This window comes from Sarcophilus harrisii, chromosome 3 (assembly GCF_902635505.1).
Source record: "Sarcophilus harrisii chromosome 3, mSarHar1.11, whole genome shotgun sequence".
NCBI lineage: Eukaryota > Metazoa > Chordata > Mammalia > Dasyuromorphia > Dasyuridae > Sarcophilus > Sarcophilus harrisii.
The window spans coordinates 229822855-229967033 of NC_045428.1; the positions used below are offsets into that span (position 1 = coordinate 229822855).

Below are 144179 nucleotides of genomic sequence, written 5' to 3' on the forward strand. Positions count from 1 at the left end.
TAAGACAGTGGAAATGATAGAGACAATAATTATCTAATTTAGCATGGTTCAGTATGATTGATCTGATCCTACAAGGAGATGTTATGAGCTAGAACTTGAAACAAGGTACTAAGAATTGAGGAGACAATGGTTAAATCTAATTTAGCATTGATTTAATCCTACAAAAATAATAGTGTCCTGGTGATGTACTGATTGGAGTATACTCAGTGCACAGCTTATAAGCAGGAAGCTCTCAGGGCCAAACACAGAAGCCCACAAGCCCACTCTTGGAGGCAGAGTCAGATTCTTTCCATTTTCCACCTTTGTGCTGGCTGGAGGCTTTGGATTCAGAGGGAGCTAGAGACTGAAGCTGGAAGAGGCAAAGGACTAGCGTCAAGAGCTCTTGGAACCAAGGAGAGAGATAGGCCTCTAAGAAAGCTAACTGGGTTATTTTGATGGAGACAATAAAGGATCTGAACTTTTAGCTCCTGGTTACATTTGGAGTAATTATTGAACTGAACTGAAACTAAGGCTGCCTCCAGAAGCCTCCCAAGAAACCTGCTTCCAGAGAACATTATATTTTAGAGAAGAACATTACACTGAGCATGTATGGATTCTCTGACAGGATTCATTCTTACCAAAGCAGAGATTTTGAAGGCAAAATACTCAAAAAATGATATTTTTTTTCAGGTATCAAAAAGTCTAAAGTTATAATTTACCATTCACAGATTACTCAATACCCTGAGCATTTGAAGATGTTAAGAACTCTGAACAAAATTCCCAGTGGTGACAAATGGTATCTCTACTACATAAATATAATTCTATCAACAATGTTGCAACAGATTTCATAGTATATTTGTAAATGTTTTGGTAAGAATACCTGTTAATTGAAGATATGTTTTAGAGGATTGAAAAAATGCCATTCAGCTAAGATATGAATTCAAAGAATTTTAACAACTAAGAACAATCCATGTTCAGAAGAGCTCTAGGAGAAAAAAGAAAGTATGATGTCCAAGTTCATTGTCAATATCTCCAACAAGGGCACAAAATTTTGTTGAGAAATCTTGGTGTTTATGAGACAAATAAGTTAATATACCAATGGAATGATATTCCACATCAAGTTGATAGATAACTTGCTTATCTATAGAACAGCTCCATAGAAAGGCAGGGGACATTTAAAGACAATTCATTATCAATACAGTTTCAATGTGAATTGCATCCACTGCTTTCTTCAATGTAGTCAAATTTCCTTTCTCCTTGGTTCTCAAATACAACATTCCATTTCCTGGATCTGTCTTCATATCAGACCACATGAAATACATTCCCTTCCTACTCTCATCTTACTGAGTTTAGCCCTTTCTTTAATACGTAACATAAGAATCACTTTATGCATGAAGCTTTTTCTGATTTCTCCCACTTCTATTACTAACCTTCATAAACTACCTTACATTTAACTAATTTGCATATATTTGTATCACTTTACTTTATATCTTTGCTGCACATAGCTTTTGTATTGCTTATATTTCCTTTTTATAAATAAGGGTTTTCTAATTCTTTGGACTTGTATTTCCATAGCTCTGTTACAATGCCTGTAATATAGTAGGTGTAAAATAGGAGCAATAAATACTCAATTGATATGGACAATATTCTGCTACTAGATCTTGAAAAAGCCCTCAGATCTCACAGGTTCTGCGAATATAGTCATTTTAGAATCATTTTAAATCTTCTTTGGTTTCTGTGTTCATACATTGTGACTTAGATATTTGAATAAGGCTTCCTCCAGTTATCTTCTCTCTTCATATCCCATTTGTTGCCAAAATGTTGATTTTCCCTTCATAACATCTTTCACATATGCTTTCTCTCTGACATTGTTACGAACCTCATCACCTCACTCCTGGATAACAACAGATATAAACTATAAATACATGACTCTATACTCCTGTCCATCTTCCATTCACCTGTCAAAGGGATCTTCCTAAAACATAGAACTGACCATGTCACTCTTCTTTACTGCACACCATCCCCATTCCTATTTAATCAACTCCAGTGGCTCCCTATTGCCTTCAGAATCAAACATACAATCCTGTTTGTGTTCCAAGCCATTCATAACCTAACATCACCAACTCTGCCCAACTTTTATTGTTTTCTTAAAACCTCCATTTCTCCACATACTCTTTGATTGAATGAGATGACATTGCCCTCCATGTTATTCCTTGAACAAGACTTGGGGATTTTTCACTTCCTGTCTTTCAGAGTAAATGGAATAATCAATCAATTAGGGACATGTAAAAAAGCTGCATTACTTCAGCAAAGGCCCAAATTGAAATTATGTAACCAAAAAACAAGTGAGATGGTCCAAGTCAGAATGTCTTTATACTTTTAATAGCCTTTCAGACATGTTGTACTGGATATCTAATAGATATCTTAAAGTCAACATATTCAAAATTTAACTCATTATCTTTCTCCCTTTCAAACTACTCTATTATGATTCAGGCTACCACCAGCTTCCCAGTGCCCTAGACTTTCAACTAGGTATCATCCTCAATTTCCTTCTCTCTTTCTTATTCCACAAATCCAATCTGTCAATTTCACCTTCGCATCATTTCGGGGTAATACTTCCCTTTAGCTCCTCTGATATTGCCACCATCCTAGGGCAGTCTCTTTCCTCATATTCTGCTATTGAAATAACTTGAACTGATTTTTTCCTCCTTTTCAGGAGTCCATCCCTCATTAAGCTGCTAAAATGACTTTTTCTAATATTTATTCTAAGTTCCCCTACTCAATAAACTCCAGTGGCTACCCATTATCTTTGGGATCAAATATAAAATACTCTGCTTGAATATCAAAATCCTTCATAATGTAGGAAAGAAAGACCATGAGGTAGCATAGAACTCATATAGGAAGAAATTAGAGTGTCTTGGAGGATTGGTGGATGGCAGTTATCATAATCTCAATTGGAAAGTAAAAATGGAATGAATGAATTTTAGAGAAATTATTGAGAGCTAGTCAACAACAAAGGAGTCTGGAAGTAGCAACAAGAAGCAAGAGATATTACAACTCCTCCACCACAACTAATGAATCAAAGAATACAAGTGAAAATGCAACTCATGCTGAAAAGGATGGTTGGCAATGCTATTCTTTTGGAAGAGGTATCTTTCAATACTAGAGATCTGGTACTACTAGCCTATATTTTTTCATGATTTTTTAAATTGATTCCTTTGGTAATATAGATAGAAAACAAATACTTCTAGGCTGCTTTTCTTTACATTTTCACCATTGATTCCCTTAATATTATTAAACTCTCATTCTTCCAGAAGATTTTTATTATTTTTTCTAGCTCTCTAAAATAGTTTTTTGATACTCTGAGTGGTATGGTACTGAATAAGTAAATTACTCTAAGTAGAACTGTCATTTTCATTACATTGGCTCAAGCTACCTATGAGCAATTAATATTTCACCAGTTGCTTAAATTTAACTTTACTTAGTGTAAAAAGCATTTTGTAATTGTGTTCACATAGTTCCTGTGTTTGTCTTGGAAGGTAGACTCCCAAGCATTGCATATTGTCTGCTGTTACCTTAAATAAAATTTCTCTATGTCTTCCTGATCATTGATAATATATATAGAAATACTGATAATTTATGTAGATTTATTTTCTATCCAGAAACTTTGCTGAAATTGTTAATTATTTCCACCAGTTTTTAATTGATTCATTATGATTCTCCAAGTATTCAATCATATTGTCTTAAATGAGTGATAGTTTTGTTTCTTCATTCTAATTTCTTCAATGTCGTTTTTCTTCTTTTATATCTGTCCATCTTATATCTATCCAAACAGATATACCTGGCATTTCTAGTATAATATTAAAGAATAGGGGTGAAAATAGGCATCTTTGCTTCATTCCTGATCTTTTTGTAATAGTTTATCCTTATTACAGATAATATTTACTGTTGGATTTAGGATGATACTATGTATCATTTTTAAGGAAAGCTCCCTTTATTCCTATGTATTCTGGAGTTATTTTTTTTTAATAGGAATGTCAAAAAAAAAGTTTGTATATTTTATGCATCTATCGAGATAGTCATATCATTTTTGATATTTTTGTTATTGATATGGTCAATCATTCTATAATTTTCCTGATATAAAATCATGTAAAGTTGAAATCTGATAATCCTCTCTATTTTGTTAAGGCTTCATCAAGTTAGTATATACTTGTTATTCATCCTCAGAGTTAATTTAAATTCCTTGCTCACGTCATTTTCATTGCTCTTCAGTTACCCTATTCAATTCTTGTAAATACACCCCCACCCATTTTTCAGATAACTGTGTTTGAGAGAAAGCTCAAGTCTATTCTATAAAATGCTGATATCAGGTTGTTCTATGAAATTCAAATTGATGTTTTCCAAGATTGTGCAAAGAGCATGATTCTTCCAATCACAAACCTGATAACACCCATATTGCTATATATTTTGTTCCTCAGTCACACTTAGATTCCTAGAGTGACTCTGACCTTTTGACTTGTGACTCTGATGGACCTTTATGACTTTCCTTTCCCTTTTAATGTTCCTCTCTTAACAATTATAAAACAATACCTTGACTATAAGCAGTGTACTCAGTTACTGAGAAGGCTTAGACATATGTATTCACAACCAAGCTTTACTAATAAATTGATGGTATTTGGAACTCTGTTGTCTCAGTTTACCATTATTTCAATTATGACAATTGGTGAGCCAGCCAGGAATCAGGAGCAGATCCTCAGCTCCCTGGAGATTGTCTTTGGAAATGGCTCCCAAGAGAATTCTAGTGGAGAATTTTCACCAAGTATTCTTCCATCGAGGAGTATCCTGAGATCAGTACCCCACCCCCATAGTAATCCCAAATTATTAGAGCCAAATAAATCTTACTTTTCAATCTCAGAGATCCCAAAACCCCAAGAGAATACAATATTCCCCACAATGTTGGGATCTGTTAAAATTCCTTCACAGACTACTGTCTCATTCAGGAATTCAGTCAATTCTCTTATAGATTAAGGAGACTAGTATCAGGTTTTAAAGAAGTCAGAGCTCTTCAGGTTTGGCAAGAGTGTCAAGGAATTCTCAAAGGAAAAATCTTGATAAATCCTCTATTTGGCCTGAGAAAGTGACCATGTAATTCTAAAAAAAAAAAAAAAAAAAAGGTCTTGATAAAAGATCTAAAAAGGTAAAGTTTTAAATAGTTTCCAAGGACTGAACTCTCCTGAACTTGTAATGCTGGAGAAACTGAGGCAGGATAGAGATTAGAGAACAATTTAATAATTTATTTAAAAGGGAGAGATTTAATGGGACCCAAAGTATCCAGCAGTGAATGATGGATACAAGATTCTTTTATAGGGTAACAAGAACGATGACATAATGGGGGAGGTACCTGGATGGGGATGACCTAATGGGGGAGGCATTTAGGATGACACAATGGAGAGGCTCCTGATATTCTAATGATGTCTAAAGTGGATAAAGACCTGTATCCCATCAAACATTAAGAGGGAATGATTATAGACTGAGGTCTAAGATATAAGACCTTTATCCTATCAAACATTAAGAGGGAATGGTTATAACCTGAGGCAGAGTAACTGAATAGGACAATTAGGGAAACTGGGTCAGGACATTAAAAAGGAACTGTGGCATAAAAAGGATCTGTTCAAACTTTATTGGGATTGCGTTGGATCACTGAACCTCTGAGAAGAACCAAGTCTTTCATAGTTGATCATTGCACTATCTTGCTGTTACTGTACACAATGTATTTGTGATTCTGTTTGTTTCACTCAGGGTCAGTTTGTGTAAATCTTTCCAGGTCTTTCTAAAATCACCTTGTTCGTTATTGTTACAGAATAGTAATATTCCATTATCTTCATAAACCCCAATTTATTCAGCCATTCCCCAAATGATGGCCATCTATTCGTTTTCTAATTCTTTGCTACTATAAAAAGAGCTGCTACAAATACTTTTGCATACTTTCTTCCCTCCTTTATGATTTCTTTGGAGTACAAACCCATTTGGGGTTTTTTTTGCAAAGATCTATTTTCTTCTCCAGCCCATTTTACAGATGAAAAAGCTGAGGTAAATAAGGTTAAGTGACTTGGCTATTAAGTGTCTGAGGTCAAATTTAAACTTGCATCTTCCTCACTTCAGGCTCTGGACTCTAACCACCATGTCACCTCTCTTCTTTTCTCTAGTCTGGTATACATAGTTATGCTAAAGGCCTTTGTAAAAAAACATAACAAACAAACAAAAAAAAAATAACTTTTACTGCTGGTGTTACAACTGAGAAACCTCAAGGTACTGAAAGATTTGCCCATTTATCTACCTTCAAAAGTTATCCTTGTGAGGTTAGGTTAGAAAGATAAGGAATTGATTTGGTTCTTTGGATGATTTAAAACAAATAAAAAGAATAACTATGGGGAGCTAGGACTGCCACCATCAATTTTTTGAATATGAGCTAACCAAAACTAGCAGATTCTTGGGGTGGTGGTGGGGGGAGAGGAGATTTAAATAAATTCAAAATTGAATTCATTACAGTTTTTGTTCTAAAACTGAAATATGATATGGTTTTATTTAAGTGAGATACATAATAACATCTATTTCCCAGGGTTGTTGGGAGAATATCTAATTGTTAGGAATTATGATTGTGAAGTGGTTGATATAGTACCTTGCTTGTGCACAGGATGAACAATGCAGTATCTAGATTTTATAGGAATACAATTGGACAAATATTCCTTTAATAATATTCTGCTGCTTAAAGAGTGCTTTTTCTAAATTGGCATTGACTATTATCATTTGATCTTTTACAATGATGGTCCATATTTCATTTTTTCTTTATAAACTTCAGTTTTATTACTTATAACTGCCTTGTGATATATTAGCAAATATCTGTGTTGAAGCTTTTAAGAAATGTGTTATTAATAAATTAAAAAAAAAAACTAAACATTTTAAAATACTACAGAATTCAGTGTTCTAAAACTCTTCAAGTTTTAAAAGCTGGAAAAAGTCTCAAAAACAACATGGCATGTGGCAAAAACTGTATAAAAATGTGAAGAAATCTTAAGAACATTATTCTTGAATGCAATCAATATGGGTCACCAAAAGTTGTAATGGGCTGAGGTTTGAGTTGATGCACTGAGGTCCCAAGTATGTGAGGCTAAATAGTAATTGGGCTATACTCTATTAATATACATGATTGGATAAAGAATGGTCCCTGCCCACTCTCCGTGCAAGTCCTGATGTGTTGTATAGGAAATGACGATTTTGGTGGGTGGAGGCAGAGAGAGACAGGAAGAGAAGCTGGGGGAGATTGGGCCTGGGTTCGATACTCCTAGCTTCTGGTCGTGTGGCTGCTGATCTAGCTAGCTTCTTGACTCAGCTACACACATTGCTATCGCCGATTCTCTTCCACCTCCAATCCTTCTTCACTGAGAATAAAGATAGACGATTTTCCCCTAACCTGAATTCCTGACTCTGGCTGATTTTAAAATACGCGATCTTCACAAAAAGTGATTTTCTATAATTTGGAAATGCATTCCATTGAATTATTGTCACCTAAATCAATGAGTTTTCTTATTTTTAGATCTATCACATTTTAAATGTGAAATTTTTCTTCTATTGTGAAACACACACTTGCAAGAATAACTTCCCTTTTTAATTCACATACTTTTTTATTTTTAAGCTTTTTATTTTCAAAATATATACATAGTTTTCAACATTCACCCTTGCAAAACCTTATGTTCCATTTTTTTTCTCCCTCTCTTCCTCCCACCCTTTCCCCTAGACAGCAAGTAATCCAATATATGTTAAACATCACATACTTTTTAGATTGTAAATTTGACTATTAAGTGTAGATGGTTAAAAAAAAAGTTTAAAGTTGTTAAATATTTAATGGAGTGTATTTTGTTTTAAATTAAATAATAATAATGACTCACTGTTGGAAGAAAAGATTAGCAAAATCCTCTTAAAAGAATCTTTTCTGTAAGGTTCCTTTGGACTTCCTACTTGAGATGGGTTATAGTACTTATCAGCTCTGCTGACAACATGTTATAAAACTCTAGAAGTTCCATACTTTGGCCAAAAGAAAAAATTTACTAGTTAACTTGAATAAAGAATGAGTTGCACCTTGAATAGTTTGAAAAATCATGAAATTCTTTCTGTTAATAGTTAATTTGTACTGAAGCTACATTCTTGAACAATTATTCCCCATATGTGTGAATCAGTGTTCACTCTATGTATACAACTCCAGGCAGTGATTATTCTTTATTTATAAATGAAATGTCCTTATTTGTACCACATGAAAAGCAGAATAATAATCTAGCCCTAAATTGTAATTAGTAAAACTTTGTTATAGGAGGTAAAAATCTTATGGCATTGTAAATTCGATATTGTTTTGAGTTTTGATTTCAAATATGGTTCTCTGAACTTTCAGAAAGCCAAATGCCCAAAATTCAAGATCAGTGCCATGTGCTGCCCAAAGGGAGTGCAGTTGTACACTGAACTTCAACAGGTGAATGTCTAGCATGAGGGTAAAGTTGAGGTATTAGCTTGACTCAGTTTCTTGATTATGTTATTTCCTTTCTGAATAGGAAAATTTCCCACCTCTTTTATTGTGAGTCTGGCTTAGATCCTACAAATATTATGGAATGCTATTATCTGACTGAGTCTCAGATATGACTTGTGCCTGAAATCAAACATAATTAAAAGAGTTGTTTTCATTTTTTTCTCCTTATTATGACTTATGTTAGGACAGTCTGTATACTTGAGGGGACAGTATTGAAATTGTTATAACTTGTGTCCCCCTTTTTTCTTTCATTCACTTTTTTTCCCAATTTCTATTATCAAAAATAGATAATTTAAAAAAATTTTTATAATACTTTTTTTAATAATACTACATATACTATTATTAATAGGATACTATTAAAATATCTGAGTTAGTCCAGCAGGGTACAAATATGGAAGATCTTTTTTTCAATATGAGTTTGATGAGTTCCTAGTTTTATCAACCCCTCGCTGATTAATCTAAAAGTAAATTGGTTCTAAGATTAAGATGGTTCTAAGATTAAATTCCTCAAACTATGGCCCGTGGGCTAGATGTGGCAGCTGAGGACAATTATCCCCTTTACCCAGGGCTATGAAGTTTCTTTATTTAAAGGCCCACAAAACAAAGTTTTTGTTTTTACTATAGTCCGACCCTCCAACAGTCTGAGGGACAGTGAACTGCCCCCCTATTTAAAAAATTTGAGGACCCCTGAATTCTATTTCTTTCAAAATGATAAAAGAATAGTATATTCCTAAGGGAGAATTAAACATGGAATATCAGAAAAGTTGCAAAGATCTGAATATATCCTAAGAGGTTTTCAAGTTTACTAATTAGATTGAGTAGTAAATTTTGAACAAGTTTCAAGATCTTACTGGGTTTTTTTTTCCCTAAAACCTAGGGGTGTGTATGAGGGGTGTATGTGTGGGGGATGGTAGGTATGGGATTGCCTTATAAGATTTATAGGCCTCGTTTTAACAAGAAATTCTAAAAATTGGATTAAGGATTTTATATGAAACATTGAATTGAAATTATTTTCCTGTTAGATCTCTGATAATTTTAAGACAGAAAGACTCATTTTCCAAGTCAGACCCTCAAATCTTGTATTAAATTGTTCTGAGTCTTGGTATTGGCAGATTCTAGCAAGATACACTGAATGAAAACTTTTAGAAATATTTCTTCAGGAGTAGAAAATCTAATTCTTGCAGGCCTTTTCAGAAACTTCCAGTAATATTATCTCATTCCAAATAGAGATTAAAGTTCAGACAGAAACAGTTCTCCAAGTACACTTAGTGTTAGATGTTCTCACTGTTGCCCAAGCTGGAATCTGTGCCGGTATGAATTAATCCTATTTTTATATCAATCTGTTTGGAGAAATTGTTACAAATTTTTATCAGTTCCAATGTATTATATCTGACACTCAACAAATAGCTAATGAAACATGTCACATCAAGTAATAATAACTAGAAGGACCCTTTATCTTGATTTTCTTTGATGTTCTCTTGACTTAAAGATGAGGAATGGGATATCCATGTCTTTGGTTAAATATACTCTCCTTGTCCTTAAGTCTCATAATCATCTTCTACTTCAACAACAATACTCTATGATGACCAGTTCTGATGGACCAGGCCATCCTCAGCAATGAGATCAACCAAATCATTTCCAATGGAGCAGTAATGAACTGAACCAGCTACGCCCAGAGAAAGAACTCTGGGTGATGACTAAAAACCATTACATTGAATTCCCAATCCCTATATTTATGCCCACCTGCATTTTTGATTTCCTTCACAAGCTAATTGTACACTATTTCAGAGTCTGATTCTTTTTGTACAGCAAAATAACGGTTTGTTCATGTATACTTATTGTGTATCTAATTTATATTTTAATATATTTAACATCTACTGGTCATCCTGCCATCTGGGGGAGGGGGTGGAGGATAAGAGGTGAAAAATTGGAACAAGAGGTTTGGCAATTGTTAATGCTGTAAAATTACCCATACATATAACTTGTAAATAAAAGGCTATTAAATAAAAAAAAAAAAAAACTAAAAAAAATCATCTTCTGCTTAGGTACTGAGTGTTTTATTATTTGTAGCACTGAGGTTTTTTCTAAGTTAGTTCTTGGTGATTATGGAAATTGATCAATTTGTGTTGGTTTTTCTTTCCAAAATTATATTTTACCTAACTTTTCCATTTCTGTGATTATTGCTTTTGCTCTATAAAATACAAAATGGATTCTTTTCATATTAGAGACTTTAAGGTTTTTTTTTTCTTGCTGAGCAATAGGGGTTAAATGACTTGCCCAGGGTCACACAGCTAGGAAGTGTTAAGTGTCTGAGATCAGATTCAAACTCAGGTCCTCCTGACTTCAGGTTTGGTACTCTATCCATTGTGTCACCTAGGTGCCCCTGTCCTGATGATTTTGAATCATCATGACAACTTTCATTTAAGGAAGGCTGTATTATTTTTATACTTGATCCACTGAGGTACCACACTTCCTCAAAGGATCAAAGGGAGAATCATAAAATTGAAAACTGATAATCTCTATTTTGCTAAGGGTTGATCAAGTAATTATATATTGTTAATTTCCCTTCAGTGTGAATTTAAATTCCTTACTCAGGTAGTTTTCATTGCCCTTCAGTCACCATATTCTATTGCTGTAAATTCAGCTACCACTCATTTTTTAAAGAAACATGATGGAAAGAAAAGTCAAGTGTATTTGATGAAATGCTGGTGTCAAGTTGTTCCATGAAACTCAAGTTGGTGTTTTCCAAATTGTGCAAACAGCATGATTCTTCTAATTATAACTGAATAATGCTCATATTGCTATAAATTTGGTATTTAAACTTTTCTTATTAATATTCATTAAGGAAATTGATCTATAGTTTTCTTTGTCTGTTTTTACTTTTTCTGTTTTAGGTATCAGAATAATAATTGTGTCCTAAAAGGAATTTGGTAGGACACCTTTCTTACCTATTTTTCTAAATAGTTTATATGATATTATAATCAATTATTCTTTAAGTGTTGGTAGAATTCATTTTTGAATTTATCTAGCCCTGGTAATATTTTTTCCTTGGGAAACTCATTGATGACTTATTAAATTTCTTTTCCTAAGATTAAGTTATTTAAGTATCCTATTTTCCTATCCTTAAATAAGAAATTTAATCTGAACAATTTATTTTTTAAATAAATTTTCATCCTTTTTAGTTAAATTCTTAGATTTATTGGTACATAATTGGGCAAATTAATTCCAAATATGTGCTATAATTTCATATTCATTGGTGTTGAATTCACCCTTTTCATTTTTTTAAATAATAGCTTTTTATTTTTAAAATACATGCAAAAATAGTTTTCAACATTCACCTCTGTAAAATCTTGTTCCAAATTTTTTCTCCTTCCAATATGTATTAAACATGTACAATCTTCTATATATATTTCCACAATCATGCTGCACAAGAAAAATTAGATCAAAAAGAAAAAAAATGAGAAAAAATAAAAAGCAGTGAAACAACAACAAAAAAGATGAAAAGATTATGTTGTGCTCCACATTCAGTTCCCACAGTCCTCTTTCTGGATACATTTGGCTCTCCTATCATGTATTAGAATTGATCTGAATCACATCATTGTTGAAAAAAGTCATGTCCATCAGAATTGATCATTGTATAATCTTCTTGTTGCGGTATACAATGTTCTCTTGGTTCTATTCACTTCACTTAGCACAAATGCATATAAGTTTTTTCAGGTATTTCTGAAATCATCCTGCTGATCATTTCTTATAGAATAATAATTTTCCATAACATGCATATACCATAACTTATTCAGCCATTCTCCAACCGATGGCCATCCACTCAGTTTCCAGTTCTTTGCCACTATAAAAATGCTACAAACATTTTTATACTTGTAGTTTTTTTCCTTGTTTTATGATCTCTTTGGGACATAGGCCCAGTAGAGATTCTGCTGGACCAAAGGGTATGAATAGTTTGATAGACCCTTGTATTTTCATATTGCCCTCTAGAATGGGTGGATCAGTTCACAACTCCATCAACAATGTAGTAGTGTCCCAGTTTTCCTACATCCCCTCCAATATTTATCATAATATTTTCCTCTCAATCTGAAGTGTGTAATGGTACCGTAGAGTTGTCTTAATTTGCATTTCTCTGATCAATAGTGATTTAGAGCACTTTTTTCATATGACTATAAACGATTTTAATTTCTTCATCTGAAAATTGTTTGTTCATATCCTTTGATCATTTCTCGAGTGGGGAATGGTTTGTATTCTTATAAACTTGAGTCAATTCTCTATATATTTTAGAAATGAAGTCTTTATTAGAATCTTTGGATGTGAAAAATCTTCCCCCAGTTTTCTCCATCCCTTCTAATCTTGTCTATATTGGTTTTGTTTGTACAAAAACTTTTTAACTTAATGTAATCAAAATTATCCATTTTGCATTTCATAATGTACTCTTGTTCTTCTTTGATCTTTTGTTCTTCCAGATGAACTTTGTTATTATTTTTTCTAGCTCTGTAAAGTAATTTCTTGGCAGTTCGATTGGTATGGCACTAATTAAGTAGATTAATTTAGATAGAATTGTCATATTTTTATTAGCTTGCCTTACCCATGAGCATTTGATATTTTTCTAATTGTTTATATTTGATTTTACTTGTGTGAAAAGTGTTTTGTAATTGTGTTCATATAGTTCCTGGCTTTGTCTTGGCAGGTAGACTCCTAAATATTGTATATTGATTACAATTATTTTAAATGGAATTTCTCTTTGTATGTCTTGCTGCTGGATTTTGTTGGTAACATGAATACTGATGATTTATGTGGATTTATTTTGTATCCTGCAACTTTACCTTGTAAATTTTGATTCTGGTAATTTGGTTTTCTTTATTTTTTTTTAATCAAATTAACATAAAGTTTATCTTTTTATTGTTTTTTTAACAGTTTTATTTATTAGTTTAATAGTTTTTTTGCTTTCAATTTTATTTATCTCTTTAATTTTCAGGATTTCCAATTTAGTTTTTAATTGGGGATTTTTAATTTGTTCTTTTTTTCAGTGGAATTGTTGTTGTTATTGTTACATGCCCAAAATACTAATTTATCCTTTTTTCTATTTTATTGACATAAGCTTTTGGAGATATATATTTTCCCTTACATACTGTTTTGGATGCATCTCATGTTGTTTCATTGTTGTCATTGTCTTTAAAGAAATTATTGTTTCTATGATTGTCCTTGGATCTACTCATAATCTTTAAGATTATATTATTTCATTTCTCCTGATCACTGCCTTCTTTTGTCTATCCTCCTTTTTATTACCTTCTCCTTCCCCACCCCACCCCCCCTTTCCGATCCTCTTCTTTTCCTAGTTTCCATTTGGTAAGATAGATTCCCATTATCAATTCAACAGGTGTGTGTATGTGTATATACATACATACATAAACACATGTATATGATGTACGTATGTTTATATTTTTCCATTTTTAACCACTTTAGATATAATTGAGGTTCAAGCATTGCCTGCTCTCCTGCCACCATATTCTCTCCACTGTAAAAGGTCTTCCTTGCATGCCTCTTTTATGTGAGACAATTTTCTTCATTTTTCCTCTCATTTCTCTCAGGGAATCTCTTTTTCTCACATCTGTTATGGGCCAGAACTCTTGTACTTAAAACAAGGATTTTTACAAGGTGCTAACTAAATGGAATTAATAAGACAATGATTAGATGGTATTAGAGAATTTGGCTAATGAAATTTTAACCCCTACTAATTGGAAATCTATAGCAAGGACATGTTTAGAACCTGGACAAAACTTGTGGCTTTTGGAGTGTGGTGAACTATGTAGAATACAAGCCCAACAAAATAGGCAAACTGGAGTTAATATACAAATTAATTTTGACCAACTAGCAGGTAAAGGTCATTATGCAGATGCTTTAGTACAGATCAATTACTTTTTTTATAGCATATGAGCAAAGCTGCTGCTGCTGCTATAAAAGCATGGGGCTCCTTCCCAGGAAAACAAGCTAGAGGGAAAACTTTCACAAAAATAGAGCAAGGTCCAAATGAACCTTTTGCTGATTTTGTGGTGCATTTGCAAACAACTGTCATACAAATGATTGGAGAAAATTCAGCAACAGGAATTATGATAAAACAACTGGCTAAGGAAAATATTAATGAAGTTTGTAGAAGAATTATATGGGGGCTACACAAGGATAATCCATTAGAAGAGATCATAAGATGCTGTGCTATAGTGGGCACAAATGCCTTTTTTATCCAGGTTATCATGCAGAACATGGGAAGAGAGAGACTTGTCAATGCTTTCAGTGTGGTAAAGTAGGGCATCTGAAAGCTCAGTGTAGGCAAAGAGACAGAGTAAGAAAACAGGGTGAGAGAATAAAACCCAAACCTCATTAGTATTGTTCAATTCTGCTTTTTAAGGTGTTACTTTATATTTTGTACCTCTTTTACCAAGATGTTAATTGTCTTCTCATAATTTTATTCTTTTGCTTTCATTTATTTACCTTTTTTTTTTTCTCTGCCACTCTGATTTGATTTTAGCCTTTATAGGAATTCTTGTTGGGCTTATGTGTAATTCGCTTTTTTTTTATTCCTTTGAGGCTTTGCTTGTCTTCTTTTGACTTCGTCTTGATTCTCCCTGTCATCATAATAACTTTTTATAGTTAAGTTTTTTGTTGTTGTTATTGTTGATGGCTCATTTTTTCCTTTCTATTACTTGATTTGGAACTTTATGTTAATATTGGGCTCTGCTCCTGGTGTGGGGGGGAATGGTGGAAGAGGGACTCCTTTCTCAAGCTTCAGGTTTTTTCACACTATTATATAATCTTCAGAGCTATCTGTTTTTTTTTTTTTTTTTAAGTTTTTGATTCTTTAACTATGGTATAATATGGGGAGAGGTATGCTCACTGCTCTCTTGGTCTATACTCTACTCCTCTACCAGAAAGTTCCCCCAATTCCTTCAGATTTCAATCTATACAAATCTTTATGTCCCCTTCTTTCTTGGAAACAGAAATGATACTGCCCTTCAGAATTTCCACCCATTCTTGACTGAAAATGATTCATCTTGTCCTTGAATTATGATTCAGGAGTGAATATAAGAAATAGAGCTGCCAGACAACTTTTGGTCTTGAATTCAATGTTAGCACAGGTGTGTTTTGTAATCTCTTTCTGATCAGTTCTGGTCTTATTATCTCTAGCTTTAGATATCCCAAAACTGCTGTTGCTTCTATCAACACCTTCTAGTCCCAACACTGGTATTTTATCTACCTATATAGGCTCCAGAACATCCCATTCCCCCATATCACAGATTTCTTTTGCTGACTTCCTTTGTGATTTTGTAGAGGAAAAAATATCTCACTGTGACCCTTTGTTAGGTCTGTCACTCTGGATTTTCAGTTAAAGTGTTATTTTAACGTTTTTTGGAGAGGAATATTAGTAGAGCTTTGTTGAATGTTTCTTTACTTCACATTTTTAAAGGAAATTTTATATGTTTTAAAAGAAAATAAATTTACATATAACAAATTTGCAGTTTCATGCATAACCTTCTTTTTCTGTTCTATTTTGCACATGCAAACTCTTTTTAATTTGTTTTTTGTTGTATTCACAGTAAACATGTGAAAGTATAATTTCCAACAGGGAAAGAATTAGTTTATTAATTGTTTTCATTCTCTAGTACCTTGAATACAGAGTAGATATATGATAAATATTTGTTTAATTTAATCCTAATTGTCTAGTTGATATAAAGAGCGGACTAAAAGTAGAAGTAACAGGAAGTTACTTTCCTCCAACATTGTTGAAGGAAAATACAGTACTGATTGTAGTTATTTCCTGCCACCCCATTTGTCCATTAAGGATGACCATGTCAGTTTTTGTTTGATAAAGATATGGGGAAACAAAAGATGCTATGGGTTTCATACATACCCCACCACACACCAAAAGGTTTCATGATAGGTTTGTCCTATTTGATTTTTAATAAGTTACCAAGACTACTAGTGAAATAATATTTCCAGAATCTCTGAGGACTTCTTTTTTTCTCTTTCACTTTCAACATAGATGCATTTCTCTCCTTCACTTTCAGTATAGATGCAACACATGCATCTTTTTAAAGATCTTACTTATTTCTATTTAATATTTACTTTCTACTAAATGTTGTAGGCTATCATGTAATCTTTTTAAAGGATAAACACAATATCTTAGATACAAAAGTGAAATCTAGAATGCATGATAGAAAAACCAGTAAATTGATTCAATAATCATTTTTCTATAAAAATATCTCTGCATATCTCAAAACATTACTGAATCTTTTATAAAGAACACAACCTGGAAAATATAATCATCACATAGTTCCATTTATTATCAACATTAAGACAATTTTGAGATAAAAGATATGCAGTGTGAATATTTTAGGACATCAATGGGATTTACATTAGATGTAATTTTATTAAAGGTTATGCTTGCAAAATCTCGTTTTGTTTTTTCAAAAATTGATAAATATTTAATAATGAAAAAGATCATTAAAATCATTTAAAAGTATAAACCATGCCTGGTAAAATGCTTTAACAACTTGCTTGAGTAGGGGTAGGGAAAGAAGGAATATTGACAAGAGATTTATCGTTAAGCTTATGAGCAGTTATCTGTATTATAACTATTCATTACTATAATTGCACACATCAATTTGTAACTGGTAGGCATGGAGGGTTGTACTGCTTTTTCTTAAGGGTCAAATATTAAGATGATGAACTTGCAAAATGCTTCTAAAGGTAAATTTCATGTACATCAGGGACATGAAGAGTAAGGAACAATAAGCTATTAACATCTAACATTTAAAATAAATACATGTGCTGCTATTTACAACAATTGGGAATGCATAAAGGATAATAATTTTGACGTAGAAAGTTAAAAAAAAACCATATTTTCCTGTTATTTCTTTTCACAGCTATAGTCTACAAATTATTTAACAATGAAGGTTCTTTTGTTAAACCAGAATTTTGAAACATCAAGATAATAAAATCTGCTGTGTATCATCAAAGATTATTGAATATAAAAACTGTCACAATTCACAATACCTTTACTAACTATTACTTTTATCTTTGGATCTTCTTATAATGTTGAAAAATATAGGCTCAATCATTTGATTCTGTGATAGTCATTTTCTCTACCATGCTAGACAGCTTTTCAGACTCCAGATCTTCTTTGCTATTATCCGAACTTTCTGATGAGATATAACAACCAGAATCTCTTGGACAGTCATTGAACTGTGACTGGTTAAAAGTGATGTCTGGCTTTAAAGATAGGGATGCAGGGTCACTTTCTTCTTCTAAAACTGTAAATAAAAAAGACAAGAATTAGACCAAGTTGAGCCTTTGGAGAGTCAAGGTTGAGGTAATCATTATTTTGAATTATTATTACTTTATTGCTATCAAAAAAGGGAAATTGCAATAAGCTTACAATGCATTTAATTAACACAAAAAAGATGTTGGAGATCAGATAATCAAGATATTTTTAATTGTTTTTATTTTTATCCTAATAAATTTTACTCCTTTTTATCTTATGTTTGTATGAATCTTGTTTCCTATCCCACTTGACTCGTTTGCTTTATTTCTATCTACTACCCTGTCCTCCTACTTCTTAACCTACTTCCACCAAGAAAATCTCCTTTATCTTCTCCTTTAATCCTTTCTCTTGGCCTCTTGTTTCTATCTGAATTTAGAAGACTTTTTATAACTTTCCAAATATATATATATTGTTCTCTCTTTATTCCATTCTCTTTACTCTCCACATAATGTCATTCCTTTTAATCTAAACACCTTTTAAAAATTCCTTTTTTGCTGTTTCTTCACCTTCTAAGCATAGGGTTTTTTTTTCTTTTTAACCCTGATCTGATATGAGTAGGGTTCTCTCTAAAATCTCTACTTTATTCTTTCCTCACTCATATGTTTTCATCTTATTTCTTTCTTAATTTGGACTTTTATAATCTTCTATACATATACACATAACATATGTATTCTATATATACATATAATGTATGTTATATACTCTTTAACCCATCTCTGTGGATAGTAGAGTTTCAGAACTATTAAGTCTTCCTCCCCCCCCCCCCCCCCCCCCCCCCCCCCCCGTGTAATTCTTCTGCGTCAGTTCTTCCTCTCATACCTTATTTGCATAATTACTCTTAATCTGCTTTACATTTTCACAAATAGAAAATGAACAGTTTGTCCTTATTGAGTTCCTTGTAATTAGTCTTTTATGTTTACCTTATATTTCTCTTTGATCTTGTATGTCATATTTTCTATTCAAATTGAAGTCTTTTGTGACAAAATCCTGATAATCTGGCAATTCATTGAATATCTCTTTTATTGTTGTTCAAGATTATGCTTAGCTTTGCTGGGTATGATATTTTCAACTGTAAAAAAATTTCAACTTTTGTTCTTCAGTATATGCTGTTCCAAGACCTGCAGTCTTTTAGTGTAGCTGTTGTTAGTCATGTATGATTCTAATTATGACATTGCTATATTTGAATTTATTTTGGTTTGGTTTTTTGTTGCTCGTATTTTCCCATTGACCTGGAGGTTTCAGAATTTGTCTATAAGTTCCTATACATTTTCCTGATTAGATCTCTTTCAGGTAATGAGTAGTGGATTTTTTTTTTTTTTTCTATTTCTACTTTCCCTTTTTATTCTAACACTTAAGACAATTTTCTTTAATTATTTCTTGTATTATTGTCTCAAGATTTTTTTATTGTAGTTTTCAGAAAGTCCAATTGTTCTTATGCTTCCTCTTCTTGATCTAAGAGCAGTTGTTTTTCTTATGAGATGTCTCACATTCTCTTCTATTTTTCATTCTTTATATTTTGTTTTCTTATTTCTTGATCTCTTATAACTTCACTGGCTTCCCCTTGCCCAATTTTAATTTTTTAAAAATTAATTTCTTCTTTAAGACTCATAATCTTGTTTATCTTGGATTGTTCTTATTTAAAATTTTCCCTCAATCTCTATCTTTTGATTTTTTAACATCTTTTTTTAATTCTTCTATGAGTTGTTTTTTGGCAGAGGATCATTTGACATTGCTCTTTGGAGGAGGAGTCTTTTTTTTTTTTGGCTTTAGTATCCTCCTTTGAAGACCATCTCCTGGTCTTCTCTATTTTCCATAGTAACTTTTTGTGGTTTGATTTTTTTTTTCTCCTTTTCCTGCTCATTTTTTTTCTTTTTATTTAGAGAAACTTGTGATTGTAATCCTGGAGGCTACAGGATGATGCCTCTGTCCTCTTGTTCTCCTTCAATTCTTCCTTCTGGCCTAAAACAGAAATAAAAACTCCACCCCCCTCTAAGTGTCCATAGCCAGCAGCATACCTACCCTACTACTTCTACACTCACAGGGTATTGATTTCTTCTCACCAAGGGTCTCATGCCTGACTCCCCACATTGTCTAAGAGGTAAAAAATTTCTGTGATTGGGGCTGAGGCTACCTCCCAACCCAGCTAGTCTTGGGCACCACCTCTTGATGTTTTAATGGCATTCGCCTAAAAGTGTTTATATTTCACATGGCCAAACTCGATTATCTTCGATTATCCCAGGAAGATCACTGTTCTGTCTCAACTCCTGTTTATTTTTAATGCTCTATATTACCCAGGTACTATGTTGTCTCATTTGTGGAGGAGATCTGGAGAGGTTGGAATTTTCTGACCTACTCCATCATTTCCCCAGAATGCTCTCATCAAGGTATAATTTTGCATTTTCATTGTATCCCTAATATTTAGCATAATGCTTGGCAAGTGTTGTTTTTATTCAGTCATGAAGGACTTCTCATGACCCCATTTAGAATTTTCTTGGCAGAGAGACAGGAATGCCATTGCTTTTCCTATTTTTGGAATGGTTTGCCATTTTCTTCTTCAGTTCATTTTACAGATTAGGAATTGATGCAAACAGGGTAAATAATTTGTCCAGCGTCAAAAAATTAGTGTCTGAAGCTGGATTTGAACTCAGGAAAATGAGTGGTTTCCCCACCACCACCACTACAATTAATTCTACAGATGACACTCTATCCACTGAGTCACCTAATGCTAAACAAATATTAATTGAATGACTGGCTTATCTAAATAAGTAGCAAAGCTAGGACTTAAACCTAGGTCCCTTGATTCCAAGTACAGCTCTTTTTCTGTTATGTTACATTGTCTGAAAATAGCCCTAACTGTAATATAACAGGAATATTTATGAGATGCTTTCAGTGTTATCAAAGCAAGTGAATTATTCACCAGTTTAAAAGGGAAAAAAAAAACTGGTATTAATTTGCAATATAAAATAAACCAGTCACTGTCTATTTTGCACTAAACTTTGAGTATCATTTAATACCCAAATTCTCTTAAATTTAACTAGTTTCTCTGATGAGATAGCCAATAAAGTTCATTAATATTCATTCAATATAAATGCAAAATTCAGAATTTCACATTATTATTCCTTTCCCAAAGGAGGTTAACAGAATTCTTCTTCTCTTCCAGCTAAATCCTGCAATAGCACTTAACACCATATTAAATGTTCTTAACAACTAATATGTGATCATCTGTATGATCTGTCAAGCAATGACTCCCCTTACCCCTTAAAGTGTGAACACAGGGCAGGGGGAGTCATCCTGTTTATATCCTCAAGGTTATAGTGAGGGAAAATGTCATATATTTTGGTAGGAGTGGGAGAGTAAAAATAAATTATTTTGAGTTCTCAAATTTTTCTTTTTCTTCCTTTACCCTCACACGATCTCCTACCCTAATACCCCATAGTTCTTGCTAGTCATCTTAAGTGAATTCATGATTATTTAAATATGTTTCTACTTTTTCCTAAAGCTTCAAGTAGTATCATCAAAGCCAAAAAAGACTGTTCAACTCTGTTTTCAATGAAGCAAATACATTCTTATAATCAACCAGCAAGAAAAGAAGGAATTTCACTGAACAATAATAGTGATCAACTGTGAGATAAAATAGATGGGCAAAATCTTGAGCTATACTTCCCCAAATTCTTTATTTTTAACTTTTGACTTTAGCTTTAAAAACAGCTTCTCAGTTTTATGCAGCTATATATTCAATGTCTTTATCCCTAAAGTAATACCAAAAGTGTATATTTAATCTTTAGCATGGTAGTATAAGATATACATAGAGTAAGCTACTGTTGCATAGAGCAGAATCATCAAAACTCAGCATTTTATCAGCAAATGAAAGCCATTATTTCTTTCTTAAGGAAAGTGAATTTAATATAAGACAAATGGTATTTAGTAAGAATAATCTAATATATAACGTACATCTTTTGACATATATATTCTAACAACTTCAGATTATATGCTAGACTAAGCATCAATGAAATACCAGTTCTTTAGCTAAATTTTTGACAACAAACAGTAGTTACATTTCATTTTTTAAAAATTTGCATTTTGCATTTTTTGCATTATTTCAGCTTGACTATATGTGTATTTGTATAATTCATATACAAATTCATATATATATAGTATATTTTAATACAGAATGTTAGACATTTCCTTTATTGATTTTTTAGAGCAAATGTTTAGGGCTTTATGACATCAACTAAATTGGAATTTCTCATTTTCAAATGTAGAAAGCCACTATATTTTGGAAGGAAACATGTTGTTTACAAGAAACAGAATCCTTGTTCAAGAGTCAGGATAGAAACTAGGTGTGGAAGGAAAGTAGTAGTGGAAAGAGAAAACATGACTATATAGAATATGTTACTTTGCACAGGAGAGCTTCAAGAGATATATGCAACTGTAGTGAATTTAAATGAAGACTGTTGTAGTAATTAATTCAATTGAGGTATATAATCATTAAGCTCCTACTGTGTACAAAACACACAGTATATTTCTGAGGGAGACAAAGTTTAAGATAGTAGTCCCTGCCATTAAAGAATTTAGGAGAATTAAGATATCAACATTGAGATCTATAAAATATACTTAGAATTTGTGTTAGAGAAAATAGGGTTTTAATACATTTTTATTATAAACTATTTTATGGTTACAATAATGAGAATCTCAACCTAAAACATATAAGGTGGAAGGTAGAAGTTTATTAGCAACTAACATTATAAGGGAGAGTTTTGTGGAGAAAGTGGTTTTTGAATTGAACTTTAAAGGATGGATAGAAATTTAACACATTAAGAAGAAAAGAAAAAAGTTCAGAGAAAAAATGAACAAAAACATAGAGCTGGTATAAGTAATTTTTTTGAAATGCTTTTGAGACAGTGTTGGACAAATTAAAAAAGAAGTTCCTCATACTTATTTCTACACCACTGTAAATCAAGTTATAGCAAAATTTTGTTTCTGAAATGTATATTCTCTAGGTGTAAAATGACAGCTCAACATTTGAAAAACATCTCTAATTAGAAGGAAATTATGTTTTCTTTCCCCCCCTCAAAATGTATTGCTAATTCTAATTTATGGAATTAAAAAAAAGTATTTCCATACTATTAAAAAAGTAATTGCGTATGAAACTGCAAATCTATTATGTACAACTTGCTCTTCCTTCTAAATATAAAATAAAATTATCATGTAAATGCTTTCCTTCCTTCTTCCCCCACCATGCCTTAATGGTTTCTCATTAGACACAAACATATTTGTTCATACACACAAAGATACATATACACATAATATATATGTGTGTGTACATATATGTAAAATTATTCAATGCATACATCTATTTATCACTTCTTTCTCTGAATGAAGATAGCATCTTTCTTCATATGCCCTTTATTTAAAATTTGTACATTTACAAGTCAAAATGTTAATTGCTCAAAGTCATTCTTAAAACAAATATCATATCTTAAAATAATATATATACAATGTTACTGTATAAATTTACAGTCCTCAAACTATGGCCCACGGGCCAGATGCAGCAGCCGAGGACGTTTATCCCCCTCACCCAGGGCTATGAAGTTTCTTTATTTAAAGGCCCACAAAACAAAGGTTTTGTTTTTACTATAGTCCGACCCTCCAACAGTCTGAGGGACAGTGAACTGGCCCCCTATTTAAAAAGTTTGAGGACCCCTGGAAACATTCTATTAAATCTGTTAACTTAGGTCTTCACCATTTTGTGCAGATTTTCCACGCTTTTCTAAGTTCATTGAACTCATTATTCTCTATAGTGTAGTAGCATTCCATCTCAACCATACACCATATAAGTGGAATGTGGTAGCAAATTTTGTAGTGGATTGGGAATCCCTTCAATTTCCATTTTTTTTGCCACCATAAAATTTGCTATCACATTCCACTTATATTCAGTTATTTTGTGAAATTTCTTCTTGATCAGTCTCTCTTTTTATCCTATCCCTGTTGCCTTATCTTCTCTTCTCACTCTGCCACTTTCTATTCCACTAACCCCTTAAAGTGTTTTCCCTCCTCTCTCTTTCTATCTTAATCCACACAGGCCTCCAAAATTCTCTTCCCCATTCTCTCCCCTTTCTAAATGCTAATAATCTAAAAATTCCTTTCCCCATCCTATTCCCCATTTTTCTCATCTCTTTCCATTTTCAAAAGACCTTGTTTCTCCTTCAACCTGGATGAGAGGAATGTTCAAACATTACCAGTTTTCCATCCCTACTTGCTTCCTGTGTTAGTTCTTACTTTCATGCCTCATTTTTACAATTATTCCCTTTACCTTTTTCTGCAGTTTCGTTTTTTAGATCATCCCATCACACAAAACTCAGCCTCAACATTTCTTTCAAGTTATCATAATAATCATAACAGTTTTAAGAATACTGATAATGTTGATTTTTTTATATCTTATAATTCATTTTTTAATGTTCCTTATATTTCTTCCAGGTCTTTTATATTGAATTTTCCATTTAGTTTTTACCTTTTTGTTACAAATATATGAAAGTCCTTCAGTTTGTTAAATATCTTTTTTTTTCCATTCAGAATTACACTAAACTTTGCTGGGCAAGTTATTTAGGATGCAACCCCAGGTCTTTTGCTTAGACAAGATGTTTTCAAAATTTCCTTTCATTCTGTTGATATTTTTTGTGTTATATAATAAGAGCACTTGGGAAACAATAACATAACTAGATTCATAGATCCTCAAGCAAATATGAAGAATGAATTTTGAGGTCAATTGAATAAAATTATTTATTGTTTTCCATTGTATTCTATTTTTTATGTAGTCCAAAATTCCTCATTTTTTACATAAAGAAAACTGTGACCCAGATAGTTGAAATGATTCAAACAGGTAGAAAACTACAAGGGCAAGGTGAAAAGGAAAGAAAAGACATTTATAATGCCATTTATATGTTGAACCATGAAAACAGTGACTTCTTATTTTAGGAGCATTTGAAAGATTAATGATCATTGATAAGTTTTGGATTATAATGAATTAGTGATATATGAACACCATTAGCATTTATATATAAAAAAGATAAAAGTTGTCTATTTTTACTATGAAATGTCTCTGTGTGTTTGGATTTTAGGGGGAAGATTAATGTACAAGATTCTTATGAAGACAGTTATGACTTTATGTGCAGTGATGTGCCTCCTTACCTTGAAATGATTATCTTCTTCAGCTAAATAAAACTATGGTAACTTACTTTCATCATCAAACAGACTTTCAGCAGCTGATAGCAACCTCCTCCTGTCTTCTGGGTTTTCAATGTTCAATTCAATCAAATGACTTTCCTTTAGATCTTTTAAATCTTCCAGGGTCTCGTAACCATTTAGCAAAAGTGTTGAAGTATATTCCTAGATGAAAAAATAATTTAACTAAGCATGGATGTTTTTGTGTATGTATGTATGTATATATATATGTATATATATACATAACTCAGTTGTAATTTTATGTACACATTTCTTAACATCCCTGGAACGTGCAGACAATGATTATAAACAGTATAAATATGATTTCTTGGGTTTTGGTAGGAGTCATAGAGTTGACATCCAAAGAAATTTTTTTCTTCCCCGACTCATTCAAAATCCTCAAAGTGTTCTGCCAGTCCCTACCTCTACAGGGACAGTGGAAGAAGGCCAATTCCAGGAGAGAGGTAAGTAGAATAAAGGTGCAATGGAATATAGAAGTAGAAAAGGAAGGGGGGCTATATGGCTGTTTCTGAAGTCTTCCTAGGTAATGTTCTCCACTAAGCTATCCATGAAATTGACTTTTCAGTTCAATTCCATGAATATTTATTAAACATCTACTATGGGTCAGAAACTGTACTAAATTCTGGGATTACTGGTTATAATTCTGCTTGTGATCTCATGCAATTTCATTTCCAAAACCAGATTAAGACCCAAATGTGTCAGTAAAAAAGAAGTTATTTTTCTTTCTTCCTTTTTATGTGAATGTTCCATTTGTATATTATATTTTATAAGAGATTTGAGGTGAAAACAATTTATTTTATTACCTGTGAAGGATCCCAAGGGATAGATTCAATTACCTCATTTTGAATGCAGCTCTTTTGGGCAAGGATTGTATAAAGCCAATAATATGAATCCTAAATTAAAGAACTTAGATCTATTATTGTACCAAATGAGAATTTTATAACTGGCCTTTGTATTTCTATTACACAAGGAGTATATTATGGCCACAAGGGAAATGGTAGAGATGATAGATTTCAAGTAGATTTATCAGAAATAATTATATAGTGGAGAGAATATGGAACATATATGAAATATATAAATCCTGTACACCTATAGCAAATACTATAGAAATTTGGGATGTGGTTGACTACTTTTAATAATGACTTGTAACCTCTCAACTTGGACGTGAATGAGATTAGAGAATTTAAAAGTTCTTTATCAGATTAACTGAACTTTATTTTGAGAAACTCAATGGCATCTAAAAATCTAGAAGTGAGAATGATGATTACAAGTTCTGGTACAGACTTATTTATTTTAAAAGAGCTAAAAATTCAAGAAAAGGAATGAAAAGATGATATATGTTTTAAAGTGTTATGCTTCATTGTTAAACCTACTTGTAACTATGATTTTAATTCAAACAGTAAACACTTATACAATCTAATAATAGAAAATTTTAATTTATTATTCTGTTTCATCAACATGGAGAGATAATTCCAGCATAAGATTAATCATGAAGGATTTTTACATATGTGCATCAATTTGAATTTGTCTTTTTGAAGAATTTTTCTTGGTTTAAGGGACTAGCTAAAGTTTAATTTCTCCATTTCATTTCTATTTGAATTTAAATAGGGAAGAAAATATTATTCAATTTAGACTTGGAGAATTATAAATAGCACAGTGCCTGATATGATAAGCACTTAATAATTACTTGTGTTTTGACTGGCTTATTGACTAGACAAAAATAGGGTTTTAATACATTTTTATTATAAACTATTTTATGGTCACAATAAGCTTGTGTCTTTCCCTTCTAGGCAAGAAATGTTTAAGAGTAGCAAAAGAGCTAAATTTTAAATAATGAATATACTGCTTTCATGTAGCATAAAACCAGATCATCTTATGTGTAGTGATTTTAAAAGTTTGAGACATTTCCGTGTAATGTAATGATTTTATTAATAAAGCCAGTACGTTATTAATAAAAGGATGATCATTTGGCTTTCTTTCTTAGACTAAAGTCCCCTGATGGAAGTGGGCTCACAGTTTATATACATTTAAAAGACTAGATGTTCCTGAGGGATGCCAATCACCTCTGATTACTTAACAAATTGGGAGGTGGACTTTATTAAAATGAGAGTCTTGGGGTACTTGACTTAGGCCACTCAAATCCTGGTCAAAGAGACATCAATTTTCATATCACCTTTGTTGATAACAGGGAGAATCAACATTTTCCCAGATCTTTCTCAGCAAATGCAAGAGTAAATTTTTTTTAAAGAGATTTTTGATACAGATTGATTTCTGCATGAGAAAGTAGAAAAGGGGAAAAATCTTGGTCCCAATACATAGTTATTAAATATAAGAGAGAATTATTCATATCTCTTATAGGAAGTTAACTAAAATAAAGAGTGAACCTAAGGGGCAACTAAATATTGCAATGAATAGACCACCAGCTCTGGAGTCAGGAGAACCTTACTTCAAATCTCTGACACTTAACATTTACTAGTTGTGTGATTTTGGTGAATCTCTTAACACTATTTGTCTCACCAAAACAAAAACAAACATTAAAAGCAGTCAATTTAATCAGATTTATACTTGCTTATATCAAGATGATTTTTCTAGTAGTTTATTTAAAAATAACTTTCACTGTTAAAGAGGTCTCATAAGCTAGAGCCAATTTATTTAAAAGTCCTTTTAAAGTGGCACTTATCTCAACAAAAGCAATACATATAGATGAAGAACTTAATTGTAGCAGTTATTATATTTTCTTAAAATAATGGAAACTTAAATATATATTTATATATACACATATGTATACATATATACATATACATACATGTACATACATATGAAAATGTAAAAACAAACAGTACGTTAAGGTTTCAAAAAGAAAAAAAGATAATAGTTGAATCAAATTTAGAAAAGTAGTAGAATTAAAATAGTGAGAAAAAAATTAGTTTTCAAGAGAAAACTTTATCACCATCACTTCAAAGACAGACCCTTTTAGGCAGTTTATTATAACTGAAAGAGAGGGTTAAGAGATAAACCTAAATCAGAATCTAGGGAGTGTTATTAACTAGCTGTGTAGACTAAAGTAAAGTGTTTCCTCAGAGAATCTTCATTTGAAAGATGAAATGATTAGACTAGAAGGCTTTTAAAGTCTTAGACAGCTTTAATATTCTGAGTCATTTTTTAAAAAAATATTTACTCTAATTTTAGTAACTTTTTGCTCAACAGATAAAATTTACTTAATTAATGTGAATAAATTGTATAAATTCAGTAGATATGAAAAGTTTAAAACTAATGACATATGGTTTCAAGAGACCTAAGTAACATTGCTCTCTGGAGAATTTAGGGGAAGACATAGATAAAAGCTGCAAAAGATAAGAAGTGGATAAATTGAAACTCATGCCATTGGGAAAAAAATTCTCATATTATTGGAATCATAGATCTATCAAAGAAATAAATACCTTATAAAATATATTTATTGAAATCAAGTATGTATACATATATATATAATACATATGCATACATACAAATATGCACATGTACATATACATAGTTTTGTGAATCTTAACATGATCTAGAAATATCAGTTACTCTTAATAACTCTTAATAACATTTGTTTTTATATATTCTCTCAGCCTCTCAGTATTTATGATGCCAAGTTTCTCTAGTCACACAGTCTTCCATCAGTATTTATCCCAGAAATATCACAGCAAAGGGTCACTTAAAGGAAACAAATGTTTATTTTGCCATATTTCTCTAGTAAGATAGATATAGCTGCCAAATTGAGTCAATATTTACAGTTTGAATTTATAATTCTTATGCAAGTAAGGATCTGAATGGCAAGAATAGAGTTTACATGGCAATATTATTACTGGGAAAGCAAAAATGAAGATAATATTTTGATATATTATCAACATTATAGACTAATAGTAATTAACTGGGACCTGAATCACTCAATTTAGTTTAAATTTAGCAGCTGTTCATAAATATGGAATCTCTAGATTATCCATAAACCAAAAAAATAATCAAATGAAAATATATTCACTGACCTGAAGCAAAATCATTTCTAAGAATTCCTGCACAGTTTGTGGTTTGGCCTTTTTACTCTTTGGCCTTGTTTTTATCTTCTTTGGTGTGGCTTCCTCTTCCAAGATGATATCCACATAAATGAATTTGAAATTGCCTACTTTTTTATTCAACATTCCTGTCCACATACCCATTGGTGTTTTGCAGATAATGTCTATAATGTCTCCTTTCTGCAAGTAAAGATATTTCCAAATCAGATTAAACAACTCTAAAACTGTGGATCGGAATTTGTTTCATTGTAGAAGTTGAGACAGTAACAATGAAATCTGACGGGACTCAAGAGTGAAGGAAGAGAACCAAAGGGGAAATTTGTGGGAGGTAATGATAATCATAGTTATATCATCCACTAAACACAGTTTTTTATTGTTTTAGTTTCTTTTTTTCCCACAAGACCTATGAAAAGGCATTATCATAAGAATGTTTATGATAACAACTAACAAAAACCTATCTTGAATGTATATGTGTGTGTATGTGTAGCTAATAGAGACATCGAACATAGTAAGAGATAAAATAATATGAATGGCTTTTTCTTTCCTAAGATAACTGGAGATAACTTTTTGATTTTTTTATTTCAAAATTAGATTCCTCTTTAAAAAAGCATGCCTTATGATAAAGAAGGGTTTATGCCCCATTTATAACTTATAATGTGTGTTAGTAGCAGCACTACAGAAAATAAAAATGGTTCCCATATATCTTTCTTTGATCTTGGCCAGTTACTGAATCTCTGACTCTTTTCCCATATGTAATATAAATATAATATGTCTAATAACTTATCTCACATTGTTATTGTGATGTAATATATGTAATAACATTGTTATTGTGAAGTTCAAATAAGATAACGTATGAAAGTGGTTTGTAAACTTTAAAAGCATTATTATTATTACTGATAACCTTCTGATTAATGCCTGATGTTTGTCCCCTTGCATATGTAGCAGCACAACCAATGTTTTATATAAGACTCCTCACATGGTAGCACTGGTTTTCCCCTCAAAGAAAAATTTCACCTTCTTCCCTCCAAATTGCTCTCAACCATATGTGGTTTTGGTGGTGAGATGAGCATATGTTGTTGTGCTAGTGTTTTGAGTTCACCTAGTTCAATCTTTCCCAACTGGAAAAGAAAAATTTAAACCGTCTAAACACTTTCAATTCACCATATGGTTACATGGAATAAAAAAATATAAAAATAAAATTATGAGCATTAAGTATCAGCCATATTGCTCAATGCTTAATTTAGTACATATGGCATTAGAAGCATTTCAGTGAAGATCAAGTTGGGATGATAAATATTAAATGATGAAATGTATCCAACTGTCCCAATCTGAATACAAGGGGGGGAAAAAGCTTATGAAACTCCCAGCTAGGAATCTAATCTACTCATACTTAAAGCTGATTAATAGGCAGGGCACACTTCACTGAAATAGATTTGTTTTTAATTGTAAAGGGAATAGGTTGCTAAGTAAAGATAGAGGTAGACTGCCCTCCTATAGAAGTTATTAAGTGACCTATCAGTGACATTTTAAAGTAGAAGACTAGGGGTCAGATTCGTAAATTCTTGTTATAGGAAAATCCTAAGTGAAGAAACTCCCTTTATCAATGTAAGTCAGTGATTCCTCTAACAGTGGTTCTCAAAATATGGTCTAGAGAATCCTGGGGATCTCTGAAACCCTTTTAGAGGGTCTACAAATTCAAAAATAGTTTTTATTTCCAATATGGTAAATGTCTATGAATATAATGCAAATAAACAAAAGCGATTTGGAAAGATCCTCAATAATTTTTAATAGGATAAAGATACTGAAAACAAAAGTTTGAGAACCACTGCCAACTTCGTGTAAATTGCTTAGAGCACTGAAAAGTTTTAAAAAAAAAAAAAACTTAACTCAGCTTTTATACATCAGAGGTGGGCCTTGAATCCAGAGCTTCCTGGTTTGGAAGCAAGTGTCCCTTATGTAAAACATTTGTTTTAAAAATAAGAATTTGTTCCAATGTGATTGATATATTAGTGAACCATTTGAGCATAATGAGAACCTAAGGCATTTGCTTATGCTCAATTTCATCTTGAGAAATAATAAGAATGCAAATACACAAAATGTACATGCATGCACCTGACAACTACCAGCTGACTTAGTTTACTAAGTGTGCTAGCTTATAAGATTGTGTTTTGCTATTCTTTCATATTTGTGAAATCTTCTATTAAAACTCATCCAACATCCCAATATCCTGGTTCAAAAACATCAACTAGTGCATGCAAAAGGAAAGCATTAAGTATTGAAGAGAATCTACATCCCTTCTGAATCCTCCTTCCACAAACAAACATTTTTCAGGGTAAACTATTATAGTTATTGTCTATCCTCAGGTACAATGTGAAGAGAGAAGCATTGATCTATTTTCTCACCTTCTACTATTGTCTTTTCTGTGTTCCACTGAAGCTGTCCTCTTGCCTGTGGACTTCAACCCTGCCAGCCCCAGTCATGTGAATAGGGGTGCAGACCAAACAGCAATCTGAGGTTGTGCATACAACCATTATTCATTAGAGAATTTGTATATTTCTTAACCATTTAACATGGATAAAACTATTCTACCATTTTATTAGGCTTTCTATCTTTTTTCTTTTTTATGTTTCACTGATGAAATTTTTCAGGACTGTGCCTCTAGCTCCATTTTTCTCCTAAGTCCTCTAGTTTTTATTGCATAAGTTAGCATAGCATAGTGATTTTTAGGATAACATATGTTCTAAACTGGATAACAGAATTGACTATATACATTTCTTCCACTTAAGATTCATGACAATGTGAATGGTTCAGTGTTTGGTGCCTTTATTCAACTCACCTTTTTCTCCCCACACCCCACCTCAATCAATATGCCCCAGCAACTAGAGTCATCTGCCTGTTTGTTATTGAGGGCAGTGCCTATGGGTGGGGAGGACCATATCTATTAGAATCCATAAGGATTTTTTAAAAGTTCTGTTACAATCTTATACTTAAATAGAAAGAAGCAAAATGAAATGAGGAAGTACAAAATGTATGAAAGCAAATGTGCTGATCTAACTATGTGATTAAATCTTTTCTAAAATGAGTAGAAGGAGCACTTCAAGATAATTAATGGAAAACAAAAGGTGTTTCTTAGGTGGGACCTCTATCTCCTGCTTAGCAATCAACTGAAAAACAAGCAGGAGGAACAATTCTAATTTTTGCTTAGTGACATATTCCCCAATTTTCCTGGCATTCTTTCATGCTGTGTCTTCCAGAGCTGGTTTCTGTTTCAATTTCTGTTTGAAATCTTCATCTTAAGTCATCCATTTATCAAATTTTGCAGTAACTGTGCTAGATATTTCCTTACTTAATTTTTTAACCTTTTTTTCACAAGTTTGGAATTAGCAATAGGGAATCAGATATTCCCAAGCAGTTAGAAGGGCTTTTAATAACCAGAGGGTAAGGTAATTTCCCTTTTCCTCAAGACCCTGTACATCACTGTATTACTTACAAAATTTATCAACAAATAATATTAAAGGCTTGTTAATAATAACATCTCTCAAAGAATATCATCCAGAAGACCATTTCCTGGGCTTGAATACATGTTTTTCACAGTATATTTTGTTCAACTTTTTTATTCTGATCATCTTACACCCAAAGAACCTGAAATTACTATACCAAACCAGATTGTGCAGACATAAATCTTACCATAACATTTTACAAAAAGAAGATTTTAACATTTACTTACCTTAATTTTTAGTGAGTCAGTATCATAGGGACTTGGTGTGAAATCTGTGTGTACTCTTGCTCGGCCACAGAATGGCCCTGTGTATGGGACTTCATCATCCAATCTAAGGCTGTCTCTATTACTTGTACCATCTGAACAGCTTGTGATTCCACCTGATAAAATCAGAGATAATATATTATATGTAGTGCTATAAACATTCTTAACCATCATCTGGGAACAAATTTAAAAGGTTCATACCAAAGAAATCAGCCACAAACTTCTTGTGGTAGAAATATCAGTTTATCTGCTAATTATGAATTAGCAGATCAATTGCTAACAATTTAAATTTCTTCTACTTATTCCTTATCTTTTGCTTTTTTTTGCAATAACTAACCCAAAGATTTACTCACTTAGGTTTGAAGGATTATTGTTCAGAGATTTCCTTCATCAATTTGATGCATTTACATAGTGGTCAGCCTTTGTAGGTACTTTTATTCTATTTTATCTAACCGGGATAAAACAAATTGGATTGGGATGGCATGGATTAACTATGGATAGACTTGTTGTTATCTACTGGTACAAGTACTTAAGGAAAAAGATTCAGTCTCTAGTTTTTGAGTTGTGCTCATTTTTTTCTTCTTTCAACAAAGACTCAGACAGATGTAGAATTCCTTTTATAGATTGAACACCAAAGGGTGATTTTGATTCATTAAAGTTTATCAGTTCATCCTCAACGGATCCACAAAAGCCCAAGCCAATCACTTCAAAGTTCCATACAAAAACTTATCCCATTATCCTTTAAATAAATAAGTTATATTTATTGATCACGACCTCCCACATTTTTGTCTGTGTTTATATGTAAGTATATATCAAATAAATATTAAGGGAATACCTACAAAGTAGTTAAATACAAGGCAATTAGGAATGAAAGTTAGTAGAAGTTGGAGATGAAGATGGGGGAGAATGAAAAAAGCTCAACCAGAACATCAAAAAACATTTGTTAAGCACTTTCTATATTGCAGGTACTGTATTAAGCACTGAGGATAAAAAGAAAAGCAAAAACATTGTCCCTCTTCCAAAAAACCTCAAACTATATGTGCACAACTATATATTGGTTTAGTGTAAATTGAAGGTGAAGAAGAAGAAAAACCTTATCTAGAAGAGGATTTAAGCTGAATGTTAATAAAACCAGGGAAGATAAGAATCATTTGGGAGGAGAGCATTTATTCTGGGCAAGGGCACAACTAAGGAAAAGGCAAATATAGATAAAGTATGCTGTTCAAGAAATAGCAAAGTCAGTATTTTTGGATCTTAGAAGCAAAGTACATCAGAACTGGAAAGGTAAGAGAGACCCAGATTGTGAAAGACTTTAAAAGCCACAGAAAGGGTTTTACCTTTGATCTTATAGGGTTTTTTTTTTAATATTTGGGTGACATAGTCAAACCAAACCTGTACTTTAGGAAAAATCACTTTGGCAATTAAGTGCATAATAGCCTGGAGTGGACAGTCTTGAGAAAGGGAGACCAAGGAGAAGGCAATATTCCAAATGTGAGGTGATGAAGGTCTTTCTTAAGGTGAAAATTGTATAAGTGGAAAGAAATGGACATATAGGAGAGAGAGTGTGAAAGCAGAAATGACAGGACATGGTGAAAGATTGGCAACATGTGAGTTGAATTTTTAAAGGAAGGGAGGGATGCTTCGAGGAATACATGAGGAAAGAATGCATTTCAGGCAGGGGATGACCAATTAAAAGATGATGCATTGGAGTGCTATATATGAATAATAAAGAGAAAGCCATAGTCAAGATAATTGTTTCTATTCTAAATACAAAACAGAAATTTGAAAATTAATATAGAAAGAAGTTCCAAAACTTTAAGCTGTAAATACAAATTTTCAAGACAAAAATGTTCTTATAGCATTATAAGTTTTGAAATAAATGTGTCTTTAATAATCTATAAGGCATAATTTTAACAGTAGAAACTTGATTGTAGCATCAACACATTTTAATTTTTTCTGTTTTATTACCAAATATCTATGATTTTCATAGTTAATTTGATAAATAAATTAATTCTTCACATATATAAGGCCATTAAAATTAACTTCTCAGGTTTAACATATTCAGTATTTCTTATTTGTTTCTTTGAACTCACTGGATGAGCTTTGACCACTGTAGATACTGTCCATGGAGTCACTGCCTTTGAGAGGAAATTTCTCAGTGTAGGCTGCAACTCCTGGGTCACTGTTTCTATATGAGTAGGTATCTTCTTCATCCTCTTCATCCTTTGTTTTCAAATATCACATTGTAAGTACAGAGAAAAATATTCCTATAGAATATACAAACTTTCTCTTTCTCTCTTTCACACACACACACCACATATGCATCAAGTCATATTTTAAAATTAATACATTTAAGAATATAATATTAGCAGCATAGAACATGACTTTATCATTCATTTCTCAATTTCTTTTCCTAGAAGAAAAGTTTGAAGTACTTTTGAAGTACTAATATGAAATTCCTACTTAAATAACAATGGTGCAGTTGCAATTTAGTTCTGACATATTGTCAAATATATTTAAATAGAAAAGTAAAATGGATTGACAGCCATATCTCTGATGAAATTACACTTAATTAAACTGCTTATATTGTCTCATTTTTGCTATTTAATTTATTTACCAACACAATCTATAATTCAGGAATTCAAAAAAGTTTTAATTTTTTCCTAATTGTTTCATCTCAGAGTTTTGGGTTTTTTTTTTTTTTTTTTTACAATTAAGAAAGACTATTTATTTAGAACTCTTCAAAATTTTTATCCCAAACTTTGAATCTTTGACCTATACCACGGAAAATCAAATTTTACATAATTAAAATTAGGAAAAGTGAATTATTTCAAAATATGTTTCCTTTTTCTTGAAATTATCTCAAGTACTTTTTAGGTTTATGTAACTTGCATAAAATGGTAACTTTGTGATTTCTATCTAGATATAATTTCATCTTATAGAATACACACATATATTTTATATAGACCATTTGAATATATTTTTGAGCAGAGGCTGGGTGAAGGAAGTTCTCTAGTGCCTTCACCCAATTTTGCTTTTATGTGGATTGATTGCAGCTATATACTTATCTGACTGAAAGACACTATTAAGTACCCAGTCAGCAAAATAGCTCCCAGTTCTTAGTGCACATAAAAAATTATGTTCAAGGAACCTGACAAATGTATCACAGAGACTATAGTGTGTCCCAAAAGCATAGGTACAGTTTTATTTTATTTTATTTTTTTGGAATAGGTTAGGTTCAAAGGACAAAGATAGGTACAGTTTTAAACTATTAAAGCTCAAAGCTATTAAGGTATTAAAGCTTAAGCAGAACTAAGGCTTTTGGGATATACTATAATAATATTAAGATAATGCTAATTCCTCTATTGACCTATTCTCTTTTTGTACCTCCACTTGTGTGTGTTAGGTCCAGAGCTTTTTGGTATAATGATAGGCAAGTCAATCAAGCCATCTCACAAAAGACAGTAACATCCATTCTTCCAGAAAAATGTGAGGATAAAGAGTAAAATCTGAATGCTGGATTTGGAATCAGAACACTGGAAATTAAAATATGTATTTGAAATTTATTAGCAGTGTAGTCAAAGGCAAGATATATCACTTCTCTAAGCCTCAGTTTTTAAAATAGATGAAATGGATAAATAATACTACAGGACTGTTATGAGTAAAGTTCTTTGCAAACATGGGTATATTACATAATTGTGCCTTATTAGTATTAAATGAATTTATAGTCTAGAATATCTTGCTATCAGAGATGAATACTTTCACTAGTACTTGAGCAACATCTGTTTTATTCTCTCCTTAACTGTGAGATTTGTGAAGCACAAAGTACTGTACGTGGTATTATTAGTATTTTATTATCAATAACTATAAAAAAAAAAGTGCATTGAATACTTCCATAGCCAAACTACTATTTTATAGACTAAACTTACCTTGTCCTCAGAAAGGGCTTTGATGTACTTCTTACTAATTTTTTTCTTCATGGTCCAGGAAATAGCCCTCATTTTTTTGCCTAGACTTTTGCCATTATTTGGAGTTTTAGCTGATTCTTCCTCTCCACCTTCATTTATCCCCTCTTCTTCACATTTCTAAAGAAATGTTAAATACCACAATTATAGGGTAAAGAATCTTAATATTAAAGCAATACTTAGAAATTTTAGCTTGTGAATATTTGTATATACATTTTTGTGGATAGTTTCTAAAATTTCAAGAAATGGAATTATATTTCAATCTACATCTCTAAGTGTTCCAACCATAGTTATCAATACAACAATCTCAAAAATTAGTTTTTAACTTAAAGGCTTGAGTATACCATGAAATTACCTTATAATCACAGATAGTTATAGTTGTAGTATATAGTATATGGTTAGCTAATTTTTGAACTGGTCATTTCAGTCTTTTCAACTATTTAGATGGATAAGTTAAATTCTAGACAGCTTACAAAGTAAGCATGCATATCTGTGTGAAGAGTGGAAAATATTTCTAGAATGAGAGTGAAAAACTGATGTTCATTATGAAATGATAGTAAAGATATATGGCTCTTTCTTACATAGCTCAAGATAGTCTTGGCATTCATTGATTAAAAAGTGAGATTCAGCTAAAAACCTCTCACAAATCATTGCCATTTTCCTGTTACACTAAGAGAGGGTGACTCAACAAATATGTAATGGCAAATGTAGTTCCACGAAAATGTATTTGGGAAGTGGAAAGGATTTTAGAGATTGGAGTTTATCATCCCTCTCACTTTAAAAATTAATTGTATCCTGACAGATGGCCAATTGTTCTTATTTGAATACCTACAATCGCAGGGATTTTATCTTTCGAGAACTATCTAAAGAATGACAAGAGGAAGTTTCAAAGACATAATTAACAGCATAATTGAAAGGTACTAAAGTTTTTCTTAAGATTTACCCTAAATTGGCTATGCTGAATATTACAGAAGAGTCAACAAAATCCAATAAGCTAAAATAATACCTATCTTGCTAATTCTTATACTCTTGATTATACTCTGAAGTTATTCTAATAAAAATATTCATAGATTCTTCCAAAAGTCCTGAATGAATAATAATAATAATAACTACCATTTATATAGAACAGTTAAAGTTTATAAATAGTATCTCATTCTCTATTCACAACAACCCTGAGGGTTGGGTACTATTGTTATTCCATTTTGCAGATCAGAAAACTGAGGCAGAGAAAAGTTGTGACGCCCAGAATCACAAATCTGGGAAATTCAAAAGACAGATTTGAATTCAGATTTTCCTGACTCCTGGTTCAACTGTGCCTCTTAGACAATTTCATGTATGAAAATTCAATTTTTTATTCTTCAGTGTTATGTTTCCTCATAAGAAAACTATTTAACATATTTAACAATAAAAAATATCAGAAAGTAGCTATATTAAAACACCAAGGTATTCCTACTTCTAATTTTCACAATTTAATCTTTAAAGGCATTTTCTGGTATGTTATATCAGAGGTTGATATTTTGTATATGATTATGGACTTGTGAAATTTTAGACCCACTGAACTTAATTTTAGACTTAATAAATTCTCCTCCTCTGAATTCCACTTGCCTTTATTTTCTGTACCACTTATTTGATTTTTATATACCAACTTGTAAATTATCGTTTTACATACATGTCCTATCTCCATAAATGTATTATGAGTTCTTTTGAGGGCAGAGGCTATGTCTTAGAGCTGGAAATAGGATGGGATGGTTTTATTTCATATTGGGAAATTAAAAGACATTGACGGTAATTGTATTCCTCTAAAAGAAAAAGGCAAAAGTGGAGACTAAGGCATAGCAGAACTGTTAGAGATTTGGAGTTTTATATAATATAGTGAAAACCACTCAGAAAATTACCAAAATTGCTGATCAATTGTAGCTCCCTTCTTTGGGTCAAGATAGGAATAGAGTAGAGACTGGTAGTATCTGAGCTCTAGCACAGTCTAAGGGAGAAAAAAATTTCCTGTGTGTGTGTGTGTGTGTGTGTGTGTGTGTGTGAGAGAGAGAGAGAGAGAGAGAGAGAGAGAGAGAGAGAGAGAGAGAAATAGAGACAGAGAGAGAGAGAAACAGAGACAGAGACACAGAGACAGAGGCACAAAGAGAGAGATACAGAAAGAGAGAGAGACAGAGAGGAGAAGGAGGGAAGGATGGAGGGAAAGAAAAGAGACAGAGAGACAGAGACAGAGAAACAAAGACAGAGACAGAGAGAATATATCAACCATCTTCCACACATGTTGTACTCCACCCAAGGTTGGGGTTGGTATGGTCTCCTTTTCCCCAGAAGTCTATTGGATTATCTTCCTTGGGAAAGATAAATTTGGGGTCAGAGTGTACCAAAGACAAAGAGACCACCCTTCCTATTCATTCACATTGTTTGAGTCATCATATCACTATTCAGGAAGGTCTTCATTTGGAAGCCAAATGAGTAACAAAAATCTCACAAGATAAAATTTCAAACAATCTGATTAAATGAGAAGTAGACTAAGAATCAGGAACCCCAGATTCTAGTGTCTATTCTAAAAGACTTTTGGTCTCTTTTTGAAATAAGGAATTTGAACAAAGTAGTCTTTAAGGTTCTTTCCAGTTTTAACAGATTGAATATGCTCTCATGATTTCTGAGTTTTATGAGGATTTGCTTAAAACACTCTTTCAGTCTCTTTACCCAAAGGATCTGCTATTGGATACCCACATAAGTGTGAAGAAATAATTAAACTTAATATGCATTTATCAAGAATGATTATTTAGAATACTAAGAAGTCAGTGCAATTCTTTTCCTGAATTGACTAGTCAAGAGCAGTTCAAGTGGTACCCATTCCTTTCATCAATGGGAATTAGTGTTCTGGTAGCTCTCTTTCCCATCATGTCCAACCTTTCTCTCCCCTGCCATCCCACTCCTGAGTGCATTCTTCAGGCTGCTTACTCTAGGTGTGATTTATGTTCTTTGCCCCAGTTCCAAAGTTTCCTAATTTTCTTTTATAGTATTTATATGCTATCATCTGGCAAATTGCCTTGTACTATGCATAGTCAACCAATACTTATTTAGGTAATTGAAATTATAGTATTTTACAAAAGCTGCCAGCTTATATTTTAGGCTTTTTAATTTTTGATTATGTGTCTGTATAACAATCTCAATAAATTAAAGAAGTTATTTTTTGGCAAACATATTCACCATGTAGAAACATATGTAATTGGAAAAAAATAAGCAAGCTATTTATGAATTGAAAAGGAAAAAGATAATAACAGCCTAACCTATTGGTTTCCACAAAATATTCCTAGAACTAAAGACTATTTAATACATTTGGTAGATCCTCTGAGAAGGGTTTACAAAATGGCATAGGCAAAATGAAAAGCAAACACACATGCAATGAGAGTGCAAAAAAGTTGTAATTTGCACTTGTGAAGTGTGGTAATAAGATTGTGAATTAACTGAAATACTAAATTATACTTACATCATTTGAATGTTCTGGTTTGGATATAGAATTGTTCCGAAAACGATCAAAATTTCCAAAGCTGCTGCTGCGCTATAAATGATAAAGGAAAACAGAAATAAATTTATCAGCTATAAATTTTTTAATTTAAAATATTATATAGGAGATGGATTATAATTAGGAAGTTTGTCTTTTGCAAATTAACAGGATGATTTTCCCCTTCTCATGAATGCAATATTTTCAAATTATAAGAATTACTACCACCTAATAAATATAATGAGCAAAATTTATTTTTGAGCTTAATGTTAAAGCCTGTATTTATTAAAAATCAAGTAATTTATTTTAACTGCCCAATAGTTAACTTTTTGTGAGAGAATTAATGAACAAATACATTCAATGTGTAAATACCTCAATCACCACCCTTCCATAATTTTTTCAGAGCTCAAAGACTAACATTTCAATAAGAAATGTTATTAATTGTGCTCACATTCATCAGAAAGGATGTTTTTAATATGAAGACATTTTGGTAACCTGAGAATAGATTTTTAAAGACTGCTTAATTCTCCAAGAGTCCATGCCTTATAATTAGTCTAATCTCTTATGTAGTTTGGAGATTAATAACCAACTGTACCATTACAGAAACCAAAGTATGGTAGTTATCCACATGTATTCAAGTAATTTGTGAATATAGCTCAAGAATGCCATTACCTAATGCAAAGCTCCTAATACAAAGTTGTGAATCAAATGTGCCCAGAGTGAATCAGAGCAAAATGTGTCAGTTGTCTAAAGTCAAAGAATAAACTCACTTTACTTTAAAGACTTAACCCATATGCATTTATCTTATTTTGCATTAAACATTGGGGGTCTTTTGTTTCACTTCCTACTACAGGGATTAATATATAAATGTTTCCAACTCATTGTCATAAGATCTTAAAATTAGGATATAGATAATAGATCTAGATCTGGAAGAAAATTTGAGAGACTATCCCTTATACACACACATACACACACACACGATATGTGTTTATATGTGTGTATGTAGATAGTATATGGCTGCTGTCCTTTTTTTCAAAGAGGACCAAAAGCAAAAAAAAAGACATCACTATATAATATGTATGTATATCAATATATGTGTGTATGTATAAGTATGTATATATACAAATAAAGACATATGTATTGTATATATACTATATATAATGTATATATGAAGATAAACACAGTTATGTATGTGTATATGTATACTAACAAATAAAGATATGTGTGTATATTTACATATATATGAAGAAGATAAATACAAATAAATACATAGTAGTAAAATACAAAATAGAGAGGGAGGAGAAATGGGGTTGGGTTAGAAAAGGTTCCATGTATAAGGTGGAATATGAATTATATCTTGAAGAGAGAAAGGACTAGTTGAGGTAGATGTGAAAAGAATGGCATCCATTGTAGATGCCAGTGATGACCAGTACAGAGGAACAGAAGTGGGAGATGTTGTGCTGTGCCCAAGAAACTGAAAGTCCAGTTTAGCTGTCTCAAAAAGTGTTGTTGGGAGAGTCATATATAATTAGGCTGGGGGAAAAAAGGTGAAGATCAACTGATGAAGAGCATTAAAAACAAAACAGAGATAATTTTATCCCAAAGGCAACAGGAGACTATTGGACTTTATTAACTAATAAGTTTATGAAAATTGTTATATCTGTGTGAAGGAAAATAACTTTTGTAACAGCATGCAAAATGGGTTGAAGTAAGGAGACACAGGTGAGACTAACCAGTTACAAAATTGTTGCAGTAATATAGTTGAAGGGTGATAATTCAAGTGGTGGCTATGTTGAAAGATCAAATGAGAGATTGTAAAGGGCCTGAACTCTGGACAAGTATTCTTGAAACAAGGTATTAATTCAGTGGAACTGATGAGATGATTGTTCTTTAGTTCACATATATACTTAGTATTTAGCATGGCGATGTAATGGTTCTCTAGTTCACACATATTCAGTATACTGTAATGATGTAATTGCATTAAGATATAAAACGGCTAAGAAGGACTGGAAGATAGACATTCTATCTTTGACCAACCTCGTGATGGCTCTCTACCTCCTGCACTAAGGAGGAGACTGGGTCTGACTATGATAGAAAGCTAGCCCAAACATTACAAGAGATCCCATGGCAGTAAAAATATCACAATTTTGTAACAGATTAGACATGAGAGGTGGAAGAGAGGAAAGAATCAATGATAATGCTAAACTTACAAACTTGAGAGATTCAAAGAATAGAAGTATCTGTGAGAAAAAATGGGAAGTTTGTAAAAGGGGTGAATTTGTATAAAATGATAATGAGTTCTGTTTGGCATATGTTGAGTTTGACATGGCTTTGGGACATTCAGTTTGAAATGTCCAATAGGCAATTGATAATGGAGTACTAGAGCTCAGGGGAGAAATTAGTCTGGATATAAATTTGTTAGTCATTTGCATAGTGAAGATAGTTAAACCTAGAAAAACTTAGAAGTCATCTAACAAAAATTTGTTAAGTGACTGCTATGTGCTTGGCACTGGAGACACAAAGAAAGGCAAAAGATAGTTCCTACTCCCAAGGAGATCTCTATCTAAAGGACGAGAAAACATTAAAACAAATATATGCAAACAATCTATATACACAGGATAGAAATGGAGATAAATGAATAAGCACTAGCATTTAAGGGTATTAGGCAAGTCTTATTGTGGAAGATGGGATTTCAGTTGAGAATTGAAGGAAATCAGGGAATCCAGAAAATAGAACTGAGGAAATTAGACATGGAGAAATGTCAATGAAAATGTCTGGAATCTAGAGATAAAGTGTCATATATGAAGCATAGGAAAGAGGCCAGTGTGACTGGATCAAAACATACAAGGAGTAAGTAAAGAGTAAGATCTCTAGAAAAGATAGGTGCCATGCAATGAAGGATTTTAAAATTAAATAAGGCTTTTTATATTTGATTCTGGTGATAATAGCGAGCCTTTGGCATTGCTAGAACCTGAACTTTGGAAAAATAACTTTGGTAGCTGAATGAACTGGGATATGGAGAGATTTGAGGCAGAGAGATCAGCCAACAGCTTATGACAATAGTCTCATCATAAATTAATAAAAACTTGCATGAGGGGGAAGTGATGTAAGACAAGACAAAGGGGATGTGTAAGAGATATTACAAAGGTAAAATGTTGGCAAGAGATTGGTGGGCTGGTGATGAAAATGTTAAGGAGGGGCAGAGCCAAGATGGTGAAGAGGACACATGTGTCTATCTGAGTTCTCCTTTTCTTTCAAATGATTTTTTATGAAACTCAACCTCAGAATTAGTGCTTGACTGTCAAAACCCAAGAATATTAGGAGTATAACACATTACCAACAGAAGATAATCTCAAAATTTGCCAGAAAGTCTGTTTTTGCTCGCGGGCAGGGACAGAATAGGGTTAGGTCAGGCTCAGAATCAGGCAGATAGACAATGAGAGCATGGAAACAGCTCATGCTGACCAAACTGGAGGGAGGCGGGGTGTGGTTTTTACAGGCTGAAAATTTATAATCCCAAAACACTACAGTCTCTCAGGACCTGGCCACAGCTACCCAGCACCAGGAGGGACGCAGCATTGTTGGTCCTGGCACAGACGCTGACCACAGTGAAGATGCTGATCCCAGCACAGCCATTGCTGTCCCACTGCTGCTTCACTGCTACTTCCTGTTGTCTCTTGAAGAAGCTTAGTAACACCACACTGCCACAAAAGCAGACTGCAGCTTTTTTGTTATTGTTGTTGTTGTTGTTGTTGTTGTTGTTAAAATGAGTAAAAAGGCAAAGCAGGCTCTAACTATAGATAGATTCTATACTGAAAGAGAGCAGACTTTAAACCCTGAGGAGACTAAAAGCAGATTGTCTCCAGATGAAGCCCCAAATGGTGATATAATCTGGTCCTCATTACACAAGGCTCTCATAGAAAAAATTAAAGGCTCTTAAAAGAGAGCTAAAAGAAAAATGGGGAAACGAAAGGGAAGATTTACAAGAGGGTCTGGATAAGTCATATTACTCGTTAAAAGATAGAGTGAATAAAGAAATCAACTCCCTGAAAAAACAGAATTAATAAATAGGAAAAAGAAAATAGCTCCTTAAAAAATAAAACTGGCAAAATGGAAAAAAAAATTCCATAGAACAAAACAACTCACTTCAAAGCTCAGTTGGACAATTATAAAAAGAAATAAAAAAGTAAATGAAGAAAATAATTCATTAAAAATCAGAGTTGATAAATGGAAATGAATGACTCGAGGAGACACCAAGAATCAGTCAAGCAAAACCAAAAAAAAAAAAAAAAGGAAAAAATATTAAATACCTACTTGGAAAAATAACAGACCTGGAAAACAGATCTAGGAGAGATAATCTAAGGATTTAAGGATTATTGGACTCAATGAAGTCATGCTGAAAGTGTTAAGGAGATAAAAATGAAATCTAGGTTTTGAGTTTAAATTATTGAGAGGAGGGTGGTACTCTTAACAGTGATAAAAAGTTAGGAAGGATGAAAACTTAACAGGGAAATGTAGAGTTCACTTTTGGATGGGATGAGTTTAAGATGTCTATGGGACATCTAATTCAAGATTTCTGATAAATATTTGGAAGTGAAAGTTTCAAAGTTAGTAGGGACTTTGGATAAGTAAATCTGAGAATCATCAGTATAGAAGTGATAATTCAATTAAATCAATGGAAACTGCAGAACCTTTGGAAACACATGCTTTTTTATGGGTATGAACCTGATGAAAATACATCAAAGGATAATAGGAATGATTGGCCAGATAGGTAGAAGGGAACCAGAGAGTATGAGTGCTCAGCAATTAGCTTCAATTCTTTTGATGAAATATGAAGCAAGTTTCTCAATTGAAATGATAGGGAGGAAGATCCACTAGAAGTTCGAGGATGGGAGAAAAGGGAATGTGGTTAGTGGATTAGTGAGTCAACTAGGAAGGTACAAAATTATTGTTGTTACAGTAAGTACTGAATTCAAAATATATAATCTCCATTTGTAGTAGACTCAGTCAACATGATTTTGTGATTTTCTCCAGCTTTAATCAGCAGTATAGAATTGAATTATATCATCAAGATGGTGATGGGTGAAAATTGTAATCAGTGCAGTGGTGATCACCTGAAGAATAACTGAAAATTCAGGGAATTGAAAGCCATTTTACGGATAGAGAATAGGGTTTATGATTGCAAGGTAGAGGAAGAAGTAAAATGACAACAGATTGTGATCAAATAAGTAAATTTCAGAGTTCATGAACATAGAAATGGTACATTTCTGGGTGATGATCAAGATTAAGGGTATCAAAGCAAGGTGAAATGAAATAATTAAGGAGTGTGGAAATTAGCATGTTTTAGAGAGCAATATTCTAACTATATGATGGCAAGGAATTAGGAGGAGAGAAAAATCATGAGCCAGTTATTGTATTCGTTGAGAAAAAAAGAGAAGTATCCTAGATGGCTATTAACAATATCTATCAGAATTTTGATTGGATAGTAAGTATAGAATGAACCTCAGAAAAGGAATGGTTAATAAGTGACAGTGATGGAGAAGGTTGCAAGTTGTATTAGTAGTAAAATGAGGTACTACCTCACTTTGATCAGTAAATTAGAGGAAATGAATGAAAAGAACTAATAATGGAATGTGTAGCCAGGGAAGTTGTGTCATTAGGAAGAAACTAAGTTTCAGTGAGAGGCAGAATATAGAAGTGGGAAAAACAAATATTTAAAATGAAATGGGTTGGGCATCCCAGAGAACACAACAGAAGGGGTAAGAAGTTTTAGACTTGGACATGAGGAAAAGGAGAATTACACTGATATAGATGTAATTAAAATATTGAGAAGCAGGAGACAAAGAATGGTGATTGAATAATGACAGACTGAGGTTCAGAATCATTGAGGTGGGGTAGTATAACTGGGCTGGAGTTTGCCAATCAATAATGAATGACTTCAAATAGGTTAACGACATCTCTATAGATTTTCATCAGGTTAGAGGCTTCCCATGGTATTATGGAACTCAAGTGAGGGGATCAACATGAGGATCTTATGGAATAACAATTGTCTCCTTCTCTGCAGGAAGGCCAATCTAGGTCAAGAGACCAACAAAGAGAGCACAATAGAATCATTTATTCCTCCTTTCCAGGTACATAGCAACAGTCCAGACCAGTAGACAAACAGAGAGAGTTGAATGGAGTGGTTTTTCTCTGTTATTTTCTTGGGAGGAAAAGGCCAGGAAAGTTTACCTTTATAGTATGAAGTAGTGCTTTCCCCTTATCTCGTGTTTCTTCCCTTCCCCATAAGGCAGGAAACTGGTAGATAGAAGTCACCCATAAAATATACTTAAATAAGAGAAGACAGACAAGAGTTTTAGAAGAATAAGCACAGTTAGGAGCTATTCTCTAGGATGAGTCAGCAGAATAGATGAGAATTTAAATAGAGCTTCACCTTTTTCTTAACTGTACTTGTTTGCCCAAGGCTCCTCTCCCCAGGAAAAAAAAAAGAGAGAGAGTATTTAGGGGGTAAAAATAGTAATGTCAAATGTAAGTTAGGTCATTAGGTCAAGAAGAATTAGAACAAAGAAAAGACCATCAGATTTTTGCAAGAAAATCCCAAATGCTGTCACAAGGAGTCAGACATGATGTAAATGTCTCAACAACACCTTACACTTACTTGATATTCCTCCTGAATATTCCTTTGGGCTTAGAATGAGAGAAAAAGAAAGGGCTAAAATGTTAAAGATAAAATAAAAAATAAAAAAAACAGTGGAAAATACTAAATATTCTCATGCGGTGCTTGTTAATCTAAAAATGACTTTCTATATCATTTAATCACTTTAAATTAAGTAGTAGGAATGATGGTATTTAAAGGCTTTCTTTGTTTATTGTCATTCTGAAAGCATGAGGGGCCAAGTCTTGTTTACTATATTTAAAAATAATGTGAGAGTAGGAAGATCAGTTATTCCTAATCCAGATGCTTGAAAAATCCTTCCTTCTGGTTGGATCAGATACCAAGGGTAGTTTTGTAATATACTGCCTCACATCTATTAAATATTGATAGGGGTTAAAGCATTTTTTCTACCATCTTACATAATGCACGGGAGAGCACTAAATAGAGCTACTTCAGCATTTCTCATACTAACATTTTCCATTAAATAATCAATAGTTACCACCCTTTAAAATGCATTCAACCTTATTATATCTATAAAGAAAAGCAAATTTAGGTGCCTTGGGCTATGAAAGAAAAGGGCTATTACTTTTGGTTTTTGTCAATCATCATATTACAAATTGTTGGACACCTAACTTGCTAATGTAGAATTCCAATATCAAAAACATTTCTAGTTTAAGAAAATTATTAATTATTAATTAATTTTAAATATTATTTATATTAAATTATATCTCTATTATTGAATGATATTGATTTATATTTAAATAATGGCTTATAGCCAAAAATTTACAATTTATTCACTTCTTTAATAAGGTAATACTAATACTGCACCATTGGATAATATCTTAAACCTTACTATGCATGACAACCTTTATTCAAAGGTTTTGACTTGTCTATAAATGGACTAAGAACAATGGATACATTTTTAGAATTGTGTGCCTATGGAGTTTCATATTTGAAATAAAATTATAGTTAAGTAAAGTCTGTTTCTGGGATTACAGTCCAGAATAAATAAAATATATTTTGGTACTAGAAATCTTGCATTTATTTATAGATATTGGTTGAGCAAATGTGTGCTGATAATTATACTCAAAACAGAAGTTTTATTAAGCATAATTTTAGCTTTTTTAAAGAAAATCTGCCAAAGCAAATTTCATGAATTTGTTTATGGACCTTTCAGTTGAAATATCACAGTATATTCAATCTCTAACTGCAATAATACCAATAAATTTAATCCAAATTCAACCAAAACTCATTAAGTGCTCATTTTTTTATATGAGACTTTATCATTCTCTGAAACAAACTGTATATGAAAGGAAGTAGATTGAGCTTAGAAAAGTAAGGTGGTATCATAATGTGGAGGGTCTTGAGTGTCAAGAAAAAAAATTAAACTTCACTTAACTGTTGGTAAGGAGTTTTCATATTTAGTAGAGCTGACAAGATGGAGAAGGCCTTAATGAATTAAAGAGTGACATGATTAAACATGTGGTTTGGAATCTCTTTTACAGTTGAGTGAAGTATGGCCTAGAGTACAGAAATCATTGTGACACAAAGACCACCAATTAGGCTATTAAAATAGTCTTAGGAGAAAAATGATGTAAGCCTCTTCAGGGAGGGTGTCAGTGTCACAGGACAGACAGGGGCATATGTGAGAGATTTCACAAAAGTAAAATCAACAGGCCTTGGCAACAAATTGAATAAGGAAGGTGAGAGAAAGTGAGAAGGGGAGGATGACACTTAGGTTGCAAGCCTACAGGAATGGAAATCAGGAATAGGAGAGGGATGAAGGGGAAAATAATGAGTTCAATTTCATATGTGTTAAATTTACAGTGTCTACAGCACATTTATTCCAAAATGTACAAGATATGGGATATGAGATTGGTGTTTGGGAGAGAAGTTAGGGTTGGAGATATAAATTTAACAGTAATCTATTTTATTCATCATATAAACAAACATGAAAAACAGCAAACATTGTCTAAGCTCTTACTTTATTTTATGTTAGGTAAGGTTCTTCTGTTACTCTACTTTCAACATCTACAAAACACAAACTTTTGAAAAGTGGGGTTTTAGAATGGAAGCTCTGATATAGTTTTAACTAGGGCAAGTATCACTATTGCATCATACTGTTCCACTGCCTGCACCATAAAAACAGAATTAGGACCTCCTTTGGAGATTTTGATTTTGCATTCCTTAGCCTAGTGTGATTCAAAGGGCTAATTAATTAATTAATTAATGCAGGACTTCTTAGTTGTGAATTATATTGAATTTGTTGCCATGGTAAAACTTGATTTAGAAAAAATTAGTCTCACAGGCTGTCTTTTCTCCAGAAATAGTAATTCTGCTTACCTTCCTCCATCCATACCACAAAATGGTGTAATCATTTAACACTGAGGCAATCCTAACACATTTTTAATAGTTTGCTGAATTTGTTCACACTGTTTAAAAGATATCTGTTCTTAAATTAGAAGAATTAAATTCTAGGATATTTTTTGAATAAAGGTTGTCATGCATATTAAGGTTTAAGATTTTAATATTATCCAGTGGTGCAGTATTAGTATTCTGAAGCAAAAGTTTTAATTTAAAAAGCTTATTCTAATAAATGTTTTCTGTATATTATTTATAAAAGGAATAAGAATTTGGGTTAGAATAGTTAACTAAGGCCTTATTTTGTAAGTATATTCCAAAACATTGGAGATATGTCTGAGGTACCTATATAATTTTTTTTCCTTTGAAATAATGCATGGAACTTTCACTCCAATATTGTAATATTGAAGAGCATAATTGCAAACTAAAAATTATTGTGGTTAGAAAAAGAATGTAACTCAATATATTAAACTATTTTAATAAAATCCAAAGTATGATACAATTATCTTTATTTTTTTTTCTCTTTTGAAGTCCTTGTCTTTAGTTGTCAGCATTAGTGAAAATATCACATGTGTTCTTTAGTTTCTTCAGATGATTTCAATAGTCATATTGGCTTCTTCCATTTTTGTCTCTTTTTAAATTCATTTTGCATACTACCTCCATAAATTTAATGGTTATGTTTTAATTATATGTACATATATATGTGGTATATACATATGAATTATAACATATATATGTCAATTTTGTCATGTTACTCCCTGTAATATTCTTCTCTAAAATATAATGTTCTCTGAGAACAGGTTTCTTGGGGGGCTTCTGGAGGCAGCCTTCATTAAAAGGCTTCAGTTCAGTAATCCCCCCAAAATGCAGCCAGGTATTAAAGTCCAAATCCTTTATTGTCTCCTTCAAAGTCTTGTCTCTTTTCCTGGGGCCCGGTTAGTTTTCTTAGAGGCCTATCTCTCTCCTTGGTTCCGAGAGCTCCTGCCACTAGTCCTTTGCTCTGCCAGCTTCTGCTTCTAGCTTCCTCTGAATGTCTCCGAATCCAAAAGTTTCTACTTCACCCTCCAGCCACACAAAGGTGGAAGATTGAATGAATCTGTCTCAGCCTCAGAAAGCTTCTAGTGTGCTTGTCCTTTCTGGCCATGACAGCTCCTCTTTATATGTTCCACACTGAGTATACACTAATCATTATATCACTATATAGTGATATAAGAAGAATATCCTTTCTATCCCCTAATTAGGTCACACTTATTCATTCTAATATGGCATTCATGTTGTTCTCTCTACTAAGGATGCCCTTTTCTCCTCACTCTTGTCCACTTATTCAAATCCTACCCAATCTTCAAGAATCAGCTCAAGTGCTATTTTTTTTTTTTACAAGGTTATCTTCTCCATCTACAAAGTAAATTGAAGAATTCTCTGATGCTTCAGGACAAACCTGATTGTCACTAACTTCAACCTTCCTGTGCTACATATGAAGGTATTTCACTTAGAAAGCAAAACTGCAAAAATATCCCCAGTGGCTTTTCTGAGTTCTGAATTTGCATCTCTGCCTAATTTTCTATCTTCTGCTAGTACTCAGATTCATCATATTCCAAAATAAATCCAGCTTCCCATTTTCCCTGTTAACTAATTTCTGTTGTCTGTATACTCTTTTCTATTCTTATTTGATGTTTCTACAACTAGCGATTTATCCCTTTGAACTTACTTATGTAGCTCTCAAAAGTGGCTTGGAAGAGTTAAGAATTGGCTCAAATTCAGCCCATAATGAAATTTGTCATTTTTCCCATTTGCTGATTTTTTTTGTTTGTTTCATGATCTTTAAGGTTCCTTAGCTAAACATCTAATGAGTTATGACTGTACAAATTATGACTATCTTTGCAGACAATTAGTATCTCCAAAAATGAGAAATAATAGAACCTCCCAAACTCTAAAAGACCCCAGCAAACACTATAAGATCAAGTCTAATAATGAACCATGAGACAAGCCTCCTTTATTTTCCTATCATTTATAATGTTTAAATTTTCCAAAGTAAAAAATTTCAATCAAATAAAACAGAAGAGCCTTCTATTCCTAGCAATCACTGTTGTAGAATTTGTGGGAAGTGAAGAAAATTGTTGAAACATCATTGATACAATCAGAGATGAAATAGTTCCTGTCTATGAAAAGGGAACTGAAAAATCATTTGTGTTATATCTGATGAAGTAAGAACTGATCTACTGAACCAAAATAAAATACACTCTACTTTGAAGTGCTTAAAAGAAACACATTATGCTCATGTTTTCATTCATCAACAATTTATCAGGAGTCTCAAATTGCTATAAAAATATCCTTTAATTAATTTTGCTAGCTTATGTACATTCTGAGTTGTGGAGTGTCCTTTGTTCTACTTATATGGCCTCTGACTTACCAGAAAATGACTCATTTAGAGAACATTTGCTACTAAGTGGTGGAGAAAAGAGATAAAAAACTTGGTTGAACACTTCTTTTTGAACACTTCTCTTGCATATCTTCAAATCTCCTAAAAACCTAATCATCCTCCTAATGTCTCCAGTGTCTCACTTCTCTATTCCTCACATATATGCCAAAATAATCTTCCCCAAATACATATTTTTGTCATTCTTTGTTTCAAAAGCATGTCGAGGATTAAATATAAACTCCTTAGTCTAGCAGCTAGATTCCCTTCACAAGCCTATTTCATGTTATATCTATTTATGTACATTACATTGCAGCCAAACTGGATTGCTAGTTATTCCCTGGATTTGATATAGATTCTCTTATCTATATGTAAATCACCATGTATTTAAATCCCCTATTATTGAAATGGGTTTTCTCCTTATCTCTTTCTGACTCTTGGAATCTGCCTTTGTAATCACTTTCAGTGTCATCATTTACTCATCAGCTTTTTACAAATACCTCTCAGTTAAGTGAACTCTCATCTCAAGTATTACTGTAACTCATTGCATGTATCTTTCTTTTTCTCTTGTCACATCCTATATTGTATCTGGGTACATGTTGTTTCCCTCCTACTGTGGCCTCATACAGCAGGTATTATTCGCTAGACTATTTCCTGTTGTTTTACAGGCACTAAAGGTGGCTATCGAATTCAATAATAACTCATATTAATACTACTTCAAATTGTTACTTAACTTCATTTAATTTCATCTTATTTTGACATTCAATCAACAAATAGAAGGAATTAATAATCACATAAAAGTGCTCTATGTCATTATCGATTAGAGAAATGCATATTAAAACAACCTTGAAATATCATTTTAAACCAAGCAGATTGGCTAAAATGAAAGAAGGATATGACAAATGTTGGAGATGATGTAAAAAATACTGGGATATTAATTCATTGTTGGTAGAATTGTGAAACAATCCAACCCCTTTGAAGGGCAGTCTGGAATCATGCCCAAAGAGTTATTAAATTACCTATATCTTTTGACCCAGCAATACCACTACTTGGTTTATTATCAAAGATGATCAGGGGAAAAGGAAAATAAGAATCTATATCCTAAAATGTTCATAACAGCTCTTTTTGTGATGGAAAAGAACTGGAAATTGCAGGGGTACCCATCAACTGGCCAACAGTTTAATAAGTTGTGATATAAAATTGTGATGGCAACTATTGTGCTATTAAGAAATGATGAGCTCAATAATTTTAGAAAAACCAAGGAAAAAACTTGCACAAAATAATGAAAAGCAAAATCAGCAGAACCAAGAGAACATTGTATACAATAAGAGCAGTGTTGTTTTAAGAACAACTGAGTAAATAAGTTATTTTGTCTATTATAAATACCCAAATTAATTATAAAGGATATATAAAGAAGTCATCTACATCCAAAGTAATAACTGATAAATTGTAGTATGTATAGAACAATTTACACATATATGTTATGAAAATGCTCATTTTATTCCATAATTCGAAACCGAATTAAAAAAAAAAAAAAACACCTGCCATATTTCAGGCATTGTGTCAGGCGCTGGAGATACAAATACAAGAGTGAAACAGTCCCTGTTTACAAGGACCTTGATTTCTACTGGACAGATACAATGTGTTCACAGAGATAAAAATAGGATGTATGGGGGGGAGGGGGGAAGAGTGCTATTAATTAGAGAAACCAGAGATAGTCAAAAAATTGCTAGAAGGTAGATACTATGGGTTGGTTGGTTGTTGTTCTTGTTTTTATCTTTGTTATGTACCCACTATAGAAAGCATGTCCTTCTGAATAATAAACCCATTATTTTTACTATATACATGTTCCTCTGATCCATCAAATAATAATATTCTAGCCAGGCACAGTGGCATGCTTACCAGCAATCCCATCTACCAGAGGGCTAAAATTGTTGGATTGTTCTACATTTCAGTAAAACTGAAATTAATTGGGTGCCTTTGCTAAATCTATCATTAACATAATGAACCCCTGGAGCAGAAAGTCACCAAACTGCCTAAGGAGGACTGACCCAAGTTAGAAACAGAGAAGGTCAAAGCTTCTCTGCCAATTAGCAATAAATGCTCCATGAGGACTGCTACATTTCCAATTCAGGTAAAATGGGGAGACCCAGTGTCAAAATTAATAATTATTATTATTATAGCAACATTATTATTCTAAATAACAACTTAACATAATTCAAGAGCATATAAATTTATCTTGATAATATATTCAAGAAAACATAAGCTCTAGGAAGGTAGGAATCATTTTGAGGATTTTTTGCCTGTGTATTCTGAAAGCCTAGCAGTGCTTTGCTCATTAAAAGACCTTAATGAACATGGAATTGAATATTAAATGTCTGGCTCCTCTGATTAAACTTTTTAGCCTAGCATGTGTTCTTATATATGCTATAAGGTTCTTTCCTTTGTACCACCCTTTATGCCCTTATATTAAGATTTACATCATTTTTGGGAAACACAGTAGAATTAACTTAGAAACAATTTAATTAGCATATGTGCACACATGCATATAGGGGGAAAATATGATTAAAATAATATGAAATTATTCTTAAAACATAAATTGAGAAACATCAAATAGTTCAAATACAGTCTCTTGTTTTTTCTTCTCACTGGAAATAGAAAGAAAAAACATGGAAATGGCTAATGTAGATGTTAGTACTTTTAAAATAATTAACTGATTAATGAAATTTCAAGAGTCAAAGGGGCAAGATTACTGAAATATTAGTAGTAGCTTATATTTATACAGCACTTTATATCTATAAAGTCAATCAACATTTATTAAATGCCAACTATGTGCCAGTCATGTGCTAAGCTAAAGAATTCTGCATATATTTTCAAATTTGACTTCTAACAAGCTTATTAGGTAGTTTATAGAATTTAGAACTTTAGCTTAGAAATTTAGTTCTTAGCTTGTAGATTTAGAAGAACCTTTAAAAGTATTTAATCTGACATTCTCACTTTAAAGATGAGAAATCTGCTGCTCATAGAAGTTCAGATGACTTCAGGTCACACAGATGTTGTAATAAGTGTGATTTGGACCTCTGACTCCAAATGCATCTCTCTTTCTAGACATTACTCAGTTTTATCCAAATTTCACAGCTGAAGAAACTGAGACTAAAAGAATAAGAAACTTGTGCTTAATCACATACTTAGTTCACAGCATATATGTCACTAGAATTCCAATCTCCATATTCTTAATTCAAATTGAATGTACTTTCCCTGATGCTATAATACTTTCCATATATTGATTCATCATGCAATGTAAGGATACAAACAAGCGCTTCCTGGGGAACCGTAAACTCTCAATTCATTGAATACCATGCAAAATACTGAAAACTTTTTTGCCCTCATGACAGTTAAACCATTAATGAAATAATGAAAAATATCTCAAAGAAGATGTGATAGCTCATTACAAACCATTGCTTGAAAGGATATTAAATAAAAGGGAATAAAATGAAATCTTCCCCCAAATGAGTTCTATCTAATAAAATTTCCTGGCAATTAGTATGGCAAAAGCATTTGTCCTCCATGCTTGCTTAGACTCTGAAAACACAAAAACCCTTTTAAAGTTCTCCTGAAGGCACATTTTAGCCATACAGTGATACCCTTGAACACAAATAATGACAAACAATAAGATAATTCTTTTTTAAAAAAGTTTTTTAAAAAGTAGTTTTTATTACTTTTAAATGAGTCTGCTTGATGCATGATTTTGGTATCCCTGATTAATAGTCACTGAAAGCTCAGGCTCTGGAGTTGTAATGTTTCTGGAAGCTTCCTTCTAGCAAAGCTCAGCTATTAATTCAATGGCACATGTCAGCTCAGCAAAGCAAGGTCACTCTTCTGCTTCAAGGGGAACCTTTTTAGAAATAATAAAACTGACAGAAAGTCCCTTTTTGCATGCTTTATGTCACCAGAGGTTGAGTACTGCAGTTAATATCATAGAGCTTATAAACATTCCCATCTCAGGCATCATCCAGTGCTACTAGACTTAGGGATTTAACCTTTTTTTTTTCTTCTAACTAAGATTAGACATGTTTATGGGGGAAATATACAATTTGTAATCCTAAACAAGGAAAGAATGAGTAAGAATAATAAAAATAAATCTTTTGTTAGGTTATTTGGAGGAGAAATTTAAGACCTACTACTTTCTTTAAAAATTATGAATAGTGCAAGTTTTCTTTGCACATATTATTTTATTTGGATTCAAATCCATGAATGTTTCAATTTGGGGGGGCATGGTAAGAGCATTAGAATCGTCTTGCTTCAGTGGATCTATTGATTCCTCACAATGAGATGATAATAAATTTTTCTATATTATTTTTAGAACAGTAAAAATAAAAATGAAAAATATTTCATTGGGAAATTCTTTCAATATTAGCTATGTAAATGAAGTTTTTTACTATACTGGAACAGTAAAACCTATCAAAGATTTTTCTTATTGTTTGATAATTTTCAGTGTTCTCCGTCAAAAGAAGATACAATAAATACACTGAAGGCCTTCTAGGTAATTTAATTTTTTTAGAAACTAAGGCAACACTGGTATATTTATCTATTACTCTCTCTTTACCTATTAAATCTCTCTTGCTTGTATATAATTGTTTGCATATGTTCTCCCCTGTGATCTACAGGAGAAGACTGTGATCTATAGGAGAAGAAGAAGAGCCATAGGAAAATGCCCCATATTGAAACAATAAAACAATGAAATGAATCAAGAGGAATACATAAGAAAGTAATTCAGGGCTAAATGAAAAAATGCTACTTTGTCCAATTCATGCGTAACATTTATTAAACACCCACTATGTCAACACATTGTACTGAGAGGTGGGGATATGAAGAAAATCATGAAACTGATTAACTTCAGGGCTTGTATTTTAATGTAAATGAATAAATACAAAGTAATTTGACAAGGGATAGATCATTAGGATTTAATGAATTAAGAAAGGCTTCAATTTGTCAATTGAGCTGATCCTGGAAAGGAGAGAAGAATGCTGAATGGTGGAGATAAGAAAGGAAATCATTCCATTAATGATTGTAGATAATTTTTGTGAATACAGAAAACAATGGAACAGATATTTGTTAAGTGTCTGCTATATTCTGGGCATTATGCTAATGACTTTACAAATATTATATTATTGAAAATTCACAATTTCCATTTTACCAACTGAAAAAAGTGAGGCAGAGATTAATTAACTTGCCCACAGTCACATAGCTGAAACAGATTTGAGGACAAATTTGAAGTCACTTCTTATGTCCAAAGTCCAAAGTTCTATCCACAATGCCACTTAGCCTTCCAAGGAAGTAAGATTCAGGGAGGAAATAATATATGGAGTTAAGAGAAAAGCTAGCAGTCTAGTTTAGTAATGACAAAGATAATGAAGGGAAATATTATAAATAAGATTAGAAATGTATTGAAATATGTTATTATGATGGACTTTAAATGCTAGTATAGAGTCCATATTTTATCTTAGTGGAAACAGGAAATCACTGATGATTTCTGAGAGCAAGGGTGACATGGTGCTTGGATTATTTTAGCAGTAAAACAAGTAAGTGTTACATTAGGTGATAGCATAGAAACTTTCATCACCTTTCTTCCAATTAGCAGATCTTCATGGAGGAGGTACATTATTTTTTTTGCAAGAACAGTTTGAATAGTGGAAGAGATAGTACTCTGCAAGATGCAGAAATTGATGGACCTACTTACAGAAATATCATCTATTATATTGATCCGCTTAAAAAACTTCTTTAATCATATTAATTAATTCTTTTTAAATTATGTATTTTTCAATCAGTAAAATTTACCTTCTCTCCCTTCCACCCTAAACTTTCTCCCTGGAACCCTCCAACCTTCCCATATGTAGCCTGTTGAGACAAATTTTTACATCTAAAAATGTGTCTTATTATGCACCAAATCATTTATTTCTCTATTAGAAGTTGTGTAGTATCTTTAGTACTTTGGAAGCTTGTTTGGTCATTATACTGATTAGAGTTCCCAATTCTTTCAAAGTTGTTTGTCTTCATTATGTTATTGTCTAAAATGTTCTCTTGGTTCTATTGAATCCACTTCATATCAGCTCATAAAAGTCTGCCCAGGTTTCTCTAAAACTATCTCCATCATCTCTTAAAATACAACAGTATTCTGTCACATTTTAAAACTATTATTATTTTGGCCATTCCCCAATTTATGGGCATTCCTTTAGATTTCCAAATTTTGCCATCTAAGAAAGATCTTAGACTTCTTTATATTTTTGTATATCAAATTCTTCTTTGAAACCATTAATATATAGCAGAACTACTCCCAGATTTTTGTCTAATTATATTCCCTCTATGGCCCTTGAGGATGATACAGTTCAGAGGCAGCCCATGTATCATTTCTTTTTTATATATTTTTTAATTATAGCTCTTTATTTACAAGATATATGCATGGGTAATTTTTCAGCATTGACAATTACAAAACCTTTTGTTCCTACCTCCTCCCCCAGATGGCAGGTAGACCAATGCATGTTAAATATGTTAAAGTATATGCTAAATACAATATATGTGTATATATATATATTCATACAGTTATTTTGCTGCATAAGAAAAATTGGACTTTGAAATAATGTACAATTAACCTGTGAAGGAAATCCAAAATGCAAGTAGACAAAAGCAGAGGGATTGGAAATGCTATGTAGTGGTACATACTCAATTCCCAGAGTTCTTTCTCTGGGTGTTGCTGGTTCTATTCATTATTGAACAAATGGAACTGATTTGGTTCATTTCATTGTTGAAGGAAGCCACGTCCATCAGAATTGATCATCATATAGTATTGTTGTTGAAGTATATAATGATCTCCTGGTTCTATTCATTCCACTCAGCATCAGTTCATATAAGTCTCTCCAGGACTTTCTGAAATCATCCTGCTAGTCATTTCTTACAGAACAATAATATTCCATAAAATTCATATACCAAAATTTATTCAGCCATTCTTCAACTGATGGGCATCCACTCAATTTCCAGTTTCTGGCCACTAAAAAGAGGGCTGCCACAAACATTTTGGCACATCCAGGTCCCTTTCTGTTCTTTAAGATCTCTTGGGATATAAGCCCAGTAGTAACACTGCTGGATCAAAGGGTATGCACAGTTTGATAACTTTTTGAGCATAGTTCCAAATTGCTCTCCAGAATGGCTGGATGTATTCACAATTCCACCAACAATATATTAGTGTCCCTGTTTTCCCACATCCCCTCCAACATTCAGCATTATCTTTTCCTGTCATCCTAGCCTATCTAATAGGTGTGTAGTGGTATCTCAGAATTGCCTTAATTTGCATTTCTCTGATTAATAATGACTTGGAGCATCTTTTCACATGGCTAGATTTAGTTTCAATTTCTCCATCTGAAAATTGTCTATTCATACCCTTAGACCATTTATCAATTGGAGAATGGCTTGGTTTCTTATAAATCAGAGTCAGTTCTCTATATATTTTGGAAATGAGGTCTTTATCAGAACATTTGACCATAAAAATGTTTTCCCAGTTTATTGTTTCACTTCTAATCTTTGCAGCATTAGTTTTGTTTGTACAAAAACTTTTCAATTTGATATAATCAAAATTTTCTATTTTGTGATCAATAACGATCTCTAGTTCTTCGTTGGTCACAAATTCCTTCTTCCTCCACAGGTCTGAGAGATAAACTATCCTATGTTTTTCTAATTTATTTATAATCTCATTCTTTATGTACCTAGATCATGAACCCATTTTGACCTTTCTTGGTGTACGGTGTTAAGTGTGGGTCAATGCCTAGTTTCTGCCAAACTAATTTCCAATTTTCCTGGCAGTTTTTGTTAAACAGTGAATTCTTATCCGAAAAGGTGGGGTCTTTGAGTTTGTCACACACTAAATTATTGAAGTTATTGACTATTTTGTCCTGTGAACCTAACCCATTCCACTGATCAACTAGTCTATTTCTTAGCCAATACCAAATGGTTTTGGTAACCACTGCTTTATAATATAGTTTTAGATCTGGTATAGGTAGGCCACCTTCATTTGATTTTTTTTTTCATTAGTTCCCTTGAAAGCCTTAACCTTTTGTTCTTCCAGATGAATTTTGTTGTTATTTTTCTAGGTCATTAAAATAGTTTTTTGGGGAGTCTGATTGCTATAGCACTACATAAATAGAATAGGTAGTGTCATCTTTATTATATTTGCTCTACCTATCCAAGAGCACTTAATGTTTTTCCAATTGGTTAGATCTGACTTTATTTGTGTGGAAAGTATTTTGTAGTTTTGCTCATATAGTTCCTGACTATCCCTTGGCAGATAGATTTCTAAATACTTTATACCATCAGCAGTTACTTTAAATGAAATTTCTCTTTGTAACTCTAACTGTTGGATTTTGCTTGTGATATATAAGAATGCTGATGACTTATGTGGGTTTATTTTGTATTCTGCAACTTTGCTAAAGGTATGGATTATTTCTAATAGCTTTTTAGTAAAATCTCTGGAGTTCTCTCAGTATACTATCATATATCATCTGCAAAGAGTGATAATTTAGTTTCCTCCTTACCTAGTCTAATTCCTTTAATCTCTTTCTCAACTCTTATTGCCCAAGCTAGCATTTCTAATACAATATTGAAGAGTAATGATGATAATGGCCAACCTTGTTTCACTCATGATCTTACTGGGAATAGTTCCAGTTTATCCCCATTACATATGATGCGTACGGACAGTTTTAAATAGATGCTACTGAATATTTTAAGGAAAAGCTATGTATCATTTCTTAAGGCAGCCACTTTATTCTTGTCTAGTGCCAGATGATTTTTTATTTGTTTTCACTTTTTCCTTTCTTAACTCTTTTGAGTTAAAAGAATTTCAAATTTTCTATGAAGCTCTGTTCTTTCATCTTGAATACTTGCTTAATATTCTATTTCATTGAAGGTACTTTCCCCCACACACACACATAGAATTACATTATATTTTTCTTGGTAAGTTACCAAGGCTATAAGACTATGTCCTTTGCTTTTTGGGTTGTCACACTCCAAACTTTTCAAGATGTATGAGATCTTCAGAGAGCACTAGTAGTTCTGCACATTCACTTTTCACCCAGTGCTTATTTGTGACTCCAAGAAACTGTGGCAATGTGCAGTGACTACAACTTAGTAACACTGTGTTGGCAGATAGCTAATCTAGTTACACCAAAAGACTTCAAACCCATTAATAAGTTAGGAAGATGTCTACCTAAGAATGGGAAGATTTCTCTCAGTGGAATGGGCAGATGAGAACAATTTGTTTCAAAGGACATGAAGATGGTTGAAGGAATGTTTAGAGCTTGGCTAAACATTGAAAACATCAAAATCATCCATTTCATCTCAGGCCATCACCCAGTCATGTTGGCTTTTGTCCTGCCACTGTAGATGATTCTGGAAGAGAGAGTGAATCTCACAACTTTGCACAACTCTGTCTCTTAAATCTGATTTGTGTTCAAGTCAAGATATTACACATCACCTCGGCCATTATTAGTCTTTTTTGAAAATGAAGAACAACATTTGATTTATACTTTAACATATTTAACATGTATTAGTCAACCTGCCATCTGGGGGAAGGGGTAGGGGGAAGGAGGGGAAAAGTTGGAACAAAAGGTTCTGCAATTGTCAATGCTGAAAAATTACCCATGCATATATCTTGTAAATAAAAAAACTATAATAAAAAAAAGAAAATGAAGAACAATAATTTTAACATTTTGACTCTTTTGTTATGGTAGCTGCTAAATCATGTGTGAGTCTGACTGTGGCTCCTTGGTTCTTGGATTGTTTCTGGCTGCTTGAAAAACTTTTTTCTTTGACCTGAATTCTCTGTATTTGGACAATTTTATTGTCCATAATATTAGACAATTCTGGTCTATTTCTTAGGTTGTCCTGGAATAAGTTTGAAACCTACTGTTGCCTGTGATACATAGTTTCTCATTGACAACTAGAGAACTCCAAGGCTAGGCACTCCTCCTAGACCCTATCATCAGACTTCTTGTTTGTTTATCTGTGCTGACTTAAACTGGAAAAAATGTCTTGCTATGATTTGTTTCTTTGATTTTCCCATCAAAATTCAGTCTGGTGTATTAAAAGAAAAGGCTTTTTTTGTGAGGAAGGGGAGGATACAGAGCTTACTGTACTGCTTCCTGCTACCCTATCATGTGCTCTCTATCTCCTCTAGTTATTTCTTACTAGTGAATATTGGTGTTTTAAGTTATAAGGCAAAATGGAATGTATTTTTCTTAAGGTCACTCTATCCAAGTCTTTAATATTCTGAAAAGAACAAAGCTAAATATCCTTGATATCTGTGATTTGGGGAAATGTTAATATGTGGAGAAGGGACTTGATCACATTGTTAAAAAAAAAAATAAGCAGGTATAATGAAATTGCTTACCTACAAGATAAGGAAAGAAAAAAAGATTTTTAAAAGATAAATCTATATTAATTGATTTGAATAGATCTAGTTATTATTAGTAGACTATGTAGAAACTTTATATTTTTTAATAGGATATGTTCCTATGTAAGGAGTTTATATTGTCAAATTATAACACAATAGATAGGATTCTGTCATGATAGCTTCTAAACTTTTCATATATCATTTCAACAGTGTGTCAAAACCTCAATGTGATCTGTCTTTTCAACCCATAACTGGCATAAACTACCTCAGAAGATGATTCTGGAAAATATCAAGGCTAAAGCTTTGCATGGAAGAAATTTCACAATAATTTAACTGATGAGTTAATTAGTGAAAAGTATCAGTCTTAAAGCTTAAAACTTCGTGCCCCTCCTTGAACTGTTGTTAAACCCAAAATTATTTTATTTCTATCCATGACAATGATGGAAATGATAATTAAAATTCAGGAATCTTTAATGTCACAACAAAAACAGTGGCTTTTCTCATTGTTGTAGCTGGAAATGTAAATTAAATTTTTACAATTTCCCATGTATCTTAATTTTTGGTAATTAAAGAAAGAAAGCATTTATCAACTTCCTGTCGCAGTTAATATTTAGTTCTGCTGGCTTTCCACAAGCTATGTTAGTATGAAAATCTTCTAATATGATAGTTACTATGAGTTTGTCAATATATGAATTCATATGAAAGACTATGTCACTCATGGGGCAAGTAGATAATATACTGTAGATGGAGTACTGGATCTAGAGTCAAGAAGGCCTGAATTCAAATGTAGTCTCAGACAATTATTAGCTTTAATCCTGAACAATTCATTTAATACTCATTTTTCTCATCTTATAATGAATTGGAGAAGGAAATGGCAAACCACATCAATATCTTTTGCAAGGGAAGCCTAAATGGAGTCATAAAGAGTTGGAAATGACTGAAACAGCTAAATAACAACAAATCTATCATTGGGAAAGAAAAGGCTTTAAAAAACCAGAAGAAGTTTAATATGGAGTATCATACAAAAGGATTAAATGATCTAGAAATAACATATCTTTATATGTGTATTTATTTGTAACACATACTTTTCTTTTAAAATGGTTTATTGATTTTCCCCCCCTCACAGCTAAATAAAACTGATGAATAAAGTAACTTGATCAGACTTTACATCTATGGTTTCTCACCTCTTTGCACAAAGGAGGAAAGTAGCAAATACCTTTCTTTACTTCCAGCAAATCAAATAAAATCATAGAACTCTAACATCTTCATCTTTGTAGTCTCTTTTTTGTTAAGTGACTGGATTGCAGTAATCACAGAGATGGAACTAGAGCCTTGATCTCCTGATTTTTAATAGTCCTTTTGTACATCATGTTCAAATAGATTTTGTAAAAGAAAATGTTCTTAGGGGCAGTGGATAGAGCACTGACCTTGGAATCATGAGGACCTGAATTCAAATCCAGCCTCAGACATTTTACACTTCCTAGCTGTGTGACCCTAGGCAAGTAATTTAACTCCAATTGCTTTCCTTCCCCCAAAGAAAAAAATAGAAGACATTGTTCTTAAATGGAAAATTAACTCAAAGGGGCTAGACTTTAAAACTTTTTAAAAATGAATTCATAGTGAAGGTCGCCACTTTCAGATAAATCCTTGCTAAATTATGAAAACTATGTAACCCAACATGATTTTCTTTTTGCCTTAGCTGTCAAAACTCAAGAGCCAAATTCAAACCCCAATTTTGGTAATCATTTTATCTCAGTAACATGATAGCATTTACTCTCTCTATTCCTGTGGCAGATCCTCTGTCGTGTTTCATATATATCTTGTTGTATAGCATATTGAATTTGTAAAGTATCTTACATTGGAAATGAGTAGGTAGAAATGAGAAGAATGGGAAAGAAAGAAGAAAAAATGAAAGGAAGGAACAAGATAAGGAAAAAATTATTTGGGGACAGTAGTTACTATCGAGTATCAGTAGAGTAATAATAGTAATCTAAATAGTTTTTCTAATTCTATACTTTAAAATACACCTGACTAACTTCATAGAAAAATAAAGACCAAACAAAATGTGGCTTCTTTGTGAGTTGTGAGTTAAATTACATGTTGGTAAATACAGATAAAATTTTTAATGCTGCTAGTATATGTCATCCTGATCTATGACCATAAATTTGCACAACAGGTAGTGCAGTGAAAACAGCTCTTCATCAATTCATCACCTCTCATTGCTGAGATCAAATGCAAATGAAAACCAATGCCACTTTAGTCATCTCTAGTGAAAATCAAATACTAATTGTATTTCATTAATTATTCTATATAGTTCAATTTAAAATAAAGGTGAACATTAACTATTTTTAAAGTTGCCTTAGAAGAATTAAAAAAAAAAACCCAACACTTGCTGAATTTCTAGTAACCAAAAAAAAAAGTTTAATTAAAATTTATTGACACAGAATATTCTTTACAAAAGAGCATAGACCAGCTGTATTCTCATTATATTTTCTGTTTTAAAATTTCCTACCATATATCTTTTTCTGGAAAATATCCATTTTCAAATAAACTATGAATTCATATAAAATTTTAGTTCATATTTGGAGTTAATACTAAAATATAAAATTAAACCTGAATTATTTCAGATTAATTAAAAGTTTAAAATGTCAGAGACTTGTTACAAAAGTCATGAATAAATATATGCTATATAATAGCATATTTTGACTTAAATAAATCTAAGTTTTGAAATAGTATCTAAAACGCCTAATATTCAGAAGTCTTGATTTCTAGTCTTGCTCTGTCACACATTCCTGCTATGTGACTTCTGGGAAATCACTTAAACTTCACTGAGACCTCATGTTTCTTATTTGTAAGTAATGGTTCCTAAGAGTTAATTTTTTTAAAGTCATCCCTCCTATATTCAATTATTACAGAATTTAATATATTATATATTCATTGTATAAGGGCCCAAAGTAAAAACAAAAATGTTTATATGACTCAAAACAAGGACTTTTCTATCTATTAAAACTGCATAGTAATGAGAAGTTGCTATAAGAAATAATGAAATCTGTGTCCCTGGATATATTTTGGAGCTGAATGCTGAAATGTCAAAGGATTATAGAAAGAATCCTCATATTAGTAAGATTAAATGAATTTTAAGATACTTTACAAATTTGTATCAATAATTCTACTGCAAAAAAAACAAACAAACAAACAAACAAACAAAAAAAAAACCCTTACTCTCCCAATAATTTATCAGGGAACATCAAGGCATATATAATTACAGTGATTTCTAAAAGCTTTAAAAAAGAAACAGATCTTCTCACATATTTCTCTTATTTAAATCAATTCATTGGTTAGGGAACAGGTTGGTTATTATCTTTGCAAAACAAAAGAGCTATCTGAACCTTCCTGATAAAATGTCCCAATATACAAATACATATGCAATTCAAAATTACAGATAAAAACAAGCATAAAAATAAATAAAAAAGTGTTGAAAATTAGCAACAATAAAACTGAAGCAAGCTTAAGAAATATAAGGGAGTGGGTTTTAAAAGCTACTAAATGGAGCTATTTTGTGACAGTTTTTTCCTGAAGATTAGAGATCCTGGCAGGTTAAGTAATAATAGTCCCCTTTTTTTTTTTTTCATCCAATAATATTGGGTAACATTACCAAAAAATCTGCCAAGTAAATATTAAAAACATTTTCCTCATTTTATAGTGTAATATAATCATAAAGACAAACACACCCACATACATAAGCATTTCCTAAGCACTGACCAAATGGCAAAAACAATCTTAAATATTCAAGAAAATGAAGACATTCCTCATAGCTTAAAAAAAAAAACAGCAGTTCTCAAAGAGTTCACAGCATTATGGAAGAGCCAACATGTAAACAATCATGTACAAACAAGAAACTTAATGAATAAATTGGAGATAATCAACAGAGGAAAGACACTAATATTAAAAAGAATTAAGAAAGGCTTCTTTTAGAAGGTAGGATTTTGTCTGGAATTTGAAGGAAACCAGGGAAACCAGAGAAACCAGAGAAAGAAAAAAAAGAGGAATATATCCAAAATGACTTTATGGAACATCAAGAAACAATAAAACAAAACCAAAAGAATAAAAAAAAAAAAGTCAATGTGAAATATCTCATTGGAAAAACAACTGAGCTGAAAAAATAAATCCAGAAGACAGAATTTTTAAATTATTGGACTTCCTGAAATCCATGATCAAAAAAAGAGCCTAGATATCATTTTTCAATAAATTGGATTGGCTAATAGGACAGAAAAAGAAAATGAGAAGTATTGAAAAGGACATGGGAAAAATGAGATAATAATGCATTGTGACTACAGCTATGAACTGATTCAAGCCATTCTATAGAACTATTTAGAATTTTGCCCAAAGGGCTTTAAAACAATGCATATCCTTTACCATAGCAACAATAATACCAGATCTGTCTCCTGAAAAATATAAAAAGCAAAAAGAAAAGGAACTATACATAAAAACAAATATTCATAGCAACTCTTTTCTACTAAATGGAAATTTAGGGGATGCTCATCAATTGGGAAATAGCAGAACAAATTGTGCTATATGATTATGAGGGAATATTATTGTAGTATAAGAAAAATGTTTGTAGGCAGTAGAGAAGCAGGTTATAGGGAAGGAGATATTGAAGATAAGTAATGTAGTACATATGGTGGAGGGAGAATACTAATGGAGAAGATAGAAAGGAAGATAGAATCAGTTATGCATGTAGAGGGGAAAGAATAGTGGAATTAACCTTTATTATATTGCCTAAAATGTTACAGGTACTTTGCTAGATTGTTTTTTAGCTGTAGAAGAATTTGCTTTGAGAAAGAAAAGGCTTTACATGTACAAAATGTTTGTAGCAGCCTTTTTGCAGTGGCAAGAAACTGAAAACTGAATCAATTGGAGAATGGATGAAAAAGTTATGGTAATAAGTGTTGGTATCTTTACAAAGTGTTAAGCCATTGGAGTTGATTTGATCTTAGAAAGAGATATTTTGGGCCAGAACTTGAAACAAGGTATTAGGTGGAACTGATAGAAACAATGCTTGTGTTCACACCTCTAGAGAGCTCATAAGTATCTAAGTACTCAGTGGAGTTCACTCATTTGGGAGGATGCAGGGCTTAGTAGGGCTTAGTCCAAATTCACACCTCCCTTAGGGCCAGAGAACACTCTGGGAGATAACCCAGAATCCCTCTCCCTCCAGGGGATGGAGTTAACCTTTGCGAGATCACATATATAGGGAGCTTTTGAAGCTTGAGCTTAGTTCTTCTTGTGGGACTGATTGGAGTTAGTTACTTGAGGAGTTACTAGAAACTCTGGGAGCTCAAGAGAGATTTACTTAAGAGTCGGAGAGAGCTCTTGGAACCCACAAGCCCTATCTTCGAGTCAAGAGATTCATTGCATCTTATACCTTGGTGCTGGCTGGAGGCTGAAGGAAAGCAGAGGCAGAAGCCAAGGGCAAAGCTGCAAGATCTCTTGGAACCAAGCAGAGAGATAGGCCTCAACTAACCGGGCTAATTTGGAAGGAGAAATAAAAGTTTACACTTTTATCAGCTGGCTGCAATTTTGGAGTAATTATTTATTTCAACTGAGACTAAGGCTGCTTCCAGAAAACCTTCACAAATAAGGAATATTATTGTTCTATAAGAAATGATCAGCAGGCTGATTTCAGAAAGGCCTAGAGAGAGTTGCATGAATTGATGCTAAGTGAAGTGAGTAGAACCAAGATTGTTGTATACAAGTTGTATACAACTACAACAAGATTATATGAAGATCAGTTCTGATGAACATGACTTTTCAACAGTGAGGTAATTCAGGAAAATTCCAACAGACTTGATGAGGTTTGGTGCAGGGCAGAGAGTTGTGGGAACCCTTTCTAGTCGGCACAGGTCCTTCATAAAATAATTTACAAACTCAAAAAGTTAGACTGGCAAAAAGAAATTTATTGGCACTGAGAAGTCAGTTTTTGCTAGGAGGCTAACTTCCTCAGTGGCAAGGTCCTGACAGAGAAGTAAAGGTCTAGCAAAGGAATCCTGGCAGAGAGATAAAGAGGGGATAATACTGAGAAAAGGATAGTCTTCTCAGCAGGCAGAAGATCCTCATAGGCAGCTATGCTAAGGAAAGCTTCCTTGGCCTGGCATATTCCTGCTTGCCTCTGCAAAGAAATGAGGAAGCAGAAACTTATTTTATTTTGGCTGAGGGTTGGGACAGTTTGAGTTGAAGTCAGACTGAGATCTTCGAATTGAATAGAAGTTTTCCAATTACATGAGTAGTCCTAGACTAATCTTCAACTCAATAGAGGGTGTAATCAGTAGTGAATGGTATCAATGGGGGGTGTGCTGGTCTCCTCCAAGATAACAGAATGAAACTACTTATCTTGATTCCCCAAGGTGGGTCTTTCTCAGGGAGAGCTCCTTTGAAAGTTCAAGGAGAATTTCTCCCCTTCAAGGAGACTCTCAAATGTTTATTTCATGGTCCCCCCCAAATCAAGACAATATTGGGGCTCCTCTTTCAATGTTAGCCCTATTTTCCTATGTTTTCCAAAAGTATAGTAGAGCTTGCACACTCACTCTCTCCAAAAAGATGAGACAAAAAATTTAATCCACCAAAATAGGAAAAGAGGAGATAAAGACATCAATTTATTTTTATGATAAAGTAATTTGCTTAGAAAATAAGCAAAAATATTAATTGATATAATACCTTCAGTGGCATTGAAGACTAAAAAATACCCTCCCCAAATAGACAGCATTTCTATACAATAATAACAAAATCCAAAAGGTAATGGGAGAAAGAGAAAACCCATTCTCTATAACTACAAAATACATCAAGTGCTTGGGACCAATCTATCAATGAACACAAAATATTTGTAGAAGTTCCATTACAAAAAGTCCTTAAAGAAATAAGCAACTTAAATATCTGGAAGAATATTCATTGCTATGACTGAGCCATCTTAATATATTTGATATAATAAATAATATATATTCATATATACTTTATATAATATATAATGAATAACATGACAATACTACCAATTTTTGTTTTGTTTATAATTTAATGAATATTATATATTAATAATATGTTAATAGTGTTTCATGTTGTATGTACCAAATTTTCAAATGTATATTTTAGAGCAGTTGATACAATAATAACATTCAACTGGAAAAATACAATAATGAAAAGAGGTTGGAACAAAGTGGGAAAATGGCACTTTTAAACAGAACAACTACATTATAAATTAGCAGCCACCAAAATTATCTGGCAGTGGTTAAAAAAGAAATAGAAAGGTAGATCAATGGACAGATTAGCAATGGAGAATCACAAGCAATGTAAATCAAAAATTCTTTGTTAAATCAACCACAAAGCATAAATTGTCTAGAAAGTACTATTTATTTGTCAAAAATTGCCTTAAGAATCACAAAATAGTTTGATTAGACTTTGATCAATATCTTATTCCACATTCCATAGTTATTGTATATGAAATTTAATATTAAAATTATACTGAAAATGTATTAGAAGATATCTATACATATATATGTATATATATATATATGTATATATATATCAAATAATTTCCTCAGATATGGAAAACAAATGAATACCTTTTTTGGTGTGCTGGAGGAGGAGTATTTTTTCCTTTAAAAATATAAATCTTACTTTATTTTCAGCTCCAAATTTTCTTCTTCTTTCTCTCCACCAAGTGAGAAGGAAAGACCAACAAAGCTATTATAAATATGTATAGCTATGCAAAACAAATTGGATCACTTTCCCCATATTCTGCTTTTACTGTTATACACATAATGCTGAATAAAGACAGAAAAATCATGAAACCATGTCAACTTGGTCCACTACAAATTGATGTTGCATAATTTCAATTGAATCCTCATTATTGTTAATTCATTGGGCAGTTAGGTGGAGTGATGAATACAGTGCTAGGCTTGAAGTCAAGAAAATTCCATTTCCTGAGTTCAAATCTGTCTTCAGACCCTTACTAGCTGGGTGACCCTGGGCAAGTCATTTAACCTTGTTTGCCTCAGTTTCTCATCTGTTAAATGGTCTGAAGAAGAAAATGGAAAAATACTCTAGTATCTTTGCCAAGAAAACCTCAAAAATTGTCATGATGAGTCAGATATGACTGAAACAATGGAACAAATTAACTCACTGTCCTATTCACCACAGCAGCTCTTCCAAATCCATTCAGATCTTTTCCAACCTCTCATTTTTCCACTCCCCCATTCTCTCAGTTGAGAAATTTGCTTCATGTTGTTCCAATAAAAATGAGACTATTTATTGAAAGCTCCCTCTTCTTTCTTGTTCCTCATCTCAGAAGACCCACGCGTCTTTTACAATTATTTCATTCTCCACTCTTTTTTCATATAATGAAATGACCTTTCTTCTTGTCATGACAAATTCCTCTTTGTGTACAAGTAATCTCACTCCATCCAGTCTTCTTCAGGAGATTGCTCCCTTTGTCATCTTTACTCTTTCACTTACTTTTAATTTCTCCCTATCTACAGTCTATTTCCCTAATCCCTATAGACTTTTCCCTGTTTCTCCTACCCTCAAAAATTAATCTTTTTTGCTGTATTTATCCCCACTAATTATCATCCTTTATCTTTCTTTCCATTTGTAGTTAAATTTCTCAATGCATCAATAAATGCCCCCACTTTATTTCCTCTAATTCTAATCTTATACTGTTATCTGACCTCCTATTTCATTATTCCACTGAAATTGCTCTCTTAAAAGTTACTAATGTAGGTTTATCAATCACCCTCTTTTCTTTGATATTCTCTTCTCCCTACGTTTTTGTAATACCACTGAAGACTTGTTTGTCTCTTTCTTTTTCTCTCTCTGGCGCACAGATGTAACCGAAAGTCATCCCCCAATAGATGATAAAAAATATGAAGTTACATTTTTCCAAAGAATTGCAAAATATGAAACCACATGAAAGAACAGTCCAAAATACTACTAATAAGAGAAAAACAAACCAAAATAACTATGATGTTTTTGTCTTACAAATTGGCACAGATACCAAAAAGATGGAAGCAATCAACATTGGAGGAGTAAGATAGGCACACTCCACTAAGGTGGAATTGTGATTTAGCACAACTATGTTTTTTCTAAAGAACGTATCCAAAATATAGTAATAGCACCTTTGTGATAGTTATGAATTGTAAACAAAGTAGATATACAATTGGAGGATGGGTAAACAGGATAGTACATGAATGTAATGAAGTACTACTGTGCTCTTAAAAATTATGAATTGATACATACAGAGAAACACAGAAAGAAATAAACTGGAGTAAAATAACATAAGCAAGGCCAAGAGAATAATGTATATAATGGCTACAACAGGGTTAAATGGAAAGAACAATCATACTCTCCCCATTATGTGATATGAAAAGAGGACACCAATAAAAACATCTTAAAAAGAAAATTATTTAAGAAACAAACCAAAAATTTAACTCAAAGAAATTCAGTCAAAATTAAATACACTTTTAAATATAACTTTAAAAGAGTGAATGCATTAGAAAGCATGAAATCAAAATATCTCACCATATGTTTATGCAGATATACATAAACAGATACATGAGAATTATGTATATATGGATATGGATAGGTAGTCCAGAGTTATCTTCTATAAAGGAAATTTTCAGGAATCCCAATGCAAAATTCTATACATTTCCAGATGAATTTTTACCTATGGCAAATGTTTTTATATGTGTATTGTTTTTTTAATGTCATATTCCTTTACATGGAAGGAAGAAATTACATGAGAAAAATACTACTCATAAATTAATTCACCAAGTAACAAGGGCATCATTTTGCAATTAGCCCAACTTTCTGTACACTCAAACCAGACATCAAGTAACATATCAAATAAATTAATAATCTAAAATAAGATGATCAAACATGAAAAAAGATGACATTTTTACTTTAATCAGTATTTCAAATGAAACTTATTTTGTTGTTGTTATTCTCGTTGCAATTGTTCAGTGCATGCATATTTCACACCACAAGCAAGTCTTTTGTTATTTCCTGGTACATTCACAAGAAAGGAAACATCTTGCTTGCACTAAACATTTGAAGAGAAAACTATGATCTTGTTATCATTCTATTAACAATGTTAGTTACACCAATGTTAGCCTACCTGCTTTTGTTCTACAAGATTTTCTTATTTGGAAGAACAAGTAGTACTAGAAAATACTTAATCAAATGCCTTCGAAGAACTTCTGCTAAGGACTACAACCACTGATTTGTCAAATATTAAATAGTATATTGTACTTGTCTATTAAATCCTCAAAAAGTCTTATAAATTTTCTTTCAAAAGAATGTTAAACAGTTTCAACATCCATTTTAACATAATTTGTTTAAAACAGATCTGATCTCAGTAGCCTTCTATTAACAAGTTATTCAATGCAAATCAATAAAATTTTCAGAAAGAGTAGAATTTATTCTTATTTTTGCTTCAAACATACTACAAACTTACTACATACTTACTTTATGTCCATATTTACAAATATAATTGTGCTTTCCTATGTAAATAATAATTCTCAAGTTATATCTAAAATCACTTATTACTAAGATAAAAAGCTAATATTTCTATTTGAATGGATTGATATGAAACATTTTGTTATGCCTAAAACAAGAACAACACTGAATAGTTTGAGGTCTTAATAATATCACTTAGTTCAAAAAATTATGCAAAATGTTTGCTTTACACTCTACCCCCTATAATAAATAACAATGTTTTTTTCTCTGGAAATGGCAAAATAACTTTTTATATTTAATGTTTCTCTCTCTTTGTCATTATAAAATTAATTATAAAGGGATATGCTGCCTAGAGGTGAGAAGAATTTTCTGTTCTCCCAAAGAAGCTTTATCAGACTCATTGTCATGAAAAATATGCATAGTGATTTCCTATTATTAACATCTTGAATGCTGAACAGCTAAGAATGTCTTTAATGTTGAGTATCCGGACTCAAGTATCAGTTCTATTGACCAAGTCATCTTAAGTAGGAAAAATGGGTGGAAAGGAAGCAGCCTGATTGTATCAGTTTTCAGACCTTGCAATTCTATTTTTCTATATTTACCATGACAAATTTGCTATTTACTAATATAGTTTATTTAACTGTATACCTTACTTGTTTTTTATTATTAACAAAAAGAAAGAAAACTTTAAAAAAACCACCTTTGCTAATCTTTTCAGTTTACTTTTAATTATGTATTATTAACTTACCTTTGGTCTCTGTGGTTTTTCCTTTTCTGAAACATTTGAAGGTTTTCTCTTCAACATTTTAAATTCAGACTTATTCCAAATTGTGTGAGTTTTGAAATATTAGAGAAGCAAGTGTCTCATGTAATAGTACAGCATGTATGGTACATAGCATTAGCAAAGTCGCAGCCCCACTTAGATGCTAGTTCCTCTTTTGAGTCAGGATATGACTTCATCACCTGCTTTGAGATTTTTTTTTCTTACAGCAAATCTTTGGTAACTTTATTTTCCTATCCTTAAAGTTTTCTAACTAATCCTGATATTTGCATTAGAGGAAATAGTGAAATCCTTAAGACAAAATCAACTCTCATTTATATTTCAAGTTATTGGAGGGGGGGGGGGATTAATGAGAAAGATTCTGCGACAAATACTTGTTGTGAAACCAATCTTAAAAGATAGTAATTTTTTATATTCAATTATAAATTGAATGTAATTAAAGTTCACCAGGTAAATTTTACCAAAATCTTATTTCACATGAAAAACTAAAGAGATACATTATTTGAAGCAGTTAAAAAGAATTGTGTCCTAATGAAACTCAAACTAAAGTTAAAACTAAGCCACAGAAATAAATCATTTTAATTATTATAACCATTTTACCAAGACAACACAAATTTCATTGACTAAAACAAAGTAAATGGGATCATTACTTAAATATTTCATTACATTTTATGCTTTCTATTTAATAAGATGGAAAAGTGAACTGATGCAAAAATGTCCCATGTTAGAGTTGGCATAAAATATTTCATAGTATTTGTTCCCCTCACCCATCCAGTTTGTTATAGTTAAAAACTGAAGATAATAAGAACAACTTGTCCTCCTGGTGTTTTGAATAAATCGAATTTTACATGCTTTTCCAAAGGAAGATTTCAAAAGATCAAATATTCTCTGGTTATGTTAATAATGAATTCTTAGAAAAGGTTCAATAGCTTATTGGGAAGCTCTCAAAATTTTCAAGGTCAAGAACCCTGTTGTCTTGGCTATAACTATTTTTTTTTTTGCTGAGATAATTGGGGTTAAGTGACTTGCCCAGGATCTCACAGCTAGAAAGTATTAAGTGTCTGAGACCAAATTTGAACTCAGATCCTCCTGATTTCAGGGCTGGTGCTCTATCAAACTGTGCCACCTAGCTGCCCCAGCTGTCACTATTTTAGACCAATGATCTCCAAGTATATTTTATTGTGCAACCTTAGCAACAAAACCTTTTTGATAATGTATTGACAATATGTTTACTTACTTATTTGTAAATTACATATAGATATGACTATACTAATAATAATGTGCATTTTATGGTTTATACAAGAATAGAAATAAAAAAAAATAAGATAGTGATAATATTTAATTCCAGAATCAATAAGGAGCCACTGGACTGGCCACTGGTACATAGGCAGCTGTTTAGAAGATGAATTTTAAAGGAGAGTGACTTGAGACAGGAAACTAAATGAGATGCTATTGTGGTACAGTGAGTAGAATATTGGACTTGAAGTTGGGAAGTTCAAATTCTTCCTCAGATTCTTACTGAAACCTCCCAAGATATCATGGGGCACCACACCCAAATCACTTTGACTCTTATCAATTGTCAACAATAGGTTCTAGGCATACCTCAGTTGGTCACTGTTTGGACTGATTGACTTAGAGTGATATAAATAGCAATGGTTTCAGTTTTGATCAGAAACCCTAAGGGTTTCCCCAGATTAGATTCATTTTTTTTTAACTAGGTAAAGGAGGGGTTTGTTTCAGTAAAACTGAGGCCTGTTAAAGACCTTTACTTAAAAAGCTCAAGGTCTCTTATTGCATCCAGAAACATCTCCTGACATCTTAATCTATATCTTGCTACTGCACCCATATGGATTTGGAAGAGAAAATGAGGCAGGTGACATTGCACAACCTTCTATCACTTAAATCCAATTTTTGACTGGCATGTCATAGAGTCTCCAGCTTGATGTCATGGTCCTCTTCAAGAACAAATGACTTCAACATGACTCCAAGCAAGTCACCTAATTTCACTTAGTCTTGGTTTCTTCATCTTATGACTTGGGGATAATAATGATGATAATAAACCCAAAACGTTATGAGGATCAAATGTGATAACAAGTAAAACTGTTATAAATTTTAAAGTGTAAATTTGTGCTGACTATTATTATTGCAATAATCTAAGAGAGGAATGAGGTGACAAGTGGTGCTTGTATGAATAAACAAAAGGAAAGACTGCAGGAGATGCCATGAAAATAGAAAAACACCAATTAGATTAGATGGGTTGAGGGACAGTGAGGAATTAAGAGTAAAACTAAAATGATGAACCTGGATGATGGGGAAATGGTACTCTCTTCAGTAGAAATAAGTAAGTTTGAAAGGAAAGAGCAATTTGGAGGGCTTAGAAAGGGGAAAGATGGAAGAGATAATTTAACAAGATCTGCAAGGTTGTCACAATCAAACCATGACCTTTCATTCTTTGTAATTCATTCTGTCTCTTCCTAAAGGAAAAGAGGGTGTGGCCTCTTATTAGTCATTTATGCCATATGTCACTGCCTTAGAAACAGCCTATTGAGAGCTGTTTCAGAACCACAAAAGGGTCTGGGTATAAGAGTGCGTATGTTGGACTTTTGTATGTGCCAGGAGGGAAGTAGACCTCCCTCCTTTTTTTTAATTAAAGCTTTTTATTTTCAAAACATATGCATAGATAATTTTCAAAGTTCACTCTTGCAAAATCTTGTGTTCCAGATTTTTTCCCTCCCTTCCCCCCATTCTCTCCCTTAAATGGCAAGTGATCCAATATATGTTAAACATATGCAATTCTTCTAAACATATTACCACAATTATCATGCTGCACAAGAAAAATCAGATCAGAAAGGAAAAAAATGAGAAAGAAAAGAGAATCCAAGCTAACAATAATAAAAAAAAATTGAAAATACTATGTTGTGATCTACTCAATCCCCACAGTCTTCTCTCTGGGTGCAGATGGCTCTATTTTTCACAAGACCATGGGAACTGCCCTGAATCATCTCACTGTTGAAAAGAGCCATGACTGACAGGACTGATCATCATATAATCGTACTGTTGCTGTGGACAATGTTCTCCTGGTTCTACTCACTTCACTTAGCATCGATTCATATAAGTCTCTCCAGGTCTCTCTGAAATGATCCTTACAGCTCCCTTTCTAACAATGCTTTCCCAGATAGAAATAAGATAACTGCCCTGAAAATCTACCTGAAAAAAAGGTATTCTTTTTTCTAATAGCTAAGAAGATTTGAGACATAATGTAGGAAGATAGCAGGATGGAGGAATGATGGAGGATAAGGTAGATATATGCTTTGTTGGAAAGAGTAGGCTGTTATGACACATTTTTTTCATTTTTCTCTTGAGTTGACATATACTCTTTGGTCTGTACATAAAGTCTTCTAAGAGTACATGATCACCACTTTGGAGATTACCATTCCTAACAACTAATTGCTTGAACATATTTTCCACATTCTTTGGTCCCTTGGTTAGCTGTGGTATCTGATGGAATTAAGACAAAAGGCATTAAAATCTATGAGTTTGAAGGAATCCACTTTGCATAATACTTGATAAATTACCTTCCAAATCAAATAATTAATTAATTAATAGGCTTATTTGAATGATTGGCATTTTTTTTAGCTATCTTTTTTAAAAATTGAAGGCTAACAGTAAAATCTGAGGTTGGGCAATTTTCTCTTTACTGAAAGCATACCACTTCAAAATTTTATGTTTATACTTTGTAGAATATCTAAGAATTGGAATGTGGCCAGCAATAACTTTCATTTTGTCTTTCTTAGGCATTATAAATTTTGACAATCAATTTCTAATTCTTTTTAAAGTTTTTTTTATTGTCTTAATAAAATTGTGATTTCTGCATTATGTATTGTTAAAGATAGTGTCTTTCATGAAGATTTTTTTTTTAATAACAAGTATATAGGAAAAATGTTTTTGTTGTTTTATATAGTTTCTCTGCCTTATTTTAATCACCACAAGTAATGCTTACAGGCAGCTATGATGAGGTGTTCCAGAGATAGAAACGGTCAGAGAAAAATAGTGTGAGAAAGACAGAAAGCGAGACAGAGACAGAGAGAGACAGAGACACAGAGAAAAGGACATACACACAGAGAGAAAGACAGAGACAGAGAGAAAGAGAGTAAGAGAAAGAGAGAGAGAGAAAGAAAGAGAGAGAAAGAGAGAGAGAGAAGAGAGCACAGTTTAGAAGAAATAAGTTCAAATCTTGCTTAAGATAGTAGGTATGCAAATCATCTTTCTAAATCTCATTTAATTACATGTGAAATGAGGAAGTTTAATTCAGGCCCTTTTCTCTATTCCTATAATCCAAGAATATACCATACTTAGGTAATTGATAACCCATACTGTATATGCGCGCGCACACACACACACATCATACCACACATATACAATTTTCATCTTCCAGGCAATGATTTGGGACCTTTAGCAAGCATTAAGAACGTATTAAACATTACAAATAAGGCTGAAAATTAGATTTGAGGGTTCATTTTCCTAGTACTTTCCCTTAATAAAAATACTTTCTGAAAACCAAATACAAATCTGAAGTTGCATTATATCCTAACAAGTTTAAACTCTTTGCTACTAAAAAATCTGACATAACTAGATAGCAAATATTACTGTAAATCACATCCTATATTTTAAAAGTGAGAAACATAGATATTGAATGACTTGCCAAAAATTAATCCACAAAAATTAAGGTGAGTTAGTGAAATGAATGAAATTAGGTACATACTTTGAAAGTTTCTGACTCTTTATCATGCTTAAACCACAGATACGTATAGTTGCTTAAGATATTTTTTGAAACAGGAAAATTGTGAAATGATTGTTGTATTAAGCTCTATGTTTTGTTTTTAACATGACTTTCATCTTATTCTATAATATAAATGTAATCAAGGCAATTCACATCGATTAATATTTCAACATTATCATATTTTAACAAAAATGTGTTTAATTTAAGGTAATGTAATATTACTTTGTGGAGTAGAAAGGAAAATCAAAATGAATCTAAGATAATAATATGTTGAAATATGATTGTTGTACATTTAGAAAAGTGTAAATAACAAAGCTATGGAACATGAAAAAATATGTAAAAATTTTAGTAACTCTGATGAGTTTAAGTTTTGAAAAGCATCATCTAATCTTGTATTCTTTTTTATATGAGTCCCAGAAAGCTCTACTGACTTTTTCACAGTTATACAAAAAGTGGCAGATAGTAGAACTAGAATTGAAACCAGGTCTCTTGAATCCTTGACTAGCTCTTTATGTTAACCAGTTGTTTTCTTTTAAATGACACATTAATATGAAGAATAGAAATTGGTGTTTCAGTTCTGTCCGTATTGTTTTTATTTGCAAAGTATTTGTTTCTGTCTGTCTTATGGAGAGAAAGATTTTTAGATCAAATTTTCTTGAAAATAGGATATTGGATCAAATTCTCAACTTGCCTTATTTTTATACTCTTTTCAATTCTTTCATGTTAGAAGATAGTCACAATTTTTCATATCCTTTCTTCAGCCATCACAAAGAACTATTACAAAAACTAAATATAAATTGTTTTGGACCACACTTCAAGAAATTGATGCAAAAGTCATTTACATTATTCTAGTTGAGGAAGAAGCTAAAAACCAAACTATTTGAAAGACTAGGAGTACCTACAATATATAATTTAATGACAATGGACAAAATAGAAACAATCACAAAAGAATCTAGAATTTTGTGGTCTTAGTAAGCAACTAGGTAACACAGCAGATACAGTCAGAGGCTAGAGTCAGGAAAATTCATCTTCCTAAGGTCAAATCTGGCCTCAGATATTTGCTAACTGTGTGATCCTGGGCAAATTATTTAACCTATTTGCCGTAGTTTCTTCATTTGTAAAATGAGCTGGAGAAAGGAACAGCAAACTACGCAACTGTCTTTGTCACAAAAACTTCAAGTGAGATCATGAAGGGTCAAGCATGACTAAAAACAGCTGAACAATAAAGGTGAGTTAATAAATTGTAAGATAAATTGTATTAATTCTCATGGAATACTATAAATCACTATTGATTATATACATGCAAATTAAAAATAACTCTGAGATATCAGGTCATAAATATCAAATTGGTTAACATGACAGAAAAGAGGAATGCCAAATGTTGGAGGGATGCTATGTGAAAAAATTGGGACACTAAAGCACTATTGTTAGAGTTGTAAATTGGTCCAACCATTTGGTAGGAAGATTTATTTCAATTGATGCAGAATGAAGTAAACATAACCAGAAGATCATTGTATATAATAATAGTAATATCATAAGGATGATCAACTGGGGAAGATTTAGCTACTCTGATCAATATAATGATCCAGAAAATTCTGAAGGACTCATGATTAAAAAATGCTTTTCATGCCCAAAAAAGAGTATTGATAAACTCCAAGTGTATGTGTGTGTGTGTGTGTGTGTGTGTGTGTGTGTGTGTATCACATTTTCTTTATTTATTTTTTGCTTCTTTGCAACATGGAAAATATGGAAAAATGTTTTGCATAATTTGATTAATTTGCATAATTGATAATATTGCTTTCTTAAAGAATGGGGGGAAGGGTTGGAGAGAGAAAGAATTTGGAATTCAGCATTTAAAAAAAGAATGTTAAAAATAAATAAAATTTTAGATGTACTTAAATAGTTTTTACTAATGTGATAGGTAGCATGTATGTAGCTTTTACTTTCTGCCTTTTACTCTGCTAAGCACTTTACAATTACCTCATTTGATTCTCACAACCCTGGGAAGTAGATGTTAGTAGCCCAAGGTCACTCAACTAATAAATGTCTGATGTCAGTTTTGAACTCAGGTTTTCCTGAATCCATGATAGTATTCTATCCAATTATATCTAGCTGTAATAATTAATCCCAAAAGCCATATTGTCTTTTTTTCTGGGGAAAGGCAAATATGGGTAGAAGTAGAGCTAAGCAAACATTAGCCAGTAAATGATTCTAGAAAGCAAAGGAAGTGGCTCCATGGCTGGTGACATTCAAATATCTTTCTGTCTATAAATATTATATATGTGTATCTGTGTATATACTTATACATATGTATATGAGTATATACTTATATGTGTATATAGTGTGTGTTCTATATATAATACACACATACATGCATACATACATACATGCATACATAAAGTCTCAGCCCAATCCTGGATAAAGAAGTAGATGGTTTTCATTGTCCTATATGGTATAGTGAATAGGGCACTAGATTTGAAATCATGAAAACTGATTCCGATTTTGCCTCAAATATTTATTATGTGATTCTAGTCAAGACAATTTACTTCTTTTTGTCTTGGATTCCTTGTCTCTAAACTGAGAATATTAGATTTGAAGGCACTCTGTCCATCGCATCACCCAGCTACCCCAACTAGAATTAGAAAGAACCTTAGAGGTCTTTTAGATAAGAGATGTTAAATATGTTGCCTACAATGCAGCACTAGTCTGAATCAGGTTAAAATGTAATTGGGAAATATTAACAAAATAAATAAAAATCTAATAAAACATAGACAGTATTCCTATGTGATTTTTCTAAGTCAATAAGTAGCTGCCATGTTGCTAATTTGAGTTTGATCTATTGTTTAGTCCATCCCTATCTTTTATAGATAAGAAGACTTGGTCACAAAAAGATTAGCTGACTTTCCTAAGGTCTAAGATTTGATCATAGATTTTTTTTATATTCTAATCCATGTGCCTGAGCTTCCCAGGCAACTGTCAGGGACACTTGTGGCCCATCACTGAATGAGGTGACACTCTTTGAGGGGACAAAGCAATCCCTTTATTGGTGCTTGAGCTGGAAGAATTGCCAACTCAGATGACCTTTGGTAAAGAGTGAGCCCACTCCACTAGTCTCTCTCTTTTTTTTTTTTTTCCCTAAGACTTTCTTTAGGATTGTCCACCATTACTTGGGTAGCATGCTAATTGTTCCCATGTGGCCTTTAGAAAAGAGACAGCTAGATAAGCTGATGGTGATCACTGGGGAATCTGGCCATCTTTTCTGTTTTTGTGTTTCCTTCCCCACTAATAGATAATTGACCATAGATCCCAAGATAGATGTATTCAGATTTGGAGGAAGCATTGTGAGGTCATAATTCCTGGGTTCCTCAATCTGTACTGGGTATACTTTGGGAGATCTTTCCTATATACACTACTTATTGGAGATGAAAGTAAACATTTTGCATTCTGGTCTCCTTTGCCAAAACACATGGATCTGAAAGGAATTAGCTGGACAGAGTAGAGCCAAGGTACAAATGTAAAATAATTATTCAGAAGATTCACAAATTACAACATCTTGATATTTTGAATATCAGTCTCCCATGAATATTTTTTATTACTATGGTTTCTTATTTAAGCATTTCTCTTAATAATCTTAAGTATGTTAAGCATCTATTTTGTTTACAGGAAATAAATCATTATCCCATGTAACCTCATCTATATGGGACATCTTATTTCCCCTTTTGAGGGAGAACCAATATGTTAGAAAGAATCTAAGCATTAACTAATTTTCTCTATTGGTCCTAGATGGGAGTAGTTAAGAGTCAAGGAATTCAAGCATAACACCCTGAGCTTTTTTTTTTTTTTCCAGCAGTCTGGATCCTTCATAAATAATTTGTTCATCAGATGTAGGGCCAAAATGGAATCTGAATCTCAAATATGAAACTTACTGTGTGGCTTTACTTAAGTCACTTAATATCCCCTGATTTTCTTCATATGTAAAAAATAGGTAGTGAGACTAAGTACACCCTAATGTCCCTTTCTAAAATCTATCATTCCCTGAATGAATAAGAATTTGGACCATAATTGCACATTGCTAGAATACTTTATAAATTCTAAAGTTTTACATAGAATATTTCTTTATAATAACTTTTTAAAATGTACTCTCACTCAATTATGCATATACTATTAGGATGACTTGCTTTCTCCTTTTTACATAAACACTGGAAGAAATCAGAATATCCTGATCTATAAACAAGATTTTCTATTTTTATTGACTTAAAAAAAGGTGTGGGTGGGGGCAATAATGAATATAAAACTGCCAAAGAATTATGGATACTTCCTTTTCCCAGAAGAGCTTTTCTTAGACATCAAGAGTCTTTTTCATTTTCTTATTCAATTCTCAGAAAAAAATTAATGGCAAACTTAAGGTTGGCCATTAGGCTGTAACACTTTTAGACTACATTTAAGTTGAAAGACTATATAAAAACTTTACTAGTTGAAAAGATGAGGGGATACAAGCTACCATAAAAATAGATATTGGGGTGTGTATGTGTTTATGTGTATGTGTTATATGGTTGGGTTTGGAGAGACAAAAATTAACTATAAAAATGTTATAATGCTATAATATTATATATAAATCATGACATTAAAATGCAATAATGTAATTTTATTACATATACTATACATGATTTTTATCCCTCCAAATCCAGTGCCATAGGATTGTTGTGATTTAACATGTTAACTGTGTATACCTTTTGACAATTAACTCAAAATGTAGTAGATAACATTAACATTAACAGAAAATTCCAATATATGGCATTCCTTTAGAAAAACAAAGTTCATAACTAGAAATTTTCATACCTAAAGAAGCAGCATAAATAATTTTCTTGAATCAGATTTTGAATTCTTCATGTGAAAAAAATACAAGAAGTAATTGAGATAAATTCAGGGGACCAGGATAAGGGATTAGTATAATATCTTCTATATGACAAAAAAAAGTATGTTACATTTTTTTCATCTTCCAAATATTAATATCCTAGAAGGAAATTTCAGTTGCCTGACTATGCTTCTTAGAAAAGAATTCATTATACAGGCCTTGAAATTTTAGGAAAAAAATAGCAAAAGAGAATCGTTTTTTCTAGATATATACATGAAAAACCTAGAAGTACTCTCACCTTACCTAATACATGAAATATTATACCACATGGAGTATATCACAATGCCATATGCCAGAATGTGTCCCAGCTTCCTAGAAATTTGTCAAAAATCTCTAAAGCATATTAATTTCTAAAATGCCTTAAATTTCTAAAGCAAATAAAACCAATTTGGGAGAAGGAAGTAACAGAATATTTAAGCTATTTGTCATTCAATCCTTCTAGCCTCTTTAATAATTGCTTTATCTATGATGTACAATTTGCATTAATAAGGAGCAAAAGGAAAAACTGCCTTCCCTAATATATAACTGAATATAATTTTACTATAGATTTATAATATGTAATATTGTATATATAATTCACATTATATATATATATATATATATATATATATATATATATAATTCACATTATATATAACTGAATGAACTCACACAGATACTGGGATTAAAGTTAATAATTGACATCAAAGTTCTCATTGTGCATAAGGATTATTCAGTAAGTTCTCTATATCAATAAAAAGTGGGGGACTAAAATGTTCCTTAGACACAGTTATACTTTGAGAAGTATTATGACAATAGTATAACACCTTGGAATTCCTAGCTGGTAACATTTAATTTTTTTTTCTAATTGTTTTACCTGACAACTTTAAATATACAGTGGCATGAAGAAAATATATTATCTACTTCTACACACACACACAGACATATAACCCTTGCTCAAGGATGTGGTCACTGTGTGACAAAACTTCCCAGTACTAAGTTCAGCCTCTGATTACCAAAGAAAGTATTTATGTCATTAGTGGTTTTAGCTATCGTTGATCTTTGTCATATGCTGCAGTTATATTTGAATACCTTGTCTACTCTCAGTCAATAGCAAGGGGAAGTTAAATTACTAGGGAAATACCATTCTGCCTTTATTTAAATTTAGTTGTACACATCTAAATATTTTTAAGACTTCACTGAATTATCTTTAAACATTATGATTAGTCTAATAGCTTTTGTCCTCTGCACTGTATTTTGTTGCATTATATAGAAATCTCAAATCAATTCTATAATAATTTGTTAAGCCTCTGCTTTGTGCCAGGAACTTGTGCTAATCTGGGGACATAAAGACAAAAAATGAAACCTAAACTGAAGCAGGGGAGGGAAGGGAATAGATATAAAAATATAGGTCAATAGATAATAACAAGAAAAAACTAAAATTTGTGTAGTACTTACAATGTTCCAGACACTGTGTAAAGCACTTTATTATTTCATTTGATCTTCACAACAACCCTGGGAGGTAGCTGTTATTATTAAATCCATTTGAAGTTATGTGACTTACCCAGCATAACACAGCTATAAGTATACAAGAGGATATTTGAACTTAGGTCTTCCTATCTCCAAGACTAAAGCTCTTTTTACTCTGCCACCTATCTGCTAAATAGATAGGATATATATATATATATATATATATATATAATATATATATAATATTGTCAAATAAACTGGGGAAAATGCATTCATCAGATATTTCCCAAATAACCTCCCTTTATAATTGCTTTTTCTTATTATTTCCCTTTATATTGCAAACTTTTTGTTCCTATAACTTCATTTTTATTAATTTCTTTCTCAAATCCTATAAAGTATCTTCTTCAAAATTTGATCACTACTAAATAATACTAAATACATAAACTAATTTCATTGATATATTTCAAAAGTAATGTAAAGAAATGGTCCAAAATTAGCAGTGAAATTTTCTCAGTTATTTAAATATTTTCTTAATTTTTATCAGGTGCTTTAGAATTGTATTTGTGTAAATATTACTTTTGTCTTTGTGAGATAATTTCCAAATATTTTGTGCAATTCATAATTATTTGAAGTGAAATTTCTCTTTTCATCATGTTGTTTATACACACACATGCACACACAACACACATATCTGAGTATATATATATGTTTCCTAATACTTTGCTAGAACTGTTAATCATCTCATTAGTTTCTTTAATGATTCTCTGTTTTTCCACATATACTGTAATACTTTCTGCAAATAAGGATTCTTTATCCATGTTTAAGAATTTAATATTTGGTCTTATTTCAATGACAAACATTTCTAAAACTAAAACATTGCAAATAATAGTAGGAAGAGAAACCATCCTTGCTTTCCCTCTCTTTGTACTGGAAAAGCTTCTAGTGTTTTGCCCTTGTGAATAATGCTTGCTTTTATTTATATATATTTGCTGCTTTTGACTATGTTAAATAAAGAAGGGTACCTATGCTATTTTTAGGGTTCAATGTTGGGACAAAATAAATCTTCCACCATGGGAATTACTTAGGGGAAAATATTAGAAAAAAACCAATAATGATACATTACAGTCGCTTCTCCTTTCTAAAAAAAAACCATTATTATGTTATGTTCTGTTATGTCCTGCTCTTAAAGCCCCATAACTTTTTTTTGGCAAAGATACTTGGTGATTTTCCATTTCTTTCTCCAGCTCATTTTACAAATGAGGAAACAGAGACAAACAGGCATAAATGACTTGACAAGGGTCACAGAACTAATAAATGTTTGAGTTAAAATTCGAACTCAGGTATTCCTGAGTTCACGTCTGGCACTCTATCCATTAAGCCAACTAGATGACCTCTAGAAATATGTGGAAGAGAACAAAAATCAGAGCTCCTAGGCTTTCTAATTTCCTCTACTATTTGAGAAGACCTATTCTCAGGTATCAACTGTTTTGTCCATGTGATAGAGAATGCCAGGTATTTGAAGTTCATAGTGGGTCTCCAAATGCAAGGTGGTGGCAAGGATCCAGAGCAGACCTAGCAATGTCAGAGTTATTGCACAGATCACAATACCTCTAGTTATAGTTTTCTTTTTCGAAAGTGATATGGAATCACTGAGCAAAAGTAATTCCAGGAACATCCAGAATAATCACAGCAAATGATTCATTATACTTCCTTCTTTCCTAAGGATTTGGTAAAAAACTGTTCCTCACCCTTTATTCAAACAGAATTGCTACCAAAAGAGCAAAAGGATCTCTTTTCTTCAGTATAAATTCCACATTACATATTGCGCAGTTTTACCTCCCTTAGGTCATGAGAAAGCAGGACACCCCCCTGCCACCTCACCCCACCAATCTCACTTTATGCTTCCCCAAGTACTCTATGTGACTGAATTGTCTGCACCCTCCTAGGGTCAAAAAGAGACCTAAACCATTTCTCTACAGAACAAAGAGCCCTCTGAGAGTATGGGGACCTTGAGGTCCATATGACTTCATGGTATGAGTGAAATAAAATAATTAAAATAAATAAAGTAAACAAAATGAAGTAAAACTTGAAAAGGTCAACTGGAACTATATCTATATTTATCAGATAGGTCTTCTTAAAGACTAGCCTTAAGAAACTGCTAAAATTGAAAGCTCTGTTGTTCTTCAGGATACTGTTGATTTCTTAAAAGACATAGCCTTTGAGAGGTAGGGCACTAATCAAATTAGTTAGGAACAAAGAGACAAACCTGGTATTTCAAGAATCCATTCCAATGTTCAATAATGCCAACTGCCTAAAATAGAGGTGGAAAAGTCAGTGGATTTTTTAACAGCCCCAATCTTAGACTTTCCTTGAAGTGAAATCATTTCCTTAATCAGGTGTCATTGGGCAAATAATTGCATAAGAAAGAGCTTTTTTATAGTTTTAATGACTGTTACCACGGTCACATATTTGTTTAAATTTCAATGATAGAAACTGAAATAGATATTAATAAATAATAATAATACTTAATAATGATAATATTAACATAGTAACAATTAGCATTTATATAATGTTTACTGAACTATACATAGTCAGGCACTGTGCTAACCATTTTATAATTATTATCCTAGTAGATTCTCACAACAGTCTTTGAAGCTAGGTGTTATTATTATCCCAATTTTATAGATGAGGAAACTAAATAGGGATTAAGTGACTTTCCCAAGTCATGAAACTAATAAGGGTATGAAGTTGAATTTGAGCTCAGATGTTCCTTACTCTGAAATCAATAAAGCAAGAGTAAATCTCTTGTCATTAAATGGTGGGAAGTTTTTATAAAATCATGAATGTATATATTTACTTTGACCAGGCTAAAATGTCACTGATAGACACTGAAAATTCCATGAATTCCTATGTGGTGGGAGGTAGTAGCAGAATTCTGTCTGTCCTGTTCCAAAACAGAGTCCCTGTTATCCAGACTCTGGACTGGATTCCAGCAGACTCATGGTAAATATTCAACAAAAATTGTAAATAAAGACTTTGCCATCCTTTCCTTCAAAGTTCTTACATGTCAACCACTCGTCCCTTAATTCATTTCCATCCCTTAGAAAATATGCTACAGAAAAATGGCTGTTAAAGTTTCATATAATTCTTTCATAATGGGCAGAGCCAGAAAAAGTGACATTCCTTGAGAGCCAAGGCTTCATCAGCAGAAGCTTTTTGGCCCAGAGTCAAGATGTTTTGGCTTGTACTAGAAGCTTCTATTTCTAACAAAGCTGAAACCTGTTCATGAATGTCATTAACACCTTGAATATGCCAGAATATAGTAGAGTCAGGAAAATATGAATTTAACTCTAGCCTCAGATATTCAATAATTATGTGACCTGAGACAAATCATTTAATCTCATGAAGAGTTAGACGCAATTGAAAACCAAACAATAATAGACAGGGGGTAGATACTCCAGGAAGTCATAGGTTACCTAATGGTTGCTTAGTCTGGTTATCTCAGATACCTGCTAAAGATACAGCCTTACCTCTGAAGACGGAAAACATTAAAAACATGAGTCACTGGTACATTAAGATCTAGGGGGAAAGACTGATGGATCATCTTCCTTAGTTCTTTTAAGCTGTAGTCTAGTCTAGGCTCACTTAAAACAGGCAGATTTGCTGGTAAATGGACATCATCACAATAACGCTGTGCAGAATATGATTTCTAGAGAACTCCAAAACCCAGTAAGCATTTGGGATTCCATTTGGGATCCCATTATGTGGGAAACTTTGTTTTGAATCATCTAGGTTCTTTCCATCCTCTATATTTACCAAGTGTTCTGAACCTTGGATATTTGTGATATTAACTTTCCATCCCTTGTCCCTCAAATGGTTTCTGTTAAGGCCCTAAGGTTTTAGCTCAATTGGCTCAGTTAACATGATGAAGTACTCTGACCTCCTTCATCTCCATCACTAGAAAAGAAATATCCTCCCTCTCTGTCCCACAGAATGTGATAATGTTTGATGTTAACTATACAAAATGGTTAACATAATTCCAAAAGTTTTCATTTGACTTTCTCCATAATGACCGACCTAGAACTTGATCAAAAAGTCCCATGTATACTGACTTCCAAGAACTCATAGTGTTCACTCCTTCTTATTGATCTATGAATGTTCTTCCTAAACTCTTATGCTCTCCCCTCAGTAGTGTACTTGCCAAAATCTCCTATAGATATCAAGGTGCTTCTATATAGCTATTTGAGGTCCATAATATAAAAGTAGCATCTTGGGCAGCATGAATGGAGTACCAGACCTGAAGTCAGGAAGACTCATCTTCCTGAGTTGAAATCTAGCCTTGAATACTTCCTAGTTATATGACCCTGTGTTAGTAATTTAACCCATTTTCCTCAGTTCCTCATCTATAAAGTAAATGAGCTGAAGAAGAAAACAGCAAACCACTCAAATACTTTTGCTAAAACAAACCACAAAAAGGAGTTACAAAGAGTAAGATATGACTGAAAAGAATAAACTGTGACAATGTATAAGAGTAACTTGGCTGCCAGTAACCAATGATTTCTTATATATACATACACAAAGAGTCACAAATAACAATACACAGATGCATACACTTTCTTTTTTTTTTTTTTTCAGTTAAAAATCACGTGATTTATTCTAGAGAGCAATTTGGAACTACACCCAAAGGGCTATCAAACTGTGCATGCCTTTTGATCTAGTAGTGTCTCTACTGGGTCTGTATCCCAAAGAGATCTATGAAAAATGGAAAAGGACCCACATGTGCAAAAATGTTTATAATAGCCCTTTTTGTAGTAGCAAGGAATTAGAAAATGAGTGAGCTGGGGCATGGCTGAATAAATTGTGATATATCAATGTTATGGAATATTATTTTCTATAAAAAAGATCAGCAGGATGATTTCAGAAAGGTCTGAAGAGACATGAACTGATGCTAAGTAAAGTTAATAGAACCAAAAGAACATTGTATATAGCAACAACAAGATTATGGGAAGATCAACTGGGATGGACTTGGCTCTTTTCAATAATGAGATGATTCAGGTCGATTCCAATAAGCCTGTGATGGAGAGAGCCATCTGCATCCAGAAAGAGGATTATGGGGACTGCACAACATAGTATTTTCCTTTTTTTTTTTCTTGTTGTTTACTTATTTTTCTTTCTCATTTTTCCCCCTTTTTGATCTGATTTTTCTTGTGCAACATGATATATATGGAAATATGTTTAGAAGAAATACACGTTTAACCTATATTGAATTATTTGTTGTCTAGGGGAAGGAGGTGGAAGGGAAGGAGGACAAAAATTTGGAACACAAGGTTTTGCAAGGGTGAATATTGAAAACTATATTTACATGTATTTTGAAAATAAAAGGCTATTTTTAAAAATCATGTGGTTTGATATAAATGGTCAATCTCTGATAAATGATACCTAAAGTGATTTTGAGATCTATATTCCAGGAACTATATTTTCTGATAGTATCTTGAATAGAGATGTAACTGGTCAAAGGTTACAATTTATGCAAAAAGAATATGAAAAAAGTAAACATAAAAAAGTAGAATGACTAAATGAAAGAAGTTTCTTAAAAACCTTATTGAAGAAAATAACTCCTTAAAAACCAGAATCAGGCAAGTGAAAGCTAATGACTTTATGAGACATCAAGACATAAAAACATAAAATGATAAAAATGGAAGAAAATGTGAAATATCTCTTTTTTAATTATTTTTTTATTTAATAGCCTTTTATTTACAGGATATATGCATGGTAACTTTACAGCATTAACAATTGCCAAACCTCTTGTTCCAATTTTTCACCTCTTACCCCCCCACCCCCTCCCCTAGATGGCAGGATGACCACTAGATGTTAAATATATTAAAATATAAATTAGATACACAATAAGTATACATGACCAAAACGTTATTTTGCTGTACAAAAAGAATCAGACTCTGAAATATTGTACAATTAGCTTGTGAAGGAAATCAAAAATGCAGGTGTGCATAAATATAGGGATTGGGAATTCAATGTAATGGTTTTTAGTCATCTCCCAGAGTTCTTTTTCTGGGCATAGCTGGTTCAGTTCATTACTGCTCCATTAGAAATGATTTGGTTGATCTCGTTGCTGAGGATGGCCTGGTCCATCAGAACTGGTCATCATATAGGATTGTTGTTGAAGTATATAATGATCTCCTGGTCCTGCTCATTTCACTCAGCATCAGTTCATGTAAGTCTCTCCAGGCCTTTCTGAAATTATCCTGTTGGTCATTTCTTACAGAACAGTAATATTCCATAATTTTCATATACCACAATTTATTCAACCATTCTCCAACTGATGGACATCCATTCAGTTTCCAGTTTTTAGCCACTACAAAAAGGGCTGCCACAAACATTCGTGCACATACAGGTCCCTTTCCCTTCTTTATAATCTCTTTGGGATATAATCCCAGTAGTAACACTGCTGGATCAAAGGGTATGCACAGTTTGATAACTTTTTGAGCATAGTTCCAAACTATTCTCCAAAATGGTTGGATTTGTTCACAACTCCACCAACAATGCATCAATGTCCCAGTTTTCCCACATCCCCTCCAACAATCATCATTATTTTTTCCTGTCATCTTAGCCAATCTGACAGGTGTGTAGTGGTATTTTAGAGTTGTCTTAATTTGCATTTCTCTGATTAATAATGACTTGGAGCATCTTTTCATATGACTAGAAATAGTTTCAATTTCTTCATCTGAGAATTGTCTGTTCATATCCTTTGACCGAAAATGTGAAATATCTCATTGAAAAAACAATTAACCTGGAAAACAGATCCAGGAGAATTAACTTAAGAACTATTGCACTACTTGAAAGCCATGATCCAAAAAAGATTCTAGACATGATTGTTCAAGAAATTATCAAGGAAAACTGCTCTGACGTTCTAAAAGCACAGGGTAAAAAAAACTTGAAAGAATTGCCAACTTCCTGAAAGAGATCCCCAAATGAAAACTACCAACAATATTATAGCCAAATTCCAGAGGTCCCAGGGCAAGCGTCCAGAAAAAAAAAAAAAAAAAAAAGCAAAGTAAAACAATTCAAGTGTTGTAAAGCCACAGTCAGGATAACAAAAAATTCAGTAGCTGCTACATTAAAAAATTGGAGAGTTTAGAATATGATAATTATGAGTACAAAACAGCTAGAATTAAAATAAAAAATAACTTACCAGCAAAAATGAATTTATTTAAGAGGGAAAATGGATATTTATGGACAAAGGACTTTCAATATTTCCTGATGAAAAGGCCAAAGTTGAAAAGAAAATTTTACTTTCAAATACAAGACTCATAAGATGCATAAAAAGGTAAACATGAAAGATAGATGATAAGGGATTCAATAAGGTTAAACTATTTATATTCCTATGTTTATATTTCTAGCATAGCTAGCAATCATGACCTCAGAAAAAGCAAAAGAAAAAATAGTTCTAATTAAAAGAGTAAATCAGGAAAACTACATTTTGTTAAAAGAAACCATAAACAATGAAATAATATCAGTATTAAGTACATATGCACCAAATGGTATAGTATTCAAATTACATTAAATTTACATTAATTTAAAGTTTTACACAAACAAAACAGATGCAAACAAAATCAGAAGAAACAGAAAACTTAGGTGTGGGTAGGTTACAGCAAATTTCTTTGATAAAGGCATCATTTCTCAAATATATTGAGAACTGATTCAAATTTATTATAATACAAATCATTCCCCAATTGATAGAAGATATGAACAGACAAGTTTCGTATAAAACTTTTTATATGACTATTTATAATCATATAAAAATATAATCAATTTGCTTTATCTTCCAAGACGAGGTGAGCAAATGAATAGAGTGAGAATGACAGCTTAATTAATTTTCTTCCTATGGCATAGATAATAGTATAAGAAAGTTGACTGCACTTTTGGCAAAATTTTATTTCTATAACTGAAGAATATACCATTGTAACAATTTATTGTGATACAAAGGCCAAGCAATTGCTCAAGTCGACAAACTATTTGCAGCAAATGAATTTGTACTGCAGATACTTTGATGTAATTCAAACTCATTTGGGTTTTAAGTAATAGAGACTCTTCTATCTTAGATGAACCAAATTAATTTACAGCAAATAAAGCCATCAAGTCTACTAATTGCTACCAACAGGAACTTGCCAGTGTTGCAGAATTTTTGAGGAAACTACATTATAGAAGACAAGTGTTCACATTTTGAAATCAATGGAGTATAAAAATTTCTCAGTCATTGTTTTCTGTTTTGCCATTTAACATCAGTGAATTTAATTTACTTATAAGACCATCTATAATGATAATGTTAATTTTCTATGTTTTCTTTCCTAATTTTGTTTCTGACTTCACATATTTGACAAACACATTTCATTTGTCTTCTCATGCTGGAAGCTCTTAGATCCTGAAGCTCCCTTCTCCTGTTGATCTTTCCCAGAATTTCTGTTTTGAGGAAAGTTCCAAATCATCTGTAATTCATTCTTCTCCTGGCTCTGCTTCCTAGTCTCCAGATTTTGCCACTGCTACTCAACTGCCTTATCACCCTGTAAATTCTTGGATTATCTCTGACTTTCTCACTCTGGAAAATCCTTCCAATCTTCTCTCTAGGCTTTGCTTCTCACTGAACAGTAAAACAATGTTTTCTCCTCTACTTTTCAACTCCTTTTTGTATATGTAATCTTTCCCTGTTAGACTGTAAGGGCAAGAGATAGCTTTCTTTTTGCTCTTCTTTGTAACTCCAGTGCTTAGCATGTTGTCTGGAACATAGTAAACACTATGTCTATTGAGTTATCTGATGTCTTAATACATTTTTGCAAAGGATTGAATAAAATACTATAACCTAAAAATTACCTTGATAAAGGAGCTGCATAAAGCATGCATATAGATAATGGAATTTAGTTCTTTTCTCTAATATATTTCTTTATGTTAATCTTATCTGATTCTAGAAACCATCTTGGGGTCTTCAGGTACTTAGATAATGCGGTCTTTACAATGTGGGTTACTCTCTTTAATGGTACAGATCATTATGCAAGCCATGTCTTTTTATCCTAAAAAAACTATTTATATTTTTCATAACTTGATCATTAATCCTTTTGTCCAAAACTTCTCCCAGGAGACTGAGAAGAACCAGACAGGAGGAAATGCATGCTACAATAGAAGAATGGAAACTTAGAATGAAGAAATATCAAGGAGAAAATAGTATGAAAGTCTGAAGAGAGACCAAAAAGTAGGAAAATTGAGAAAAGGCCATTAGATTTGACAATCAAGAGATCAATGATAAAATGTAAAATTTCAGTTTTTCATCGCCTACAACCATTCCACTTCCAGGTTTGTAACTCTAGAAAGGGAATCAAGAGACAAAGTAGAGGGGAAAGAGCATTAAGCTCTCCTTAAACCTCCCAAAACACCCCTTTTCCCACTGTCTCAGATAAGAAACTTGCCTCATATTTTGCTAACAAAATTGAGGTCATTCACCAAGAGCTCTCTCTTTATTCCATATCTCTCAGTAAACACAGCTCATGATTGTAAATGCTTCTCTCCTGACACAGTTGCCACATGATGCAAGCTTTTTTGGACTATTGCAATAGTCATTGACTTGGTCCCCTTGCCTCAAGTGTTTTCCCATTTAATTACATTCCCTATTTAACTAGCAGAGTGATCTTTCCCAAGTACATATCTGACCATATCACTACCCTAATTAGTAAACTTCAGTGGCTCTCTATTACCCCCAGGATCAGTCAGTCAGTACTTATTAAATGCTAATTATGTGCTAGGTATTGTGCTAAGTATGAGGGATAAAAAAGGCAAAAGAAAAATAAATAGGGGGTTAAGAAAATAGTTTCAATGGAAACTGAGTGACTGCCCATCCAGTTGGAGAATGGCTGACTAAATTATGGTATATGAATGTTATGGAATATTATTGTTCTATAATAAAGGATCAGCATAATCATTTCAGAGAGACATGCATCAATTGATGCTAAGTGAAGTGAGTAGAACCAGAAGAACATTATACACAGCAATAGCAATATTATCGGATGTTCAATTCAGACAGATGTGACTCTTTTCCAGAGCGAGATAATTCAGGACAATTCCAATGGTCTTGTGATGAAGAGTGCTATTTGCAAGAGGACTGTGGGGACTGAGTGTGGATCACAATTACTTTTTGTTGCTGTTTGCTTGCATTTGGTTTTCTTTCTCATTTTTTTCCTTTTTTATCTGGTTTTTCTTGTACAGCATGATAATTGTGGATACATCTAGAGAAGAATTGTACATGTTGAACATATGGGATTATTTGCCATATAGAAAAGGGAGTGGGAGGAAAGGAAGGAAAATAAAATTTGGAAGACACAATTTTGCAAAGGTGAATGCTGAAAATTATGTATATGCATATGTTTTGAAAATAAAAAGGTTTTATCCAAAAAAGAAAGCACATAAAAAGGATAGTTTAGAAAATAGTGTGTTTTATTTATAAATACATATATATTAAAGCAAGGTATGGAAGAAGATTCATGATTTCATATGCCATAATTTACTTCTAAAGAAATACTTATTATTGGGAATGTTTATTAAGTTCAGAATAAAATGAATTAATTTTTTTTGAAGAAAGAAAATGATTTCAGAGAAAGCATCCGAGTTTCTTAAAATAAAGGAATGAGAGACTATTGGCCAAGACAAAGTGAACCTAATAAGGACTAGTGAGACTTTATTTCCCAGAGTCTTGCAAAACTAATCCAAGAACTTTGAACAGGAAAAGGAGAGAGAAAAATGACAATACACCCACATTCACATATTAGCCACCAAAGTAAATTCCATAAACAAGAAGAGATGTATTCACAGTAGATAAAACAATTTTCCAATAGTTTTTAGAAATTTGAAAATCCTCCATCTGTTTCTTAAGAGAAATTTAGCCTATTAACTGGTCTATTAGAATAATTCTTCATTCTTAGACACCAAAATAGCAAAGAAATGGTACATAAGATTTTAGGTTACAGTACTCAACAAATCAAAAATTCATCAAAAGCTTCTCATCAAATAAAATAATGCAGTAGGATTCACTCCTCTGGTAGCTACATGTAACCCATAATGAATTCCCTTAATATTCTCTTATCCTTCAGGTATGGAACATATAATTAATTCTTAATTACCATCTTTGTTAACTATCTGTGGGCATTGTTAAAGTATAAAAACACAGTTATAGAATGATAAATCTACTTGAGAAACCCCGGTCAGTTTATCTAAATCCATACAACCAGGAAATGATCCAAGTTCCTAGCCTCCAATTCCCCTTTTCAATCCACTGAGCCTGGAATGATGTTGACTCTGTAAATGTGATACATTAGCTTTGCAAAAAGAGTACACATACCATGGGGAACATGCCAACAAAACCCAAAGAATATTGTTTTAACTGGAAATTATACCATTAACTGATACAACTACTGAATTCCTGTTATGGCACTTAAGAGATCTATTTATCATTGTGTGAGAACAATTTAATCTACTACACCCAGATCTCAGTAGGAGACTTTAGTACCATCAAAATATTATAATCATGCCACAAATAAATGATTTATACTTCTTATAGGTGTTAGTTCCTTTTTTTTTTTTAAAGAAAGTAACTTAACTATGAAAGTCAAATTTTTTTAAAAGTAGTGGCATCTTTAAAAACAAAAAGAATTCCAGTTTTTCAGTTGCCCCTTTGCTATAATCTACAGTGGTTTTCATCTATCATTCCATATTCCTACTGAATACATTTTATAATAAGAAGTATCATATTTTAGAAGCATTTTTTGTGGGTGACTCTGAAAGAGCCTCTTATGTTTTGCCAAATTCATCAGAATATCTTTGTACATACTAGCTATCTGTGTATAGAGAAAAGAATACTATATCCTAAGTAGAAAATTTATGAATCTATTTCAATCACCATGAATGAAATATGCTCTCAATTTTTCTTGAGTGGCAATATATATGAACTATCAATATCCATCCATTAACTTTTCAAAAATCAATACCAATTACCCATATTTTTGCATGGTTTAAAGTTAGTGTTAGTGAAAATAGTAAAATAGTAAGGTATGCATGGAATCAAGAGAGGCAAAAAAGACCTTTAGTTAGCTGATATCAATTATTTATCCATCAGGCCACTGTTGTATCGTTACTGTAAAACTGAATAACAGTCTCAGAAAGTAAGTTGTGGAAATCAAACAATGGTATCATAAAAGGATAATTTTTAACTCTTGGAAGGAAGGAGATTGGAATAGATTTCAAGAATCCTTTCTTTGTCTCCTTCTTTACAAATTATTGTATATTGTTGATTATCCCTTCATCTATCCTTTTTCTTGATTTCTTTTTATTTTTTATATTTGGGTAACATCAGGGTCCCCGGTTCCCTGGCCAATTAAAAGAAACCTTAAGTAAACTTTCTATGTCTCACCTACAGAAACATCCTTGCTATCTGCTACACAATAGAGGAAAGAAGTGATTTGGAAAGTATATATTTTTCTACAGGAGAGTGAATTTAATGTCTAGAGCTTTATTATTTCATTATCTAACCCCCTGCTCACCATGTACCTGGACTCATATGAACTATATTTAATCCTAGTGGCTAACTAGCCTTCTAGAGTAGGGTATTTTATTTCAACTTCTGCGACTTGTTGAGTCTCCTATATCCCCAAATCTATTACAGTACCAGCATTAGTCTGAGAGTACTAGCAAAGCTGGACTCCCAAAGTAACTATACAGTTTGCTCTAGAGAAAGTATTTAATATATACATTCACAAGATTATAGATTGTAGAAGAAATTTTGTCTCAGTGATGAATATACCAACCAAGTATAATTTGAACAGCACATGGTTAATGGACCACCAGAGGAATTCGTAGCTAAATAATATGTAATTCTATTAATAATTAACTCTCTAAGACTGCAAGTTGCTGGGTTTCTAATTTGCATTATCATTGGAAGTTCCTTACAAATAGGTCTCTACATTAATGAAATCCTGAGTCCAGTCAAATATCTATGACAATTTTAAGCACACAAGGCCCTCAATTATTCCTATAATGGAAAAATGTATTTATGTATATGTATATGTATACACATGTATACATATCTATATCATATATGTATATAAATCTAGATATAAAAATATGAATATACAAAATTATTCTATTTATATGTTAAACTATTCTACACATACTTTTATTTTATCAGTTCCTTCTCTGAATGCAGAGAACATCTTTCTTCATATGTCCTTTATAGTTAATTTAGATATTTATAAGTCAAAATAACTTATCTGCTCAGTCATTCTTAAAACAACTTTGCTGTTACTGGATACAATGTTCTTTACTTCTACCTATTTCATTCTTCATTATTTCATGCAAGTCTTTCCATGATTTTTCTAAAATCTTGAGCTCATCATTTTTAATACCACATTTATATTCTATCACAACAAACATATACCACAACTTGTTCAGCCATTTCCCAATTGATGGAATCCCTGAAATTTCCAGTTCTTTGCCACCACAAAGAGAGTTGCTGAAAACATTTTTAGAACATATAGGTTTTCTTCCTTTTCCTCTAATTATTTTTGGAAATAGATCAAGTAGCAGTATTTCTCATGGTTTAATAACATGGAGTAGATTGAAAATTTCCAGGATCTCCAGAGTTCCTTCATAGACAGAAAATCACCACAGAATGAACATACAGCAGCAAAAATAAAGGGATAAAACAGTTGTTCTCCTAAGACATCTTTAGAAGACCTCAGGTAAGACTCCATATTCTGAGGTTTGGGTTAAGTAAATTGTAAATATTTATAGGCCAATTCCACTGAATCCACAAACAGTGGGCTCTGAGGGTAACTGCCTAGGTCTCAAAAAACTTCAAATTTCAACTTTCACATCATTCTACTCCTCCCAAAGTTTCACTGGCTGAGAGAAGGAAAATGGAAGGGTTCCTTTCTGTTTCTGGAAGTCAAGTTTAGCATCGCTGACCAGAATGATTCATAGGTGTGGGTGAGGAGGAGTGCACATAAGCCCCATGAGTGCAGTACCACAGGGAGCAAGAACATTTTCAGGATAGCATGGCTGGGACTTAGTGGAGGAAGGCAAGAGTCTTTGAAGTTGAGCCCCCAGACAGATTTCGAAAACAATAGTTAAGAAGACCTGAAGCTTAGGGCAACTACCTATGGTTCAGAATTAAAACCATTGAAAAAAATCACAGCATGGCAACATTACTCCTAAACTTGATTTCTAGGTCAGCGTGTTCTCCCCATTAAAAAATGTAAACGTTTTGATCTTGTTTAGGGCCTTATGATTGTTCACTCATGTGTAACTTTTTGTTTTGCTGGAATCCTTTGTTTATATGTGTTATTTTGTACTCAGCTCTGGAATTTTCATCAGGAATGCTTTAAAATCCTCTATTTTGTTAAAAACACATTTTCTTTACTGTAGGAGTATACTCAGCTTTGTTGAATACATTATTCTTGGATATAGATCCTTTGTATTCTGGAATATTATATTCCAAGCTCTGTGATCCTTCACAGTTATGGCTACTAAATTTTGTGTTCCTTGGTATTTGACTTCTTTCTTTTGATGCAGAAAAAAAAAATTACTATCTTTTGAATTAATTGCCTTTCTTGGAATGCAATTTTGAGGACCTAGAAAAGTGATGAGTAGGGAAAGAAGGAAAGAAGAAAGAGAGAGACAGAGACAGGGAGAGATAAGAGACAGGGAAACAGAGAGACCAAGAAACAGAAGGATATAGAGAAAGGGAAAGCATTTTGGGCAGAATCCTACCTGGGACGCTTATTATTGATGAGGTACAATAATTGAGGCTAAGAGATCCTCTCTGGTCGATGTCCCAGATTTATTGTGAAAGAATTTGCAAACCCAAAGTTTGTGACAAAAGGGGACTTATTTGCACTAAGAAGACAGCTTGCTAAGAAGGCAACTTTCTTAGCAGGCAGAGTCCTGTTAGGACTATCTTAAAGATGGATTGACACTGAGAAGGAAATATCTTCATCAGTGGGCTAAATCCAGAAGGGCAAATGGCTTCTGATTAGGAATCTGGCAAAGATCAGTTAATAAACCCTTAATTATATAAGGTAAATCTTGGCCTGGGGCTGGAGAACAGTTTGAGCCACTCAAAAGGATGTTAACTATGCCTCAGGCTGAGATTTTCAGTTGAATGGGAGTTGTCTGGGAAAGGTGTACCCCTCCCAAGGTTTGAGAGTCAGGAATACCCCCCAAAGGGGACACAATTTACATTGACCCTCCCAAAAGATAAAAAGGACACAATTTACATCATTACTACTACTAAAATAGCCTTATCTCTTGGAAGATACAGTAGACAAAAATCACAGGTCTTAGATATACCATGGCATTATATTTAGAACACAGGGAATTTGGGGGGGGAGGGGGACATTGAAGAAATATTAGATAAGTGTGCTTAATTTTACCCTGTCATGCTCATTTCTTGGACAACAATCCCTCAAGACCACACAAACATCATTATGTTTACATAATGATGTAATATTCTAGCAAATATTCTAGCCTTGTCATAAAGCTTGCCATATTTAATTCTCCTTTCCTGAGATGAGAAAAGGGATATTAAGGGGGAAAATTCTCAAAAAACAAGTGGAAAATAGTTATGTTATAGACATCTTCCAATTTGCTTTTTCTTAAACATCGTTGCTTAGTAAATAAGATTGATTCCAGAATATTAACTATAACTTCAATCATCAGAATGTCCTATTTTCCAAAGTAATCACAGTTGTTTATGTGGCTTTTTAAAGAACATAAATAAGATGATGTGTAGAGAGAAAGAACTACATTTTTCAAAATATACTAAATATGCCTACTTCACTAAGGACCCAACGCAGATTCAAACGTGTATATTTTTCAACTTAGTTCAACTTAACAAATATTTATTCTTTATTTATAGTCAATCAGTTATTAATACAATTAAATTATTAAACATCTTCTTGAAGCAGGTTGTCGTCCCTTTAAGAAACTATTCCTTTCAGATTGATTTATTCCTTTCTGATTCCCAACCCCTCCTGGGTAATGCATTGTCATCCAGGAAGCTGGGGTCTTTGATTCACAAATTCTGGTCAAAAGCATCCCTTTGAATTTCAATAGGAGATCTGGGCTTGTCCCAGTCCCCATCTGATCTGAGTCAACTTGGGCTGTCCCAGCCTCCATTCTGATGGTCTGCTCGGGCTTCCCAATCCCTACCAAGACAAGCAATATAACGAGCTTTTATCAGCTAAGGCTTTTGCAGATGGACCTTGGCAGTGCCCTTTACAGCCAGGATCTTTCTGCCCACTGCAGTACTCTTTCCAATGCCATCTTCTCTTTACCCTCATCTATTTCCTTAATTAGACTTTAACCTTACTTCTAATCCCCATAATAAACCTCTTTTATCAATCTAGGTTTTCAGGTCTGTAAATTCCTTTACAGGGAACTTCTTGCTCTGCCAGAAGGGAGTTCCCCAAAACTCCCTACCCTTGCGCTGAATCCACAGGCATTACAGAGGAACTCCATTTGACTCCCTGAATCCCGAACCTGCCACTAGACCTCATTTAACTCCCTGACCACCAGAAACCCTAATTTCATTTGGGTACCCCAAATCTAAACCTCATCATTCTTCCCTTGTGCCAGGCAATACACTAAGTGCTGAAGATACAAAGAAAGGCAAAGGACAATCCAAGCTCTCAAATAGTTCACAGGTTAATGGAGGAGACAATATGTACACAATTATGAACAAATAAGATATAGACAGGAAAAATTGATAATCAAGGGAAAGAAGGCCCTGGCATTAAGAGGGTTAGGGAAGGCTTCCTGAAGACAGAAGGCTTTTTGTTAGGACTTGACAGAAGTTAGAGAAGGTAGGAGTCAGAAATAAGAAGGGATATGAATGCAGGCATGGGGAACAGAAGTGAAAATGACTAGAGTTGACAGATGGAGTGTTTTGTTTGAGGACAGAAAGAAGCCAATGTACTGTACTGAAGAGTGCATAAGGATGGGAGTAAGAAGTAAGAAGAGTGGAAAGGTGGGGGCCTGGGGAGAGACAGATTATAAAAGACTTTAAATACCAAACAAAAACATTTGCATTTGATCCTGGAGAAGATGATAGGTAACAATTCTGCAATTTATATCATCATTTCTACATTTTGAAATGCAAGCAACTTTAAACATCATCTTATTTAAACTTATTTTACAAATGAGAAAACGGAGGCCCAAAGAAATTAAGTAACTTGCTTTACTAAATCTTTACTTAGTTCAAAGGCTAAAAGAGTCATTTTAAAAAGCAGCTAAAGAATAAGAACATTTATCTTGCATCTCTCACTGTAGCAAATTCTAGTGAATATTTAACTATTGATTTAGTTGAAAGATTTCTGGGAGAAGAGTAATTAGAATTGGGATAAGAAAGAATTTACAAATAAAGTCAAAAAGATAATTTACAAATTAACTCAAAATAATTCTCTCTGTATTGATAAGAGAAAAATAAACAAAGTGGTATTCAAGAACTCCCCAAACCCTTTCTTGGAATAGGAAGACCTTTTCTCATTAATCCCTTCTGATATCTCCTCTCCACTATAGCCTTTCACCTGATCCTAGAAGCAGAAAAGCAACCATTCTGATCTAGGAAGAGCAGATTCTGTATCAAACTAGGAAGTTTTGAACATACTATAAGAGGATAGTCTGTTCTAAAATAAAAATATATAATTTCTGGTTTTGTCTTACAGGGCTTGAGTCATAGTTTTTTGCATCCTGATAAGGTGAGAGAGAGAGAGAGAGAGAGAGAGAGGAAGTGGCAAAGAGAGAGGAAGTGTTGTTGGTGAGAAACAAGTATATACTGAAATTTTAGTTCATGAAAAAAAAATGGAGAGCAATAGAGTAGGAGCACTGCTTTTTAAAGCACATTTAACAGAATGTGCTTTGAAGGGATGGAAAACAAATATTTGTAGATATGTCACTTTCCATAAACATGAACAAAGCACTACCACACCTCTATAAAGTATGAATGGCTAGAGACAACCCCAACCCTCAACTTCATCTTACTAAAAAAGAAATATGATACATGGTAGATTTCATTTGGAATTAGAGGAACCAAGCTTACATCCCTGTTCTGCTATGTGTGTGACTTTGGGCAAGTCACTTAACTATAAAATGAAGGAATTATATTTTATGATCTTGAAGTAAGGAAGGAAACAAGTCTTTATTGAGCATCTACTTCCTGATTACCAGTCTAGCACACTGTGCCACTTAGTTGCTCCTTCCTTTGAGGTGCCTTCTATTATGAAATTCATGAAGTTTGGATGAAGAGTGGCAGGTTTATATGATTTTGTCTCATTTTTTTATTAACAGAGTTGGGACTAGAGCCTGGGTCTTTTACAACATTGAATTGCCCTTATTCCTGGAAAGATCCCATGAGTCCTCAAGCCCTGATCCTATAATTTAAGACAGTGGTTCTCAAACTTTTGTTCTCAGTATCTTCATGTTGTTAAAAAAAACTATCAAGGATCTGTTCAAAGAGTTTTTGTTCACATGGGTTATATTTATAGCTATTTACTATATTAGAAATAAAAAATAATTTTGAACTTGTAGACCCTCTGAAAGGGTTTCAGAGACCCCAACAATTCTTTGGACTACACTTTGAGAACCACACTGCAGTTTAAACAGTCAGAAATGAAAGGTCTTGAGTAAAGTTACAGCTTCTGAAAAAGCCAAAAATAAAAGAAACCTTCTGTTTCCCATAATAAGAGGGGTAGCATTAGGCATTTACATACTCTATTTTTCTTTGCAAGAAAAATCCAGTGCCAAAAACCCTTTAAGAGATCCAAATTTCTTTTTTTGTAATTATAGTATTTTATTTACATGTAAAGATAGTTTTCAACCTTCATTTTTGTAAAATTTTGTGTTATAAATCTTTCTTCCTCCCTCCCTTACCACCCTCCTCTCCCAGACAGCAAGTAATCTGATAGAAATTAAATATGTGCAATCCTTTTAAACATATTTCCATATTTGTCATGTATAAGAAAAATCAGATCAAAAGAAAAAAAAAAACACGAGAAAGAAACAAACAACAAACAAACAAAAGGTGACAACATTATGCTTCAATCCATACTCAGTCTCCACAGTTCTCTTTCTGGTTGCAGATGGCATTTTTCATCCCAAGTCTATTGGAATTTCCTTGAATCATCACATTGATGAAAAGAGCTAGGTCCCTTACAGTTATTTATAAATATATATATTTATACTAATATGTGACAATGAAATGAGATAATTTATATGTGTGCTTTGAAAAAGCATAAAATATCATATAAATACAAGCAGTAATCATCCCACATTTGGGGAGAGGGGAAGATAAATAGAGTCCTCATCTCAAAATTAGGCTTTTATTAATAGAAAAAAATCAGAAAAAGGAAGAACAAATGCAAATCATTCCAATTATTAGATGATACATGTCTTTATCTGTTTACATTTACTTCAGCCATCCTTGAAGGGGATGACAAGAATTTATGCCTTAGCATTCATGAAACAAACAATAAACAAACAAAAAGGTGAATCCACATTTAGTCTTCATAGTTCTCTTTTTGGTTGTAGATGGCATTTTCCTTCCAAGTCTATTGGAATTTCCTTGAATCACTGCATTGTTGAGAAAAGCCAAGTTTACTACAGTTAATCACATACTGTTGTTACCATGTACAATGTTCTCTTGGTTCTGCTTACTTCACTCATTGTAGTTCATGTAAGTCTTTCCAGGCTGCTCATCATTTCTTATAGAACAATAATATTCCATTACATTCATATACCATAACTTATTTAGCCATTCCTGTACTGAAAGACATTCAATCAATTTCCAGTTCCATGATACTACAAAAAGGGCTGCTACAAACATTTTTTGCATATATAGGTCCTTTTTCCTCTCTTATGATCTCTTTGGGATACAATTAGTAGAGACACTGCTGGATCAAAAGGGATACAACTTTTTTTTATAGAATATATGTTGCTGTTTCAGACCTCTATTTCCAGTGATTCAGAGAACTCCTGAGAGGCAAAGTTGCTCTACTAATGTAGAACAAAAATGATTTGCCATTAATAAATAAATTAACTAGAATACTAAGAAGTTAAAGAAACTTGCCTATAAGAGCACAAGTATTATTGTGCCAGAGGACAGACTTGAACCCAATCTTCCTGACTTCAGTGACAGCTTTTATCTACTTTATCATGTAACCTTACAATATTTAATTATTAATAACTTTTTATGTTGAAAACATTTTAAAGTTTTCAATCTAAGACTTAGCCTTTAGGTTTCTTTCAATTTAATCATTCTGTGAATAGTGGGATGAAAAAGAAAAAGAACAATCCATTTTCCATATTTCTTTCATGAATGCTAAGGCATAAATTCTTGTCATTCTCTTCAAGGAGGGCTGAAATAAATGTAAACAGATAAAGACAAGTATCATTTAATAATTGGCTTGATTTGTATTTGTTCTTCCTTTTCCTGAATTTTTTCTATTAACATTATAATATTTTTACTATTCCCTTGCCATTAAAAATATACAAAATTTGTTCATTAGCCCAAAGTTTACAGTTTTCCTACTTCTGATAACACTATTACAATAGCTAGCATTTTAAAGTACTTGAAAATTTTTTATCTCGTTTTAACCTCATACAACCCTGGAAGACATGCTATTATTTTCCACATTTTACAGATGAAGAAACCGAAGTAGTCAGAGATTAAATGAGTAATCTAGACCCACACAGTTAAGAAATGTTGGAGGCTAGATTTGAATGAGATCTTCCTGATTCTATCCTCTGCAGGGCTCTATCCTCTACATCACCTAGTTGTTTCTAGTTTATCCTTTTCAGTTACATTCCCTTTCTAAAATGTTTTTAGAAGCAAAAGATCTGAGTTTGAGTTGAGATTAAATCACTTGGAAACTGTATGAGTTTATATGAGGCCTAGTTTTTTCATTTGTAAAATAGAAATAATGTTGCTTGTGTGATAAGGGTAGGACGGAGAAAAGTGTTGTACTGAGCATTCATGAATAAGGGTAAAAAAATATAAGTAATGTTGAAATTATACAAAGTACTATGCTAAAGGGAGTAGTTTATCCACTGAAGGTATCTGATCTGGGCAATGACCTGGTCAAAAATGTGATTTTGGCAATTGTATGTAGGATGGATTGGATATAAAAAAGACTGGTCGTGGAGAGACCAACTAGGAGAGTTTTTGAGCAATCTAGGTGAGAAGTTATAAGAATTAGTGAAAGAAATAAATTATAAGAATTTGAATTAGAAAGAAAGAAAGAAAAAAGAAAGCGAAAGAAAGGAACAAAGAAGAAAAAAGAAAGAAAGAAATTGTGGAGATGTAATCAGCAAGACTTGGCAAATTATTGTATGTGCAGGATGAGAAAGAAGATTCAATGATGACAGAGATTTTGAATATAGCAAACTATAACTCAACATCAGTTAACAGGATGGTGGAAACAACTGTCCTTCAAGACTTTAGTCAATCTCAGGATGTTAGAGGGGAGAAACAAAAATATCTCTACTATGACTCAACATCAGTTAACAGGATGGTGGAAACAACTGTCCTTCAAGACTTTAATCAATCTCAGGATGTTAGAGGGGAGAAACAAAAATATCTCTACATGAGTCCTAAAGGGTTAATGGCTAGAAACCTATTGATATACTGAGCCACAGATGAAAATTATTACTTAAGAAGAAAACAAATTACATTGACAGATGTTTAAAATAAAGTAGACTTCTGGTGCAAAACAGGAAGATATGCAAAAGAGAGTCAAAGGCAAGAAGTATCAAGACATTAGTCTTTCCTTAACTTTTGTCTCCACCAAGCATTCTTAGGAGCTGACATGCCTTTCATTTATGTTCCCTCAAAATCCATGAATTCTCACCTCATGCTAATGTAGATTGCATACTCTTTTTACATATATTCTACTCCCCCCCACCTTCTTCTACAGTGACATCTGCAAACTACCTGCAATTTTTACAATTACATTTCCCTCTTCTCAATGGAATATATTTCCTTATGAGAGAGTTAATGAGGAGCAAATTGGAAACCTTACCACTCTCTTAATAATTTTAATTTCTTTTTTCACCAAACTTAAATGTGAGATGATGGTTACTTATAATGTCTTTCCATATTTCTGCAGCTTAGCTGGAATCACTGGTCCAAATTTGACTATAAAAATACAATCAGATCCACTTTAATTAAAAAAATAATAATTCAAACATTATAAACATCCTGCCTTCCATTTGATGTTTTCAATACTTTTGCTTAAATTCACCAGACAGCTACTTTTCCCTTTATTGGGACACATGTAATGTCCTCTGTTATTCTAACCAAGCTTTAGAGCAGGATTCCTGGGGCTGGGGGAAGGGCAGAAATCCACCTTAAAATCAATGTATAGTATGCATATTATGTATAGTGTATACTATGTATAACCTCTAATTTAGTATATACTAGAATATTTAGTATGTATGGCTTCTAGTTTAAAATCTCACTTTCCTTTTAAAACTTGTACTAGAGATAGTTTGCATCTTTGTGTTGTTAATTTTAGTTTTGTGTCATGTTCCATAAAATATCAGGTCATTCTCAGAAGTTTTATAGAACTTATCTTATTAAGTTTGATCCCTTCTTCAAGTTTGATCAGAATCATCATTTATGAACTCTGATATCTGTGGCTAAATTTTTTGTTCTGATATTCACTGACATTTTCTTTGATGTACTGTCCCCCTCTCTCTTTATATCTTTGTGTGTACTTGAAATATTTCTGCAGATAATTACCATATTATCTATGATTAATCTTTTAAAGTAACTTTAATTTGCCCATAAAAAAAGTTAGGCCTATCATACCCATTTCCTTTGATCTTATATATGGTAAGATGACTAGGTAGTACCTTTGTTCTCTCTTCTATCTCTTAAATTACTGCCTATCAAAGTCAAATGTTTTGATAATATTAATGTATATAATTATTTAATTGATTGATTACTATTAATGCATATTAATGTAAATTTTTCTCCTAATTCTGCTCATTTCATGATGAATCAGTTCACAGTTTTCTTGGGTTTCTCTGAAACTATCTCTAAATTTTTTACGACAAAATAATATTCCCACTCTTCACCTCAAAAAGAAAAGCTAACTTTATTTTTGGGGAGATAGGAGGGAAGGAAAAGTATATAAAGGACTTATTTTTCTTTTATCTCTTCATGGTATAGAAGTGGTAGTGGAATCAAAAGGTACAATTCAGGTATTTTTAGGCTATAATTCTGAGAACGGTGATTATTAAATAACCAAACACTGGGGAGATACTGGAGTTTTTCCTCCCTTTTTACTATTTCTTCATTCAAAGTTTAATCCTTGAAAGACTTCTCTGATCTAGGCTAAAAATTACCCCACCTAGACTATGTTATCGATGTGGAACTGTCCCACCCAACCAGAAAAATGTTTTCAAGGAAATGTATTCTGGGTGAATTTGGTCCATAGTGTTCTAATCAAGCTTAGGGAGGGGGAGAGCTAGGTGCCTGTCTAGATTGCCCAAGGCTGGGAATGCAAGTAGTAAGAGTAAGAGAGACATCAGTCATGTACCTCAGCCCCTCATTAAAATAGGTCCACCTCTCATTGTATTATTCATTCTTCTCATTAATTGTTAAACTATCAGGAACATCCACTCTTCCAAGGGCATATCAACATCAAAAATTCTCCATGATCCATCTTTGGCATTCAGGAGTGCCACTAACCCTTTTTATTAATTATCTGCTAGCAATAATTAATAAAGTGATTAATTACCTGGAACCTATGTGTCTGGAACTTTTTATACATCACAGTTTCAAATTACTTTCCAGATTGACTATACAAATTCACAACTCTTCCAACAGCACATTAAAATGCCTGCTTTCACACATATCCTCTGAAATTGTCATTTTCCATTTTTTATCATCTTTGCCAATCTAATAGATAGAGGATAAAACCTCAAAATTGCCTGAATTTGAAACTCCATTTATTAGAGATTTGGAGGATTTTTTCATTGCTACAGATAAATTAGATTTCTTCCCTAGATAACATAGATTTCTTCCTTTAAGAACTGCCTATTCATATAGTTAACCATTTATCAATTAGAGAACGACCCTCATTATCATATATTTGAATCCATTTGTTATATAATTTTGAAAGAACAATTTTGTCAGTAAAACCTGCTACAGAAATATTATTTCAAGTATCTCTTTTCCTTTCTTATCTTAGCTGCACTAGGCTTATTTGTATAAAATGTTTCAACTTTATGTAACCTATCCATTTTGTCATGTGACCCTCTTTATTCTTGTTAGATTGTGAGCTTTTTTCCTATACATAAATCTAAGAGGTAATTTCTCTGTCATATAATTTGTTTTCAATATGATCTTTTATGTCTAAGTATTGATTTGGAGTTTATAATGATATATGGGGAGAAATCTAATTTCTGTCAGGTTACTTGCTAGTTTTCCTAGCAATTTTTGTCAAAATAATGAGTCTTTACCATTGTAGCTGGAGTCTTCAGGTTCACAGAGCACTAGGCTACTATGTTCAATTCCTTTGCTATATTATGTAACTAATCTGTTTCATTGATTGAACTCTTTACTTTTTTTTTTTTTTTTTTACAATGAATAAATGGTTTGATGATTAGTATCTTTGTAATGTAATTTGTGATCTGGTACTATGAATTCTCCTTCCCTGTAATTTTTTTTATTCATTATCTCTCTTCAGAATTTTGGCTTTTTGTTTCTGTAGATGAAAACTATTTATTTGCCCAGGATCACAGTCTAGTGAGTATAAGAGACTGTATTTAAACACTGTTTTGTTTTGTTTTTTGACTCTAGGTGCAATGCTCTGTCCACTTCACTGACTAGTTGCTTCTCATTTATCTCATGATTTGTTTGCATTTCAAAATTTCTCCTCATTTCTCAACTACTCTTTAGATATGTTTAGAAGTCCTTTATTTCACTGAAGATGCAGGTTCCCCTCTTACAAGATTATACTGTTTTGCAGTTATTTATGTTTGTATAACTGTATATTTTTCCCCTTTTTGGGAATATCATAATCTATGTTCTATGATCCCTGTAGCTATTGTCTCCATTTTTTCTTAACATAAAATGTAATAATTCTATGATTGTTTCTTTTTCATAGTCTATTAATATGTAAATCTTAAACACTATTTTTTTTTAACAGATAGTATCTAACTCTCTGTTTTGAGAATCACTTTTTGTTTCCATATAGCTCTATTACTCTTTCCAAGGGAGATACCTAAATTCCCTTCTGCTTAAATGAGGGAAAAATATCACAACTATGGGGGTGTATGTGAAAATAAGCTAGAAGCCCATGATGATATTTCTATATGATGAAAGATTAAACTGATATAAGAAATGATGTAAATATGTATCATGTATGCCTTGATATACAAACATATACAAATACAAATACATGCATGCAGTGTATATATGGACATGTACAAACATATGCATACGTGCATACAACTCTCTAGCACTCCATGTGGATGCTAACTGCATAAACTAATCCATTTGTAGCATTATAATACATAAATGGACATGGAAAACTAAAACTATTTCTGAAAATAAGGAATGAAATGCTGTAAGTCAAATCAAGTTACTGAAGAAAAAAATTTATCTGTATATACAGCAAAGAATCTCATACAATGTGTCTTCCATTGATGGAACTCGGAATGATTAACACTGAAAGACTAATTGGTCTACTATGTCTTACTTATCACAAAACTACTCAGGCTCACCAAGAGTTCAACATACTGATGGCACTGAATTTCCCCAAGTTATATCATACTGTGCTATGAAATCCTTAACTGATGAGGACACCAGTTAATCTAAAGAGGAATCAAACCCATATAGAGTAGATCTATTTCAGCAGCTGATGATTTCCTTGTTGCCCTAAAATTCTGATTCATTACAGATTTAAAAGAAAAAAGTTCTAGGACTATTTCAGGAATTTCTGACTCATTGAGGTACATACCTAAGTATTACCTCAATTACTTGTCATTGGCAATAGGAAATATCAATTGCAGAAACATATCTTTTTTCATAGAGTAATCTTTGCCTCCTGTACTTTAAGTGCAAAGAAAGTTATAACCTAAAAATATAGTCCTATAATTACTAAAGAAAAAAATATCAGCTCTGCTAAAATGAAAATTGATCTTTTCCCATATGTCATTAATACATAATATATGGATAGAATATAAAAAAAATGTTTTGCACTCATCCAACTTCTTGGATGAGCATCTCAAATCTCAAGAGCAAATGATCTCATTAAGTTTACCAAACCAATCTAATTCTTCATACATTCTTGAATATCCCCATCAAATCCATTGAGATTTTATTTTTTAAATGATGAATATTATTGTTTAAAAACATAAGTGATATCTTGACCTTCTTTGGTTATAGAACTGTTTATATAGCTATTTAATTATATGGTAATAATAGAATTGTGCCTAAATAAAAAGAAGTGTATACATCAACATTAAGCATTTAATCTATATATACATAAAGTATATTCTCACAGATTCAGATAAAACAAAATTTGTTATGATCTTGCTAATAGCAAAAATGTATTTACAACAAATAACATAACTTAAAACTCTTCCTCTCAATGAAGCTTTTTTATTAAAGGAAGAGTGATACACACACTTGGTATGTAGATAGATGTATAACATGTATGTACAAATGTTTCTACCATTATTCTATTTTAAAACTAACTATAAAAATTTATTTCTTGCACCTTTATTCATTTAACATATTATTGGTCAGATCATTTAAACTGTTTGAGGTTTAGTGTCTTTATCTTAAAGTTGGATAACAATACTGATACTTCAGAAATTTGCTGTGAGATTCAAATTAGATAATGGATGTAAAATATCCATTCATCTCATATATGCATGCAAGGTTATCATTCCATTCACTTAACAAAGTATAATTGTAAAACGTTCTCACAAGCCTCTGATATGATTGACCTATATTTATAAGCATTCTGTCTGCTTCCACAATATTTCTCAATCTGTTCCTTCTCTACTTTCATTGTTATAGACTTAATGTAGATCCTCATTAATAGCCATTTGGACTATTGTTATAGTCTACTAATATTTTCTTTTGTCTATACTATCCTCTCTAATTCATCTTATAATACTTATGAGCTGAAATATGAGAGATATCCCATGATCAAAATTCTTCACTACCTACCTATATCCTGCTAGGTAATGCCTGTTCTGTTCTGCATTTACGCTCATGTCTTTTATATGCTTACCATCTTCCAGCTTTGGATGTCTTTCACCATCTTCCTTCTTCACTTTTATTGATCAGCAGAGCTAGCAAAAATCATGAAATTATGCTGAATGGGTCCAATACAAATATAATCTCATCTGAGTCTTCATTTCAGTCTAAATTCATTCTTTATTCCACTTAACACAGCAGCTATTCCAAATCTTTTCATTCCTCCTAAAACTTTCCCTCTCCCAAAATACAATCTGCTGAATGGTCTCATATTTCATAAAAAGGAATTTTTAATAATCATAATTAATATGTATAAAATTTAATTTTCTATGTTCTTCTCTGGATTCCTCCCTGGTTTTTATTTTGCCTTCTCTCTTAATGTAGATATTTCCTGAGAGGATATTATGAGCTTTCTTGTATTCTTTCTTTAAAATTTTTCTCTTAGCAAGCACATCAACTCTTAAGGTTAAGATTATTAGTTCCATGCAGACAACTACCAAATTCATAACTGAAACTAGAACCTCTCCGTTTCCTATTATCAATCTTCATCTTATATGTTCTTGTGACACTCCAAATTCAACAATAACCCAAATCAAAATTTTACTCTAAAATTTTTTCATGACTTTCCTGTTTTCATGAATAGTGTCAAAACTTACTTTGTCACTGAAACTGAAAACCTCAGTGTTATCTCTAATTCTTTTCCCATAAAGTTAACAAATCCCATAGTTGTTTTGATTCCCTTATTAAGCTTATTAAAACTTATTAAGCTTCTACTTTGTAGTGTGTATTATAAAATGCTAAGGATAAAATGTGATATTAGATATAATTATATGTACCGATTTATCCTTTCAACATCATCTCACTGCTTCCCCTATGTATTCTGTCCTCCAGTCAAAATATACTCTTTCCTGTCCAGAAGCAGCTAGGTGACACAGTGGATAGAATGCTCATCCCAGAGTAAATACAAAATAATATAAGAATAGAGAGGAGTGTGCCTTAGGTTACTCTCATTCATATGAAATGAATGAATAAAGGTTGAATACACTCACAAACATAAACTAAACAACTTGCTGTAGAAATACAAAGAATTAGCAGAGAAAGAAGAATGGCTAAGTGCAGTAAAAAGGAATATAGTCCTAAGAAGAGTATACTCACAATTAAAACAAACTTGGTAAAGCTGAAGTGATGATTGAAGAAGGGGAAGGGCAAGAAAAAAATAACAACTAGAATCTAAGAAGGATTGCCTTTTAGACAATTTAGAAATGGTTGAACAAATTGTAATGTATTAGCATAATAGAATATTACTCCATTATTAGAAATTTTGAAATAGATGATTTCAGAAAATCCTGCATAGTATAAAATAGTGCAGAGTGAATTCAGTAGAACTTGGACAAAAAAAATCACACATAGACAACATTGTAACAAATTCAAACCCAATCTTAAACAATTACTAGTGGTAGGGCTCTTGGAAAGCAAGTTAACCTCTATTTGTCTCAATTTCCCCAACTATAAAATAGAGATAGTAGCAGTACTTACAACACTACTTTGCTATGAGGATCAATTAAATTAATATTTGTAAAGTGCTTAGGATAGAGTCTGACAAAATGTCTATTCTTTTATTCTTACATTCCAAGTTTTTCCACAGATTATCTTTGTCTACATTCTTCCTTGACCCTTCCAATCTTAAACTTTTAAAATTCTCCTCATTCTTTATAATTCTTACTCTTTTGTGAAAAGGTAGAAAGGGTGGTGGTCCTAGGAATCAGGATGATTTGGGATATAATCTCAACTCAGATTCTTATTGTTCCCTTATTTATAAAACGGGGGGAGGAGGGGTGATAACATCTACCTCTTAAGGCTTTAACATCTACCTCTTAAGACAAAATGATATAATATTTGTAAGGCACTTTTTACCTTCAAAACACTAAAAAAAAAAAAAAAAAAATCACACCATTTTATAGAAAGCCTTTTCTGATCCACCCTACCCACATAGTTGGAATTTTTTATTTTGCTCTTTTTGAGGACTTTTACAATATCAGTACCTCTCTTAAGTACTTTTATTTTGTATTGTCATTATTTGTTTTATCTAATTCTATATTCCTTAAGAGTAAAAACTTTGACTTAAAATTTCTCCTACTGACTAGCAGAGACCATTAAACTTGCTAATTGATTAATATAGTAAATATTTGTTGAATTGATTTAAACAGACAGGCTAGATATTATAGATTCTATTTTATTCATGAGGCTTAATAATAACTTGTCTATGGTCATACAACTATAAAATAGTGGACTTGGAGCTTCACATCCTAGCTATAAGATTAGCATTCTTTTCATCATAGCATATTGCCTACACTGCTTCAGGAGAATTTCATTTTCTACTAAATATATTTAATATCATATATGTCCAAAGTTCCATATGTTAAGATGTCCTGAAATACTCATAAATATTTTTGAAAACATAACGGAGTTTTCATGTCAAATAGTAAATTTGTCCACATTTGCAAAGTTGCCAAATATAGTTATTGGGTTTTTTTCCTGTTTTTGTTTTATTTTGTTTTGTTTTTACTAGAACTATTGTGTTTATTTAGCATAACAACATTTGGTGGAAAATAAATGAAATTTTAAGAAATTACTTTTTTTAGTTATTATAAAGATCAAAATTGGATGGTGCATATTTGTTTCATTTCTACTATAGTTATGAAAAGAAAAATGCACTTACCCATGAATGTGGCAAATCCATATCTACAAGGGAAGTGAGTATTGAGTGGTGAGCAGAGCAAGTATAGCTTCCCCATCTTCCAGTTTGAGAAATCAGAAAATCATATGGCCAGAGCTGATTGTCAGTAAATGTCTTCCAGTCATTCCATACTTGAAATTCATTTCCTGAGTGTGGTGAAATGTCTTCTAAATAGCTTGTTTTAGATGTATAAGATGTTCTCAATGATGGAGAAATGAAATCCACTCTACTTTCAGTTTCTTCATTTTTCATTTGGTTATCTTTACAAATTTTCTTTTCTTGGGATTTTATTAGTTTCATGCATGAAATCAATGCATCATCTTCCTCTTCTGAGTGATTATTATCTTGGGGTGAATCTAAATAACAAAAGATTTCTTTGAAAATGAACCAAATCGGCCAATTTATTTCCACCATATTCATATTTATAAAGGTATAAAGGTATATTTAAAAGTGAATACCATTTTGAGTAAAAACCTAATGTGTCAAAAGGATAATAATAAAAACAATGTCTAACATTTACATAGAACTTTAAAGTTTACAAAATATATGTTGCATTTGCTCCTCACAAAAAGATCATTTTTCAATTATTTAAAATTTAAAATAATTTTTAAAAATTAAAATAGATTTTTCACATTTTTAGACAATATCTATTGCATCCAATTAGATATGCCTCCTCTGAATATTGGCCAGATTTAGTATAGTAAATTGGAATAAACTTGAAGTGATTTGAAAGAAACGTAATCTCAAAACAGTAGAAAGAAAATATTCCTTTGCCATCAAAAAAATGTGTTAAAATTTCCTTTGAATACAGGTTAGATGTTGTTGGAATTATTCATTTTAGAATTTTATATTTTTATCAGTGGTAACATGGAAAGAAAAGAAAGTCTCAAGAAAGACCTTATAGGCTTAATTCTTAGGAAAGGATTTGATTCAATCCAATAGACATCTTAAGCACCTACTAGGTGCAAGTCACTGGGCGAGGCTTTGAGGATGCAAGGACAAAAACCAAACAATTATTTCTCCTTAAAGGGTTTATTATTTTTGGGGGGAGTCATGACAATAGATGCTACATAAATTAAAGGGGAAGTCTCATGTAGCTAGTAGTTGCTTGATATAAAGAAAGCAAGAGATTTTATTAGATAGACATGAGAAGGGAGTGCATTCCATACGAAAAATTATTTTTGTCAAAACATAGAGGTGGTAGAAATTTTATGAAATGAAATTATGGTGGAAGTGGTGGAAGAGAACTCAAGAAGCCATAGAATCCAAACTGTACTTGACTAAATTCTGTAACAAATGATTGTAGAATTTTTGTTTGAAGACTTTTGCAAAGGAAATGATCATCATTTGGTTATTTTAAAATATTAGTGATTTTTTTTTTTTTTTGCTTTTTTTGCTGAGGCATTTTGGGGTTAAGTGACTTGCCCAGGGTCACACTGCTAGAAAGTGTTAAGTGTCTAAGACCAGATTTGAACTCAGGTCTTCCTGACTTCAGGGCTGGTGTTCTAATATTAGTGTTTTTTTTTTTTTTTTTTTATGCAATGCATATAAATGTGTTTCTTGTTGGCACTCCTTGTGTTCATGTAATGTCTTCCATGCATTGATCCACATTTTGTCCCACCTCAAGAGCAGGCAATTGTAATGACTCTTCTATATGTTTTGACATATTTGAAGACAATTATCACACTCTTCTCCTCCTGGTCAAGTCTTTTGTTCACCAGGCTAATTATTCCCAATCTTTTCAACCTATATTCCTATAGCATGCTTTTCAGGTCCTTTATCACCTTTTAATTTTATTTTTATCTTATTTTGGATACTCTGTATCATTGGAATTGAAATATTGTTTTGGGTATGGTCTAATTAGATAACATCACTATTTCAGTCTTCAACAATATTTCTTTCAATAAAGTTTGAATTCACACAGCTTTTCTGGATGCCATAGCATACTTTTCTCATAGTTCTTCTTAAGTGCCTCATTGTAATAGAGAGGTTATGCTAGGTTTTTGAAGGCTGTATCAGCAAAGTATTTATGGTATAAGGTTCTGCATTCCAGATATACATTAAGTACAATAATGAAAACAGCAGACCTATGGCTAGTGATGGAAATCACCATTATCACTAGATTTTTCACTTTGTGATAAAGTCTTTGACTAAAACAATATACAAATAGAGATATAAAGTGGCCATTGGTCCTCTAAGACTCTTCCATGTCTATATTGTGGGAAGAGAGTGATAGAAAAGATGGCAAAGTACATTTAGTTTCTAGACATATGTATACAAAGGCTTAGCTACACATTCTCTAAATAATTAATTTTTTCAAGTGACCAATATGTGAATATCATTCTTGACATTCTTGCTATAAATGAATCTATCAGACAAATAAAGTCAGTTAAGTAAAAAAAAAATATTCAAAAATAAATTTTTGATTTTTTTAAAGTAGTATCACTTCCATTAAGCAGAGAAAATCAGTGTACAGTCAAGGAAAAAAAAAACCAAGCTTACAGAAGTTTAGTGAAAGATCTAACTAGATAAAGTCATTTCAAAAATATTTAAAAATAAAACAGGAAGGAAAGAATGAACAGATGAAAAATAAGAAGCAAAATCTGTAAAGATTGTGAAAAAAACTGTTTTCTATCAATGAAAATAGGGCCATCACGTTTGGATCCTAACATCACAATCCCCAATAAGTCTCATGAAGAATTATATATAAATCAAATATTGAAAAGGTAGCTGTATTAGATCATGTTTTTATTGAAGAAGCCCTTGCCAAAGTCAACAAAAAGTTTGAGAGCATATTATGAATAATATTCATAAATTTATATATCATGATTTATTTTACAAAAAATATACCTTTCCATATTTTTGGTTTTATTTGCATAAAACTAGATAATAATTAACTGAATGTTACCCAAATACCAGATAATTAATTAAAAGAAACTTGAAGCAATTATATAATCCCAAAAAATGGAATTATAAATCTACCACCACCACCATATTAAATAATACAATTAATTGTCTTGTGAGTAGAATATTGGTTTGGTACCATTCTTAAATTTTATAAAGTTCTCAGCGATTAAATAAACACAAAAGTATGTGTGTGTGTATGTATGTAATGTATGCATATATATATGTAAATATGCATATTTTTTCTAATCCTGGGATTATGAATTTATTTTTTCCCATTTGAGAAAATCCTCTCTGCCAATGCAATATGACAACTGATTTTGCAATTTATAACTTAAAAGAATTATTTGAAGCATTTGGATAATGTGTCCATTGATTCCTTTTGATCATAATATTTGCTTATAATATATAATTCAATTTATGACTGGGGGGGAGTAAAATACAGAAAATACAGAATAATTTCTCCACAAAAAGTTATTTTGTTCAGGATCTCATGAACACAATATATCAGAAGTACGCCTTGAATACAAGTCTTTACTATAAAAACAATGGAAGCTAAAAATAAATTGAGGCTGGCTCAGTCACTATGATATCACACACACATATAAAGTATTGCAATGCTCTATCAATGCACCTTATACTCTTATAGAGTTATATGAAGTACCTAAAGGTTAAGGGACTTGCCCAGGTTCACACAGACAGAATGTTGAAATGTTGAAAATTGTCCAGTATTGAAAAATTATCCATGCATATGTTTTGAAAATAAAAAAGCTTTAATAAAAAATAAATAAATAAGCTTCATTTAAAAAAAAAATTACCTTTAAAAATAAAAAGATGCATATTAAAAGACATGTCCTCCATTGTTGCATTCCCTAATCTCCCTCCATTAAAATAACTTCTACCAAATAGGAATTTTCAGATTCTCTAATTTATATTTAAATGTATTTAATTTCTACTTTATTTTAGAATTATAATAAATTTATTATATTTCTTGCTAAAATAAATATATAAATTGCTTTATTTAAGTAAAAAAAAAAAAAAAAAAAACTAAAAGCTTGCTCTTACTAAGAGGTGTCAATGTTTGATTGAATTCATCCAAGCTATGCACACTGGCCTTCTTGTTTCCAACCAGTTTCCATAGTCTTTGTAATGTGCCCATCGATTCCACATGGTCATCATCTAATTCTGTGACCTAAGGTGAAAAAACACAGTTCTAAGGAAATACACAATATTTTCTTCACAAAAAGTCACATATAAAGTTTGTTAAGAATGTATCTATGAATTTTCCCAGTGTGACTTTCAAATGGCCAAATGGTGACAAATACAATTTGAAGTTTGCTTTACAAAACATCATTTGGTTAATGTTAAGAAAAGAGAAAGATGGTATAGTTACCTAATCATATCAATAGAGGACACTTTATATCTTTAATAATGCTGCAAAAATGAATGTGATAGATTATTCTGGGAAAGAATAAAGAGAAAAATAATCTGTGATTCCACTAAAGAATTCATAGATGCAGGTTGAAACCTCATTTGAAACTTGTAGACTTAGCTGCCTAAGAGGTTGAGTGATTTTCCTATGGTCACACAACCATTATGACAGAAACAAGTCATAAATTCAGATTTATCTGGTTCCACATTCAATTCACCCTAACCCCCATTATCTTATCTTCTTCCACTCCAACTTGCCTATAGGTTAAGATAGATTTATAACCAATAAAAAGTATGTTATTCCCTCTTTGAGCCAGTTCTGATCAGATTAAGTTTCAAATGTTGTCCACCCTCGCCTACACTATAAAAGTTTTTTTGTACTGCTTTTATGTGAGCTAATCCATTCTACTTCTCCCTTCCCACTTTCCTTAATGCATCTTTTTTTTTCACCTTTAATTTAATTTTTTATATTATCTCATCAGAGTCAACTCATATCCAGTATAGTCTATCTACCTATTCTTCATCTAACTTCTCTAGTAATTATAATTTTCTTAGGAGTTTTCCTCATGTAGGGATGCAAATCATTTAACCATATTGAATCTCTTATTATTTCTCTTTCCTGTTTACTTCTTGATGCTTCTTTTGAGTCTTGTATTTGAAAAATACAGCTCAGGTCTTTCCATCAGGTATGCTTGAAAGTCCTCTTTTCATTTATTGTCCTTTTTTTTTCCCATGGAGGATTTGCTCATTTTACAGATAGATGATTCTTTCTTATAATCCTGGATTTTTTGCCCTCAAGAATATTATATCCCAAGATTTCCAGCTCTTTAATATAGAAGTTGCTAAATTTTGTGTTATCTTGACTTTGGCTCTATGTTTGAATTGTTTCTTTCTGATTGATCACAATATTTTCTCCTTGATCTGGGAGCTCTGGAATTTGGCTAGAATATTCCTGAGAGTTTTAATTTAGGGTCTCTTTCAGGAGGTTATTGGAGCAGTTTTCCTTTATAAGTTTTTGAAATATGATGTCTAGGATCTTTTTTTTTTTTTTTTTTTTTTTTTTTTTTTTTTTTTTTTTTTTTTTTTTTTTTTTACCATGGCTTTCAAGTAGTCAAATACTTTTAAAAATATCTTTGCTTGATCTACTTTCCAGGTCACCTATTTTTTCAGTGAGATATTTCACATTGTCTTCTTTTTTGTCTTTTAATTTTATCATTTTTTTATTGTCCCATGGAGTATTACTTCCTTTTACCCCATTGTAGAGAGCCAGAATACTCTGGACAAGTATACTGGAAACAAGATGTTAAATCAGTGGAATTGATGAGATGATTGTTCTCTAGTTCACATATATATTTAGTACTTAACATGGTGGTGTGATGGTTCTCTGGTTCACACATATTCAGTATACTATAATGATGCAATTACAATAAAATATATAAGGGCTAAGAAGGTCTGAAAGAAAGACATTATATCTTTGACCAGACTCTTGGTGGCTCTCATGCCTCCTGCACTAAGATCAAGACTGGGCCAGAATAAAGAATCTAAACTCTATTCTTGATCATTCTTGTGGTGTCTATCCTGCTGAGACCAAGGCCCATCTGAAGGACCTCCAGAAAGCTAGCCCGAACATTACATCCAGTTCTCATTTTTAAGGAATTATTTTCTTCAGTTGACTTTTCAACCTCTTTTTCCATTTGACCTATTTTGCTTTTTAATACATTCTTCTCTTTGATGGATTTTTGTCTCCTTTTACCATTTGGTCTATTCTTTTTTTTTAAGATGTTATTTTCTCCAGTATCTTTGTGCCTCCTTTACAAAATCATTGATTTTTTTTATAACTTCCTTGCATCACTCTCATTTTTTCCCCATTTTCACCTCTGCCTTTGTCATTTGATTTTTAACTCCTTTTTTAAGCTCTTTAAAAAATATTTTGGGGTCCTGAGACCAATTTGATGCTTTGTATGTAGTTGCTTTGACTTTCCCATCTTATTTAGAGTTTGTGTTTTGATCTTCCCTGTTACCACAGTATCTTTCTATGATCAGATTATTTTTGTTCTTGTTTTCTCATTTTGCCAAACTTGTTGGGATGAAGGAAGAACTGTCCCAAGACTCATGTTTTTTTGTGGTGAACTAGGTCTAGGGTTATGTAAGTTTTTAGTTTTTCCAATGTGGCATGGTCTAAGGAAAGGTGTGTTTATTACATAGATGGACTGCAATGGGTATGCTCTGGTCTGAGAATGATCACAAACATTCTTTCCTGCCCAGAAACTATGACCAGAACCCTGTTCCCTTGCAGTTGTACACTCTAGAGCAGGGGTCCTCAAACTTTTTATATGGGGGGCCAGTTCACTGTCCCTCAGACTGTTGGAGGGCCAGACTATAGTAAAAACAAAAACTTTTGTTTTGTGGGTCTTTAAATAAAGAAACTTCATAGCCCTGGGTGAGGGGGATAAATGTCCTCAGCTGCTGCATCTGGCCTGCAAGCTGTTGTTTGAGGACCCCTGCTCTAGAGTATTATTGTTCCTTTTTCCCATGTGGCTACCATCTGCAATGCAAAAAATAACTGCAACCCATGTCAGCAAAGGGCCCCGCAATTTCCTAATGACCAGTTGTCCAACCTACTTATCATCTGGGTGCTGACAACTCCAGAAGCCACTATTACGAATTCAGTTGCCACCAATGCCTGCTACTGGTTTGCCAGGGTGTGCTCTGCACTAGATCATGTCTCACTTTAATTTGACAGACATTTCCTATCAAACTTCTAAATTGTCTTGGGCTGGAAAATGATTTCAATCCATCCTTTTATTATCTGATGCTCCAGAATTCATTTTTGAGGTCTTATTTTAAAGCTGTTTAGAGGAAAATTTGGGACAGCTCAGGCTAATCCCAGTCTTTACTCTGCTATCTTGGCCTTACTCTCACCAAATATCTTAATGTTAGTTTTAATACTTTTGTTGTTAAAATTTTAAAGGTTTACTTCCAAATAGTTTAATCTCTAGCTACTTAAAATTGCACCAAGAATTTTAGGACACTTTGAAATGTTAATTATTTCATAAGAAGTTAATGACTATTAATTGAAGAAGGTAAAGAGGCTGCCTTTATGAATTATGGAATAGATTGTAAAGAACTGGAATATTAGTATGATGGAAGTGGCAAATTAACATATTCTTGATTGTTCTCTTTCACTTTGGGAAAATGGTAGACCTGATAAATCATTATGCTACAGAAAAATGAAATTTTAGTCTAAGTATAAAAATGTTTCTTCATTGAAGTGCTACTCTGATTTTTTTCCTTGGGTTATGGAGATGTCTCAAAAGTTATATCAGAAAAGCAGGTCCTATTAGAAAATATATAAATACTTTCAACTAAAGCACAAAGAATCCTGGGGGGGAAAAAAGCCTCAACTAATATTTTTATGCCCAGGGGAAAGTTCATAAAATGTACCCAAGGCAAGTAGCAGAAAAAAACTCTGTAAAATTAAAATCCTAAAACTAAGTCAGGTGTGGAGGGGGAAAGAGTAGTCAGAGACTTCAGGCCATATTAAGGCACAATATTATAAGTGGAAGAGGAAGATACCCTATAAAAATGTAACAGTCTATGGATGAAGCAAATCTTTTGATAGCCTCCAAATTTAACTATTTAAAATTAGGAATTGAATTCAGTTGTTTCACAAGTAAAAAAATACAAATGCTATAAATACTCTCTAAATTTTGACTATTGGGGAATTTTCCAGTTGTCTTATCTTAGTTATATCTCTGGGTTATATAGTAGTAATTATAAAAAGGTTTAGTCTATCCCATCTCACCCTTACTACACACATACAATAACAACAAAGTAAAAGTAGTCCAGCACAAGTTTTTGTTTTAGTTTTTACTTCAATGGTGCAAGAGCTTCATATATCCCTTGGAAATTTGGAGGAGGGGCATGATAATGTTGATAGTATCAAATGAATAAACTATGATATATTATTGTATACAGAATCCCCCAGATGGGAAAATTTCCCCTACCAACACAAGTTTCACATCTTCTTTCTAACTTAGACATTTAGAGATTTATTTAATCCATCAAGAGGTTAAGTTCTTGAACTAGATTTTCCTGGCTTCAAAGCCAGTTCTATTATGCCTATTTCAATATTGTGAAAAAAACACATTTTTTTTTTAAAAAAAGATGACAATAGTTGATCTGAATGATGAAGAATTATTTACCATTCATTTTTTCCTAGTTGGAACCAGTGCTCTATTAAATTAGGGAAAACATTTTTAAAATGAGAAAAAAAATCAAATCCCAGCTCTGGTATATACTACTTAGGTAGACTTGATTAAACCTCTTAATCTCTTTTGCAAAGTTTTCTGTTTTTTTAATCTGTCAAATGAAGAGATTGGGCTAGGTTCACTTCAAATTCTTAATTAATAATTCTTTGGGGAGAATTCTGGGAAGATGGTGTAATAGGTCACTAAATTTCAAGTCCTCCATATTTCCTTCACAAACAGAACAAATATGTGATTCAGAGTGAACAAAGATTGATGAAAAGTCAAAAAGACTTGAGGCATTACAGAGTTTCTCCTGAAACAACCCCAGAAGATCCAAAGAAAGACCCCAGGCCAGGGATTAAATAGGATGAAGTGCAAACACCTCATTGGGGATAGCTGGGTTTGTCTGGAACCTCACCAGGAACCAGAGATACTTTTGCTTCCCAGATTGTGTGTGCAGTTGGGGGTCTGGGTCTGGGAAAATGGAGGGAACCATATTTGCTATGCTGCAGATATACAGCCCTGGGGGAGAAGAAACCAGCACACCAGGAAAGTAAGTGTAGAAATAGTGAGATAGGGACCTGCAGGCTGTGGGCACTTTCAGGAGGATGGAGCTTTTGATTTGGGATTCCAAGTCAGAGGCAAGAACTGAAGTGAAGCTAGAGGCCCACTCCCATACCCCATGATTAGAGTTGCTTACATTAATATTTCTCATTTTAAAAAATGAACCAGCAAAGAAGAAAGAATCCAACCATAGAAATTCACTAAGGGAACAGGGAAGACTGGGGTTCCTCTTCAGAAGACAACAATCTCAAGATCTCTCTGATGAACTTTGGAATTGATTATGTGATATGGGAAATCTTGGCAAAGAACTGCCTGACAGGGCCTACTCACATTAAAGAAGGAACTGTGCTCTAGAGATGAAAAAGAATTTCAGTAGTTCAAAAGAGATTTAAGATGCAAATATTTAAAGACATCACTCTAAATGTTCATGTGGACTGAGTGGCCTATGGTAAAAGTTTCTGAGCTGATCAGTCAGATTCAGAGGCACTGTACTTTGACTCCAGTATAGTGATATCATAACAATCAAACCAAAGAATTAGTGTATAGCTAGAAATGATAGCTATAGCAACAAAAATTTGAGGAAATAAGCATATGCAAAAAGGAAACAAACTTTTCACTTTTTACAGACGATATGATTGTGCAATTAGTAAACCCTAAGGAGTCAAGTAAAAATTAATTCAAAGAGCAACTTCAATAGTTATAGTATATAAAATAAATCGATATGAGCAATTAACATTCATATATATGTATATTTATATATGTTTGTGTGTATGTATGTATATATGTATATGAACAAAATCCAGAAAGAAAAGATATAAAGATAAATTACATTAAAATATCTATGGAATATAAAATATGTGAAAATTTCTCTCTCAAATCATCTACAAGAATAAAGTTATAAGCTACTCAAAGAAATACTGATCTAAATAAATGGGAAAATATTGGGAAGGCCAAGTCAATATGATAAAATGATACTACATTACTTATTTGGTGTCACACAAATCAAATTACTAAAACAAAAAATAACAACGAAATTTATATGGAAGAACAAAAAAGTCAATATTCTTGAGGGAAATAATGGGAAAAATTAGGGAGGAGGATACCTCATAGTTCCAGATCACAAATTATACTACAAAGAATTAGACACCATAATTATTTAGTACTTGTTAAGAAATAGAGGGGTTGTTAGAGGATTCTGGGAAGATGGCAGAGTAAATCAGAAAATTCCAAGCTCTTTAGATTTCCCCACCAACAAAATAAAATTGTACCTCAGGGTGAATGTTGAATGGTTAAAACAAATACAGTGGTCCTCTTAAGACAATTGGAGAAGATCTGAAGAAAGATTACAAGATGGAGGGTGGCTCATGTTAAGAGCTCCAGACTAGTCCCACTTGACAAGAGCCAAGCCTTGGGCTTAGCTTTGGAAAGTTTGGTTTGGAAAGTAGCAGTGTGAGGAGTGAGAAAGATTGAGGAAACCTCTGCTGATAAAAAAAAAAAAAAATACCAGGTTCAATTGTACTGATGTGGCCCTTGGGGGAGGAAGGGGGGAAGCAGCATCCTCCCAGTGAGTGCAGCATCAATGGGGCAAGGATGCTTCTGGCTGCAAACACTTACAGGAGGACAGAATTCTTGGTCTGCTTTTCCAGACCAGAATGGGGAAAAATGATATTTAATGTATTGTCAGACTTGCAGGATTTTGTTGCAAAAATATTTGAACTTAATAGAAAATCTGACATACAAGATCCAAGAGAAACATAAGATAAACATCAAAGATTAATTTTAAGGGAGTCAATAAGGACAAATTGCTTATGCTTTATGTCTGGAAACATAAACCATATGTCTAAAGTTGTCATTAATAAGTGGGAATAGAGCTGAGTATGATGTGATTCTAAAAAGCAAAACTGTAGGAAAAGGCAAAAAGTAGTAATTAAATTATATGAATGAAATGTGAGAGCAAGAACTGGCACAGAGGAATTAGTTGGAAAAGGAGAACTGATAGCTCCAGAATCCTACTCCCTACTCACATATTACACATATATTGCTGTAAGGTTTGGAACTATAAACACACACACACACACACACACACACACACACCAAAAAACTCAACAAGAAAAAACTAATGTTAAAAAATAGTATTTGTTTTTATAGTGACAAAGAATTAGAAATTAAGAAATTAACCATTGATAAGCAAATATAATAGATTATAGAATATGAACATAATGAATTATTATTGTTCTTTAAGAAGTGATGAAACATTTTCAAAGAATCATGGAAAAATATATGAATTGATATACTAATATATAATAGCATCAATTAAGCATAATAAAGTGAACAATTATACTATAAAACAACCTAAAATAAAACACCTTTGAAAGACTTGAGAACTCTGATCTATGCAATGACCATAAGGACCAATGAACATAGAACCTATGAAGAAGAACGCTATTATCCTACTAATAGGGAAATGACATACTCAAGATTCATAGTGAGACATTTTCGGACATTACTAATGTAGGAATTTGTCTTCTTTGACCAATAATATTTCTTATAAGTGTATTGCTTTTCTTTTCTTTCCAATAGGAAAAACAATGAGGGTGGTTAGGGATAAGATTCTGAAATTTTAAAAGTAGAGAAAAAACAGATGGAAGGATAAGAAGGAAAAAAAAAACAGACAACAGGACAGCTGTGTATTGCATATTAAATGCAATATGTACTTTAAAAGAAAATCAAACTCTACATAATAGAAATCCAGATTCCTGCATATAAATTCCTATTTATGAAATGAGTGCTTTCAAGGATTTAAATAAATATGGAAACACTTATCAGCTTATTCACAATGCAATTAGAAGCTGAACAACTTACACAATAACCACCATAAAAATAGTAATCCTTTCACTCCACCCCAACCCCAAAAGACCAGCAAAATTTTATCAAAGCAGCAACTAATTGTTAATTCAAAAAAAAAAAAAAAAAATTGAAGGTGAAATAGACCTTCTAATGCTTGAAACAGAGGTGGTAGATTAACATGCTGATTCATTTCGCCAAACTCCATATTTTTTAAAATGAGTATTTGTACTGGTGAGGGAAGGCTGGGGGAGTGTGAAAGATGGTGAATTGGTAGCAGTAATAATCATGAAAATATATAAATTCTTCTCTACTACTTTAAAATTCCTATGAACTCATTGATCTAGGTACGCCCTTTAAAAGCACAGTTTGCAGCCAATTCAGAGCCCTTCATTTTGTGAGATTCTTTTCTGTCCTCCACAAATCTTCCAAAGGAGGGTTAGCTCAATATGTTTGAAGTCTTTGTCTAGAACAAAGATATCAAACTCAAGGCCCGTCAAGCTATTGAATGCTGGCAAACCACATTAAAATGTAATTAAGAAATGTTTAACAAAATAAATAAACATAAAATACACTATAAATAGTGCTAAATTTGTGGGTTTCTAAATCAATATGTATCTTAGAGAGATCTGTTTTTATTTAAATTTGACATCATTTTATAGACCTCTAGATACCAGGAAAGCATATAATTTGCCCATTTGTTTATTCCTCATTCTTGATAGACCTACCTCCTAATAGTCTTTGGGTCATTTTTTCCTGTATAATTGTTAGATATTTTATTAATTATTATCATTTTGCTAGAAATATACTCAAGTTGGTTATGCCCTTTAGGTAGGATTCAATGTTTAAAAGTATAACTTCCATTTTGAATATCTCTTTCACAAAACCAGAAATACTATTCCTGGAGTTTTAAAAGGCAGGTAAGAACTCAAAAGGAATTTTGAAGAAAGGAATTTATGTTATCAATTGAAAAAGTAGCCAGATCTAAGACATCTTTCTCCATAGAATATGATCTTTATCTATGATCCATGAAATGCTAGAAAAATTAGGAAAAATACAGAGATGGAGGATATCAGAAGAAACTCCATCCTTGTGGCAAACTATATTGTCATAAATAAATTTTATAAAAAGAGGAAATAATGTGATTGGGAAAGCTAGTTTCCTACATTTACTGAAGAGAAAATATGTTCAAGATTAATTGTAATATTCTCCTCTAAAATATAATATTCTCTGGGAGCAGGTTTCTTGGGGGCTTCTGGAGACAGTCTTAGTTTCAGTAAGTATAATCACCCCATTCACTACTTATATTTATTACTACTGAATTTGGTCAGTTAAATCTCAATTTTTCTTTTTTATGTTAAACATGGTAGAAATATGTTAAATCCAATATATGCATACATATTTATACAATTATCTTGCTGCACAACAAAAATCAAATCAAACCACAGTCCTCTCTGTGAATGTAGATAGTTCTCTTCATCACAAGATCATTGCAACTGGTCTAAATCATCTCATTGTTGAAAAGAGCCATGTCCATCAGAATTGATCCTTATATATTCTTGTTGTTGCCGTGTACAATAATCTCCTGGTTCTGCTCATTTCATTTAGCATCGGTTCATATAAATCTCTCCAGGCTTCTCTGAAATCATCCTGCTGATCTTTTCTTACAGAACAATAATATTCTGTAACATTCATTTACTATAACTTATTCATCCATTCTCCAACTGATGGGCAACCATTCTGTTTCCAGTCTCTTGCCACTATGAAAAAGACTGCCACAAACATTTTTGCACATGTATGTCCCTTTCCCTCCTTTAAGATCTTTTTGGTATATAAGCCCAGTAGAAATACTGCTGGAACAAAGGGTATGCACAGTTTGATACCTCCTTGGGAATAGTTCCAGATTGCTCCCCAGAATGGTTGGATCCATTTACAAATGCTCCAACAATGTATTAGTGTCTCAGTTTTCTCACATCCCCTCCCAAATTTGTCATCATCTTTTCCTGCCATCTTAGCCAATCTGAGAGGTGTGTAGTGGTATCTCAAAGTTGTCTTGATTTGCATTTCTCTGATCAATAGTGATTTAGAGCACCTTTTTCATATGACTGGAAATGGTTTCAATTTCTTCATCTGAAAATTATCTGTTCATATCCTTTGACCATTTATTAATTGAGAATGGTTTGAATTCTTATAAATTTGAGTCAATTCTCCATATATTTTAGAAATAAGGCCTTTCTCAAAACCATTACTATAAAAATGTTTTCCCAGTTTATTACTTCTCTTCTAATCTTGTCTGCATTAGTTTTGTTTGTAAACAAATCTTTTAACGTAATATAATCAAAATTATCTATTTTGTGATCAATAATGATCTCCAGTTCTTCTGTAGTCCCAAATCCTTTCCTCCTCCACAAATCTGAGAGGTAAACTATCCTATCTTCTATTTTTTTATAATATCGTTCTTTATGTTTAGATCATGAACCCATTTCGACTTTATATTGATATATGATGTTAGTTACAGGTCAATGCCTAGTTTCTGTCACACTAGTTTTCAATTTCCCCAGCAGTTTTTGTCAAATAGTGTGTTCTTATCCCAAAAGTTGGAATCTTTTGAGTTTGTCAAACACTAGATTACTATAGTCATTGACTATTTTGTTCTGTGAATCTAACCTATTCCACTGATCTACTAGTCTGTTTCTTCACCAATACTAAATGGTTTTGATGACCACTGCTTTATAATATAGTTTAGGTCTGGCACAGCTAGGCTACCTTCATTTGCATTTTTTCCTTAATTCCCTTGAAATTCTTGACCTTTTGTTCCTCCAGATGAACTTTGTTATTATTTTTTCTCAATCTATAAAATAATTTCTTGGGCATTTGATTGGTATGGCAATAAATAAGTAGATTAATTTAGGCAGTATTGTCATTTTTATTATATTAGCTCAGTCTATCCAAGAGCATTTGATATTTCCCCAATTGTTTAGATCGGACTTTATTTGTATAGAAAGTGTTTTGTAGTTGAGTTCATATAGTTCCTGATTTTGCCTTGGCAAATATTTTATATCATTATATATATATGTTATATTATCATATGGCAAATATTATGTTATCAACAACTAAATGGAATTTCTCTTTGCATCTATTGCTGCTGGACTTTGTTGGTAATGCACAAAAATGCTTATGTAAATCTCAATTTTTCAATGTTTAAAATGATTATTTAAATGATATTTTAAATTTTTCAATGTATGAAATAAGCCTTTCACAGTTGCTATGGGTGATGGTGAACATTTTATAAATCATAATAAATGTTCTACATTGAAAAATATTAAATAAAATAAAAGTATTTTTAGCAATGTCATCTCATGGCATTTGTTTTATGTCAAGAGGCCTACATACATGGATATATAATAGTCTTTGAACGAGTAATTTAATTCCTCAATGCTTCAGTTTTCAGCTGAAGCAGGTGTGATTGGGAAAGTCCCAGAATGATTTGTGGGTCCTCCAATCCATTTACAGAGAATAAAGTGTACAAAATTTTATTAGAGTGGTGTACCTCCCAGGAACCTTGATTTCTTGCAAAGAGAAGTCAATACTACCCTTTATTAAGAAGATGCAATAAATTCCTCTCACTGGCAACTGAGAGTGAAGGAGAATGGGTTCTTGTGAAATGAATTTCTCTCCATGGTCTATGGACATTCTTCTGTTCTTTTCTCTTTGTGCCATTTCCCATTGTCACAGGCCTTTTTTAAAAAATTACACTTCTATCAAGAAGAAAAGAAAGAGATTTCTATCCCACTTAAAGCACATGGAAAGAAATACTGGATTGAAGGCATTCTGAGAAGATGGTTGAGTAGGTCAGAAAATTGCCATGAAATGAATATAGAACAGTAAAAATAAAGGCAGATTATGTTCATAGGACAATTTGAAAGGATCTCAGAGAGACTCCAGGGACTGAGGTTTAGCCGTTCACCTCAACTTCCACATCATTAATGGCCTCAAGAACTTTCACCTCAGCAACTTTTGCCTCACAGCTTCAAGAACTTTCACCTCGGCAACTTTTGCCTCATAGCTTCAAGAACTTTCACCTCACAACTTTCACCTCAGAAATTTCTATCTATAGAACAGCAGGCAGGTGAATGAGGGAAAATGAAGGACACATGCTGTTTCCAGAAGCCAGGACTGGTGATTAGCACCAGATGTGATTTTGAGCTGAGCTGTGGGTGAGAAGTGAGGACATCCCCAGTGAGTTTGGCACCACAATATGAAGAATATTTTTGGGATAATGAGGTTAGAGTCCTAAATCTGACTTAAGGGAGGAAGAGAGCAAAGTTAGTTATACAATGGATATCTTAAATTACATTAAATTATAAAATTTTTGTACAAATAAAACAAAGGTAGCTAAAATCGAAAGGAAAGCAGAAAATTGGGGGGGGGGTTTATAAGCAGTTGATAAGATAAAGGTCTCATATCTAAACTAGATAAAGAATCTTGTCAAATCTATAAGAATATGAGTCATTCCCCAGTTGAGAAATGGTCAAGGAATATGAACAGTTTTTCAATGAAGAAATCAAAACAATTTACAGTCACATAAAAATGCACTGTCATTATTGATTAGGAAAATGCAAATTAAAGCAACCTTGAGATATCATCTTATACCTATTAGACTGATAAAATGATAGAAAGTGAAAAATAACAAATGTTAGAAGGGATATGGAAAAATTGGACCATCTATTCATTCTTAATAGAATTGTGAACAGATCCAAACATTTGGGACAGTAATATGGAATTAAGCCTGAAGAGTTATTAAACAATGTACTTTTAACCCAACAAAATCATCACTAGATCTATTTCCAAAAAATATTTAGGGAAAAATGAAAAAAGCCTATATGCTCTAAAATGTTTCCAGCAGTTCTCTTTGTGGTGACAAATAACCAGAAATTACAGTGATGCCAGTCAATTGGGGAACGGCTGAATACGTTGTGGTATATGATTGTGATCAATACCACTATATAATAAGAAATGATGACTTTTCAATGAATTTAGAAAAGCATGAGTAAGCTTGCATGAAATAATGAAGAGCAAAATGAGAACCAAAAGAACACTGTGGATTGTAACACCAATAATACTGTTTAAAGAATGACTTTGAGTGAATAAACTATTTAAATCTATCATAAATGCTCCAAAAAAAACTATAAATGACATATGAATAAAAAACATTATTTTTAATCTAGGGAAAGAATTGATGAATAGAAATATATATAATATAATTTTACATATGTATACCTATTTGTGGGTTAAATATTATCATGTAAATTTCTTTTTTTTTCTTTTTTCTCCTCCCTTCCCACCTGTCCTAGATAATCTTGTTATAAATTTGAAAGGAATAGCAAGTATATATAATATATATATACTTAATATATATATTATATAATTATATATTATATATATAATTATATAATATATAATATATAATTTATATATATAAGTATATATAATATACTTGCTATTCCTTTCAAGTGTACATATACATATATATACATAAACCTATATATTTAATTTTCTGTTTATTTAAAAAACAGGATAGAAAAAAGTCAGAAAGGAAAAAAAATAATACAAAACAAAAGAAAACATTGTCATGCACAAAGTAGAACATCAGGGAGGTTTCAAAATGTTTAACAATAAATTTGCAGTTTAAGAAAGGACATATGATAATAAAGGAAATTATATTCATGAGTATCGATCTTTTCTTTCCTTTCTTGTTGGTCTTTGTTCTCTGCTGTGTACTTTTAAATTTTTATTCTTTTTTTCTCATTTCATCTTCACTCTCACCTCCCTCAAGCACATTATAATTAAGCACAGATATATTTAATAGATGAATTCATACACACATGTATATAACATACACATACACATACTCACTCATCAAGGACCTGAAGAGCAGTTATCAAGTTGCATCTTAACAAGTTTTGCTTATCGAGATGATAAGATCATTGGAGTTTGATGGAAAGGATTGGGTTAGAAGCACTGTTATTACCAAATTTCTTGGGCTAGGTCTTGGGATCTCAGTAGAGAGAGGTTGGTTAAGGGGGGTAGTAGGATAGTGATGGCTTGACTTGGCAAGAACAAATACATTCTTCCTATATACCATACACTGGAGATGTTCAAAATGAATAAAATAAATAAAAAAACAAACACAAAAATAAACATAAAACATTAATTAAAAATCAGTTCTGTTTCTGTTCCCACAAATTAGTTATAAGAACTCAAGAACATAATTCATCTTCTCCAAATCTCAGTTACCTTAACTATAAAATGGAAATCATATTGCACTTGACCCAATTCACGTGTTTTTTATAGAGACAATGAGACACTATATGTGAAAGTGTTTTGAAAAGTAGGAAGCCAAATACCAGGGCAAAGTGTTCTTGGTATTTTTATAGTATACAATAAAGCAATCACATATTTTATTAGTGCAGTTATCATTTGTTGAAGCCAGAACTCCTGACTGTTTTTCTTTTTAATATATTCAATGTCTACTCATCTATTTTGTTCAGAAATAACAGGTCACTTTATGATTACCACCTGCTAAGTTGTTCTCTCTGCCACTATTGTTGGCTGGTCTTTGAAAGATTTGTTCTACTTTTGTTCAGTGTATTTTTAAAATGCTTTTGCTGTTCCCTCTCTCCACTCTGATCCCTATCAGGTGAAATAAACTCATTTTGCATCATCAAATTGTCATTACTTGGATCATGTTTTGATTGCTCTTGCCACCCATATCCTTTCCAGGAAAATACTTGCTTCAAGGTTGATGCAATGAAGGTATTCTAGGACTTTACTACTGACAATCTAATCTGGCCATTTTGTGACTGTCTGGCTAATAGATGCTGTTAATGACAGTGTTTATGAAATGAATGTCACAGGTCCCATATTCACAATGAGATAAAAGTAAAATTTCCAGTAGACTTGGAGAGCAGTTCAAAATTATTCTTAGAGAAAAGGAAGGTAGAAATTGTTGCTATTTTCATTCTTTGTTCTTGAAGAGTACCAATCAAGAGGGTGATATCTTGATTTACAAGTGAATTGGATTAAGTGAGCTTTGCAAAGTCATCAACCTCACTCTCTCCTCCAAGGTCATTGGAGTCCAGTAGCAAAATACAGGTTAGGATGATAGAAGATAGCCTCACATATAGTGGGAGACCCTGGTCTTTTAAACTCAAAGTCTTTCCCAGCTCTCAATTTATCCAAGACAACACACATTTAGTGATCAAAGGCTAGGTAAAAACTAAGGCAAAAGATGGCCTGGGTTGATTTCACAAAAATATCACCTGATGTGGGTATATAGGGTGTGCAGTAAGGTAGAAGTCCCTCAGAGTTTCTGGCCAAAACAGAAACAATTGGCATTTCCACTCACTTTGAGAGAGTATAACACAAACAAAACACAAACACTGAGCAAGTAAGGCTTGGACTGGGCCTGGGACCAGGCTAGTCACTGAGCACTCAAGTGATTTGAGTTTAAAAGTACAGTCAAGGATCTCAAATGGGCTTTATCAAAGTCTGATTTACCATAGCTATACTTCAAGAAATCATAAATGAAATCTACATAAGAAAAACAGTTACTTGTCCTAATTTTTTAAATGATAGAATAATGGAAAAGTCCTATTAAAAACAACAGAGAGTACAGGAATAAATGGACTTTTCCTTAAAATAGTCATTATCATCTATTTAAAATAATCAGTAAGCATCATATGTAGTGGCATAAATTGGAACCATTCCCAATAAGATTAGGAGTGAAATAAGGTTACCCACTATCATCATTACAATTCAAATTGTATAAGAAATGCTAGTTTTGGCAAAAATAGATGAAAAAGAGATTAAAGGAATTAGAGTAGGTAATGAAGAAACCAAATTATCAGTCTTTGCAGATGATATGATGGTATACTTAGAGAACACCAGAGAATCTACTATAAAGCTATTAGAAATAATCCACACCTTTAGCAAAGTTTCAGGATACAAAATAAATCCACATAAATCATCAGCATTCTTATACATCAGTAACAAAATCCAACAGCAAGAGATACAAAGAGAAATTCCATTTAAAATAACTGTCAATAATATAAAATATTTGGGAATCTATCTGCCAAGGGAAAGTCAGGAACTATATAAGCAAAACTACAAAACACTTTCCATACAAATAAAGTCAGATTAAACAGTTGGAAAAATATTGTGCTCTTGGATAGACTGAGCAAATAAAGATGACAATACAACCTAAACTAATTTATTTATTTAGTGCTATACAAATCAAACTCCCAATAAACTATTTTACTGACCTGGAAAAAAACAACAACAAAATTCATCTGGAAGAACAAAAAGTCCAGAATTTCAAGGGAACTAATGAAAAAAAAAAATCAAATGAAGGTTGCCTCACTGTACCAGATCTAAAAATATATTATAAAGCAGTGGTCATCAAAACCATTTAATGCTGGCTAAGAAATAGACTAGTTGATCAGTGGAATAGGTTAGGTTCACAGGACAAAATTGTCAATAACTTTAATAATCTAGTTTTGACAAACCCAAAGACCCCAGCTTTTGGGATAAGAATTCATTGTTTGACAAAAACTGCTGGGAAAATTGGAAACTAGTATGGCAGAAAGTAGGCATTGACCCACACTTAACACCATATACCAAGATAAGATCAAAATGGGTTCATGATCTAGACATAAAGAATGAGATTATAAATAAATTAGAAGAATATAGGATAGTTTACCTCTCAGACCTGTGGAGGAGGAAGGAATTTGTGACCAAAGAAGAACTAGAAATCATTATTGATTACAAAATAAAAAATATTGATTATATTAAGTTAAACATTTTTGTATAAACAAAACTAATGCAGACAAGATCAGAAGGGAAGCAACAAACTAGGAAAACATTTTTACATTGAAAGGTTCTGATAAAGGCTTCATTTCTAAAATATGTAGAGAATTGACTCAAATTTATAATGGTCCAAGCCATTCTTCAATTGATAAATTGTCAAAGGATATGAACAGACAATTTTTACATGAAGAAATTGAAACTATTTCTAGTCATATGATAAAGTGCTCCAACTCATTATTGATCAGAGAAATGCAAATTAAGACAAGTCTGAGATACCATTACATACCTGTCAGATTGGCTAAGATTACAGGAAAAGATAATGATGAATGTTGGAGGGGATGTGGGAAAACTGTGACAATGATACATTATTGCTGGAATTGTGAATGAATCCAACCTTTCTGGAGAGCAATTTTAAACTATGCTTAAAAAGTTATCAAACTGTGCATACCCTTTGATCCAGCAGTGTTACTACAGAGTTTATATCCCAAAGATATATTAAAGAAGGGAAAAGAACCAATATGTGCAAAAATGTTTGTGGCAGCCCTTTTCATAGTGGCTAGAAACTGAAATTAAATGAATGCCCATCAATTGGAGAATGGCTGAATAAATTGTGGTATATGAATATTATGGAATATTATTGTTCCGTAAGAAATGAGCAGCAGGATGATTTCAGAGAGGCTTGGAGAGACTTATATGAACAGATGCTAAGTGAAATGAGTAGAACCAGGAGATCATTGTACATGACAACAATATTATAAGATGATCAACTCTGATGGATGGGGCCCTCTTCAACAATGAGATGATTTAAACCAGTTCCATTTGTTCAGTAATGAAGAGAATCAGCTACACCCAGAGAGATAACTATGGGAAATGAGTGTGGACTACAACATAACTGTTCCACTCTTTCTGTTCTTGTTTTATTGCATTTTTGTTTTCCTTTTCAGGTTTTTTCTTTCTTTCTAGATCCGACTTTTTTCATGCAGCAAGATAACTATATAAATATGTATACATATATTGTATTTAACATATACTTTAATATATTTAACATGTATTGGACTATCTGCCATCTAGGGGAAGGGATAGGGGAAAGGAGGGGAAAAGTTGGAAAAGAAGGTTTTGCAAGAGTCAGTGTTGAGAAATTACCCATGTCTATGTTTCATAAATTAAAAAAAATTAAATAAATTAATGGAAAAGGGAAAAAAAACTAGCCTCCAAATCCCAAAGTATATATGATCAAATTCATGTTCTTTTGGACAAAGTATCCACTTATAAAAGTATGACTCCTCATGTGAAAAGAGGGAGAAGAGTAAAGGGAAAGATAAGGGTATTTCAAAGATTCATTAATTGAGCAAAAAATACTTCTGGATTTTGTTTAAATGAACTCCTCTAGTCACAATTATTTTCTGAAAGGGACTGGAATTGGACCTTGATGTAATCTCTGGTGGGAAAGCTTGACGGTGTTTAATATCATCGACACTGAAAGTAATAAATGTTATCTCTCTTTTGTATCATGAATATGAATGATTCTTTGAAGGCTAAATGCAACCTAAGAATTTATGTGAGAAATGAGGCATGAAACATTTTTGAAAATATATTAGCCCAGAGTCTGTATTACTGCATATTTTATATCCTTTTCAATATGCTACAAATGGTTTGAGCCATCAACTGAATGCTGCCAAAGAAGAACAAACAAAAACAGGATACAAAAATAAATGCTGAGAATAAAGTTTCCATAAGATAGTCTTTATGTTAGACTATAATGATGGCAGTACTAGTCCCATACTACTCAGCTTCAAATTGTAACTGTCAGCACATTCACTATAAACTTTTTTTTTCTTTTTGTGAAGATGTTTATGTTATATCAAATCTTCAGAATCTTTATGGAGCTAAGTGAATTTCAGGGAAAGCATTTTATTTCCTCTCACATCTACCCTCCCTATACCAACTCTTGACATTCCTTAATCTCTCCCTCCTCTTTAGATGCTTTGAGAAGTGCCATGTTACACTATCCTTTGTATGAGCACTACAATTACTGGCTTAACCCTCCATTCCAAAAATAATGTTAAGGTTCAATATATATTTCATAAGTGTGATGCTGTAGTGATAATGCTTTTGAATATATACTCTTCTTTTCTATCAACTATCAGTAAAATGGTAGGTGATAAGTAGAACTCAAAAATATTGTTTTAAGAAATAATTTTAAGGGCAGCTAAATGGCGCAGTGGATAGAGCACCAGCCCTGAAGTCAAGGGGACCTGAGTTCAAATCTGGCCTCAAACACTTAACACTTTCTAGCTGTGTGACCCTGGGCAAGTCACTTAACACCAATTGCCTAGGGGAAAAAAATTATGAGCATTGACTACTTCTTAGTACTACTATGTATGGGGATTCTTTTTATAGAGAAATGTACATAAGAATGACAGATTACTCTCCATCACTCTACCATTCCCCAAAACTATCTTGCTTCTTTATGATTATATAGAACTAGAAGGTACATTAATAGTCATATAATTTAACTCTCTCATTGTATCCATAAGAAAATGAAGGACCAGAAAGGTAAAGGAATTTGCCTAAAGTTACAAAAGGAGGAAATACCAGAAGTGAAATATAAACATAGGTTCTCTGATTCTAAATTCACCATCTTTCCATTGCTTTATGCTCAAACTATTGCTAAGAGCCAAAGACTTGGAGTTAAAGTCCTCATGAAATAATCTCGTCACTTCCTAGTAATAATAGCTTCTCTTGAAAAGGGACAAAGGACTTAAATATGAATTTCACATACCAAATGTGGCATTTCTGAATCAGCTTTAAACAAGTACTTTCTGTTAAATCAAGAAGTTTTCAAATCAGAGCATTGAAATTAGTTTTCCAGTAGCCTACACCTCCTCAAATTCTCCACTCCTCAATTAAAAAAAAAAAAAAAGGCAACACCAATTAATACTGTATCATCTAAGACATTAAATTAATAATTAATTAAATGTAAAGAATAAAAAATTTGGGAATGAAAATTTGCCCTCTAACATAGAAAGGGAGAGGATACAAATATTTCATTGTCTGAAAATACCAAAAATGCAGCAACTACTAATTGCTCACATATCCTCTTTTTAGAATATTCTACTGGTCATTAAAATTGGAGGTAGCAGTGATACCCAGAGTTCCAGCAATATTTCCACACCAGCCCTAGCCTTTAAAATGATATCAAGACTAGAAAACTAGCATACAGACAAAAGAAGAAAATTATACTCATTCCTTGTAGGAAAAGAGATAGTGACATCTATCTTGTCACAAGAGAAAACTCTAGTTATACATCTTATACTTTCAAAAGATCTATACTGCAGGATGCCATTTAAACTAAGAAGCAAATTTGACTTATCTTTTAGCTGGTTTTATAAGTCTTGGGGATCTTATAGGCAAAAAAACCCCATTATATTAAAGAGTGGCATGATATTCTCTTAAATGATGATAATTTTGCTAACATTAAATGGATTAGATATAAATCCATTCTGTAAGTTTTGTTATTGGTTTTAAATAAAATTTTTCCTATATTTGGTATCTTTTTAGCATGAAAGTTTGAAGAGGAGTTGAGGCTTTTAATGGAAAGAGAAATGGAACAATTTCTGAACTTACCAGAAGACATCTGGTTGGGGTGAAAAATGAACCATATGGGAGGGAGGATTCTGGGAAGATGGAAGAATAAGTCATAAAATTCCAAGCTTTCTAGATTTCTCCCACAAACAAAACAAAATTAAACATCCAGGAAAACATAGACTGGTGAAAAACAAATAAGATTGGGACAGAACAGGGGTCCTCTTGGGACAACCCAAGAAAACCTGAAGACCCCAGGACTAAGATTTAACAGGGTGTGATATATGACCGCCTCCAAACTAACTGCATAGAAACAGCAAATGGGGATTTCTGGATCAGCTGGATTCAAAGTTAACCTCAGTCCCAATCACAGGAACTTTCACCTCCTAGACAGTCTAGGGAGTCAGGGGGCTAATAAGGAATGGCAGGCCCAAGCGTGTTGATGAGGTGGGGTCCTGGAGGAGAAGAAAGTAGCAAAACTTGTGAGTGCAGAAGCAGTGGAGCAGGGAAGCTAGTGGCTGCAAGCACTTGCAGGATGATGAAGTTCTTGCTTTTGGCTTCCCTGCCAGAGGGGAGAACTGAAATGAAGCTAGAAGTATTATTCCCTACATCACAAGATTAGAGGTGGATTACACTAATAAGTTCTCATTTTTTAAAAGTGAAAAAAATAAAAAAATAAAAAAATAAAAGAGAAAGAACCAAAGCATAAAAACTTACTATAGGAATAGAGAAGACTGGGGTTTATCTTCAGAAAACATTGAAGTTAAAAAAAAAAAATAGCCTCTCCTACCTGGCTACCTGATCAGAAAGAATTTATAGGCAAAGGGTGTAGCATCCACCAAATTTATAAAGCCTTAAGGGGGGAGAGAATTGGATGAGGGAGTATAAGCCATGGGCAATGTGTGTAGATTAAGAGATAAAGAGGGAGGGAAAAGGTGGGGGGGGAGGGAGAGATAAAGAAGGGATTCATAGGTGGAGGGAGGTTAAGTAATAGCAAGACAAGTTAAGAAGTAGAACTAAAGTAGCAAAGTTAGCAGGGATATGAAATAAGAGATATATACATCAACAAAAGTAAGAATCAGTAATAGAATTTATTAGAAAAAAAAGTAGTGCTAGTAATAATTGATCTCAGAAAAAAATAAAAAAATAGAAAAAAATGAAGTATAGGTATTATTATGAACTGGAACTGGAACTGGTGAATTTGTTCTGATATGCCAAATGGGTCCCAGTTATGTTGATAAATAGCAATAAAACAACATTGACACTAACCAGATATTATGGCTATTATATATTTTGTTTTACTTTTTCCTAAAAATTATTTTGAAAGAGCTTTAAGGATGTTTAAAAATTGTTATATTGTGATAAATAATAATAAAGAAAGTGTGAACCCTATGCTATTGAAAAAAGTGAATAAGGGTAATTTGAAGAAACCAGTATTTTCATAAGATTTTAAAAGGAGTACTGTAAAAGACTATGATGAACAGAAACCTGTTTTACAAAGAAAAAATTCTAGATGCCAGATGTTGTCTGTTACTTCATTCTGTCATATGGATGAGTTTTCATTAAGATTATAATATTAAAAGTCTAAATCCACAAGCTTTTCACATTACTGAACTAAAGAGGATTTTCTTTTAAATTAAAAAGTCAAAGCAAGTGGTATATAGTATGTTATTGGGAGTTTATCTAGTCTGACTAATGGAAATGGTGGAATCTAAGGGTTGGAAAGAAACTCAGAGATGATGTCACCCAATCCCCAAATCATGGACCTTATCTAAAAAATAACCAAAGATAGGGTTCAATCTCTGCTTAAACACTTCTAGTAAAGGGGAAATAACTCCTTCCAATTTGGAATAATGTCAATTATGTTCCTATGGGTATTGTCTCTTTATCTAAGCATCCCAACTCAATTTGGAATCTTAGGAGAGATTGATAAGGAGATGCATCCTGCTCCTTCAGCCCTTACTTCTTTGTTAATAGTCTTATTTCGTGAAAGATAGTTTCAGTAAATAATCTAACTGTTGAAGTTTCAGACTTTGAAATGACTCATGAAAAGTCTTAATTCTGCATCCTGCATGTAAATGAATAAGATAGGGAGACTTCAAATATAAAGAATAGGGTTAGTGAAGTGAAATCAATCAGAGAATAAGACAAATAATCATCAATAAAGAGAAAATGTGGTAGAAGATAGGATATTTCAAAATAGCTTGAATTTCTTTTGCTTTTTTAATTTTTTGTTTGTTTGAAAATAGTATTTTGTCTCCTATAACCTTTTTGAGAGTGTTTATTTTATCCTATATAATATTGTAAAGATATTCCTGGACTGAATATGTAATAAACTATTGTATTAGTGATTAGTGATTATAAGATATAAGTGATTAATATGATTATAATAAGAAATAAATTAGGAAAAAATTTTTAAAAAGAACTAAACTAAGAAATTCTCACCAATTATTTAACAGAATTATATAGCTGGAAGTAACATTAGTAATTATTCATTTCAATCTTCATTTTACAGATGAGAAAATTACAATTTTAAAAGGAAAATGATAACCATAGTAATATAGCTAGTAAGTAGTAGACTTATGTCCTGAACCCGAGTTATCTGTCTTCCAGGCCTATGTTCTTTTCATTTAACATGCTGCCTAGCTCTATTCATTATGGCATTATTTATTTCTCTATCCATTCATCCAACCAACAGATATTTTGAACCTCTATTATTGTGATCATCAGAAATAGTGCCTTAATTTTTGTATTTTATGACCCATTATGCAATGATTTTCATGCACTTTTATGTCACACGCTTTTGATTGCTTATGGAACTCTATATAGAGTTTTAATTCTGAAATCGTAAGTGAACATAACTGATACAAAGGCTTGTTTTTCTCATGGTGATGGGATGCCAATACTTTTAAACCCAGTTATTCTTTTGAAATCATAAGAAGTTGCTACTAAGAGAACCACATGGGATTAGAATCGAATATAAAGTAATCTCCAATAATCAAATACATCAATTCATATGTACAGTATATATACTATATATAATATTATATAGTGTTTACAGAGTGTTCAGCACATAGTACGCACTTAAATGCTTGGTGATTGATTGAAATTGCTCAGATGAAACCAGTTTCTATGCTGAAAGCTCTTACAATTTAGCAGAAAGCAAAATGTATATAAAGAAATATAGAGCGATTCAAGTTTAAAATGATGGAGTTTACAGGAGAGTTAAACAATAACAGGATAGAGTCAAGGTTTCTATCTGTGGGAATGAGGTGAGGTTACATAGGAAAGTGTCAGTTGAACTGAGATTTTTATAGATAGAGATTGTTCAGTAGGGAAGTAGGGTGAGGGAGGCAACTAACTTCAAGCATGAAGATGAGAGAGGGTATTTGAAAGTAATTAGATACATTTGAGGGAATGCAATGATGGATCTGAGCTTTTGAGCATGGAGAAGATGTTTATTCTCATGACAGGAACAAGGAAGTTAAGGAGAAAATGTCAGCATTTGGCAGTCAGTCATCCTCAGGGAAATCCTTTGACACCTACCATCCTTACTCTGTCTCACAAATATCATAAAAATCAAAGGTGACATTTTAACGTGGATTTTTTTCAGCAAAGAGTTTGATACCAACATTTCAAACCTAACAAAATACATTCTTGATTAAAAAATTGTCAGAAGCCATCTGATACTAGTTGTTCCTCTCTAAATGATCTGACCTTGCCCACAGTTCTTTGGTAGTTATGCCGTTTGGGTTACATAGGGACATTGCAGACCCAGAGAGAACAGTAGTAAAAGTGTATCTTGCAGCAATGAAACACTTAAGCTACTGAAAAGTTAGTTGATTTTTCAAAAATCAAATAGCTTGTATTTTTCAGATACAGGATATGAACTTGGGTCCCCTAACTAGTTTGAGTGATTTGCCACTACATCTTGTTTTCTCTAGTTGCAATATTCCTTTGTGTGTGTGTGTGTGCGTGTGTGTGTAGAGAAAGACATAAAGATAATCTTACTCTGCTTAAACTTGTTGGGGGTAAATACCAGAAGGAAAAAATGTTTTTTATCATGAAGATCAATTAGGAATGTGTACACAAAGAACAATTTTAAGATCTTAAGTGTGAAGTATTGATGAAATAATTTAACTAAAAAGCTTGTAGCTTGATGAAGATGTACATGATCAAGTATTATTGTTAACCTAATTTTTTCCTTGAATAACTATTTTATTAATAGCTTCATCACTGATGCCCTAACAAAGCCTAAATACAATTTCACTGGCATGAAGATAAAGTTTAGCAGAGTGTTTGGTACACCAACCTTAGAATATTCCTCTTAGTTAATATTTCTTAACTTCCTTATTCCTGTCATGATCCTATTCAAATATCACAAATCAGTATGGTTATTTGTACAATATTTGTTTTTATGGCCCCTATAAAACCTCTCTTAGAATTCCTATAGTATAATCTATAATTTAGAAATGGCGTTCCATGACATTCTGTGATCTATTCTTCCTTAGCTGTTTGGTACCTGACTACACATTTAAGAGAAAGTTTGGAATTTTCTAAGGAGACTTAGCAGATGCTTAGAAAATATCTGTATATGAAGAAGCCCTATGAATCAGGAATGCTTTGAGATGTTTTCTTTCTCCATTAGGTATTATAAATATTTATTGATTCACCCACATTCTTTTCCTCAGTGCTAATGATCAGTTTTTTTTTTTTTTGTTTTTTTGTTTTTTTTTTTTTTGCATTTTAGTATGCTTCATATTAAGAATGTAGGCTGTGTTCATGAAAACAAATCAAGCTGACATCAGCCCTTAAGGGCATTGAACCTGTGACCTTGATCTCATTAGTAGAGGGCTATATCCATTAGAAAAGCAAAGTATTACTTTTCTTTGAAAGTATATTTTAATTTGCTATGGTATTTCATTAATGGCTGGTATCTTTTAAAAATTTAATTGATTTTAATAATGATT

General features: G+C 32.5%; 1 protein-coding gene across 2 annotated transcripts; it reads right to left on the reverse strand.

Annotated features, from left to right (window-relative positions):
* Positions 1–16871: 16871 nt before the first annotated feature.
* SAMSN1 (SAM domain, SH3 domain and nuclear localization signals 1) lies at positions 16872–115030 on the reverse strand. 2 transcript variants are annotated; one of them, XM_031959165.1, is made up of 8 exons: positions 114746–115030; positions 40389–40460; positions 36866–37021; positions 35030–35159; positions 32901–33052; positions 29147–29353; positions 25112–25262; positions 16872–17865 (listed from the first exon to the last, which is right to left on the reverse strand). In XM_031959165.1, exons 1-8 carry the CDS (start codon positions 115013–115015, stop codon positions 17666–17668), a joined length of 1338 nt encoding a protein of 445 aa, XP_031815025.1. In that variant the 5' UTR covers positions 115016–115030; the 3' UTR covers positions 16872–17665. The 2 variants fall into 2 exon arrangements, with proteins under 2 accessions (XP_031815025.1, XP_031815024.1); XM_031959164.1 differs by lacking the exon at positions 114746–115030 and adding an exon at positions 73525–73686.
* Positions 115031–144179: the final 29149 nt, after the last annotated feature.

Bases quoted from the DNA above. Each gene is read 5' to 3' on its own strand.
- SAMSN1 (XM_031959165.1), bottom strand. From the start codon at position 115,015: ATGAAAAATGAAGAAACTGAAAGTAGAGTGGATTTCATTTCTCCATCA. The intron at 33,053-35,029 runs GTGAGTTCAAAG...TGATTTTATCAG, and splicing joins CAGTGGTCAAAGCTCATCCA to GTGGAATCACAAGCTGTTCA. The intron at 17,866-25,111 runs GTAAGTTACCAT...TTTTATTTACAG, and splicing joins AAGTCTGTTTGATGATGAAA to TTTTAGAAGAAGAAAGTGAC.